At 40.8% G+C, this 109,189-nt stretch overlaps 1 protein-coding gene across 2 annotated transcripts; it reads left to right on the forward strand.

Annotated features, from left to right (window-relative positions):
* The first annotated feature begins 22,662 nt into the window (after positions 1-22,662).
* On the forward strand, positions 22,663-108,859 carry GALNT2 (polypeptide N-acetylgalactosaminyltransferase 2). 2 transcript variants are annotated; one of them, XM_072993692.2, is made up of 16 exons: positions 22,663-22,878; positions 62,132-62,216; positions 69,705-69,858; positions 75,030-75,128; positions 75,225-75,292; positions 75,745-75,810; positions 77,071-77,192; positions 78,966-79,053; positions 84,608-84,695; positions 86,550-86,653; positions 87,668-87,794; positions 95,155-95,247; positions 95,468-95,551; positions 101,624-101,750; positions 103,363-103,482; positions 105,909-108,859. In XM_072993692.2, the coding sequence occupies exons 1-16, from the start codon at positions 22,768-22,770 to the stop codon at positions 106,062-106,064; spliced, it is 1,692 nt and encodes a 563-aa protein (XP_072849793.1). In that variant the 5' UTR covers positions 22,663-22,767; the 3' UTR covers positions 106,065-108,859. The 2 variants fall into 2 exon arrangements, with proteins under 2 accessions (XP_072849793.1, XP_078239285.1); XM_078383159.1 differs by lacking the exon at positions 22,663-22,878 and adding an exon at positions 23,563-23,774.
* Positions 108,860-109,189: the final 330 nt, after the last annotated feature.

The following is a 109,189-nucleotide window of genomic DNA, read 5'->3' on the forward strand; positions in this document are numbered from 1 at the left end:
GAATGCTGGACAAGATCATGGATCTATATGGTACATGGATTCAATATAGTTCTACATATAGTTGTATTTTTTCCTCTTGATTTATCAATTATCCGTTTTTTATTTGATGATTTGATATCTTTTGTTTCTCCTGTTCTATCTATCTATCTATCTATCTATCTATCTATCTATCTATCTATCTATCTATCTATCTATCTATCTATCTATCTATCTATCTATCTATCTATCTATCTATCTATCTATCTATCTATCTATTTATTTATTTATTTGGCAACATCTGGCCTGGGGCCACGCTGGCCATTGTAGAACAGAGAACCAAACCCAATTAATAATAATAAAACATAACATAAGAAATTGATATGATATCATGAAATAAAATAATCAACAGAACGAAAACCCAGAAATCAAATACAGTAAATTAAATTGCTCAAAGAATAAAAATTTTAAAATAATAAACATTGAACATTAAAAACAGGTGTTGGCCTGTTCTGTTCTATTTTATTGTTTCCTTTTATAAGTAGTACCAAACACTAATTGGGTGGTATATGAGCTTATTAAATAAATAAATAAATAAATAAATAAATAAATAAATAAATAAATAAATAAATAAATAAATAAATAAATAAATAAATAAATATTCTTTCTTTGAGAGAAGCTGGTTGCTTTAAGTCCTCCTATGTGCCTATTTTCCAAACAAAAACATGGGTCTCACACAGACAGGAGGAGGACTTTGAATACCCATTTTAGGAAGGCAGGAAGAGCATTTCTCACTAATATTGGGCAAACCACGCTACTCTGTTCACAGGCACCCAGCATGCGTGCTCGCTGTCGGTTCAGGAAACCATGGGGTTTCCAGCAGTGAATGATGTTCAAGCAGGGCAATGGTACACAATGGGAAAAGAGGGGAAAGCGGAGGCACACCATATTTGCTAGTCAAAACTATGAAACTATGAAATGTCACATGGAGAGATGGCAGAAAGACAGAGGAGGGTCAAGAGCCTGTCTCACCCCAAGACACCTGTTCACAGGAGACAACTCTGTATAAGGCCTGGATATAGTTTGAGTAACATCCAAACCAACCTGGAGTTTTCTGAGAAAGGCTGGAAAAATATCAAAACATCCACCTGCAGACCTAAGTAGGTTTACACACCAGCCAGCTTTCTTCTTCTTCTTCTTCTTCTTCTTCTTCTTCTTCTTCTTCTTCTTCTTCTTCTTCTTCTTCTTCTTCTTCTTCTTCTTCTTCTATTATTATCAATTATTATCAATTATTATCAATTATTATCATTATCATTATCATTATCATTATCATTATTATTATTATCATTATTATTATTATTATTATTATTATTATTATTATTATTATTATTATTATTATTATTATTATTATTATTATTATTATTATTATTATTATTATTATTATCCACAAGGGTGAATAAATTGATGAATGTGTTCTCTAAAATAATGGCTGTGGAAAAATCATTGCTGACCCACCAGTTCTTATATGATGCTTATCATCTACTATTGTCTACTAACAGAATGATTTCCTTTCCTAACAAGCTGTGTTATTTTGCTATTGTAGATTTTAAAAAATGCTTGGATTTCCCCACCACCACCACTCATGCTTGTGGAAAAAGAAGCCCCATTTCTGTTCATTCGTCTTCAGTTTTCCGTTTGGGCTACGTCATGTGGAATTAAGTGCCGTATTACCCTAGTTACCTTCACAGATCTATAGAATCTTTGTGCTTACTGAGTTTCCCAGTAAGGAGTCTCAATCTGACCTCTGCTGAAAGATTAAGGTTTTATCATCTTTGAATAACTGCCTGTATTTATATGAACGTGCCCAGCCCTTGCTTTTGGACCCACAACTAAGACCTATTGGCTGCATATCATGTATCTTCTCAGTAGAGGCCCTCCTAGAAAACATGTTTCTTTCCCCGATTGACTGTCTGAAATCAAATCTAAACACCTTGCTGTTTATATATACTTTTTAAATTATAATGATGCAGAATCTGTGCCCTTAAGATGTAATTAAGTTGCTGCTATATAACTGCAGAATTTTGAATGAAGAGTTTTTAGATTGCAGTTACGTAGTGTGACTATTCCGTTTGATTCCTAACTTCTCCTGTGATGATTTTATGTTGAACTTAACATTCAGCACAGTGAGGCAAGCTCCTCTTGTGACAGAGGTTGAAACACCTCCTCAGGTCCTTTGTCAGAGTTTCCCTAGACAGTTCCCTCTCTTGGAAGACAGAGGTTTGTTTGCAAGGGAGGCTGTTCTATATCTTTTTACTAGGTTGTTGCCTTCAGAGGTGGTGCAGAACCCTATCCTATTGCTAGTGCTGCAGTAAGGTTCAGTTGCCAGTACAGTCAAGAAGACCACCATCTTGTCTTTTGGTTTAGACAGCAAAATGTCTTGAGCTGTGAATTACATTGAGAAGCTGTTTTGAGAGAGGGCCTATCATTCAGTCTTGCCTGTAGAGTCTAGATCATCACTAAAATGTTTCATCAATACATGGATACAGAAAACATAACAGGAACCCCAATTCTTGGTAGATGGCCAAATTGGAGCAAGTTGGATTGGGCTAAATAGGATCGCTTAAAGTTGGTTAAGTTTGGACAGAAGTACATGGTATCTGCATGCAAGGGTTGAGTGGTTTCGGCTCAGGAAACCACACCACACCTCAAGGAACCCTGTTCAGTATAATCATGATCTTCTTTCTCTTTAATAGGAAATACTGTTTCCTTTTAAAGGAAAAAAATTCTCATTATCATTAAGGCTGTCCCTCTGGAGAAACTGCGTAATCAGAAACTTCCACTCAGCTTTCCTTTGGAGGGCAGGACAGGAGATGTTTAGCATTTCTTTTTAATTGTTGCTAATGTATCAGGAATAATTTGATTTTTAAAATAAAGTCCTATTAAAGACCTGCTGATTCATGGTGGCATTTAGCAACCATTACAAGAAAATGCTAAAGAAAATAACCCCTTCCTTCCCCTCCAAGGTTGAGTGGGAAGGAAAATTTAAAGGGAAGGCTTCCCATATTGCAAGATCATTAATCACCTTTAACAATCTTGAGAAATGGGAATGGGAAACTTTCCCTTCAAATCTTCCTTGCCAATCACCTTTGGAGGGGAAGGGAGGGAAAATTTCTTTTTAATGGTTATTTACACAGTGAATCAGTGATGTTTTGACAAGATTTTTTTTAAAAAAAATAAACTTTCAAAGTATCACCAGTATATTAGCAAAATTTTAAAAGAAATGCAAAACATCTCCCCTGCCTTGCCTCCAAAGGAGAACTGAGTGGAAGTTTTCCCAATAAGCAGCTTTTTCCACTGTGCAGCTCTTCTTCAGAGGGGAAAAGATGCCAGGTTCTTCCTCAAAAGTTGCTAATAATGAAACATGTGGATGGACAGGCACCCACCAGTTGTTGCCATCTCCCTTCCTCTTTCCATTCACATGCTGCAACACTGACAATGCCTCAATCTGTTTACCAAGTTCACCTTAGGGTTGTGAGATTCATTGATGGTTATGGTGATGATATTGTGTCGGTTCCAGGATTTTCTGAGTGTATTATACTCAGAAGTGGTTTACCAGTCCCTCCTTTTGGTGGCACTCTGGGATTGTGCAGCTTGCTCAAGGCAACACAGGTTGTCTCGTTTCCTGGAGCCACAGTGGAAGATCAAACTCCTGATGCCTAGTCTGGAACTCCAACTGACTGAGCGTGTTACCAAAAAAAGATGTGAAGTGAGAATGTGTTTACTGACTTATCATAATCCGAAGCTCTAAACTGTGGTTTACCTATCTGGCACATTAATCTACACTGACTTGATCAGACTAATGGAAAGAATGAACTCTAATTATCCTTGACATTTAGTGACTCCAATTTCTTCCCTTCCACTGTGTTTTTCCTGGGAAGCAGTGGGTGCAATCTCTGTGTGCAAAGACTAGCATTTGCTTTCCTTCAACTTTGCAACTCTTTGATTTTTCAATGCATGAGATCAGTGCTTCCATTGGACAGCTCTGTAGCTACAGATGTTACATCTCCGCACTTGAGTCATGCAGTTGTTTGGGAGGTTAAAAACATTACTAATGCACTGATAAACAAACCAAACTTTCCCAAGAGGCCCCAAAGCTTGCCCAACAGTTTTACTGAACAGCTTGAAAATATTTAGGGGTTCACTTGATAGAAAACATCCTACATAACAACAATTTATGAAACAGCTGGAAGAAAGAGAGATGAGTATATGACAGATAATATTCCATAATTTGGTAGATCAGCAATCCCTCAGTAAGTCCAACACTTAACAATCTGTCCCAAAAGTTCAGTAATTATATCAAATAAAGGGCACATATGCCAGAAAGATGAACATTCGGGTCCTATATCAAATCAAGCCTCAACTATCTCTGGAGGCAAAAATGTTGAAACTGAGGTTGTCCTACTCGGGCACATTATGAGAAGACAGGATTCCCTGGAAAAGATAATGATGCTGGGAAACATAGAAGGCAGCAGGAAAAGAGGAAGATCAAATATGAGATGGACTGACTAAAAGAGTCCCTAAAAGAGACCATGGGCTTGAGTGTGTTGCAGGACAGCTAAGGACAGGACATTTTGGAGAGCATGCACCATTGTGTTGCCGTGATTTGAAGGCAACTTGACGTCACATAACAATAACGAAGATAGTGATGTATCTAAAACAGTCTGCCTGCAACATAGTATCCTCCAGATGTTTTGAACCAGAGTTTCCATCATTCCAGATGATTAGCCATGTTGCCTGGAGCATGTGGGACATGAAGTTCAAAACATCTCATGGTATCTGCTGTGGAAAGCTGACCTAGAATTTGGTTCCAATTTTGCCTGGTGCTTTTGGGAGATTGTAATCCTTTTTCATAAAAATAGAAAACCAGTGGTTTAAACCATTAACATAATCATGGTTACTATCAGTTGCATTTGTATACCATTCAGAAAATGCAAGCAAAGGTGCAGATCTTCTCACTTCCTTTACTATAAGGAGATACGTGGTTTGTTGATGTGCTCCTAAAGAGTCAGAGGAAATTTTTGAGAAGGCTAGGTAGGGAGAAAAGGCTGGGAGCCAGAACAGCTGGTCTGTTTGTGGCTTCTCCCTTCTCCAAGAATTTCTCCCAGGCATCTGGTCAGAGGCAGTGCTTCAGCATCAGGCAGAGTCTAATGGTTAGAGTTACAGGTGGATACACATAAGGAGAAGTTGTTGAGGATGCTCAGCAATCTAGTGCAACATTCATCTTTTGTGAGAACACTATTCCACCAACGAGGCCATGAAAGTATAAAAAGTGCTAATTCCCTTTCCTCATATTTGGATTATTGTACTCTTTGTTAACACCATAACAAACACTTTTTGGAACCTGTTTATTATGTTACTTATGAAAATGAAACAAGCAAGAACTTCCACAATAATTTTGAATTTCTTCTCCCTATCCAGGCTTATACTTCCTGTCACTTGATTGCCTGCCTGTTTCTGCAAATCTCAAGAGCTGTTAAAATGTAGGGTTGCTATATGCTGGGAGAAGGCTATATTTCCCTAAGAAGGAAGGCAGTAAACAGAGAGTAGCCTCTGCAGGTAGAGGGAGGTATGGAAGTGGTGGCTGCCGCAGAACTGTGCATAAGAAGAGTGCAATAGGGTATTGGCTACCCCCAAGCTATTCCACAATTCCAGTAGCCCAGAAAGCCTTGCTGTTGGGCCATCTGGGCTGAAAAATGCTAAACGCCAGGTCATTCAATGGGAAAACAACAACCAACTAGCCCTTGATCGTGACTGCATCTGTTATAGAAAGTTGGCTGGAGAATGTTGATTTCTCTCAGCTCTGCCCTCTTGGGTTCTCTGTGTAGTAGCAGGTGAGACCTGGGAATGGGAAAGCAGAGTTGCAGGGGTTTATCATGACTCCATTCCCCACACCAGGTACCACATTCCACACTTGACTGGATTTTGAGTATGTGCTATGTCCCACAGTACACTGAGTTTGTGTGTGTGTATAAGAATATGGGTGCCTGGACTTCATCGTGTCAGGAATGGACTTAATGTGGCTAAACTGAAGCTTAATCAAGACAAGACGAAGGTGCTTGTTATTAACTGAAAGACAAATTAAGGAATAGGGTTTAACTTGTGCTGGATGTCAAATTACGCATTCTGAAAACTTAGGTTCACAGTTTGGATGTCCTTCTGAATTCATCTCTGAATCTGTATGGCCAGGTTTTGATGTGATCCAGGACTGTATTTGCATACTTAAAGCTAGTGGATCAACTGCGCCTTCTTTGGAGATGTGTGATTTGACCACAGCAACATATGCATTTGTTACATGCTGTTTGCATGCTTTTGAAAGTATTTAAAATTGTTTTATTCCATTGCTATTTTGATATGTAATAAGTTTGGTTTTTTTAAATATTGTAACTCATTGTATTTTAACTGTATTTCATAGTATCATAGAATAATTGAGTTGGAAGGGGTTTATAAAGCCATTGAGTCCAACCCCTTGCTCCATGCAGGAATTCGAATCAAAGCCCATCTGACAGACGGCTGTCCAAGTTTCTCTTGAATGCCTCCAGCATTGGAGTATTGGAGTGTTTGGGACTCCAGGCGACTGGTGATATTTAAACAAATTGAATGAATGAATGAATGAACAAACGAACAAACAAACGAATGAATAAATGAACAACTCATTGCCAAATTTCAAGTGCCTAACTGCTATCTCTGGGTCGGGAGGATATTCCAGTATTTAACCCACCTCTCTGCTCTGAATACAGGAACAATGACATGATCTGGACAACTGATTATATTTTAGCTTCCAAATATTTTGCTAAACAAAACAAACAAAACAAACAAACCGCACCCACACTGTTGTTTAATTTGGTGTGCTAAACTCCTGGGGCACTGAAAGAATTTTGTAGGAATGATTTATTTATTATTTATTTATTTATTCAATTTATATGCCGCCCAAACTACCCAGAGGTCTCTGGGCGGCTTACAATAATTAAAATTCAATACAGCAAAAGATAAAATAATTAAAATACAATTAAAATACAATTAAAATTGCCATCAGACCCACAGCTAATATTATTTCAATTAAAAGCCTTCTGGAACAGGAAGGTTTTGACCTGGCGCCGAAATGTCATCAGCGTCGGCGCCAGACGAATCTCAGTCGGGAGGGCATTCCATAGTCTGGGGGCAGCTGCCGAAAAGGCCCTTTGTCTACAAGCTGTCCCTCTTACCTCCTTAAGGGACGGCTCTTTCAAAAGGGCCCCCTGGCTAGATCTTAACTGCCGGGTAGGCTCATATGGAAGGAGGCGGTCCTTCAGGTATCCAGGGCCCAAGCCGTTTAGGGCTTTATATGTCAAAACAAGCACTTTGAATTGGGCCCGGGCAGCAACTGGTAGCCAATGTAACTTATACAGAATCGGCTTGATATGTTCCGTGGCAGCTGCACCACTCACCAGCCGCGCAGCTCGATTCTGGACCAGTTGCAATCGCTGGACCGTCTTCAAAGGCAGCCCCACGTAAAGCGCATTGCAGTAATCTATGCGGGATGTTACCAGTGCATGTGTGACTGTCATGAGACTCCGCTCGTCCAGGTAGGGCCATAGCTGGTATAATTTCCGCAGCTGAAGGAAGGCGCCCCTGGCCACCGAGTCCACCTGGGCTTCCAGTGTTAGACTGGGGTCCAGGAGCACCCCCAAGCTGCGGACCCTGTCCCTTAGGGGGAGTGTAACCCCATTCAGGGCGGGGAAATGGCCCTCCAGCCTGTCCGGTGAAGCACCCACTAACAGCACTTCCGTCTTGTCTGGATTGAGTTTCAATTTATTAACCCTCATCCAGTCCATTATCAGGTCCAGACACGAGTTCAGCACAGAAACTGCCTCACCTGGATTGGTGGAAAACGAGAGGTAGAGCTGAGTATCGTCAGCATATTGCTGACTCCTCAGCCCAAACCTCCTGATGACCTCTCCCAGCGGTTTCATGTAGATGTTGAACAGCATGGGGGACAGTATTGAGCCCTGAGGATGATATAGGTCATTTGAAAAATAAGCCACCAGTAGGGCCATTGTTTTTGCCAGGGCTGTTAAAACAGACACGCACACGCGTATTGAGCTTACTGTTATCACAATGAATTAAGACAGAGGTTTCACTTTTAATCCTTTGATTGGTTGGTTGGTTGGCTGGTTGGATGGTTGGTCCATTAGTGTAAAGCATTATTCTGGGTGGTTTACAACATCAAAGTAGAATAAAACACAATAAAAGGAGTGGTGATAAGGAGAATGGGAGCACATCAAGCCCTTCCTCATTTTACCCCACAACACTCTGGTGCTTTGAGCCTCTGCCTGCTGCCCCAACCCAGGCTTTGATATTGGAGGTGAGGTCTCTGGGAAAAGAGTCTTAAAGCAGTGGAACACAAGGAATTAGATGGAGGAGAGGAGGCATTTTTACCCTTTTTCATGTTAAGAGTCAATTTTTTCCCTTGCTTTATAAACAAAATGGTGAGTGCAGATTTAATAAACAGCCACAGATCTGGTCTGGCCCTTAGTGTTGGATCACAAGAGATGGCATTTAAAGAGTTGATCAGATGGCACTTTCCTCTAACTACCAACCCAGATATTTCAAGTAAAGATGAAACAAATGCTTGGGATGACTTGGAACCTCTTGCCCATATGTGCTGATCATTATGAAGAATGCCTACAGATGAAGATTATATATATATATATAAAATCTTCATCTGTAGGCATTCTTCATAATGATCAGCACATATGGGCAAGTATATATATACTTCCCCCTCCAAAACTCCCCAAATACCCCAGACATTTTGCTTCTCTGGTAATAGACAGCCTTACCCTCCACAAATATCTCTAACATCATTAAAGCCATTCAAGCTCGTGCCCACTATGTTCTAGTGGCAGGTTCTGTAGATACAGTGACTATGTAAGGAGCTACAGTACTTCCTTCTTCCACCGTTCAGTCTCCATGAGTTGTTTTAAATTGTCTTATTGTCAACAACATGGGGGCGGGGGAACAGACCCTCTTCCTATCCACTTCTTCTATGCATAATATTACAGATCTCCATTCCTTTCCCTGGTACTGTACTGGCTTTTTTCTAATCTACAAGGCCACAAACATTATGGCAAAGAGAGTTTCTTCAGCTCTTTGGTCACTTTATTGACAATGGAGAAAAACAAAATACGGTACCAAAGGATACTTAAAAGAAGAATCAGGACAGTACAAGAGAAATCTAAGATGGATCAGGAGGTGTGCATTGCAAACATCAGGCTTGGTGATTGGTTCTATCTGGATGGGAAAGTCTACAAAACTCTTCCTGTTTGGGACTTGTCCAAGCAATTCTAACTCTGGCATGTTCCTGTTCTTTCTTGTCTCTTGATTCCCTGTTTTACTTCCTGCTTCCTTAATGGTGGATCATCTCTGGCAGTTGCCTGAAGCTCCGTTTCAAGAGCAATACAGGTACATCAGGGTTGCTACTTTAGGCCTGTGGCACACTGGGCAGGATAGTATTATACCTGAGCAACCGTACTGAACAGTCCTCACAGAACATTGGTGCTTATGTACAGAGCCTGCAGTTTTTAAATTGTTACAGAAAATCCTGGATTTCGCAGAAAAGCCCCACAAAGTAAAGGGCAGTAGCAGGAATTAGCTTTCCTGCAGTACAGTATTCATATTTCCTTGCAATGTGTGATCTTGAAGAAGCACTGGACAATATATTTTTGGATGCACTTTTTGTTCATGTTGAGGGACTGTGATGTCCCACAGGCCTGCCCAGTGCTTTGCATAAATTAAGTGTGCAACACAGAAGAGGTCTAAAATCCTCTTTAGTGTGCCGAGGTTCTGTTGCAAACATTGCTCAGTGGACAAGTTGCTGTGGAAACTGTTCCCTGAAGGTAGGAATTTGGAAAACTGCTGCCTGATGCAGCAATTCAAAGCACAACCCTGGGCCTTTTATCTTGGCGTGTGTGTGTGTGTGTGTGTGTGTGTGTGTGTGTGTGTGTGTGTGTGTGTGTGTGTGTGTGTGTGAGAGAGAGAGAGAGAGAGAGAGAGAGAGAGAGAGAGAGAGAGAGAGACTTGCTGAAGATCCGTTTTCTATGCAATTTTTGAAAGATTCAGGAGCCTTTTCTCCTTTTACATTTGGCCACACTGTTATTTTATTATGCACTTCTCGCTTTTCACAGAATGTCATGGAGGGTTCAGCTGATGCCATGATGATCCTTTTGTAATCATACTGTGTTTTCAATCTGCTCAGTTGTCATTTCACCACTACTAAAACAGCAACAACAAAACAGGTAAGGAGTGGAAGGGATAAGATCAGTACTTCTTTTCAGAGGATGGAGACACAAAATGTACCATGGAAGCAGAATGAGAGAGCCTGGGTATTTGCTTTCCAGAAAAATTGCTTCGATGTCATGCAGAAGCCACCCTTAACTGAAAGGTGGTAGGATAATAATCAGATTCCCAAGAACATTATCCTACAAATAGCTCAGTTATAGATGGCTTTAGAAAGTCTGTGACAGTAATTTGTGGAAGCTGACAGAGGGAGCAACTCACCCCAAAATTTCCTCAAGGAGGGGTCTGCTCTGATTACCAACCAGGACACTCCCTCTTCTTCAAAATGTCTTTGGAAGATCTGGCCCCATGAGTTGGGGAAATGATTGACATTCTGCTCTTTTCTCTGGTGCTTGTCATGTGTTTCCATTCGTAGAGCCATGCTATTGTTCCATATAGCAACTCTTCTCCCAAGGCTTGTCCAAGGTTATAAAGAAAAGAGATATGACACTGAACACAGCAGCATATCTGTGACAGCCTCTAGGATCTGGTCATAAGGCTGCAATCTTCCTAGTGGTCTGTGATGAAGTTCTTCTTTAAAAAAAAAAATACTCTGATGGTAACTGAAATTACTGTATGCAAGTGCTGCATTTAAAAAACGTACAAAAAATGAAGCAGAGAAGTAAAAAATGACACATCGCTTGTCAGTTTCAACTGCTATCCTTAATTTTCCCTGGGAATAATAATATCATTCTTAGAAACTATAAATCACAGGATGAATCAAAGGGGTTTGGGGCTGACAATGTAAGAAAATGTTGGTTTTCTTCCCTGATTGTAAAAATGATCAGAAAAACCAAGGGTGTGGATTTGAAATTTACTAGAAAAACCAATAAAGCATAGCCTCCTAGAGGGCCTGTTAAAAGTGTTCAGAAAAAAATTAAGGGGCAGGTTTGAAATGGATGTGAAAAAGCAAGTGGGAGAATTTCTAACCAGCTTGTAAAGATGATCATTAAAAACAGCAGGCTTTATAGTCCCAGGGCAGCCATGCACAATCGAAAGGGAGGATGCAATCCACTTGCCATAATCTGCCATTACTGTCTTCGGGGGAAAAAAAAGAAATAATATGTACACAACCAATAAAAGGGTACTGGGAAGCATCAGCTCCAAAATGTCAGCAAAAGAGGGTGTGGCGATCATGATGGATCATGAAAGGGGATGAGAAAACATTGCCCACTCATCTAAGTCTGTTCTGCTCAAACAAAACATTCTTAATATGTTATATTGCCTTAGGTTCCTAACTATAATGAGCTTCAGCACCTGACTGTGGAGCCAAAAGTTGTGATTGTGATTCCTCAATGACCTTATAGGTTGTGTGGCTTTGGGCAAGCCACATAGTCCAAGAGCTCCCCTCCCCCTAGAAGAAGGGACTACGAAACCACTTCCAAGTACATACGTACATTTTATTATTACGGCATCGAGCCATACAAAATTGAATACATAACTTCATAGACAAGCATGTACTACAAAGTCATACAAGAGGTAAAACTAAAGAATAAAAAAAGGATAAAAAGCTAAAAGGATAAAAGGTAAAACTGCTAAAAGATAAAAGGTAAACCGTTGAGGAGAGTGGCATATATAGTCATACAAAAGGTAAAATGTCTAAAAACAGCTAAGAATGTCTAAAGCAGCAAATATAGCGATGTATGGCCAAGGTCCAAGGGCTGAACTATCCAGTCTGACTGCTGTAACATGCCGCCCAAAACTTCGCCACCAGCTCTGTGATAGTCCGATCCTGGTCGGTTAGCAATCGATTACAGTGGTCTGAATCCAATTGGCTTGGCATATCTTTTAAAAGTGGTGTAATATATTTTTCTCGGATCTTATTATATCGGTCACACCTAAGCATCATGTGCTCGATAGATTCTATCTCTCCGGAGCCACAGGGACAGAATCTCTGTTCCCTCGGGGTTTTCTTAAATCTGCCTTCCAGCACTGCAGAGGGGAAAGCCTCGCATCTAGCCAGAGTAAAGGCTTTCCTAAATTTATACGTTTCCAGCTGTGATAGGTAGGCCATAGGGAGCGGACGATATTTATGCGTGTCTATTGCTCTGAAATTAGGGCATCTACTGAGATCTTCCTGTCTCTCCATATCCATTAATCTTTGTTTAAGGGCTGATTTTGCTTTATCCCATTGCATACTTAATATTGTTTGCGGAGAGAATCCCATTACTTGCAGTTTATTTAAGACCGCTTTTAACCAGCTTGATTGGAAGTTGTCTTCTAGGAGTAGGTGTGTTAATCCCTGTGATTGAAAGTTTATTTTAAGCCAGTACACTTCCAAGTACTCTTATACTCCGGAAACCCAGAGAAGGGTCACCAAAAGTTGGAATCTGGTAAGCAGCACGTTGTCGTTGTGCAGATCTATAGACGCTTGACTAGACCTGACTCTTCGTTGTCATGTGTGATTGGATATACTTCATTCCAACCTGGTTCTGTATAGCTGTCTCAGTAGAACTACTATGGGCCAACTCTATTCATTGCCATTTCAACCTCTTTCCACCGTACAATAATCATGAACCTTCCATTTTCTTCTTCATTTCACTATTGATCACCTTTATTAGCTGCTACAAAGTTAAGGAAATTATTTACCTCAGATGTGTGGACAGACATGAGCATAATTGTCTAGCTAGATGCATTCTGGGCAATGTGCACTGAGGCTAGAATAATATGCATCCACTGTGAAGGGAACATAATGTGATGCATACGTGCTCTTGCACTGCCCCCCCAAGTAAAACCACCGAAATTTGGATAGTCGATTAAAATTCCACTTTTAACTTACAGCAGAACTGCAATAATTTTGCCAGCACTGGAAGCTTGTTATCTTGAAGCATGGTCATATGTTTCAGGATTTGTTTCATTCTCATGTATCTCCCTGACTTTTGTGGGGAACATGGCATGCTTGCAGGCAACCTGGCCAAGGAGAAAAATGATTTTTTTTAAAAAAAACATAACCCTACAAAACATTGCAGCAATCCAAAAATGAGTGCAGTGATCTCACTCTCAAAAACTCCAGTCTGACTAAAATTGTTTCTTTCTTTCTTTTTTGTTAACATCTTAAGTTACAGACCTATTGGACTGATCATTTTCAGTGTGTACTCCAGCTGGTTTTGGACAAGACTCTAGGAGGCTGTTCTCCAGTTGAGAACATTAGTGAGTTAAAAAAAAAACTCTGAATGACTGGCAAGAGAAAGAATAACAATTTGATTTTACTATTCAGGACATGGCTGTGGCCGTGACTTTCAAATACATCACTCCAGGGCACAGCCTCTTGTTATGAAAACATGAAAAACCAGGGCAGCTAATCACAGAGAATGACTCCCTGTTTTCTAAACACCATGTGCTGTTCGGTGAGAGCCAAATTAACACGGGTGGGACAGATGAAGATGTATCCATTAATGTGACAACGTGCAGAAAGCTGCAGTGGCATCAGAGTTAAACAACAAAAGAGGTCCACAGCTGAGAGACTTTGGATGCTCCCTCCTTCCTTGTGCAGTCGTTTGGTATGGAATTAGAACTTGCCACATAGAAGCACCGAGACAGAGGACTGGTAATAACATCCTCCCCAAACACAAAAATGCATGCAAGCATACCCATACCACCACCACCACTACAACCTGCCACCACCAAACCTCTCAGTTCTCACTGAGTTTATTGGTGAGTCTCACAATAACAGGAGGTGGGGTGGAGATAAATCATCCTAGCAGCGATATAGTTGAGTATTTGCAGGATGCTTTCAGGTGAGTTTTTCTTGAAGGGGTATTTATGATCCATTTGCTTTATAAAAGTTCAGTTTTTGGTGGAGATAAAAAAATGCTGTGGATGGAGATGAAAATGCGTTTCTTACTTTTAGAATAAAGTGTTTCTTCCTAGTGCCCTGGAAAAGTTTCAGCTGGTAGGTTTACGGCAGTTGGGAACATATATAGCCCCATCTTTCTCAGAATCTCAAGTTTCTCCACCAATGGCCAGTGTTCTTCCTCCTACTCTGTCCTTTTCCAGCTTGCTGTTCCATGACTGTAAATCTTTTGATCCTAGTAAACTGGGTATGATGCTATCTATGGCTGTTTTGGAAAGAGGTGTACATATTTCTCTGTGTACACACTCGTATGAAACTTCTTGAACCTTCTTTGGGGGAAAGGCAAAGCATCAAGAAACACAAATAGTTACAATGATAACGATAAAACACATACTTTTATCATGTCCATTTTTATATTATTCTGTTCTGTTATTTCTGATACATGGATCAATACAGTTGCCTGTGTTTTCAGACTCTTCGTGGGGTGTAATTATGGGGACTTTCATGATGATCTCCTGTATTTCAAAAGCTACCACTACACCATTGTCCTCATGGCTTATCTCTTCTCACTTCCCAAGGCAATTTTTTTCCATTCAGTAAGCATTAATGGAATAAAATAACTTCATAATATAGACTGCAGGAAGCATGAGGCACCTTCATCCTCCCACACACCCACATACTTTTATGATATGATAAGGAAAGTTCTGGGCTTTAAACAGATGGTTCCCAACGTATACTTCTTTGTAATGGACAAAATAAATGGTCTAAATCTAGTAGATAGGAAACAGTGAAAGGACAACTTCCCAACTTATAAAACCTGCCTACTTTCCAAAAGGATAGATGAAGAGGAAACTTCACCAACATGATAGGGCCTGTTCCCCATCATTAAGTAGTCTCAGGGTGTGTACAATGTTTGTTTAAGCCTAATGTTAGCTTAGGAGAGAAGACATCCAGACTATGTTACTGCCAAGTGTTATTTAGGCTTTGCACAGAATGTATTAATTCTGACAGCTACGTCCACCTTGTTTTGGAAGACTGGCATGTGACACAAAAGTGGTAATGAGAGAATTTCAACTGCTCCCTCCTCCCAAATGAAGGCATGTGTGAAGAAGAGGAGGGAGGGGAATGCTTTGGGTGAGAGAGAAACAGCCTTTTTTTAGACAGGACTATTTCTTGATGTTCAGGTTTTATCTCAAAGCATGCACGTTCATAGTAGATGAAAAGAATGACCTAAATCCAATTGTTAGCTTTGACTAAAGTCAAAGTAGATCCATTAGTGGGAACTTGGTAACACTTGTAAAAAGTGATTCCATGCATCTACTGTAATTTGAACTAACAATTGGATTTGGGTTACTGTTTTGAATTAGAATGATTGATGTAATGCATTGGCTGGAAGTCGTTCAACTTCCTCTGTTTTGTCTGATCAACAGGGCTGATGTCCCCAGATAACTGCCCTGCACAGGTGATTTAAAAAGGGTGTATTGATTGGTCAGCAGCAGGGTCACAATCTGTTACCCTCCCTTCAGTGTCAGGACAGTGTGCTCTCTTTGTCTGCCTACAGTGATGTCACCACATTTTATGGGACATGTGATGCCATTATGTTCTCTTGTTCAGAACACCAAATGATCCCCTGTTGATTGAGACCAGACTGTGAAGATCAACCTGGTTTTTAAATGACGGCAATGCCAAAGAAGCAACAGATAACCTTCTTGGATGACATGAAATGTGGAGCCTGGACTGAGATTAGAAAAAAAGAAACATGTAGTCAAGTGATCAGGAAATACAGAGCCTCGAGGAAGGAAGTGTGGAAAATGCTTGGATCCTATCTTTAACATACATGTTGGCGATTATCCAAAGTTCCAAAGGATTATGGTGCACTAATTCATCTTCATGACCACATTCATTCCCCAGTTTATTTGGAAAATACACGTTCAGTTATCATTTTGTATGGGGCATATGGAAATTCCTTCATTCATAAGACAAGACATACATTGTATGCACCCCTACTCCTACATCACTATGCAATGATAAGAAACAATGCTGTGTTGGACAAACTGCCTCCCCCTCATACAAATAGTACAACCAAGCAGCTGGAAAGAGACTATATCATCAGTTCTTATACATGGAGCAGTAGGTAACAGGTGTGCATGAAGAATACAAACATTTCTGGGAACAGGTTTTGAGTCCTGCTGTGAGAACAGTTCGGTGAGTTCCTATACGAGAACACACAGCTGGACTGACCTACTCCTTTAGGGGGCCATTCACATAACAAGAAAGGGAGAGGATTTTTTTTAACAAAGATTTTGTAGAAGAGAGTGGGAAAGGCAGAATACTTACACTTTGTATTATGACAAATACAGCGCTGGAGAGGCTTGTAGTCTTAGTTCTACTGAGTAAAAGCTTCACTGTCGCCAGTGCTGGCCCCACCATTAGACAGAGTCAGCCAGTAGATCTGAGGTGTCAAAAAAGGGCAGGAAATAGTAGGACATTCAGTTTATTGTTACTGTATTGTGTTTTTACTCTTGCACGTAGGGAGTGATTTGTGTAGGATTCTCTGCCTCAGATATCTAAATGAATTGCTCAGGTACGAGGTGCTCTAAGTTATTGTGACACAGTTGGGCTCTCTCTCGTTCTCTCTCTCTCTCGCTCTTCTTCAGACAGCAAAATAGCTGGGGCCAGTCAGTGCTTGGTGGAATTTCAGTAAACAGCAGGAACCCAGCAGTGCTCCTAATTCAGCATGGCCTATGATATGACATGATGTACGGCTTATATCTGTTGATTTCTCTGTGCCTTCTTTTTCCACTTCCTGTATGTAATCTCTTTGTGATCTGTACTGATGTTATGGTTCTAAATCACTTTTTCATTCCAATAGAAACTCATGAAAAATTAAACAACTGAATCAAATAAATAAAGATCAATGCATTTCATTCAACACTCATTTGTTGAATTTCCATTAACTACCACAAATGAAATTAACAGTGCCAATTCACTTCTTTTCTCAGTCATTTTTCAAATGTGCAGCTGTCAACCATGCCACAGGGAGCTTTTCATTTTGTCCAGAACACTTCCCAATCTGGCTTGCCACCCAACAAATTCAGCTGGCCGATAGGGATGGGATTTAAAGAGAATGCTATGCTCATCTGTTGTTTTGTTATATGGTCTGCATTACATATATGCTCTGAAACCATGCCAGGATATAAGTATTAGGAGAGGTTAACTAGCCTTTCTATTTTCATGTGTGATTGGTCTGGAATTGTTCTTGTCTCAATGCTTTAATTACTTATTTTGCCCCACAGATCTTCTGACTCTTCTGTAAATATTGATACTGTTTTGAAGTTTTGCACTTTTTAACTTTTTCACCACCTTTAATAAAATATAATTCCCCCCCAGCTGTTTGGTTCTTTTGGATTAAGAGGGTCGGTGGTACTAAAACTGGGCTTGTCTTGACCAAGGACTAGGGAGTCTGTGTTTTGTGAGTATTGTTGGCATTCCTGGGTTAGTGTAAGAATCCAAGCACTTAACCTTGTGGATTTTTGGTAACTCCCTGGAAGCACTGCTTAGTCAGGGTGAACTAATGTGTTGGGAAGGTACAGGGCAGGAAGATTTTCTCCACTAATCAGCACATTTGATAGATTTTACTCCCACCAGGACAATCAGGGTAGTGTGGCTAAGTGGTTGATGCAGGCCTCTCTGACCTGGGTAACCTTGACAGTGTACATGCTTGTCTTTGTGTGACCCTTTCTGGGCACTGTTCGCGAGTATTCAAAAAATCTTCTTGTTTAGCTATGGAAATGGCATACCTTTGGAAGCAACTTGTTAAAAAAATCAGTTTAATAGGTAGTTGAACAACTCAGTATGTAACTCATAATGTCTACATTGGGGCAACTTGCTTCTAAAAGTTATGCAATTTGTACTATACCAGCATTAATAAATGTGAGGATTTGGGCCAGTGCATTTTTTTCTCACACATTTGACATAGCATCATATTCCAATAGCATGAAGGAGTTTATAAACGGTTCCTTTCACTATCCCTCTTGGTAGGAATATTCTGTTCCAAGTCTGAAAAATACTACCCTGGTACATTCCAAATCAGAATGCTAAAAAAACACAAAACCCCCAGACCTTCCAGATCCAAATCAATAAAAAAGCAACAATAACATTTCTGTGTTACAGGATTACTTTGCTTGTTATGCAACCCTCCCTTAGTATTTATACTGTTGTTACTATGTTTAAAAGTAATGTTGTTACAAAGAGCAATGACCATTATTTGAAAAAGAGCTAGGAGCAACTTCTAACTTATTACCGTAGTACTTCCAAGACTATGGTGTCTAAATGGTTTCCTGTGTGGGCATCTTTCAGTCTTGAGAGACTATGGTAATGTGCTCTGAATAGAGGTTTTGGAACAGTGTCTGGTGTGGTTGAGAAGACCAATTCGAGAGTGACAATCCCTTCCACACTGAAGACAAATACAATCTGTCCTCTGTCCAGCTCCCTGATTTTGCAGGTTTCGGGACTGCCTCTTTGCCTCGGCCTGCTGAACAAGTGTCTCTTCAAATTAGGAGAGGCCATGCTGCACTGCCTGCCTCCAGGCTGAATGCTCAGATGTCAAGGTTTCCCATCTGTTGATTCCTAAGACCTCCAGATCCAGCTTGCAGATATCCTTGTATCGTAGCTGTGGTCTCCCTCTGGGGCACTTTCCCTGCACTAATTCTTCATACAGGAGATCTTCGGGAATCCAACTGTCAGCCATTCTCACAATATGCCCAAACCAGTGTAGACATCGCTGTTTCAGTAATGAATATATGCTAAAAATTCCAGCTTGTTCTAGGACTACGCTTGTGTGGAGATGGTACTAGAGGGAGGTGAGTCCACGCCCTGGCCCATCACTTGTGTTTTCTTCAGGCTGATTATTAATCCAAAGTCTTGGCAGACCTTGCTAAAAAAATTTATGAATTGTTGGAGGTCTTCAGCAGAATGGGCAACAACAGTTGTGTCATCGGTGAAGAGGACGTCCTGCATACATTTCAGCTGGACTTTGGTCTTCGCTCTCAATCTAGAGTGATTAAAGAGTTTTCCATCTGATCTAGTCTAGAGACAGACACCTTCTGTTGCAGTTCCAAAGGCATGCTTCAACGTGACAGGAAAAAAAAAATTCCAAACAGGGTTGGCGCAAGGACACAGCCCTGTTTTACTCCACTTCGGATGTCAAAGGGAGCTGATGTTGAGCCATCAAAACCTACAGTGCCCTTTGTTTCCTTATGATGTTAAGGTGGACATCCAATCTTGGGAAGTATTTTAAAAAGGTTGTCTCTGCTAACCAAATCAAAGGCTTTTGTGAGATCTATGAATGCCAAAAACAGTGGCTGTCGTTGTTCCCTCCATTTCTCCTGCAACTGTCTGAGGGAAAATGTTTTCCTAATACAGAGTATAGTGGTGCCTCGCTTAGCGACATTAATCCGTTCCGGAAAAAACGTTGCTAAGCGATTTCATCGCTAAACGGAATAAAAAAGCCCATAGAAACGCATTAAAACGTGTGTAATGCATTCCTATGGGATTAAAAACTGACCTTATGCGAAGCTCCTCCATAGGGGTGGCCATTTTTGGTGCCTCTAAAGCGAGGCAAAACAGCGGGCGACCATTTTGTTTTTCTGGCAGCCATTTTGGAACAGCCAATCAGCTGGCTGAAAATGGGGACTTTCGATGATCGCTTCCCCGCGATCATCGCAAAGCGATTTTTCCCCATAGGGGCCATCGCTAAGCGATCGCTCTGGCGATGGCCAAAACCCCATCGCTAAGCGATTTCATCGCTTAATGGAGCGATCGCTAAGCGAGGCACCACTGTATAATTTTAATTTGGTCTAGCCCAATACATTTTGCTGTCTGAGGACAAGATAGTGCCCTTCTCCATTTCATAGGCAGAAGCAGACTAGATTGGCAGTTGGATCAGATTTCAGCACTGGCAAACAGCAACAGATCTTTTTTTTTTCAAGACAGAAGAGGGGCAGAAGGGTTCAAAAGAATGGCTCTGGGGGTCACTGATGTTCCCAGTATCAGTCACCTGAGGCAGTTTTCTCATTCCACCTAATTGCAGATGAAACCTAGTTCTTACAAGGGAGTGCTGATAAGTATTGAGCCTTTCCCAGAAAAAAATGAGCTAGGAAGCTGTAACTGCCACACTATTTTACATATTCCCCCAGGAAGTCAATGCACTTGCAGCATCTGTCCTGCAGCTTCTTAAATCCCTGCAAATAAAATATTTCCAACTGCTGGTGTAACCACTCATTTGCAGCATTAGTTGCCTCCAGAACACTCCCAAATCGTTGTCCCTTTTGGTGTTTTTTGAGTTTGGGGAACAGATAATAGTCAGAAGGAGCCAGGTCAGGAGAATAGGGTGGATGGGGCATCACTTGAAAGCCTAAGGACGTCAGTTTTGCTATTGTTTCACCTGCAGTGTGTGACGAGGTGTTGTCATGCAACAGGATGACACCTTTGGAGAGCTTTCCTCGACCTTTTGCCTCATTTTCGTCAATAAAGCACAGTAATATTTTGCATTGATGGTTGAACCCTCTTGGAGGTAGTCCACAAGCAGAACTCCCTTCTTATCCCCAAAAACTGTTGCCATTTGCTTCTGCACCGATCTTTGCACTGGGGACTTCTTTGACCTGGGGGAACCACTGTGCTTCCATTCCTTAGACTGCTTCTTTGTTTCAGGATCATAACAGTAGATCCATGTCTCATCACCAGTTACCAGTTTGCCCAGGAAATCTGACTCATTTCTTGCAAAATGTTCCAAAACAGCTACTGATGACTCCACACGTTTCCTCTTTTGTTCAGTTGTCAAAAGTTTGGGGATCCACTTTATTGCCAGCTTTCTCATTTCCAGGTTGTTGTGGATAATGGCACCAACTCTCTCACAGGATATTGCCAGATATATAGCAATACTTTTGGCTGATATTTGGCCATCCTCCATGATCATGTCATGGATGGCTTTCACATTTGCAGGCACAGAGACAGAGACAGAAACAGGCCTTCCACTGGGTTCTCACTTTCAACACCGAAATGGCCAGTTTTAAAATTGACAACCCAGTGTTTAACTGTTGCATATGAAGGGCCACTGTCACCCATAGTTTGTGACATTTAATCATGGATCGGCTTTGCACCTTTCCCTTGGAGAAACAGGAACTTGATTATGGTCCTATGCTCTTCCACACTGAACTTTTCTGGAGGTGCTGCCATGTTCACTTTGGACCTGAACATGAAAGATTAGTTAAAATCATAGGTAGTTGATTTTTGCACCATTGAATATAGGCAAGCAGCCAATACACCCTGCAATTTATAGCTTCCTAGCTCATTTTTTTCTGGGAAAGGCTTAAGGCTTATCAGCATCCCCTCGTACTCTCAATAACGCTTGGGACAGCATAAATCCTTGGAATAGGCATCCTTCAATCTCCAGAGACTATGGTATCCTGCTCTGCATGGAGGACTTGGAACAGAGTCTAGTGTGGCTGAGAAGGCCAATTCAAGAGTGCCAATCCCTTCCACACTGAGGACAAATACAATCTGTACCCCCTCTAGCTCCCTGATTTTGCTGCTTTTGTGACTGCCTCTTTGCCTCGGCCTGCTGGACAAGGGTCTTATAACATAATATACAGTATATTGATTTATGTTTAATTGTATCTGTTTCCCCCACCCCATACCAATAAAAAAATTGCCAAGGTAACAAATCAAGTGAAAGTTTTGGTAACATGCAGTAACTGGAATTAAATCCACCGTTATACAGGAGGACGGTTAAAATATTCTCATACAGTAGTTGTGCAGAGTTAGGTGTGCGCAAGCCATTTGAAATCAGCTCTGTCAGTTTGAACATCACCTTCGGCCCTTTCCCGAGCCAGCCACGCTTCTCCAATCCATGCCACGAAGGCAAAGATTTTTAAACATGTTTGTCTTGAAGTCCCACTCCGTTCCCTTCAGCTTATTTTTCAGGCTGCTGTTCTGAACCCTCTTTACCCTGGAGTAAATGTCCCACAGAACTCCCGGACAAACGATTTTTTTGTTGTTGCTGGGCTTGGCTCCTCCGCGCCAAACCGCTCCTGGTCATTGACCGGGTGGGCTCCCCGCTCGACCTGACAGATCCAGGCAACTTCGTGCGAGGCTGAGCTCCGGCCCTTGGGTTACATTCGGCTTTGCAAACGCGACGGAGAAACAAACGAGGGTGGCTGTTTCTGCCTTTTTAAAACCACTAACCGAAAGGGCGCCGAGAGAAGAGGCGAGCCGGCAACCGTCGTGCCTTCGCGCTCGCCCTCGGGCCGCCTTTCCTTTGGCCCAAGAAGCCGGATCAGGATCTCGCCCCCGCGGCCCCCCGCCGCCGCCGCCTCCGCCGCCAACCTCACCGTGACAACCGGGGAAAGGACCCCAGGAGGCTTAGCGTGCTGCAACCATGGCGACGCACCTCGCCCCGCCCCACTCGGGGCTGGGCGGCTCGCGATTGGCCAGGGGGTGGGCGCTCGCCCTCTGCCCCCTGACCCTGCGCGGCGGCGGAGGTGGAGGTAGCGGCAGCGCTTGCTGCCCGTTTCCTGCTGGCCTGGCGGCGGCTGGTGCCGCTGCTGCAGCATTGGGCGGGCGGGAGAATGCGGCGCAGGTCTCGGCTGCTGCTCTGCTTCGCTTTCCTCTGGGTGCTGGGCATCGCCTACTACATGTACTCGGGGGGAAGCGCCGCGCTCGCCGGAGGCGGCAGGAAGGTGAGAAGAGCGAGCGAGCGAGGAGAAGAGGGAAGGGGGGGGAGGACAGGCAGGGAGGCGAGGGAAGGAACGAAGGAGGCGCCGGCGAAAGAAAGGCGGCGGGCAGCCTGGTTGGTTCCCTGACCGACCTTCTCCCCCCCCCATCCGGGCCACCCCCTTCTCTTCCTTTGGAAGCGATAAGCCTGTTTTCCCGGCGCTTCCGCCCAAGCCGGGCTTGGAGCCACCGCGACGCCTCCACGCCTCCCTTCCTCTTCGCCCGGCTTGTCTCCCCAGCTCGCCCCGGCGCTCACCGAAGCGCCTTCGGCTCTCCCAGACACCCACTCTTCTCTCGCGCCGCGGCCTCCCCGTCCCCCCCTCCCCCGGCATCTCCTTCTCTATCCCCCTCCCCCGGTAATTTGCTCGGCAGGAGCCCCCTTTCCATGCCGGCGCTTTTCTCCCTCCCTCCCTCCGTCACTTTTTTCAGCGGCTGAGGGGAAGAGAGCTCGCTCCTTCTTCCCTCTCTTGCTTCCCATTCCTCCTCAGGGAAAGTCCCCGGACAGGAAGGGTCTCCGCGCGTTGGGGGGTCGGGCCGCGGGCAGCGCTTCCTCCTCTCGCCGGTGCCGGCGTCGCCCGTATGGCGGGTTCCCGTCTCCCTCACGACCGGGGAGCGCGTGAGGAGGAGGAGGAGGAGGAGGCGGGCTTGTCTGGACGGGCGTCCGTTTCCAGAGGAGGGAAAGCTGCCTCTGTCCGCGGAGAGAAGGAAGCTCTCCATTATACACACACTCGTGTGTGTGTGTGTGTGTGTGTGTGTGTGTGTGTGTGAGAGAGAGAGAGAGAGAGAGAGAGATTGAGGCTGACACCCTCCGGCGTTGCGCTTCCGCTTTCCTTCTCCAACCCCATTCAGGCGCTGACACGAGGTGAGAGGCTGGCTTGCTTCTTCTCCGCTTTCTCTAGAGGGGAGGGGAAGAGGTCCCCGAGGGGGATTTCCCCCGCTCGTCTGTTCCCGTTTGGTGGCTCTTTTCGGAAAGAGGGGCGGCGGGGGGGGGGAGAGAGAGACCAGACCTCGGCTGCCTCCCCCCCTCCCTCCCCACTACTCCCAGTCACATTCTTTCCCACTGGCAGATGGTTTCTTTGTGGACTTCAGTCTGGTTTTCAACTCGTCACGGCACGGAGTCGCTTCCAAACCAACAGGAGTGAGCCACGTCTCAGCTTGTGGGGAAATTAGCGTAGGAGGGAGTCTTTTTTTAAGGGAATGGGAGGAAGGCTGGGTAGAATGGCCCCGGCTCCTCATTTCTCTAATGAACTGATTCACGGGGCGCTGAGCTCGGAAAGGAGGCCCTTCTTTTCTGTACTCGCGTACTTCGATACCATATAGGGTGTTGCAGATATTTCAGTTAATCTCTCTCTCTACGGGGAATAATAGTTTAGTTCCCCTCTGTTTAATATCCGTGTACTGGAACCGGGAATCAAATACTTAATTTCCAATTCATTACCTTTTTTTTTTTTGTAAACTTTTCTGCTTTGTTTTGTCTAAACAGTTTAAATGACTTGATCTTCAGATTTCTGTAATATAAAGACAAGCCTACATTTTTTGAATGTTGGTTTCTTTGGATTTTTCCTCTTGAACCATGTCTGCTGATAGGTATAATAGCAACACGTAAATGCTTGGTCATATGTGGTGAAATGCAATTGTTAGTGCCAGCTACAGTAGAACTGTTGATGAATGTGATTTACAGAGGCGTTGATTTCAGAAGTGCTATTCATTCATTAGATCATAAAAAATCTTAATGGAGCATTGTGGTAATTCAAAGGCAAGGAGAGGTGATACTTTTATTGGACCACTAAAAATTTGAACAAACAGCTCACTTTCAACATAAATCCATCTTCCTCAGGCTGTATTTCAAAATGTTTATTTATTTATTTATTTATTGAATTTATATGCCGCCCACTCTACCCAGAGGTTATAAATGTTATAAACAAAGCATATATATGAGAGTCCCAAAAATTTCTGGCAGCTGCCTATGCCTGTTTGGTTCTCAAAAGCGAAATCAAAAAGCATGCCTGCCAAACAGAATTGGGGGTGAGTTTTCAAATTCTACCCCTGTTAGTCATAGTTTGGATTTCACCTCCCAGTTTTTTGAACAAAAGTCCACCAAACAATTCATTAGATTTACTCTAGCTGAGACTAACAATTGAATTGAGTACTTAAATTCTTCATCTGTATGTTTACTGTACTGTTTAATCTGTTCTGTGATCACTCATGGTAGTTTATTAGGTAGGCAACATTTCAGATGGTGTATGCTTTGTAGTTATATGCCTTTGATAAAGTTTGTGCTTGATCAAATAATAACAATGAATGTCAAATTCAAAAACTACTCCGTTAACCAACATACTAAACATTATTTAAACAATTTGCATATTTGATTTCAGTTCAAGCGGTAAATGTGGTCACAACATCACCAAACATTTACTGTACTGAATTATTTGTTACACTGTATTAGAAGAACAGGGCAGCATTAAAACTGCTGGTTGTTTAGCATGATTTTGCAGTTGGCCATGAGTTTCAAAAAATTGGCATTGATAATAGCCTTAGATTTCTTTAAGAACCTAGGGTGTGTGGTCAAAGTGATGATTAAAAGTAGGAGTCTAGGGGTTTTATAAATGAATGTGTTCATGGAAGTTATTCTAAACATTAGATGTTAGCATAGCTAAGAGATATATCATCTGGGCGTTTGTGGTTGATGTTTGTAAAGTTTAGCATAAAGTCTACCATTCTATGGTTTAAGAACATGTGTAATCTGAGAGAAGGTTAACAGATGTGGGCTAGAAATTAAGTATTGATCTGCTTTAGAACTGAGTAGACAAAGTCTAAACAGTGGACCAGTAAGGCTGATGTACTGTGGCCACGTTGGAGAGGTGAACAATTACACATGGGTTAGTGATTTAGGATTCCATTTTCTCTTAGTGAAGCATAACATTTACTCCCAGCTTTTTAGACAGTTTGCAATTGTAAGCAGAGGAAGAGGTGTGTAAGTGTATTAGCTTCTGAAATTGTAAAAGGCTCATTAACATGGGATGCTAGACCTTAAAGTAAACTTGAAGTGCTGTATGTGAACAGAACTACAATGGGAAAACTAGGAAATTCAGCGAATCTGTTATTTTAATTACTTTTAAAGTAGTTATTTTATACTGACGTATCAGATCCATTGACTAAAGTTTGTACTGCAGTTTCTTGGTTGCTGTTGTAATTTATAGGGTGCAAAAGTAGGTGACCACTAAATGTTAAATTTGTGTCTTTTTATTTATAAAATATAACGTTGAATGGTGGTATGTTAGATTCATCTCTTGGCCAGTTTCTCTTTCACTCTCCCTCCTCTTATGCAGTCACTTTCTCCTTTCTGTTCCCTCAGTTTTGACTATTGTTTTCATAAATATGTGCATATTATATCTTAAAGATATATTGTAGGATGATCCACTGGTATTCAGTTGGAACTGGGAAAATAAGAAGGAGAATAGGAAAAGGGTCAGCCTACTGGTCTGTGGTTTTCAATGACCTGTACAAAGCTGAAACATCATACTTTTTTATTACATTGATTTTTTTCCTACCCTTCTTTCAAAAGCACAAGTTGGCACATATACCCTCCATTTATCCCTGTAGTAGCCCTGTGAGAAAGGCTAGACTGAAAGGCAATGTCTAGTTTGCTTCATGGCAGAAGGAGAATTGAAATTGTGGTCTTCAGGTCCTAGTCTGGGCAGTCCAACTGCTAGACTCCACTGGCTTCTCAACTGTGGAATCATAAGGAAAGTTTGGGAAATTGGTGGCCCACATGGTGGTCATGTATTGTGAAAGTGAGGTCCTTTATGTGCCTCAGTGGGTGGAAGGTGTAACCAGAGATGAACTGAGGCTATCCATAGGTGTAGTTATTTTGAATATTTATTTAAATCATAGCAGATAAATAGTGGAGAAAATTCACAAAATGAAGGCACAGTATAAAGTAAATCAAAGGAAATCAATGAATTTCTAAAACAATACAATGCAGTTAGGAGATAAAAAGCAGAACAACCTGTATTAAAGTATCAGAGATATTATAATTATACAAAATTAGCCACACTTAGACCTTAAACACTATATTTGCTTGTAATCTTCCACCAGCCGTCTAGTTGAGGCCCACTATTTTCAGTGGCCTTTGGCCTAAAACTTGAGAAAAAAAGACATACAACTACCTATCCAAGGATCAGGTTCCTGAAGACTCAGGAATGTAGGATAACTGATCTAGGTGAATCAAGATGGGAAAATCAGAAGGAAAAATGTAAACAAAAACAGTAAAATCATTCTCTCTCTCTCTCTCTGTGGTGTAGAATCACTCAGGAGTAGACACTCCTAGTTTTCCCACATTCTGTTTGGCTTCCTTACCTTCAGCTCTAAAATTCTGTGTTGGTAAATGGCAAACTGGGAGACAAAGTGCATTGTACCATCTTTCTTTATTCCCAGAAACGAAATCATTCCTTTGCCCTGCAGCACATACGCCCTGTGACCATATCATCTTATCATGGTACACTCTGGGCCTGTAGCCACTGAAAGTATCCAACCTTGTAGTTTGTCCAAAGCCTTGTTGTCACAGAATATATCTGTCTTTTCTTTTTTGCTCATTTTTTTCATGCAAAAGTCTGGGCTGGAAAAAAGGCTCTTCAGCCCTTTTTGCCAGCGGGAAACAATCATGCTGTTTATGAAGCAACCCAAAGATTTCCTCGATCCCATTCACCAGTCAGTTACGTAGTCTATAGGCCATGTCTCTGTAACCCAGTACAGCCCATATGTCCACAAGCCTTTTGCCTAGTGTACTGTTATACCTAAATGTTGGACCTGATTATCAGTTTGTAGCTCTTCTATCCCTGACCATCAGCCATGCTGACCACAGTTTATGGAAACTGAGGTCCAGCCATAGATTCCCCACCATTGCCATCTAGATTTGAAACAAAGCTCAGTATTCTTACCCAAGTATTATTTAAACTTGTGTTGATCTATACTCAGAATTCAAAGTCATGCCATATTTCTTTTCTAAGAGAAATGCTAGTTTCTCATTCACATGGCCATGCTTCCAAAGCGTAGCATGGATCCTGAAGTCAGCTTGATTTCATTGCTTTTCATTACTGGTTTAAAGCTTTGGCTGCTGACAATGCTTGTAAACAAGGTGGATAAAAATCTCATTTTAAAAATTTAAGTTATGGCTTATGTCAATTTGATTTAAATCAAACCCACTCTGCTTTTAAATTCTGAGTACTAACTACGCTATACTACACTTACCTATATGGAAGAAAAGAAACACTTCTTCTTGATATGTTCATCAAAAATAAACGAGATCGATGTCCTTATTTTAAAAATTTATATCTGCCTTTCTTTTTAAAAGGGTATCAAGGTGGCTAACAGAAAATTCAGATTAAAATGAATGCAGTGAAATGTAAGATATTAAAAACTCCATAGGTTTCACTGTGTTTCAATGTCCATTAGTCTGTCAATTGCCTTGTTTCATTGTTACGTAGTCCCAGTGAAATGTTGAATATGATGGGTTCTGGGTGTTACAAAGTACTGTACATGTGGTAATGTATAGTGGGCGCTTCCCATCTTCTCCTTTCCATGTACCCCACACCTCTTTAGGTCTGCTGTAGAATGTCCTCCAGCCATTCAGAGCAGGATAGGGATATTAGGAGCGACAAAACTCTACAGGAGTTTATGGTTTAGATTGAGGCAATGCTTTTTGGGTTACTTTCAGGGGATGCTTCGACTCATGGAAATGGGCAGGGGAGTTAATTTTTTTGTAACCACCCTATCAACCTGTTGCCTCTCGTGGACTCCAAGATTCTTCAGAGGCTTTGGGAGCTCTTCAGAGTAAAGTTGTAGATGGTGAAACAGGCTGTGTGGGATCATAAATTATTTCTTCCTCATCAGCTACAACAATCCCTCTGCTTGACCAAATACACTTGTGGATTGAAAGAACTCTTCTGTGACATGATCTGGTAGGTTGTCCATCAACCACTGTGTAACATAAGCCAATCCTTTGCCTGAAATCCTCTTGCATTGTTATGCAAAAGTCATAACTTTTGGAGGTGAATTGCCTCATTTTAAGAAATTAATGTACAGTAGTTTCTATGGACAGAAAAGAGCAGATATGGATTAAATGGTTTTCAATGCATTCCTATGGGAAATGCAGATTCAACATAAGAACTTTTCAACTTGAGAACCACCTTCCAATACGGATTAAGTTCTTAAGTAGAGACCCCACTGTAGTCATTCTCTGTTGCATACAGAGTTGCACAACTTGGTGTACAACAGATAATGCCTATGAAGATTTTTAACTTGATGCAATTTGCCTCCAAAATGTATACTTTTTGCATAGCAGCAAACGTGATTTCAGCCATTGTTAGGGTCATTGTCTTCAGTGGAAGAAAGAGCAAAAGATTACACTGCTTTTTAAACTGTCATTTATTTATTGAAAATCAAGGACATGATTGCCTAACTGAAGTCTCTAGCAGGATGTTGCTCTACATGTGATGCTCAGTCTTCAGCCATGCATGCTTCCGAAGCATATTATGGATACTATAATAAACAAATGATGTGCTAGAAATATACATGGGGTGGTTCTTCCTGAGCTTTCCACAAACTGGAATAATGTCCCTTAACTGAATGGATAGTTCTCGCTAAATGAGATGCTAAAAATACTTAACTGGGCAAGTTGCAAGCTGGAGTACTTTTTTGTCTGTGTGCATAAAAAGTAGACTACTTAATTAACTGAAGATGAATAACTAGCCATTGCTGCTACATACCGGTGACTTATATAGCTCCTCTATATGGATACTTGCCAGGCAGGTGAACAGTGGCTTATTGAATGTCTTGGCAGTTTTCCAGTGACCTGCAAAAATGGTTGAATTATTCCCCCTTCCTTCTTCAGTTGCTTTTCAATAATAGTTTAAAACATTGGCATGACTTGAGGAAAAAACTCATCTAAATGAAGCTGCTAAATTAAATTATAGTTAAAGCACCCTGAACAGCTCTGTACAGTTTGATATGTACATATGTATATGTCCCTTAACATGTTTATGCTTTTGTGAAATATTTTAACCCAAATTTTTGTTTTGTTAGTTACTTGCACAGTTTTGCATCTGTATCTGTCTTATAACATTGAAATAAATGTTTAGCAGTAGTCTTTTTCATTTTTGACTAGTATTGTTATTGTCACTTATAACAAGTAACTCTATATCTAAAAGCTATTCAGGAAAAAGTGTGAGTGTATCATCAATGGGCAATCCACTGTTCTATTCAAAAGCCTTTATCAAGAGCTTTTGCTGCTTAGAGTGGTTTCAAGGGCTTTTAATAGTAATAATTATGTGCTGTTGAGTTGATTCTGACTCAGGGTGGCCTATTCCAGGATTTTCTAGATACAGAGTACTCAGCAGTAGCTTACAAGTCCTACCTTCTGGGAGCACTCTACGACCATTTAGCTTGTGTAAAACCACACAGCCCATCTCTTTTCCTACTCGGCACAACCCCTAACTCCACAGCCAGGTGTGCCAGAGGTCCGGCCAGTTTTGAAGGCCATTTCATACAAGTTATTATTACACTATTGGTTGCCTTTATTGACTACTTATAGTTGGAGCTATTAAAAATACCTGTAGTAATGCTTTCTTGCCATTTGTTAGTCCAGAGAAGAGGAATTCTGATTTATGCTGTTGAGAAAACTAGAGTCATAACTAATCAGGGGTACATGTGTCTATATTCTGAAGAACATCTGTAATTTCAAAAGCCACTATTTTGTGCCTAAATATTATTATTATGGTTTAAGAGAAACAACATGAAAGAAGTGCTGGGATAAGGGTTAGATAAAATCATTTGAATACTATATGATCCACAGGCAATAGCTTCGTTATAAATCAAAGGCCCAAATCCCGTTGCTTAGCATATATCAGATTGTAACTTCTGTTCCATTCCTCCCTGGAAAACAAAGAGTCCCTGCCACAGTTTTTGTGAGTTCACTCATACACTAATATGGTGCATGACTGCCTCCTGAGAATCATGGTAGGGATGGTTTGTGTACCAAGGAGGAACCAACCAAGAGTTACAGTTTATCTTACAGTAAGCAACATAATTTTGGCCAAAATGTCATAAATAATGAGCAAGCTTTTAGGTTTTGCAGCACTCTTCATAAGTCTGGATATTAAGTGGGGAGGGAAGGCAGGAAGAGAATATCTGGTTTGATATTGTCACTGCAGACTCCAAATCCAGTCACATTTTAAGGAAATGGCAGACCTAATTGGATTACATTCTGTTTAATATTGTGTAGGTTTCATGGTACATTTTGGACTGCTGAGGCAAAGAAGCATATAACTTGCTCTTCAGACCTTCAAAATATAAAATCTAGCTAGAATGTGGGTGTCTCCAAGCCTTCAAATTAAATGAAATACATAGATTCCTTTGCCAAGGCAGGAGTGTAAGAACAGCCATGTTTGATCAAACAGCAGAAGAAGCAACAAAGGAACCATGTCAGAACTTGTTCCTTTACTGACTTGTGGCATCTTTTTTTAAAAAAAATACTTTATGTAAATCATTTTGAACTGTGTTTATACAATAGTTTTGATATTGAATACATTTTTTTATATAGCAGTATTGTATTTTAAGTGCCTTCACATCCATCTTCGTTTTACTCTTGGACCTTCCTTGGAAAAAAGTAGAGTGTAAATAAAATAAATGAATGCAGAAAACAAGACATGAGCCCATATTTAAAGAGAAACATGGTACTTTTACATTAACAAAGCTGGAGATGAATTTTAGATGATATAAGGATTAACTGAACAGTGAAAATGGTGAACTCAATAGTATATTGCCATACACATTGATCAGAATCCTCTTTGATTCATGCCAACATAAGTAGGCAATCACTCATGTGCTGTCCTTCATGTTCTTCCTCAGTTCAAGAACATAGTTGTCATGGTGCAGAAACAAGAGAAGAGGAGAAAGGAGCTTTATAATGACTCTTATGTTTGTTTTCCCGAGAAAGTTTATGCTATGTAGGTGAATGTAGTCACACTTAAAAACCAATGAGAATGTGCTTGGAAATACTGCCATCACAAGGTCGAACTATAATTGACTAATTCTATGGACTGTCTTGCACACAAATGTTCATATACTATGCAGTTCCTTGACTCTGAGTGAGAAAAACCTTGTCTTCTAATGCAATTCATTCCTCACAAAAGAAAAGAAAAACTGTTTTTTTCCCTTTTTTAAAAAAATTGACATTTGTCTGGGAGACAAAAAAGCCCCGTTTTTTCCATGCCCCTGGGCCTTTATATCTCTTCTTGTTTGATGAAGTTGTAAATGTTAAATAGTTTTTGTTAAGGACTGTTGTAAAAGTTAGAGCTGACGAAAACATACTTGCTCTATTTAAACAAATATCAATTATTTTGAAGTAGTTTTGTTTTAAAGACTCTACATGTTTTGCTGTTTCTACCTCTCAAATTATATATATATATATATAAATTCCAGTTAGTACAGTATTAGTATTTTGGTTCAATCATTAATCTGAACTGAAAATGCATTAAAGAATTCAAAAGAAGAATGACTTGGAAGGATAGCTATGAAGGAACTGGAAAAAACCCTTAAGAGTAACAATATGTCACTGAAGACCAACGAAATTTCTCATTCATACCATGGTATTCCCGATTACTGCAGTGTGTACAGATGTGAAAGCTTGTAGTGAAGAAAGCTGAAGGAGTGCTTTACAGATACCACGGGTAGACAGAAAGGCAAATAAAAGGGTGTTGGAACAAATCAAGCATGAGCTTTCTCTAGAAAAGGAAGTGCCTAAGCAGAGGCTCTCATACATTGAGCATATTATGAGAAGACTCAGTGGAAAAGACAATACTGGGAACAGTGTAAGGCAGAAGGAAAAGAGGAAGAGCAACTATATACAGTAATTGACTGACTCAATGAAGGAAGCCATGACTTTTAGTTTGATGGACCTGAGCAGGGTAGTGACTGGTAGGACCTTTTTGGAGATCATTATTTCATGGGGCCTCTTCATGATATATAACAATAACAAACTAGCAGTTCACATTTCATGATTCTTAGTTGTTTGCCACAATTTTTTTGTAAGAATATTTGCTGCTGGTAAAGCAGTCCAGATTGGTTTAGCTGGAAGTACTTAACTACATAATAAGAGTTTGCTCTGTCTGTCTGTTCTGGAAGCTGTGGTTGTGGTCTGTGTTGTAGTTACAATCTTGCCACACGTGGTAAAATGTATTGTGTAAAAAGTAGTCATCTAGTATGATTTTTCATTAACATTATTTCAGCAGCCTCTTAAAGATAGATATTCTCTAGCATGCTAGTATGTTGGCTACAAAATTGCTGAAGCACAAGCACTGAAAATTCTTTATGGCCTGGAACTGAACATTTAGTCATTCATGTTGTCATGAAAGTCCTCCTAACACATAGTTTTAAATGGTAGTTTTAACAAATTCAAAACTTTTTCCTGAGTTTCTCTAGCTGTTAGGGCACATACAAAATGAGTAGTTAATGATACTTGTTTGAAACTGTGATTACTAAAATGTTTTTCTCCCCAGTTCCGTTAGTAAAACATCTGGCTTCCTTTGGATGTTCTCTCTGGGTGACAGCTCGATGACAAAATAATTGTTAAGAAAATACATTAATAACCTTCTGTGAGGGATGAGAACTGTGGTTAATATTGAGTAGATTATTTTAGTAGCAGTGTTATTTCAAGATGATATATTAATTGAAGCAACTAATATCCTTGTCAAAAGTATTCAGAGATACCCAGATTTCTGCTGTTTACATAAATCCATGTTCTTGTATTCTTCATAGAACCAAAATATTAGTCTCCTGTTTCTATGCATCAATTTGAGGCAGTATTGTTGGATAATCAGCTAGCTGTGGTGACTATGAGGAGTGTAGTTCTCTTGCCAGAGCCTGGATGGGTTACCTTGTTGAACTGAAGCTCCCACAATCTCACAACCAGCGTGGTCACCAGCTATGTAGCCTTGGGAATTCTGGGAGGTGTAGTTGAAATCCCCCCACCCCCAGTTCTGTATGTTGCCTTCATTCAAAATATAGTATTGACTCCAGTTTGGTTTTTGAGCTTGGGTGTTTTTTTTTTTTTTTGCAGTGATCCAGAGACTGTGATAAAAGAGACCAGTTCTTTTCAGGACAGAAATATGAGATGCATTTTCTCACATTGTGAAGACTACTAAGTCATTCATGGAGGCTGAGCAGTGAGAGGTGGTGAATATGTATTGCTTCAGCATGAGATTCCAGAATTAGGAATGTGCATTTATTTTTGTTTTTCTTCAAATTCCAGGATTCTCTGTTCTGGAAGTTCTAGCTGCTTACCTGGAGGGTGATTGAGCTGGAAGACCTCTGTATTTTAATTGTGTTTTAATCATTTTATCTTTTACTGTATTGTAATTGTTTTTCAAATGTGAGCCACCCAGAGACCTTTGGGTAGAGTGGGCAGCATATAAGTTGAATAAAATAAATAAATAAATAAATAAATGTTTGGGAAAGGAAGCTCTAGGGTAGCTCATGGCCTTCCAGCCCAGCCATCCTCCAGGTAAACACAAAATGTCTGTCTGACAGGTGGAACACCTGGAATGGAGAATTCTGGGATTTGGAGTTTTTTTTTTTTTTTTTTTAACCCATGAGTGCACATTCCTCCAGGAACATTGTTGTAGTTGAGTCTTGAACTGCCAGAATTGGGTTAGGTTCTGGATCTCTTGTCAGTTCTCCTGTGTTTGGGCTGAAATAGTGACAAGCTGTCAAACTGTGTATTGCAACAGGAAGTTTTCCAATTAGGAATTGCTTCAAATCTGGCTGTTTCATACATTTGACCCAGAACAGACAGGAATAGTTTAATGGCTCACAAAATAGCATTGTAGATGCTCTATCAGCTGTAATGTTACTATTTGTACTAGAGTAGTCAGTTTTCACTTTTTTGGAAGAATTGTCTTTCTAGATTTGGAAAGCTTTTTGTTATGTAGACTGCAAATTCCTACTGGGAAAAAAAGAATAAAAACAACAGTTGGCATTTCCATAGCTTTCCTATATATGCCAAGCTCATTGTCCATCTATGCCAGAGTTTCTTACATGGTTGACAAGTTGGAGCTTTTAAGAAAATGTTGTTAAATGTGGGCCAAAGCAGCATAGCTGGGAATTAGCTGGCACAGTTGACAGGTTCATTACCTTTGCTTTATTGATGAGGAGCTTAATTCAGAGTTGGATTTGTATCAGTGATGAATAATGGACTTGCAGAAAGCTTTTGAGCTTCCTTGCCAAAAATTTGCAAAAGCCAAGTTAGCCACAATAGAAAAAGAAAGTTATATTGTTTTGAAAGTTGTTTTATTTGCAAACTTTAGAAACATAGCAAAGTGGGTGCTTTCTTAAAGAACACACCCTAATTGCCTAGATCCACTCATCCACATCATGTATTCAGACACATTCCACTCTTCTCCATTATGACATCTCATGTCCCTCTCGCCCGCCTAATTGCAATGATCTAGTTAGGCCCCTTAGATTGCATAAAAGCTCACCTGCTGGCCAGTCTCATACTCTTTGCAAAAACTGATACTTGATTATCTGTGAGACACCATGCACCATACACTGTCGATCTCTGTTAGCTTTCTTCATTTTAGTCAGAGGGAAGACTGCCAAATGTCAAGATGATTTTTTCCCTGGTCTTTGTACTCACTCTTCCATTCAACAGGGCCTACCTGTATCCTGTCCTTCTGTGTTGATCCTCCTCCTCCCACCAGTGTCCTGTCAGAGAGAAATAGGCATGTTTTGCACCTTGGCTGCTCCAGATGTCACTTATAAAATGTATCACCTGTGCCGTGGCCAGCTGCTGCAGTGTCAGTTGCCTGATACCCCAATATAAACCTGGTACCACCTCTCTGAAGCTAAGGGTTGTTTGGGATGGCAATTGGTAAGGGTTTTCCCAGAGACCTATGGAAACCAATGTTCTCCCCACAGTATCCACTTTATTTGCCAGCAGCAATGCCCTGCGCTGAGTCTTTAACTGCCTATGTAGAAAGGTGGCCCATGTCTAGCCCATGCTTTGAACACCTTCTTGCAGTGCATACAGTCAGTCATGCAAGCATCTGTTGTGCACTGTTGAAAATGCTTCCAGATTATTGATTTGTAGATGGCTCTGGATTTTGACTGTATTTTCCTAAAAGGGGTTGTCAGCTTGTCATCACTGCTAGCTCTGATAGTTGGTGGGGCAAGTGCAGCTGGAGTGGCAGTGGTGATTTCAGTGTCACATGCTTCTGCAATAGTTCCCACCTGAGTCCTCTCAATCCCTTCCTTCCCTATGTCAGATGTGTATGTACTTGAAAGGAAGTTCCTATCAGCCACAATGCTGCTTTTTGCACAGGAGACGGTTGTTGGGACTGGGGACTTGGGGAAAACCTTTCATTGAACATGAAGTGGTCACATCTTATGGATATGGAAGGCAATACCTGGTGTTTTTCATAAATCTCTTTCCCAACCATAAAAGCACAAGCACTGAGTGCCATAAAAGCACAAGCAATGGCAACCCCAATCAGGAGATTCTGAGTATCAGTCTGAGTATCAGTCTGAATGCTGATGCCATTCTTGTCTTTCTGTGGCACATCAGCTCTTTGCAAGAAAAGTGCCTTCTTCATCATCTTTTCTTTGTCCCTTGCCCTGGCTGTAATGGCTGGACTGCATCTAGATGTCACTGGAACATATCTGAAGTTCACTCCAAACTGTCCCACTTTGAACCAGAGACTTTTCTGCCACCTCCTTGGCAGAGACACCCACTCACTCTGTAGTGTTGCCTGCTGCTCTTTCATAGTGTCAGTGCTGAACAAGGCAACTGGGTTACAGATTTTGTTTGGAGGCTCATAATAGCAGTTTTAGGCTGTCTTTTTCCTCTGTCCTCTCAGTAGAAGCTGCTGCAATGGGTACAGGCAGCATTCCTACAGCCTTCCCCAAGGGCCTACTTTTACTACACCCAATATGATATTGCCTGCAGACACTATGGAAATAGCATGTAATTCTTCTGCAGCAGAACACAGATCCTTCCAATGAAAATCATACATGCACACCCACAGACTTTAAAATCTGTTAATATATCTGTCTCTATATAACAAAATGGTATTCCCCTCCAAAGGGCCCTAAATCTAATATAACATTTACCTGTTGATCTATAGCACATAAATCTATGAATGTACTAATTCTAAATTTTATTCCTGGCTATAATAAGTAAACAATATACAATGAAATGTAGAGAATGTAAATATAAGTTGAGGGTTTAGAAAAGGACACAGAGAAAACTGCTGCAGTGCAGACTTGCATCAGAGCATATCCTAACAGGAACTGCTCAGGGGATTTTTAAGCAGCTATGCTTACATTTCAATTGGAAAAAAACTAAAGTGAAAATATACTTTCTTATGTATGTGCCTGCTTCTAGATTTCATTGGTACAGACCTGTTTCGTTTACAGGTTTTGCTCACACCTGAACCCCTTCTTTTGGGAAACCAATGACAATCCCAGTCAGGAGATTCTGAGTTCTCTACCTAATCATGGTGCCAGATTATATTTAAGTTTCACTTTTCAAGAAATCCCTCCAGGATGCCTGAGAAATAGGTTTCACTTTCACTTCTTCCTGTAGCCTTTTGCTTTTTGTTCTATAAATGAGACTCTGAATATTAGAAATTATTGTTACAGATATTTGGAACTGTAAAATTCAGATTTGGATATATTCAGAACAGTCTGAATATAGCATTATTCAGTGAATTCTGAATAGTTCTGAAACCGAGTTCACATCCCTAGGTAAAGGTAAAAGTTCCCCTTGACATTTAGTCCAGTCGTGTCCGACTCTAGGGTGCAGTGCTCATCCCTGTCTCCAAGCCATAGAGCCAGCGTTTGCCCGAAGACAGTTTTTGTGGTCATGTGGCCAGCATAACTAGACACCGAATGCCGTTACCTTCCCACCGAGGTGATACCTATTTATCTACTAGCATTTTTACATGCTTTCGAACTGCTAGGTTAGCAGGAGCTGGGACAAGTGATGGGAGCTCACTCTGTTGCGTGGATTTGATCTTACAACGGCTGGTCTTCTGACTTTGCAGCACAGAGGCTTCTGCGGTTTAACCTGCAGCACCACCACGTCCCTCTCACATCCCTAGATGAAACCAAATATGTTACATATTTGGCATCATTTCTAGTTTGACCTTTCAGAACTATTCTAAGTAGTAATCATGCTGAAGTTTCTAATCTTCTTAGTTTGTCACTTAAAAGTAAAAAAACTTATGGTGAACTATAAAAATAAACAGAAAAGATAATATTTGGCAGAGCTAACAGAGATTGTGTTTATCTCATTTGTTTGTTTAAAATGTTTTTACTCCACCTTTCTTCTTAAATGAATCCATAGCCTGTTGGCTCCTAGAATTTGGAGGGTGCACACTTCCTTTTTCCCTGGACTTGCATGAAGACTTAAAATCTGGAGTCAGTTAAATCCTCCTTTGAGGATGGTTGCTTAGATTAGTTTGAATTTGAGATAATGCTTGGACTAAAGAAACCACAACAGCGCCTCAACAAGATACAGTTTTAACGCAGAGTAATAAGTTACAACCAGCATTATGACAACTTAGAACTCCATGAGGTACGTGAGCAGAAGTGAATATGCTTTTCCCCAAGCATTCTCCAGTAATACTTGTAATAGCTGAGCCAATTTTGATGTTAGTTAAAGGGAGTTTGCTCATCACTAGCTCTGAATTGTTGCTCGCAGCCATATACAGATCTACAATATGCCATTTAATTCAGGCAAATGTAGTGAAAACATCTATTAAAAAAATAATTAAGAATTTTCTTGCATTTCCTTTCTTTTAAATTGAAATTGGGCACAATCTGACTTCTTAGTACACATACTTTGCAACTCATTTTTATAGGAGGAACACTTCATGCTATTATCAATAGAAAGAATTTTCTGCATCTAAATTCATTTTGACTGCAATGCCAATATCCCAGTCCCCAAATAGTTGTGCTGTATTCTGTGTGCCTGAAGCTGGCTGAACAGTTCTGGGGAGTCAGGTTGGGATTTTGATTACAGTGTATTGGTATAATAAATAATCTGTACTAAGAGATAAAATGTATGCCTTCAGTTAATTTGATTTAAACATTCATTCATTTATTCAAGACATTTTCCCCACCTTTCTCCTTAGAAATGACTCAAGGCACCTTACATCATTCTTCAGGATGTAGGAGTCCCTGATTGCCATGCCTGCTGGTTTCCATTTCTCTGTGCTAAGGAACTGAAATGACTGTGTGGATGGTGTTTCGCAGAGTAAACTGCAGATGCTGTCTCAGGACTGTAATATTAAAAGCCATTGATCAAAGCCTGCTTGAATCATATATAGAAGATGTGGTTTTCTTGTTTTTCCACTTGGGCTTTATTAGCCTGCTTGCTATTTAAGAGAAATAAAAGCTGCCCTTCTCACCTTCTCACTTTTGAAGGCAGTTAAGCAAGCAAGGGGATAAGACAAAGCCATTTCTGCAGTAACTCACATCTCTAGAATGGGTGCCATATGTTGTCGGTCTGTCTCTTTTACAGTACTTCAAACTTGTAGGAAGGACCTGCAGATCTGCTTGTTTTTCTGGCCTTTTCCATGAGTTTTATGAAACAGTTGTTATCTGAAATGTTTTTAGTCTTTACTAGGTTTTTATTTGGATATTATTTTACTGTGTGTGTATTATTATGTAAGTGGCCTTCGAAGGGCTTTTACCCTTAAAGAGCAGTTAGAAATAATTTAAATGCTCAGATAGCATGTGGTTACTTACTGTGCTTTTTTCAAGTCAGTGAACTGAATATGAAGAACTAGGTTTTTAGCATTGCAAGAGTGGTGTAATTATCATGCTTCTCTAGTCATTTTTTCATGCTAGCTGGGTAGTATTGCAACAAGTGAAGTTATGTGGGAGGATCTGATAGCATGGTTATTTTTTGTGGTGGTGTTACCTGTCCACGGTGTTTCATCAAATGATAACCATGTTTTTTGGTATTGCTGCATTATTTCAGTATTTTTATGATACCAGATTAGAAACAGTTTTTGAAAGTTATATTAGTATGGAACACAACCAGTAGGATTAGACAGCCTGCATGAAACAAGATGGAGGTTGTTGCCTCTTGCTTGCATGGTGCTAGTTCTTTGCTTCGTTGTCGTCGTTTAGTCGTGTCCGACTCTTCGTGACCCCATGGACCAGAGCACGCCAGGCCCTCCTATCTTCCACTGCCTCCCGGAGTTGTGTCAAATTCATGTTGGTAGCTTCGCAGACACTGTCCAGCCATCTCATCTTCGGTCGTTCCCTTCTCCTCTTGCCGTCGCACTTTCCTAACATCAAGTTTTTTTCCAAGGAGTCTTCTCTTCTAATGAGATGGCCAAAGTACTGGAGCCTCAGCTTCAGGATCTGTCCTTCCAGTGAACACTCAGGGTTGATTTCCTTTAGAATTGATAGGTTTGTTCTCCTTGCAGTCCAGGGGATTCTCAAGAGTCTCCTCCAGCACCACAATTCAAAGGCATCAATTCTTCGGCGGTCAGCTTTCTTTATGGTCCAGCTCTCACTTCCATACATCACTACAGGAAAAACCATAGCTTTGACTATTCGGACTTTCGTTGGCAAGGTGATGTCTCTGCTTTTTAAGATGCTGTCAAGATTTGTCATCGCTTTCCTCCCAAGAAGCAGGCGTCTTTTAATTTCGTGGCTGCTGTCTCCATCTGCAGTGATCATGGAGCCCAGGAAAATAAAATATGTCACTGCCTCCATGTCTTCCCCTTCTATTTCCCAGGAGGTGATGGGACCAGTGGCCATGATCTTTGTTTTTTTGATGTTGAGTTTCAGACCGTTTTTTGCACTCTCCTCTTTCACCCTCATTACAAGGTTCTTTAATTCCTTCTCACTTTCTGCCATCAGAGTGGTATCATCTGCATATCGGAGGTTGTTGATATTTCTTCTGGCAATCTTAATTCCGGTTTGGGATTCCTCCAGTCCAGACTTCCGCATGTTGTATTCTGCATCTAAGTTAAATAAGCAGGGAGACAATATACAGCCTTGTCATACTCCTTTCCCAATTTTGAACCAATCAGTTCTTCGCTTAGGTGTAACCCAAAGAAGAAAAACACAGGCAGGAAAGAAAATGAAGTTGCAAGCTTTCCCACAGTGAATAATGTGATCATTGTAGTCTCCTCCTCAGCATTGCTGAAAGTAAATTAAATATTCAGTGTCACTTCTGTATTCCTCTGCAAGGTTGCCCTGTTTGAAGTTTCATTATTTGCTTGGAAAATGATCAGAAGATGAAAAGCAGGAAAGGAAAAAGATTGTTCTCTATAGGGCAGTTGAGAAGAATTCCATCACTTCTGTGGTGGGAAAAGTCTAACAAGTTGGGATGAAAGCTACTTGAGAAGTTTAATGGCCAACTTTCATTTTAATAAGTTGCATTATCACCTAAGGTTTCAGCAAATCCTTGCCATTCACTAAACTATTGCAGGATGAACATGAGAGCAAAGGTTGCTGTTAGTGTTAAATTGTTTATAGGCTACCTTTTTCCCACCTCATTCAGCAGTTTTCGATTTGTGAACTAGAGAAAAAGCAGGCATGTGACATTTAGCATGTATTTTCTAAAATAGGAGCATGTTACAAGTTCAGGGATAATCCAGTCATATGTGTTCAGTGTGCACTGGACAGAGCAACAGCAACCTTTGTGGGAGGGGCCCTATTAATTAAATAGAACAATCTTCATGTATTTCCAAAATCGCTACACTAAAATTCACCAGATCCATTTGCAAAGAATTGAAGATATCTCACTGGTGGAAGAATGTTCTTGATTGTGGAAAAAGTAAAATGCAAAGGGGAAGGAATGGTAGTTGGAAAAGAGGTATAAGGCAGTTCATGTACCTCCTTTCCCTTCTATAGTAACTTCAGTGTCAGAGGTGGTATGCTTCACCTGTAAGAGTATCCTGTTTCCCTGAAAATAAGACAGGGTCTTATATTAATTTTTGCTCCAAAAATACATTAGGACTTATTTTCAGGGGACATTTTATTTTTTTCATGTAAAACAATCTACATACAGTATATTTAAATACAGTCATGTCATCTTCTTCTGGTGGCTGCACAATGATGGAGGGCGGGGTTTCACTTAACTAGAGCTTATTTTTGGGGTAGTGCTTGTATTACGAGCATCCTGAAAAATCCTACTAGGACTTATTTTCAGGTTAGGTCTTATTTTTGGGGAAACAGGGCAGGTGCAATGTTGTTATTCTGTGCCATCAAGTCAGAACCAACTTATAGCAACCCTAATAGGGCTTCAAAGTACGTGGTTTTACCAGTCCTATTTCCTAAGTGAGTTTCCATGGCAGAGCAGAGATTCTAGCCCTGGTGTCTTGAATCCTAGTTCATCACTCTATCCACTGCATCAGAAGAGGCTGAATTGTCTGGAGGGGAAAATTCATAGATTGGACTCCTTCTTAGCTTTCATGGCACTCCTGGCTCCAATGAAAATGCCTCCAGTTGACCACATTTTTTGTTCTAGCCAGATATGGAAAACTATGGTCACATAGCTGCAGAATGAGCTGAAATCTTAAACCAGGTTTTAAAGAAGGATTTGAATTTAGTTGTTAAGAATTTAGCATGAATCACAGGTGATAATAATTGTTTAGACAGAATGGGAAACTATAGGTGGCTAGCAGTGGCCATCTTGGATTTAGGCATGCTACTAAGAGACAAGAAAAGTAGATGCATGTTTTTTCATATTTCAACTGATAAATCCATGGCATTAGCATCCGAATGTGTTCATTTACCTGTTCCCTTCCCTTCACTTTACTTATGACTAACAGTCCTACTGTTAAATCTGTTATTGTTGTTAAGGATATACTGTAGTTGGAAAACTGTAGATATCTTTTCTGTCTGTCTTAAACAATGTCTAATGGTCACTTATTGACTGAAGTATCTTATGCCTAAGAAATGGAATACTTTGAAGTGCCATTTAGCATACACTTTCTATTTCATATGTGTTTCCACACTTTTTTAAGGTTCATTGGAGTGTATGTTTAGTGGCTTAGTATTTGCACACAAATATTTAGGAATTGTATTAGGAGAGAACATAAAGTTGCTGAAGAGGCAGCATGGAATAAGGAAATGTGCACCTATCATCTATTGCAATGTCTTTAAGAGAAGTGCTGGTTTGGAAAAGAATGAAGTTTGGACTTCTGAATTTTTTTAAAAAAAGAATCATTCCATATGTATTTATTTGGAAGTATAGTGTTCCTAGTATTTAAATATGAAGTTCCTCCCTCTATTTCACACTGAAGCTACTTCAATGCATCTTTATAAGCCTACAGCGAGCTTGTTTCTGGATTGTTCATGTTTTTATTCCACTCTTACCTGATTCTGTCTTGCTCAGTTTACATTTTCTATAGTTCTTCATAAGTTTATTTTTATATAAACAGTAGTAGTAATTGTATGCCATCAACTCAATTCTAATTTATGGTAACCTCTTTTTGTATTTAAGAACTTATATGCTACAGATGCCCCCACTTCAGCCAGTAAAATTTTACAGTTTAGGTGCAGTTACTGAGAAGACCCATATGTTGTGGTATAATGTGATTGAAATTGCAATGATTTATATGGAGTTTAATTTCTGAATTTCAAGCAAAGTAAATAAAATTGAATTGAATTTATTTATTACGGTTGGGTGACCAGCTCATAAAATGTATTTATGGCTAAAATATACAAAAATGCAGTTTAAAAATATACAACTGATTCATAAAACATATTATGTGACTAAAATATACAAAATGCAGTTTAAAAATGTACAATCAGTTCATAAAACATATAATGTGGTTAAAATATACAAAATGGAATTTAAAAAGTGTACAAGAAATAATTAATTGTGTACTGGTTGTAAAATATGGGGAGAATCAAATACAGCATTTTAATAGCTATCCTTTGAGCCATTGGATCGTCTAGGGAAAACTAGTTTGGACGGGGTCTTTGGGTTATAGGGAGTCCTTCCTACATATTTGTAAAGATCTGTAAATATTTCCTCCCTTCAGTTGGGAACACAACATTTCTTTACGCTCGACAATAAACCACCCTCATGCTAAAACCGGTCAGCCTGTGAACTCAGGAGACTATGAGGGAGCGCTGTGCCATTGCTCCTGCACAAAATTTTGCTGCACAGCATGTAAGAAGGGAGTCTTGATCGGAAAGAAGTAGCTTGATATAAAATTCATCAGGTCTCCCTGGATATCTGAGAATGATTGGGCTCAGGAGGTTGGCTCAGAGATCTCTATTGAAAAGCCAGTACATGAGCTACAGTTTCCACTTGGCCATCATTACATGGACACAGGCAATCCGAGATAGGTATACAGTGGTGCCCCGCTTGATGACGATAATCCGTTCCAGCAAAATCGCTATAGAGTGAAATCGTCGTCAACCGAAAGTAAAAAACCCATTGTGTGTTTAGTCGTTTAGTCGTGTCCGACTCTTCATGACCCCATGGACCAGAGCACGCCAGGCTCTCCTATCTTCCACTGCCTCCCGGAGTTGTGTCAAATTCATGTTGGTTGCTTCGAAGACACTGTTGTGAGCATACACAAAACTTCTCAACTGAATTGTATCTAAAACCTCTTGGTTTTTTTTTTGTTGTTGTTTTTGTTAAAGCTATATTTTTCTAGCATTATAAGGATTGGTTGCAATTATACAACGGTTCTCTAGGGAGAACATGTGTTTTAATTCTGGAATTCCATATGAATTCCAGACTATATAAAGTGTTTTAAATTAATCTCTTATCCAGAAATCATGTGACAGATAGAGCCTCTGGAACAACTTACCTCCTGAGATTCGCGGGGCTCCCTCGCTGGGTACCTTTAAGAAGCAATTAAAAACTTGGATGTTTCGGCAGGCCTTCCCATCACATAACTCATGACCTCTTTCTTTCCCCCTTACTGTTCTATGTTTTGTGTTTTGTGTATCGTAATGTAGTGTTTTTATGATTGAGAACTGTTTATTTACATTTTTACTGTATCATTTTAAGATTGTTAGCCGCCTAGAGTGGTCCTCGCTTGACCAGATAGGCGGGATATAAATAAAATAAATAAATAAAATAAATAAATAAGAGACTGTATTCTTGCCACCTCTTCTTGATGTGTTCTGCTTCTGTGAGGTCCCTACCATTTTTGTCCTTTATCATGTCCAGCTTTGCACAAAATGTTCCTTTAATATCTCCAATTTTCTTGAACAGATCTTTGGTTTTTCCCTGTCTATTATTTTCCTCTATTTCTCTGCACTGTTCATTTAAGAAGGCCCTCTTGTCTCTCCTTGCTATTCTTTGGAAGTCTGTATTCAATTTTCTGTACATTTCCTTATCTTCCTTGCATTTTGTTTCCCTTCTTTTCTATTTGTAAGGCCTCGTTGGACAGCCACTTTGCTTTCTTGATTTCCTTTTCTTTGGAATGGTTTTTGTTGCTGCCTCCTGTACAGTGTTACAAGCCTTCATCCAAAGTTCTTCAGGGACTCTGTCCACCAAATTGAGTTCCTTAAATCTGTTCTTCACTTCCAGTGTGTATTCATAAGGGATTTGGTTTAGATTATACCTGAATAGCCCAGTGATTTTTCCTCCTTTCTTCACTTTAAGCTTCAGTTTTGCTATATGAAGCTGATGATTGGAGCCACAATCCGCTCCAGGTCTTGTTTTTGCTGACTGTATAGAGCTTCTCCATCTTTGGCTGCAGAAAACATAATCAGTCTGATTTTGGTATTGCTCATCTGGTGATTTCCATGTATAGAGTCGCCTCTTGTGCTGTGATGACCAGCTTGTATTCTTGACAAAACTCTGTTAGCCTTTGCCCTGCTTCATTTTGAACTCCAAGGCCAAACTTCCCTGTTGTTCCTTTTATCTCTTGACTCCCTACTTTAGCATTCCAGTCCCCTATAATGAGAAGAACATTTTTCTTTGGTGTCAGTTCTAGAAGGTGTTGTCAGTCTCCCAAGCCAACTACACCAGAGCACAGAGTGCTGTCCTCTGAAGATGCCGGCCACAGAGACTGGTGAAATGCTAGGAAGAACAGAACACGGGCAAAGAGCCTGAAAAACCCACAACAACCACTTCATAGAATTGATCAATTTCAGCTTCTTCAGCATTGGTGGTTTGTGCATAAACTTGGATTACTGTGATGTTGAAAGGTCTGCCTTAGATTCATATTAAAATCATTCTATCATTTTTGACATTGTATCCCAGTACAGCTTTTCCCACTCTTTCATTGACTATGAGAGCTACTCCATTTCTTCTGTGGGATTCTTGCCCACAATAGTAGATATGATAATCATCTGAATTGAATTTGCCCATTCCCATCCATTTTAGTTCACTGACGCCCAGGATGTCAATGTTTATTCTTTCCATCTCTTGTTTGACCACACTCAGCTTCTCAAGGTTCATAGACCTTACATTCCTGGTTCCTATGCAGTATTTTTCTTTGCAGCATTGGACTTTCCTTTCACTTCCACCTGCGTCCACTCCTTTCGACTTTGGCCCAACCACTTCATTAGCTCTGGAGCTACTTGTACCTGTCCTCAGCTCTTCCTCAGTAGCACGTTGGACGCCTTCCGACCTGAGGGGATCATTTTCCAGCGTCATATCTTTTAGCCTTTTGTTTCTGTCCATGGAGTTTTCTTGGCAAAGATACTGGAGTGGCTTGCCAGTTCCTGCTCTTGGTGGATTGCATTTAGTCAGAACTCTCCGCTATGACTTGTCTATCTTGGGTGTCCCTGCACAGCATAGCCCATAGCTTCTCTGAATTACTCAAGCACTTCTGCCAGGATAAGACAGCAATCTATGAAGGGGTTAGCCCAAATAGTGACAGGCAAACAAACTTTCTTTTCAAATCTGTTTTAATCTTTTCAAATCTGTTTTAATAATTGAATTCACCAAAATATGTTGTGCTTACAGACCTTTAGTATGAATTTGCTCTTGGAGTGAACAGACTGATGAGCACTCAGACGGTGTAATGCAAAGAAATGCATATATTTATAACAAGAAAGTAAATAGTAAAGACATAGCGGATTTGATTTAAATCACATTTTAAAGCCAAATGACTTGATATAACCATGTGATTTCCCCAGTACACCTTACTGTAATCTTAATACACATTATTCACAGTCTCCTGACCCAGATGAACTCCACTGCTAGTAAAGCTGTATCCATTAACACTTCCAAGTGTCTGAAAGTACATACTTTTGGAGAGACGTGTAAGGGCTTCACTTTTTCCACACAAAATTGCAGAGGAACAGTAGCTAGTGTTGTCATTTTAAAGGAATTAGCACCACTTATGGAGTCTATTAAAATTGATCTGAAGTCTTTAATAGAGCTTCAAAGCATTTCCAACATTTTATCATATTGAGGAAGGGAGCCTAACGAGTAACTTTAGTTGGAAAAAATGACTGTCAGGTCTTTTATGTTTTGCTATATGGCTAAATACTCCAGTGAGTTAGATAGAGCTAGGGAGGTTAATTGCCCACTGTGCTTCCCAGGAGAAGAGCCAGCACATGTAGTGTTGGGAAAGCTGCACAGTCCCAGAGTACTCCCAGAAGAAGGGAATGATAAGCCACTTCTGAGTACTCTTTACCTAGAAAAACCTGGAAAGCACTGTCATAAATCAGAATTGACTTGACAGCATGTATTGCTTTTAACAAGTATGTATTTCTGGAGATACAAATGCGGTATGGGTCTGAAAATCCTGTTTATACTGAATCCTGGGGGATATAGAAAGATGTCAAATAATCTGGTTAGATTTCTATTGCAGACATACACCTATACAGTGGTGCCTCGCATAACGAGCACACCGTTTAATGATGAATTCGCATAGCGATCTAATTTTTTAGATCGCTAATGCGACCGCATTGCGATGTTCTGTATGGGCCACCTAGAGTGGGCTAATATGTCCAGATAGGCGGGATAGAAATAAAATAAATAAATAAATAAATAAATAAACAAACAGCTGATCGGCGGTTCCAAAATGGCTGCCGGGTGCCCAAAATTGCCGCCGCAAGTGGAGGAAGATCGCTGAACGGTGAGTTTTGGAGCCATAGGAACGCATTAAATGAAGTTTAGTGCGTTTCTATGGCTTTTTACGTTCCGTTTAGCGATGTTTTTGCATAGTGACGATTAATCCAGAACGGATTAACGTCGCTATGCGGGGCACCACTGTATAGGTGTTTAAATCTTAGTGTTGAATTGCCACTTTGAAAGGAGTCACTGATCCCTCCGGCTGGCCCCATCTTTGCTGTTCCGAGCTTCAATATTGTCTTTTAATGATGCAGTCTGCCTTGGGTCATATGTGGTAGAAATATTTTAAATAAGATAAACAAATAAATAAATATATTCCTAGTCTCGTGCCATCTCATGGGACTGATGTGTGATGAAGAATTCAAACAGTGACTTCTTAACTAGTGGCAGTTTGCTGCTTTGATTTATACTGTTATACTTAAATGTGTGATTACGGTTAAGTGAATCAGTGAATACTGATTCCACACATAGGGAGGTCCTACTGTATTCTATTCTAAAGGTACATATTTCTGAAGGATAATCAAAATGGATAATGCATGGAAACTGAAGACATCCAGCAACACCTTATTTGCACAAGGAAGAAACCATAATTTACATTGTTGCAAAGACACAGTCTATAAAATTATGCTTTAATAAAATCCCAAGATACCAGTCAGGTCAACCAATTTCTGTTTTATTGGTTTTAAGACCAGATAACATAGAATACAGTGGTGCCTCGTACAACGAGTGCCCCGTTTAACGATGAATTCGCATAGCGATGGCATTTTTGCCATCGCTTTTGCGATCGTATAACGATGTTGCCTATGGGGAAAAATCGCTTTGCGATGTTTTCCCCTTAGGCACCATTTTCCCCCAGCTGAGCGGCGGGAGCCTCCGAAGGAGTGCTCCCGCCGCTCAGCTGGGGGAAAATGCCTGCAGTGGCCTCGGAAGGACCCTTCTGAAGGATCCTTCCGAGGCCACCGCTGGGATTCCCCTTCCCCGCAGCCGGCTTCCCCGGCCATGGTCGGACTCTCAGGAGTCCGACCATGCATGGGGTAGCCTGCCGCGGGTCGGATCCAAGCCGCGGGGAGAGGGTGGGGGGATCCGGATGGATCCCACCACCCTCCCCCCGCGGCCTGAGGAGGGTGGGAGCCATGGCCGGACCCCCGCGGCCTGAGGAGGGTGGGAGGCATGGCCGGACTCTTTGGCAGCCACCGCGGCTCGGATCGGTGCTCCCGCTGCTCCCGATGGTTGGGAGGGGAGATCAGATCGGCTTCTGCCTTTCTTCGGAGCAGCCCGGCTCCTCCCAAAGGGCTGCCCCGAAGTTGCTTGCAGCAGCGGAAGAGGTGCCCGGTGGAGGAGAAGGCAGGAGCCGATCTGTCATTTCTCCTCCACCGGGCACCTCTTCTGCTGCTGCAAGCACAGTCGGGGCAGTCCTTTGGGAGAAGCCGGGCTGTGGAGAAGAAAGGCAGAAGCCCATCTGATCTCCCCCCCCTCCACACCGGGCAGCTTCTCCCGCTGCTCCCGATGGTTGGGAGGGGAGATCGGATGGGCTTCTCCCTTTCTTCTCCACAGCCCGGCTCCTCCCAAAGGGCTGCCCCGAAGTTGCTTGCAGCAGCGGAGGAGGTGCCCGGTGGAGGAGAAATGACAGATCGGCTCCTGCCTTCTCCTCCACCGGGCACCTCTTCCGCTGCTGCAAGCACAGTCGGGGCAGCCCTTTGGGAGAAGCCAGGTGGTGGGGGAGAAGGCAGGAGCCGATGCCGTCTTCCCCCCCTCCCCCGAGGCTTCTCCCAAAGGGCTGCGCCCGATAGTGGGGGAGAAAACCGGATAATCCGTTCCTATTGGAACGGATTATCCGGTTTTCAATGCATCTCTATGGGAAAACACGTTTCACTTAACGATGTTTTCCCATAGCGATGTTTTTTTTTGGAACCAATTAACCTCGCTATGCGAGGCACCACTGTACTAGAAACTACATACAAAGCTATCACCAACATGTTCTCCTTCTTAAGATTAGGCAAAAAGGAATTGTGGGAGAGATGGAAAGATAAATATTTGCCAGTTAATATAAATCTCCATAAAGCCAATGGAATCTGGTGTTCATCAGTGTTATTCCAGGGGAATCTGCTTTTTAGGTTACTTCAGAGTAGAACATAGCAATTTAACATTATGAACAACTGTTGTAAACCTATTAACTTTGGAAAGTTGACCATAAACATTTTAAGGCTTAACTTCTACAGCCAATATTGTTAACTAAATACAGTATAAGCAAAAATCAGAATCCATAGGAAAATAAGTTCAAGGGCTACATTTTAGAATAGACAGTACAGTATTTATTGGGTTAGTGGCAACCACAGACCAGTTCAATAAAATATCAAAATAAGTGGAAGTGAGTATTAGCTCTAATGTTGGGCTCTAAGCCGATTTTGTGGAAGCTGTGAATGGCATTTAAAAGACAGAACAAAAAAAAAAAAAAACAAAAACAAAGGAAGGCAGCGTTAGTAGCCCTCTGTCTGTCCATGCTTGAGTATTCTGGTAGTATACACATCATCAAGTTTTCCATCAAGCAGTCCTTTCCTGTTATACAATGAAACTTTCAAAAAACCCCTACTTTTAAACATGCATACAGTACAGTGATGCCTCGACGTCCGGCCATAATCCGTTTCAGAAGACGGACGTAACTCAAAATGGTTGTTAAGTCGAAGCACCAGTTCCCATAGGAATGCATTGAAATGCAATTAATCTGTTCCAGCTGAAGAAAAAAAATCACCCCCCCAATCACTGCAAGACTCATTAGAAACGCAACTAATCCCTTCCAGCCGAAGGGGGGGGGGAAGGAAGAAAAGCAATCAAGTGTGCAAGACCCATTGGAAATGTACAGAAAGCAAAGGGAGCAGATCGGAAATGCACAGAGAACAAAGGGGGCAGGTCGGAAATTCAAAGAAAACAAAGGAAAAAGCAACGGAAGCATGCAGGACCCATCAGAAATTGGGACCCCCAAAAAGCAACCAACCCCCCAAGACCCATTGGAAATGGGGGGAAAGCCAAAAAACAAGCAAAACCCCCAAGACCCATCAGAAATGGGGGAAAACCCCCAAAAGCAACCAACCCCCCAAGACCCATCTGAAATGGGAAAAAAACCAATCAACCAACAAAACCCCCCAAGACCCATCACAGTGCAAAACATATTCCCTCCCCAGTCCAAAACCAGGCTGCAAAAACACCCAGAACAGTTTTTAAAAAGCAGAAAACTGCATCTTACCTTACCAGGCAGCCTGAAGCCTCCCTGCAAAGACCCACACAAACGCTCACTCTGAAGCAGAAGCGAGGCAGTCCCAAGCCTTCTCTGATGCACACTCTCTAATTGCTGGGGCGAAAGAGCTACAAAGAAGCAGCCTCGTCGCCATCTACAGTTAGCAATTTGAATTTCCCGCCTTTTTCTCTCTGCCTTTTTCTGTTCCTAAGTGGAAGCTCTAGTTGCAAGTAGAAGCAAAATTTTGTGGCCGGAGCTGGTTGTAACTCGAAATGGTCATAAGTAGGGACGTTCGTAAGTTGAGGCACCACTGTATCATCAAAATAGCTCACACTACAGAATCTACACAACATTTTTGACCAGATGAATTCATTTTCAGTAATCATTCCAGAAAGCAAAGGTAATGAGTTCAAAGAGCCAAGAAAATGTGTGACCAACTTATATAGATAGGATTTTGTGGTGACAGTGTGAAGTATTCACTCATATAGTTGAGTGATCCTGAAAACAGTGCAAGTATATTGAGTAATAGAATAAAAGAAGTACATAAAAAGAAAGAACCCATGCTACTAATTAAGTGTAAGTTTTTTCCAGCATATCTGACAAAAGGCTAGTTTAACGATTAAACTTAAAAATGCAGAGTGAAGCATATCTCCACACATTTAAAAGCTCTTTCTTAATCCCCAGTCTGTCCTCCACTGAGGAAGAACCTATATTGCAATGTTGCTTTTGGAGTAAATTGATTCTTCTTTATTGCCTTGCCTCTCTGCTTTTTGGAGCAGTTTTTAAGGGTCCTTTATGGCTTTTGGAAGACTACCAGGAAGAAGATGAATGGGGAGAGAAAACTGAAATGAAAGAACCCCAAAGTCCTGTTAGTGTTTAATGAAAGTGTTTAATGTGTACATGAATCAAATGAAGACAAAAGGGGCATCCCCCTGAAAGAACCCAAAGTTAAACAAACATAAAAGTTTTCACTTTCCATGTCCTTACCCATTTCTCACCTGCTGTCCTTAACTCTTTTCTGCTTCTCAACATTTTCTAAACATCAAACAGAAAATTGCTACCAGAAATAACAGGAAACTAGCTGGATCAGACTGAAATACACACCCGCAAACAATAAGAACAATAGCTTTGTCGTGCTACTCCACAGCTAATAAGCTAATGATATATGGGAAAAATCAGTATACAGTGGTGCCTCGCATCACGACGTTAATTCGTTCCAGCGAAATCTCTGCAGAACGAAAACGTCGTAATGTGAAAATAAATAGCCCATTGAAACGCATTGAAACCCCTTCAATGCGTTCCAATGGGCTGGAAGCTCACCGTCCAGCGAAGATCCTCCATAGGGCGGCTATTTTCGGCGCCTGTGCAGCGAGGAATCTGTCCCAGAAAAGAGCGGGGGGCTATTTTATTTACCCGGTGGCCATTTTGAAACCGCCAATCAGCTGTCCAAAAATTGTTTTGCGAAGAATCAGTTTCCAAAGCGAAAAACCCCTATTCAGACCATCCAGTTATCTGGAAAAAGAAAAAAACACAATGGATTAATTATTGTATTGATTACTGTGAGTTTATGCCTCGCTGGGCTTCTTTAAGGTCCACTCAAACAAAATCCCCCTCTCCGACGGACATTCCTGTTGTTTATTTTGCCTTGGGAAAGAACATTAGTCAGCTGCGTGCACCTTTTGTAAAAACTTTATAAAGCTGGCTCTGAAGTTGCAGCTTCAACGGCTTAAATAATTTCTTTGTGAAAAATCCGTATCACCGTCTCAAAGTGCCTCTATGGATTCTTCCAGCCATCTCTGGCAGCTTCGCCCGAGGTTGCAGCCCAAAGGGCAGTAGAAATGGCAGCCAAACCGAAATCCTCCTTGGGCTCAAGTTTGACGGCCGCAGTGTTGACACCGATGCAATCTTCAACATCAAGTTTGAAGAAGAAAAAGGAAACCCTTAAACCTGCTAAAGCTACAGAAGTATCAGCACCGAGACCGGAGATATCCTGGCAACATTCGGTTAGACTGAGTGTACCCTTGGGGGAGGAGGGTGTATCCCTGCAGCTGCCGCCACCATCCCCTTCCGTCAGTGATATTCCTGACTGGGGTAACACCTCTCTGGATGTTGTTGATTTGGCACAGGCCAGCCCCTGTTCTTTGTTGGGCTCGTTGATGCAGCAACCTGTGGCCTTGCCACCGCCAGCAGCTCTGAGATTCCTTGTAAGAGAACTCATAAATCCCAACACCTGGAGCCACCTGAGCATCTAGGCCCATATAGCTGGCAGTCGGAGCCAAGGGGGTTCCCTGGTCGTTGAGGCCAATGGCACTAACTTGACTACCCGCCAGCATATGGGGTGGAGGAGTTTGAGCAGGACCTGCCTTTTCATCCAGGACCCTATCAAAATGACCCCTACCCTGGGTATTGACATTACGCTCAGTCCTTTTTGCCAACTCCGCCTCAGTCTCATGGATGGTGCGCAATTGTGCCCGAGGCTGAAGAAGGCTATTTTCCTCTGCCTCTTTCTCGACCTCGCAAGAGGCACCTGCCGCTGACCTCTGCTACTGTTGGAACTGTCAAGCATTCTCGGCTGGCGCCAGACCCATAGGTGGGCCGTGCGGTCTATGTTTAACTTGCAGTCGGACCCGAGGTGAGCTTGGCTCGAGCCTGAGCTGGACAAGACTTGTTCCCAGCTCCACTAGAGGAGGCACCTTGTTCCCCTTCCAACGATCGGGACTCTGACTCACAGGTATCAGAGGGAGAGGAGGACTCAACAATTAATATTCCTACTCCTGTATTGGACGTGGCAGACAACCATCCCAAGCCGTTTCAAGTCCCCCCTCCCCCCCTTTGGAAGATGAAATTCAGGCCCTGCTGGAGAAAGATGCCATTATTCCTTTGCATCACCCTGATGTTTCAGTAGGTTTCTGTTCAGGGTATTTTACCATCCTCAAGAAGGATGGAGGCCTCTGTCCGATTCTTGATCTTCGTGGCCTGAACTCTTTCATTACTCCTTGTAGATTTCGTATGGTTTCCCTGGACTTTGATATCCACATGTTACGTCACAGGGGTTGGTTCATGGTGATTGACCTCAAGGACACTTATTTTCATATTAGCATCAGGTCAGACCACTGGCATTTCCTGAGGTTCTCAGTAGGAGGCAGAACCTATGAATTTAAAGCCCTCCCCTTTGGTTTGTCCACTGCACCTAGGATGTTCACTAAATGTCTAGCTCCAGTGGTGGCTCACTTACGTCTTTTGGGAGTCACAGTTTACCCATATTTGAATGACTGGCTCCTAGTAGCTGAGTCCCAGTCACAAGCCCGTAGACACACGGACTTAACACTTTCCCTCTTGTCAACATTAGGACTGAGAGTCAACATAGAGAAGTCCACTTTGCACCCTACCCAACAAGTGAATTATATAGGAGCTACTTTGGATGCTTCCTTGTGTTGAGCCTTTCTCCCCGAAAATAGAATTTTGCAGCTGCAATCTGTATTATGCTCCTTCTCCTCAGGTGCATGGGTCCCCACCATCGAGGTCCAGCGACTCTTGGGGTTGATGGCATCCACCACGACTATGGTGCAACATGCACGGTTGAAGATGCAGTCTCTTCAGGACTGGTTCCTGTCGCTCTTCTTGATGACTCACGACCACCCGTCCACACTGCTGCAGGTTACAACCAGAGCTTGCTGCACAGCTCAGTTGGTGGAGACTCCCTTCCAATTTACTGGTAGGAAGACCTTTTGGCCTCTTGACTCCTACAGTCTAGGTCACTGTGGATGCTAGCCCATCAGGCTGGTGTGCTCATCTTGGCCGCCACACAGTTCACCGCTGCTAGTCCTCGATGGAGGTTGGCCTTCATATCAGTGAGCTGGAGCTCCTAGCGATTGGCAAGGCATTTTGAGCCTTTGAGCCCCTGCTCCATGGTCAAGTAATCCAAGTGGCGTCAGGCAATACCGCAACAGTTTATTATATAAACAAACAGGGCGACACTCACTCATTACACCTTCTGTTTCACACCATCGACCTCTGGGAATGGTGCTTTGTCCGGCACACATACCCAGTGATTTTGCATGTAACAAGCAAAGGAAATTCCTTTGCAGACAATCTAAGCAAGCTACAGTCCTGCTCCCACAAATGGCCTCTGTACAATGCGACCTTTTACCACCTCTGCCGCCAAGGGGGAAACTCCAGAACTAGATATCTTTGCATCCCAAGCCAACAAAAAATGTACCAGATATTGCTTGTGAACCAGCATCGGCCTCCAGTCCCTGGGAGACGCCTTTCTGATACAGTGGTCATCCGGTCTCCTTTACATGTTCCCACTCATTCCCCTTCTCCAAAGGTCCGTGATAAAGATCTGACATGAAAATGCAGATGTGATCCTTATAGCCCTGTGGTGGCCTCATCAGCCATGGTTATTCTACTCTCCAAAGCTTCAGAATACCTCAGGCTGAAAATGGTCCCTCACCTACTATCTCAGAACAAAGGATGGATTTTTCATCTGGATCTCAAATCCCTCCACCTGACGGCCTGGAGACTTCCCCAACTGTAGCATATGTGCTCAACCGTGCCTGCAAGCCCCCAACCTCTTTGACCTACTCCTATAAATGGAACACATGCTGTAGTTTTGCTTCAGTGCACGACTTACCTTTCAGCCCAACATCTCTAGATGCTCTTCTTCAATTTCTCCTCCACCTGTTTCAACAAGGGCTTTCACACTTGACCTTAAAAGTCTACACAGCTGCCATTATAGCCCACCAGCCTCCGTCTTCTCAAGCAGCCATGCTCTTTATACATCCTACGTTGAAGCAGTTCCTGCAAGGACTCAAAATATGCATCCCACCTACAAACCCCTAACGCCACAGTGGTCACTCCAACTAGTTATTTGACAACTCATGAGGCCTCCCTTTGAAACCTTGGCTTCTACTTTGCTCCACTTATTGTCCTTCAAGACTGCATTCCTCCTGGCAATAACCTTGGAGGGCTGGAGAACTAGCTGCATTGAGAGTAGACCCTCCATTCCTACAGTGTCACCCAGACAAGGTGACTCTGCATCCAGACCTTACGTTTCTGCCCAAAGTTTCATCTTCTTTCCCCTTGAGTCAGCCAATTGTGCTTCCTGCTTTCTTTCCCTCACCAACCTCACCACTTGAAAAAGCTCTGCACTCCCTTGATGTCAAGCAAGCTCTCTCATATTATATTCACCGCATTACCACTTTCCATACATCACAACTCTTTGTCACCTTTGGTGGTCCCTCTATGGGAGCACCAGCTTCCTCTCAGACCATTTCTAGATGGATTGTCCAGACCATCCGCTTTGCCTATGATTTAGCTGAAACTCCTCTCCCAGGCCCAGTCAGAGCTCACTCTACAAGGGCTATAGCGTCCTCAGCGGCCTTTCTGCACATGGTAGTCATTGCAGAGATCTGCCAAGCTGCCACATGGGCCACTCTGTCTACCTTCATCTCCCATTACCATCTAGATATCTGGGCTAAGGCTGAGGCTGTGGTGGGTTGAGCTGTCCTGGCTTCTGCATTTTCATGACATCCCTCCTCCAGATAAGTGAGCTTCCAATCACCCATTAGTGTGCATTCACAGGGACCATAAAGAAGAAAAAGAGGTTACCTACCTGTAACTCTGGTTCTTTGAGTGGTCATCTGTGAATTCACACTCCCCGCCCTTCCTTCCCACTGTCCATCACGTGTGCCATTGCATGCTGTGCAGTGGCAGTCGGTTCCATGGAACTGAGGCACTCAGTGCCGGGGGTGGAGATATAGCCAGTGTGAGGGAGGTCCCAGCACCATGTGCTTGAGTTAGAAAGTTCTGAGGCTGCTCCACGCAAGCGCGGATTAACCCATTAGTGTGAATTCAAAGATGACCACTCGAAGAACCAGAGTTACAGGTAGGTAACCTCTTTTTCTCCAGAATAGCAACTTTAATATCTTGTGAATAGTGACCTCGTAGACTGAAGTGATTTGAGACAGGTTTCTCTGTATTGTAATTTCTGATGTCCAACAGAGGCTTTTGTGGTCCCTGTAGTACAGCAGTCTCTGTGTAGCTACCTTCTCCACCCTAATGTTGTATGAGAAATCCTAGCAGTGAAAACAGTAGCTACTGTATGTGAACTTAATATACAAAATATTTTCTATAATTTAAAGTATTGTAAATTGCACTGGGGTCTGTTTCAGCCCGAAGATGTGATGAAAACTAATGAAATAAGTACATATTTCATTTAACATTGTACTATGGCAATAGTCCATTCCAGTTGGACCCCTATACTCATGGGAGATAGTTTCCAAGTCTCCTGGCGAATAGCAGTGAACCCATTCACTGCTATCTGGGCGGGGGGGGGGGGAGGACAAGAGAAGAATATGTGTGTGAGCGCTCCACTAATATGGTGTGAGCACTCCACTAATACCAGCTCCACTAAAATGGATGTCCTGCTTTATGGTTAAATCACAAAGACTTCAGTGGGGCTTAAGTATGCTTAATTGTATAGTAGATTATGATTTCCTTTACAGTAGCTTGCATCTCTTCCTGATACAGTGGTGCCTCGCATAGCGAGGTTAATCCATTCCGGATTAACCTTCGCTATGCGAAAACTTCGCTCAACGGAAACAAAAAACCCATTAAAACGCATTAAACTTGGTTTAATGTGTTCCAATGGGCCCTAAACTTACAGTTGAGCGAAGCTTCTCCATAGGGGCGGCCATTTTTGGGCCCTTGCAAAGCGAGGGCGTGGCAAGAAAAGTTGCGGTGGCCATTTTGGAACCGCTGATCAGCTGTTTTCCCCCGCTTCGTTGTGCGAAAATCGCTAAGCGAATCGCTTAGCGATCGTCGCACAGCGAAAAAACGCCATGGGGCCGTCGCTGAGCGAACGCTCCAGCGATGGGCCGGACCCCCTCGCTATGCGAATTCATCGCTCAACGGAGCGATCGCTAAGCGAGGCACCATTGTATTATGGTTTTCTTGCATACCTCATTATTAAAATGATTTATTACTGATATTAGTGTGCAAAATTTCTAGATTAGGTTTACTGTAAAAACAAAGCTGTTTCTTCCCTCCTCCATTAAGGAAGGATCATAGTTGGTGGAATGTAGAAGATTTCAGGTTCAGTCCTTGACATTAAAAAAAAAAAGATTCCTGACTTCTAAAACAAAGAAAGCTTTTGCTGGTCAGTGTTAATAAATTTGAACTAGTAGTGTCACTTGGTATACAGTTGTTTGCTGTGTTCCCCACCAAAAAAACAAAACAAAAAAAAACACAAAAAACCCACCAACAACTTAAAAAAAGATCTACAATAACATTCTCCTTTTGGAAAGAATGAACTTGGGTGTTTACAGTTGTAATCCCATTGCTATCACTTAATATAACAATTTCTGTAGATTATGCATGGATTTATTGCACAAACCTCAGTCTCTTAAGGGTCATCGGAGTTCAATCAATGATTATTGTAGAACACAGTTATTGCCACAGGCTGAAACACTAAAGCATGATTCTAAATTCAAGTTCACATGTAACACAGAAACTAGATTAGCAAATCCATGAAGTGCTTTTGCTTCTTTATGTTGGCTATTCTTACTACTCTTCATGAAAATAAATCAGGGTGATGATGGAAAAATTAACAAAGGTTAATTTTATAGATTTTCCTGATAGCTTTTATATAGTAGAGAAGTGTATACATGTGGATGGGAGAAATTAGAAACATATTAAAATAAAGACAGCAGTGAATTTTTGCACCAGAGCCATCTTCAGGAAACTAGTGTAAGAATTGCTGAAGGGTTGCTTGTGCGTAAGAGGACTAGTCTGCTCCTAGAACTAGTGTGCTCATTGCCCCCGTTAGATGCACAGTTGGCATGAATCTGAAGAAAATCCACAAATAGGGGATGCAGTTTGTATGCCCATACAGGGCATCCTAGGCACATGGAATTAAGTGCCAAACATTTTTCAGCCCTATATACCAGAGTCTTGAACAGAAAATCTGCGGGTTTCAAGGACTGTCTTATGACATCTTGTGATGAGGACTTTGTACTTGGTTCTGGAAGAATGGACAGAGTGGATTTAGATGTTAATATTTGAAAACAAAGAGATTTTTTGAATGTATTGTCTAGACTCTTCTATGGCTGATTAAAGAACTATGACAGAGAAAACAAGCTTCTTTTACAAGTTCTGAATCTTAAAGTGTTCAAATATTTAAATTGTGTACTGATTTTATCTTCCTCAAAAAAGAGGTTTGACTCACAGGGTATTTCCTAGTTTCCATTGTGGATATGTTTAGAATAAATTGGAGATATTTGATCTGGAAAATTAACAAATCATGTTTGGCAGCTTCCATGTACTGTAGAACATCACTACATAAACAACTGGAATTCAGAATTGATTGGGGTTGGAGTATAATTTGCTGTACATACACAGGATGTATATTTCTCAATTCTTGTAGTGATTCATTTTGGTAGTGTAGTATTTGATTGCATAGTACATACAGCACACAGAGGTATATGACAATTTTTTTTCCTAATTAATGACAAAAGCAGTCAGTTGACAGCATTTTAGGATCGTCGTCATTGTTTAGTCGTGTCCGACTTTTCATGACCCCATGGACCAGAGCACGCCAGGCCCTCCTATCTTCCACTGCCTCCTGGAGTTGTGTCAAAATCATGTTGGTTGCTTCGATGACACTGTCTAACCATCTTGTTCTCTGTCGCCCCTTCTCTTCTTGCCTTCACACTTTCCTGACATCAAGGTCTTTTCCAAGGAGTCTTCTCTTCTCATGAGATGGCCAAAGTATTGGAGCCTCAGTTTCAGGATCTGTCCTTCCAGTGAGCACTCAGGGTTGATTTCCTTTAGAATGGATAGATTTGTTCTCCTTGCAATCCAGGGGACTTTCAAGAGCCTCCTCCAGCACCACAATTCAAAAGCATCAATTCTTCGGCGATCAGCTTTCTTTATGGTCCAGCTATTACTTCCATACATCACTACAGGAAAAACCATAGCTTTGGCTATTCGGACTTTTGTTGGCAAGGTGATGTCTTTTCTTTTTAAGATGCTGTCCAGGTTTGTCATCGCTTTCTTCCCAAGAAGCAGGCGTCTTTTAATTTCGTGGCTGCTGTCTCCATCTGCAGTGATCATGGACCCAAGAAAGTAAAATCTGTCACTGCCTCCATATCTTCCCCTTCTATTTGCCAGGACGTGATGGGGCCAGTGGCCATGATCTTAGTTTTTTTGATGTTGAGTTTCAGACCGTTTTTTGCACTCTCCTCTTTCACTCTCATTACAAGGTTCTTTAATTCCTCCTCACTTTCTGCCATCAGAGTAGTATCATCTGCATATCGGAGGTTGTTGATATTTCTTCCAGCAATCTTAATTCCAGTTTGGGATTCCTCTAGTCCTGCCTTTCACATGATGTATTCTGCATATAAGTTAAATAAGCAGGAGGACAATATACAGCCTTGTTGTACTCCTTTCCCAATTTTGAACCAATCAGTTGTTCCATATCCAGTTCTAACTGTTGCTTCCTGTCCCACGTATGGGTTTCTCAGGAGATAGATAAGGTGGTGAGGCACTCCCATTTCTTTAAGGACTTGCCATAGTTTGTTGTGGTCCACACCGTCAAAGGCTTTTGCATAGTCAATGAAGCAGAAGTAGATGTTTTTCTGGAACTCTCTGGCTTTCTCCACAATCCAGCACATGTTAGCAATTTGGTCTCAAGTTCCTTTCCCCTTTCGGAATCCAGCTTCTGGGAGTTCTCGGTCCACTTACTGTTGAAGCCTACCTTGGAGGACTTTGAGCATAACCTTGCTAGCGTGGGAAGTGAGTGCAATTGTGCAGTAGTTGGAGCATTCTTTGGCACTGCCCTTCTTGGGATCGGGATGTAGACTGATCTTTTCCAATCCTCTGGCCACTGCTGAGTTTTCCAAACTTGTTGGCATATTGAATGTAGCACCTTAACAGCATCATCCTTTAAGATTTTAAATAGTTCAACTGGAATGCCATCACCTCCACTGGCCTTGTTGTTAGCCAGGCTTTCTAAGGCCCACTTGACCTCACTCTCCAGGATGTCTGGCTCTAGGTCAGCAACTATATTGTCTGGGTTGTCCGGGATATCCAAAACTTTCTGATATAATTCCTCTGTGTATTCTTGCCACCTCTTCTTGACGTCTTCTGCTTCTGTTAGGTCCCTCCCATTTTTATCTTTTATCATGTCCATCTTTGCACAAAACATTCCTCTAATATCTGCAATTTTCCTGAACAGTTCTCTGGTTTTTCCTTTTCTATTATTTTCCTCTATTTGTTTGCATTGTTCATTTAAGAAGACCCTCTTGTCTCTCCTTGCTATCTTTGGAAGTCTGCATTCAATTTTCTGTAACTTTCCCTGTCTCCCTTGTATTTTGTTTCCCTTTTTCTCTCTGCTATTTCTAAGGCCTCGTTGGACAGCCACTTTGCTTTCTTGCATTTCCTTTTCTTTGGGATGTTTTTTGTTGCTGCCTCCTAACAATGTTACGAGCATCTATCCAAAGTTAAGTACTTACCCCATTGCTTAGTAATCTTTCTTACTGAGTTTTGCATTTATGTATTTTTTGCACCATAAGACGCACTTTTTTCCCACAAAACAGGGGGGTGGAAAGTCTGTCCGTCTTATGGAGCGAAGAAAACAGATTATATTTTCCTGTTTTCTTTTCCTAAAAAATTGGTGCGTCTTATGGAGCAAAAAATACAGTATGTATGTATGTATGTATGTATGTATGTATGTATGTATGTATGTATGTATGTATGTATGTATGTATGTATGTATGTATGTATGTATGTATGTATGTATGAAAATCATAGTAGCGTCCAAAAAAGTAAGCATAATGATTTTTGCCGTATTGAAATAGTTTCTTTAATAATTAATCTCTGCTGTTTGTTTTTTCCCCAGGAGGATCCAAATAATATTGCAAAGAAAGATCAACGCAATAATAATGTGGATGACAAGTTCCAAAGTATGGAAACCCTACCACCAGGTACTGAAGTAGTGCATATTAACTTTTAACATAAAATATGGCCTGGCAGTATTACTCAGCTAGCAAGGGTAGGGTACTTCTTTGGTATATGAGTCAGCTAAAAAGGAAGATCTAGTATGACATGGATTGACTCAATGAAAGAAGCAACCGTTTTTAATTTGCAAAACCTGAGCAAGGCTCCCAATGATAGAACCTTCAGGAGGTATGTAATTCAGAGAACAGGCATAGTCTGAAGTAAACACCATATAACATATAAGGACATCATGGGGGAGAAATTATTTTTTAAATTTTGATTGATAAAATATTGTGAATACAACTTAATGAAGCCTTTAGGCTTCACTTGTCTGTGCATATACCTCATTGAATGTAAGCAAGGTGAAGAGCTTTCTCTCCAGGAAAGCTTTCCCTAAGAGACTGGTCTGCCTGAGTGGGATTTCAAATGGATTGTGGTACCTTACTGCTTTGAATTTGTTTTGGTGTTGTTAATGTTTTTTTTAATATGGTATTTGTTTGGTCCTTTTGTACTTGTATACTCACCATTGTTAGTGTTAGGAGCTGTCTTTTAATGATGTAAACCACCTTGGGTCCATTTTAAAGGGAAAGGTGGGGTGAAAATATTTTAAATAATTAATAAATAAACTCAGAGAGTAGACTTGTGTATAGGAGTGTGCTGGTAAGAGGGCAGTTATTTTTGTTTTGAACTGGTACAGGCTTGCAATGGTTCATAATTTCTGCAGTATCATTCATTAATTCACAATGAAAGGCGTAGTCCTGTTTATTTTTTACTTAAAGTCCTCATGATTGATGAGAGGCACCTGAAATGGCAGTATTTCCTGCAGAGTCAGAAATATTAAAACAACAAATGTTTTGTAAAATTATGATGATTGAATATTTAGTATTAGCAAATTACTAGGATTTTTTTCCTTGACATTATATGGTTCTCATTTTGGGCAGGAGCAATCTCTGAAAAATGGGATATGTGACTAATAAGATACTTAGTTCCAGGGTGGTTCTGGAATAACTGAGACAAATTTTGCAGCTGCCACAGCACAGAAAAAACAATGCACATACCAAATACTACAGAGGCAAAACTTCTGTACTTTATCAGCTTCATGACTGTGGTTGGGGGTTTGGGCCCCGTGCAGTTCAAAATCTATGTAGAACTCATGCCCCCCCCCAATGTAACTATAAAGAATAAAATGTTGATATTCTCTCTCACACACACAAACACATACACACAGAGCCTCCCCAGCTGCCATATGCAGCCACCAGGAGGGAATTGGCCAGGCTGCCACCATCACATCGGGGGGAGGGGGCTGCTGAACTGCCAACAGGGCCCCAAACCCACATTTTCCAGTCCACATCCTGGACACTAAGAGCAGAACAGTATTTATTGAATATTTACATATTTACTTATTTAAAGTGTACAACCAAAACTGTGCTGCTCAGATCTGTACAATTTGGGGAAGAAGTGTACTTGTCCTGCAAAGCTTTTAGATTGATTGGAGGTTTTGTGCATTTGTATTGTTAAAAGCTGACATGTTCACAGACAAGTAGTAAAGATTATGGAGTTTTGCAAAGCCATTAACTTTTTAATGAGTAAACACACTTCCTTTCAAAACCCTAAACACCATTTCCTGATGAGCTCACTGCTGTTAATAAAATATGAGGATTATAGCTGATTGAATTCAGCACCGTCAGCTTTTACAGGAGATAAAAACATGAACTTGCCTCCTGAAACTTAACTTAAAAGATTAATATCCACCTTTGTGAATTAATTTGTCCCAGCCCATATGTGTTAATTTTTCTTAAATTGACCTCCCAATTTATGAGCCTACACTTTTTAATTAAACTTTCACAGTTCACCTTTTAAATAAAGTAGGAATTAATATACTTCAACCTTTCAGTTACTTTTTACAGTTGAAAGATGCTATAAAATCAGTGTTACCCTTTGTAGCTAATATTTCCTGTTTGGCCATTTTCCTAATGAAATCTCACAAAAAATGCCACTATTTTTAAAATTGATTGTCTTGTAGTTGATCACCTCTTTTGTTTGAATCTGTTTCTGTTGATGTTTACTACTGGAAAGTTCTGGCCTGTTTTAGTTCTAGATGTGTAAGGAGGAACTAAGTAATGGAGCCAGCCAAAATAAGAGCAATGATATATAGAGGGTATGAATTTCAACAAACATTTCAGTACAAACTAATGGAAAATGTGCTTTTCTCTCAGGTGTTTATAGTGTCACCTTGCTGACATAGCAAAGTGTAACTAGCAAAAATTGACCCAAATTCTTCTTTCTTAAATCTGTCAATGAGGATTCAGGAAAGAACCAAGATTTTTAAGGCCTCCCCAGGCACAAATAACTAAATGTGTTGCGCCTGAAGCAAAGTAACCAAGTCTGTCTCTCCAATGAATTAAATCTAGTTTCATTATTATTTTTGCTGACTTCATATCCATGGCAATTCTAGAATGAACTCCAAACTTAAACAGGGATAATAATCTAGATTGCCAGGTTGGAATTGTTATAGTTTAAACAGTATTTACTTGCTGTACTAATCTAAATTAAGTATCCTTGTTGACATATGAAAGAATTTCTGAGACAGTATGCACATGAAATTAAATACAGTATGGCCAAAATCTTGTTACACCCACTGGCATACTGCATTCAGTATAAACCTCCATGGCGAATTGCTGCAAGCTAAGCAGTTAACATAGGCATTTGCTATTGTGTGGCTAGTCATGCAACTCAGTCTTAACTTCTAACAATTCACTACACAAAAGTAAAAGCGTAATAGGATTTTGGCTTGTATCTGTTAAGAAAACTCTATGTGTTTCCCACATTCCTTTATGCCTGCTGGTATGTATAATACCAGTGAATAGCAGACTTTAAAACAGCCTGGAAAATCGAACACAAAGTGTATTTTGGGGGTTACGGTGATATGTTGGTTATGATGCCAACATGCTAATGAAGAAGGCACAGAAGAGGTTGTATTTCCTGAGAATGCTCAGCAAGTTAAATTTATCTCAGCATTTACTTCTGTCATACTATCGTAGCACCATTGAGAGTGTCCTAACCTATGGCATTCTGGCATGGTTTGGTAGTAGCTCTGTAGCGGACAAAAAAGCTCTACAGAGAACCATTAAAATTGCCGAGAATATCATCGGGCTCCAGCTACCAACCCTGGATGACATCTTCACATCCCGCTGTCTGATGAAGTCACACAGCATCCTGAGAGACTCTTCCTATCCTGCTTATAACTTTTTTGAACTGTTACCGTCTGGCAGAAGATATAGAACAATTAAGACTCGGACCACACGTTTTCTGAATAGTTTTTATCCCAGAGCTATAATTGCAATTAATAATGAGCTTAAAGACCACAAGTAGTGAATAATTAGTTGGACTGTGTTACTTGGCCTGCGGTGTAGATGTTTGTATTTTTAGTGGGGGACTTTTAGTGGGTGGGGAGTGTTTGGGGAATTTTATGTGTGTGCATGTGTCTGGTCTCTGGGTGTCTGTGAATTTCGTTGTATGTGTATATACTTACAATGACAATAAATTATTATTATTATTATTATTATTATTATTATTATTATTATTATTATTATTATTATTATTATTATTATGTGCAGTTCTGTGGAGAAATCTGAGCAGAGACTGGTTGAAAGCCTATTGATTTAGCTCTGTCGGTGAAGATGTCATAACAGCAACCTTGTCTCACTAATTCAAAGTTTCCAATCCCCAAGTTCTGAGGGCCCCTTTCATCCTAGGGAAGCCTCTTGGAGCCTCAGAATGTGATGGAGTCTTTAATGTCCAAAAATTGTCTTCTCTGCTCCTAGTTCTGACAGCCTCCAGAAGATGTGCTTTGCAAGCAGAACTTTTTTAAAAAATTAGAATATCTCTCCCCCCCCCCCCCGGTTTTGGAACTAGCTCCTGTTGTTAAGCATAGTATTTCAAATTGTAATGTGGTATGGACTGTGAAGCATGTTCTCATGGCAGAAATGTCTGAACAATAGTCCTCTAGGTGAGGAAGAGTAATAGAGGTCTCCCAGGGCATTTTGTGATGAAAGAGCACATTATCCAGTACATGCCATAATTTGTTAGGATATATGGGTTTCCACTGTAGTTAATAATGGGGTGACTTAAATAGCATTAAAAATGTAAGTCACCTACTTTCTTAAATGGGATGCAGTAGGAACGGAACCAGTACTTTTGAAAGAATACTGTATTCATTGAATCAATTACCTCTTCAGCATGTGGATAGGATTTACAGATAACTGCTCTTATCCTTCAGTGGGCTAATGACTTTTGTTCAAAATATGCGAACAAAAGCTACTGTTTAATTTGGATGAGTTAAATTTATTTGATTTTATTTTGCTCCCATATTTGTTTTTAATAAAGTTCTGTGTTCTGAGAAAGAGCTTCTTTGGCCCTTGTTGGCCATCTGAAATATCTTGTTTGAAGATTTATTTATTTATTTATTTGTTTGTTTATTTGTTTATTTATTTATTTATTTATTTATTTATTTATTATTTTTCAATTTCTACCCCACCCCTCTAGACAGAGTCTACTCAGGGCGGATGAATTTTTAGTAGCACACGAGTCTGTTAGGTACATGCTATGTAGGAGTTCAGGTTCTCATTGTTGTTGTATGACTTAAAAGAAAATAGCTATGGCATAATAGCACTGATGCAACATCCAGTTCATGTATTTTTTTGTGCCAGTGGTATTAAACCATGACAGAGGATATGCAGAGGTGCTGCTTCTCTAGCCAATAGCAATTCAAGTCATACTCATAATTTACCTGCATAGCAAGGTAAATCGGAATATGAAGTCAGGCTGTAGTGTACGATCTCACTCCCATCAGTAGAGATACGGTGGATCGTACTAGGAGAAAATCTGGTTGCTTGTCTCTTTTGCTGGTCTAATATTTTCTTTGGGGTTTGTACTTCTCTGGAGGTGGCTGCTGCTTCCTGAAACCTTGCTGCCCTTGAATTCTGAAAATTGCAGAGATAGCCCCAATGTCTGAAATGGGTTATCTAAATGCATAACTTCATTAAATCTATATTTGGTTTGGCCAGTTTTAAACGCATAGCCACAATGGGGGACAGTGGGAAATAAGTTCCTTTTCAGCAGTCTTAGGGTCAAACTATACATTCAGGGGAGTGTTTATTTCTTTCAAGTAACTTGTTTCTCCTCTGACAGTGGCATTTGCTTAGAGGTACATGCCTGAACAATCAAACTTCTGAATTAAGCCTGTATTTACCTTCCAGTGGCCAATTAGAAAACAAATCATGTTAAGGTGCAAGATGAGGGATAGCATGTTATGACTATCACACATCTTTCACATATAATGAAGCATCTCTTCTAAAACGTGCTAAGCATAATGTCTAGTTTAATTCTCAGGTCCTCTCTATAAGTGAGGTGCAATTAGCATCCAAAGGAAGCTTGTAGAATGGATCCAGCTGAATTCAGTAGTGTGGATATATCTGTTATACAATTTTTGCCAAACTTAAATATTGAACATTGTAACCTAACTCACATTTCCTAACTGTTCACATTGATACATATTCAATGAAAGTGCATTCAAGGGAGCAATAGATTTTGCAGTTTTATTCTGGAGTGCTTTTCTTTGTTCTGCCTATTCAGCTCATTAACTTGTATGGCTAGAATGGATGGAATTAAGAAGGTTTAATCACATAAAGATGATCTGATTTAAATACTTCCTTTTCAGTGGTTGGTGGAAATGTCAGTTTTAAACAAAGATGCTGTAGTACCGTATTTTTTGTGTATAAGACAATACTTTTGTCTAAAATCTTAAGACTGAAAATTGAGGGTCATCTTATACACGGAAGTAAGCTGAGAGAACAAAACGGCCCATACCTTGCCTCTGCAAACAATCACGAGACTTAGCTGCCTCCAGTCACAAGGCTTAGCTTCCTACGGTCAGGAGACTTAGCTTTCTCCAATCACGAGCATTATGTAGGTGACATCAGCTGATGCGGAACAAACCAATTGAAACACACCTCGTTGGAGGTGGAGCATGTAGACAGTGCTCACATGCAACAGGGATTCGTAATGTCTGAGCGTTCTGAACCCAAAAGCTGAATAAAGTTAAAGTGTGGTGCATAATATGATAGTACTGGTATGTAAATGTTACATAATTCCTAAATAAAAATGTGTTCTGTTTTATGTTTAAAATATTGATTTCTTAATTTTGGGTTAGAAAAGGGGGGGGGCATCTTATACATGGGGTGCCTTATACACGGAAAAATACAATCCCTTAAGGCTAAAAAGCATGTTTACGATAAATGTGTTTTTGTATTTAAGATTGCTGATGTATGTAAAATATCTTGACAAGTCCAGAAAACAAAAACTAGAAGCTGGGCTTTCTGAACAGTAGCACATTCTTTATAGAATGGTCTCCTGCAGGAGATGTGGCAGGCACCTTCCTTTTGCATATTTAAAAAGCCCTTAAAAAGGGGTTAGTAAGGCTGGAGTCTCTGACTCCAAAAGGGGGAGGGTTTAGTTTAATTTGAGGGGTTAGTTAGATTTTTCCTTTTCCTTTGCTTTTTTCCCCTTTTTCTCTTCTTCTGTGAAAATAAAATAAAAATTTAAAAAAACAGCTGTTCAGAGAAGCTTTGGGGGAGGTTCTTCCCCAAGTAGCTGGGATATGGATAAAGGAGGAGAGGAATATTGTAGTCTATGATTCGAAACGGCTATTGCTGCCTATCTTGCTGTTTTTCTATTTGTGATACCATCTAGTGTTTGTAGTAATTATGTAATTTATGTTTTATTTTAAAAAATTGTACACCACCCAGAGTAGCGAATGTTTAGATGGGCGGTGTGTAAATCAAATGAATGAATGAATGAGACAAAAATAGCAGTCAGGGTAGAGGTCAGGATTTTGACTGCCACAGGGAGAGGGTCACCTACCCATGTTATATGTCCAGTTAAACTGTCCTTTCTTAATGGCCATTTGGCATTGTAGAGAGGTTAATAGTGGTCCTACCGTTAACAGCAGCTGGTAGCATGTGACCTTGTTTAGGCTGAAGGGGGAAGAAAGGTTAGAATTTCCTAACCATTTTGCCATCAGTGTGATGGAGCTCCATGGCAGCAGCTGTATTAGTTTACAGACTGAATCACATTTAATTCAATAGTACATTTAATATTAACATGTCGCTTGACCTTATTTGTTGTTTCATAACCCTTTGTGTCAGGTTTTAGACCTGTGCTCAGTGTGTACTTTCCTTAGAGTGAAGCTTATAGTAAGTTTAATCATGAATGGGAATGTGGTTTATAGCTCAGAAATGCTGGCACCAAAGACACATCATGTGATAGATCTGCTTTGAGTTAGTTGGAAGGAAAGATACAACACTTGCTTTTCTGGGATTTGAAAACTTTGCTGTACTTACTTGTAAAATGCAGATGGTTAATATAAAGCCACAGTTCTTTGTTTAAATCAGTTAACAGTTTTTCTTTCTCTTTAGGAAAAGTTAGGTGGCAAGATTTTGACCAGGAAGCATATGTTGGAGTTACCATGGTTAAAGCCGGTCAAGATCCATATGCCCGTAATAAGTTTAACCAAGTTGAGAGTGACAAACTGCGAATGGACAGAACTGTACAAGATACTAGACATGATCAGTAAGTACAAAATTGTTATCTTGAATAGGTTTCATGTAGAAAGTAGTCCATAAAATGAAAGGCTTTATTTGTGCTGGCAAACAAGCAGTCATGCAGTTGCTCAGCTGACGTTGTCAAGACTTGGCAATTACAGAAATATCTCAGCTGTATTTATACTTCTCTTGTGCCATTCTCTGATGTGTCTCATTCATTCCTAGTATAGTGTGACTACTTTGTAACAATACAGTGCAACAAAAAGGTGAATTATGCGGTCTGTATGAGATTGCTTGACTTATACTAGGAATGCATGCTTTTATGGTGCTTTTGATGTGAAGTTTCAAGATGGTGAATTATAGAAGATGTTGGTTGATTTCTAGTTAACCAGCATTGCTCTTGATTAGAGTTGCTCAGTGATGGAAAGCTTTTGGTTTGGACTTCATTTCAGTGACTTGGAAAATGATCCAGTTCATCTCAGACCACTTCAAAGGCTACCTGATTTCACACCTTGCTTGAGGAAATCCAGAGCTGTGTGACTTGCTCTTGACTTTTATTGGAAGAATGATAACAGGAACTTGGGGTTTGCGCTGCTCCCTTCTTTGGCAAACTGATTTGGTCAGAGCTTAGAATGTCTTATGAATAACAGTTACTTGCTATCATTCCTTTTTCGAGGCAACAAGGGCATAACGGCATTTTTTGGATGAAGTAAATGAACTGTCTGTTAGGTTTCTGACTAGGAGCCTTAGGTTGGCAGCTCAGTTACCCACTCTTCTCGTAGGAGAAGAGCCAGTGTGGCCTTGGGCAAAGCTGCACAATCCCTAGGCACCCCCAGAAAAAATGAATGGTAAACCACTTCTGAGTTCTCACTAACTAGAAAATTCTGAAAAGGGTTGCCGTAAGTCCGAATTAACTTGACAACATATTATTATTCATATTATTATTATCAATATTCTTACTGTGAATGGTGTATGTGTGTGAGGCTAATGTAATAATTTTTTAAAAACTACGTTCTAAATTCTAATTTATATGCATACTGTACATCTTCAAGGTGCTTCAGATAAATAAGCTGTAGAATTTCTGAAGCTATAGAACTGTGGTGGATGAATAACAGTTGGTAGTTTTGTGTTTTGGAGAGAACTTCAACACTCAGCATTTCGGAAGCAAGTACACTTCTATCCTGTCCTGCCTGGCATAAGGCATATATGCACCTTTAGTAGTGTCAGGCACATGCAATGGACATATACTTCCAACCTTGCAACAGTAGAACAGCATGGCAGGTACATTTTCTCTGCATTCCTCATTTGTTCAATAACTTACTTCCTGCATGTGTAAGAAATAGGCAGAGACACAAGACACATTTACAGACAGGAACAAATGCCTTTTCAGAATTTCCCTTAATTTCCTTTGTCCAGAGTCATTTCTGAAACACACTTTCAGTGCTCTAGCTTTGCATCTAGGATATGTTTGAATAGGGATGGGTCTCTTGAAGTCGTTTATGCAGACAGAGTAGGCTAGCAATTAGGCTAAGTGATTAAACATTGCTAGTATCTGTGGCTTGATTATACTGTCATGCTTCATTGCGATTCAACAAATTGAATGCAAATTGACACCTTAAGGGGAAAAAGGCCTACTAACTTTCACATTTACGAAGTAACATGTCTAGAGTCAAGAATAAAGCTTTGAGAAATTGTGAGGGGTGTGTGCAATAAAATAGTGATATAAGGAAGCCTGCTAGAATATCACATCATTTTCAGTTGCTGTTTTTACTTGCAGTAAGCTGCCTTGTTATTGTTGTTGTTTGCTGTCAAGTGGAATGACTTATAGTGATCCTAATAGGGCTTTCAAGGTTAAGTGAGGTATTTAAGGAGTAGTTTTATCAGTTCCACTCTCCCACTGAGTTTCCATAGCTGACCTGGGATTCAAATCCAGACCTTCTGAGCCCTAGCTCATTACTCTACACACTACACCATATTGGGTATCTTATAAAATTAAAATACCAAAAACATTGGCAGGTGAAATGAATCTTATCTCAGTAATTATATAAATTCTGGGTGGAATTTATGGAGCAGAGCCAGGTTTAAGAGGGTATCTTTTATGTGTGGTACTTTTTTCATCCCCATCCCAGGTGATAAGTTAGAAACCAGCAGAGTTCTAATATATTTAATAACTCACACTTGGGTAACTGCGTTTGACTCATCTCACTTCTGAAATTAAAATTTCCCTTGTGTGTATGGTAGGGTTTTTTCCTCAAAAAGACATATAATTTGTTCTTGTGAGTTCCACCATTCAGTCTGAAATCACACAGACATAGGCTTATCACCTAAGCTGGACACTGAATGCTGAACCATGGCTTAGCACTGTGTACATGAGCAGAAAGAAGCCTGTAGGAAGCTTTGAGCTCACACATTCACCTACAGTCCTGTCATAGGAGATTGCTCCCCCTGGAGGCTTGTGGGTGTGCTGTTGTCATTTTTGTTTTGAGAAAGTAATGGGGGTATAGGAGTAGGGAGGGTGAGAAATAGCAAGGGTGCTTCTGTGTGATTCCAAACCTTCTTCTAAATTATGGTTTAGTGTTACTGAATGAGCTGCAGATGTTACTAAGTAGAACTAAGTTTTACCAAACTTTACTAGATCATCAGGGGGATGACATCAATGCTGCTATTTTCATCCCTTTCCACAGAATCATTGTGTCCTCCATTTCCTACAAGTTTTATGATACAGCTGCACTGGTGTGAAATTTAAGGTTTTAATTAATTCATTTTGCATTTAAAAGCAGAAGTTTTTAAAGAGTTTATTCTTCATATTTGTTTCAGTAGTTTATTTTGTACAATGCCTTGGACATCTTTTTAGAGCCAAAAGATTATGGCCAAAACCCTGTTCCAGAGCTACACCCGTGCAAGTGGTTATTAAATTCATGCTGAGGTGGAAGCCATATCCAGCAAGCAGTTCTGTATTTGCATTGTACAATTAGTTCCACAATCATTGTGTGATCAGGCACACAGTATAATTTCTTGCAGACTTCTGCAGACATGACTTTATAAAAGTTAGGTGCTTTAGAATTTCAGCCAATGTGTAAATGCTTATTTTAAAGATATGCATGATAGCTGTTTACTTGTAGAGGAAAATGAAGATTCAAGCACAGATATTTCCCTCTTTCAGTTTCTGTTGACTTTTACTGAAAAAGTTATCTTCCAGATACTTTAAAAAGTTGAAATGTGATCTACTTTAGTTTCTGGTCTAATATTTTCACTTTACATATATTTGTGTCTCATATTATGATTGTCATCAGTGCAGTCAGAAATTTCAAAATTTTCAATACCTTTAAAACATATAAAATAGACTAGCAGCAAATGTCTGGTTTGTTATATATGGGAGAGAACTGGTTTGTTAAATGCTTGTAATGTTTAGAAGAGAACCAAAAATGTGTAAAGCTTTCACCTGCTCTGATTAATTCTGGAAAGGAATAAACAAAGGATTAACAGGGCTTTTCAGTTCTATTGCCAGCAAGACTTTTAAGCAGCTTAATTTTATATAGGCCCCGTAGGTTTATAAATATTTGGGGATTTGTTTCACTTTAGAAGACCTAGATTCAACTTGCTCTATTAAAGCAATTCATTTTGATCAGCTTTAGATGGAATATTATACCATTATTGGTAGGATTAGACTTAAACCTAACTCAATGGTGTTCTGCACTGGTCTTAAACTACAAATACTTTGTGATATTTTTAAAGCTCCCTGTCTGTTGAAATACAATAGTATATATAACTTGCAGCCTGACTCAATTCGTTTTCAAAAACTGTTTGAGCCCAGTACATTGACCTTCATTTGTTGCAAGTTTTGGAACTTAAATATCTATATACAGTACTTTGCCAAACTACTGCCACTCTAATGCACCATGGATCACAAGTGAGACAAATATGGCATTGGATATTTCAGTGTTAACGCATGTACATTGTCATGCATAAACTGAAGCTTAATCCATATAAGACAAGGAATAAGGATGCAGCCTGTGCTGGATGGAGTTACACTCCTCCTGAAAACAACAAATGTGCAGTTTTGTGGTGCTTCTGGATTTGTCTCTGAGCATGCACGTCCAGGTTTCGATGGTGACCAGAAGTGCCTTTGCAATTAAAATTAGTTCTACAGTTGCACCCATTGCTGGAGGAGAGGTCTGATCTTGTCATGGTGACGCATGCCTTAATTGCATCATGGCTGGATTACTGTAACACACTCTTAACACTGAAAGTGTCCAGAAACTTCCATGGGTCCAAAACACGGCAGCCAGATTGATAACTGGGGCTGGTCACAAGGATCACTGGCTGCCAATCTGCTTCTGGGCACAATTCAGAGTGCTGGTTCTACCCTATAAAGCTCTCAACAGGTTGGGTCCAAGCTACCTCATAGACTGCATATCCCTTTATGAGCCTGCTTGGGTGTTAAGATCATCATGAGAGGCCTTTCTCTGGTACTGCCACCCTCATAGGTGGATGTGATGAAGACATTGGCCTTCTCCATTGCTACTCCCAGACTTTGGACTCCCTCTAAAAGGAGGCTAAGCTGGCCCCATCTTTGCTGTCCTTCCGCAAGCAGGTGAAGAACTTTTATCTTCAGGTAGGCCTTCCCTCAGAGACTAGCTGCCTGAGTGGAGTTGTTAAATGGATTGTTGTCCTTTACTGCTTTGAATATGTTTTTGCCATTTTTTATCGTGTTGTAGTGTGGCATTTGACCCTTTCTGGTATTTGTATACTTCCTGGTATTATTTTTAAATATTGTCTTCAGTGATGTAAGCCAACTTGGCACCTTTGTGACAATTTCTACTATGTTTCTTTAGGGCAAGATGAAATGATGCAAGCAACATGCCATGTAATGAAGTGCCCATAAAACCACTTGTGCAGTTAATGCACACAAAACCCAGCCCTTGACCTCACCAACATTAAACCCCTTGTGGTACAGACTTCAAGGCTTTAAGTTTCATCTAAATCAAATGTTTAGTAATTGTCTTTGTATTAATTTTAGCTTTTGGAATCCCCCTTTGTGTTACAGAATGCCAGTCATTTATTCTTCAAATGTACTTCTGTTGTTCCTTTTCTAGAAGAGATTATGTGGAGGCATGCTGTACATCTTCAATAAGGGCCTCTTCATAGATGTATTGACAAACTCAGAGCTTTAACATTTGAAATACTTTTGTCTTTAAGGTGCCAGAGGAAGCAGTGGCGGGTGGACTTGCCAGCAACAAGTGTAGTCATCACTTTTCACAACGAGGCACGATCAGCTTTGCTTCGAACAGTTGTCAGGTATTCCTGAAACTTATTTCTCTGCTGACAGGCAATCACTGCAGTGTGTAATACATGAATATTATTATGTTCCTTTTTTTTCTTCTTTTTCTTCAGTGTTCTCAAAAAAAGTCCACCCCATCTTATCAAGGAAATCATTTTGGTGGATGACTACAGTAATGATTGTAAGTAGTTATACAGAATTCTGCTTCTGCCAAACAAAAACAAAAACAACCCCCCCCCCTCTAAATACAATATGCCTATATGGAGATACATTTTTAGCTGAGGTTGTTTGATTTCCATTCTTTGGTTTGTGCATCTATTTGGCAACAGTCCCATCTTGCATATAACTCCCAAAACATTTGCTTTCTGATGTCGTAAATGAAATACCATATGATAGCAAATATTTCACCTTGGTCTCAGTGTCCCTTCTAACATTTCAAATTGTATGAAGCTGAAATTCTCATCAGTGTTAAGAAGAGTCTTGTAGAGCAGATTTACCTTGGGAAGAAAATAAATAACTCCAAAACTTGTCAGTGCAGATGGTTTGGCAAGGAAAAAGAACTTCTTACATGTTTTTATTCCCTTGTGCCAAGATAAATAAAGGATTGACAAAGGTTCTTTCTTTCTTTCCTAGCTGAGGATGGTGCTCTCTTGGGGAAAATTGAAAAAGTGCAGGTACTAAGAAATGACCGCCGGGAAGGTGAGCCTTTTATTAGGACTGGGGGGAAAATATGAAAACACAAACACCAGGCAGTGTTATTTTTGTTTATGCTAAGAGTGCTCTGATCTTGCTGCAGATACTGCATGCAGAAGAAATAAAACCTGTGTAAAGAAGGCAGCTGTTCAATCTGATAGCCTTTATTATTCTGTTTTCTGACTTGCTTTCTGAGGGCTGAATCCAGAGAGCTGATTACTGTTGAATTTCCTTCCATCAGCAAAATTGTGGACAGAGTAATCACACCATCTGCAATGCCTTTTGTACCCCCAAAACTGGTTCTTGAGAGTTGGGAAGGTGTCTGGAGCCTCTTCACCAGCAGGAAACCCCTCCCCCTGTCAAGACCAGATTGGTTCTACACCATAGATGTTTAGAAAAGACCTAAAAAGCAGTGCATTCAGCATGCATGAGTCGTGTTACTCTTCTGTTGCCAAATAGTAGATATAAATAGTAGATGGGTGATGGTTCAGTCTTTCCTTGAGTACGTTGTACAAAAAGTCTTCTACTTGTAATGCGAGCAGCTCCTATGGAAGTAATACCAGGGCAATCCCTTTGCTGCAATTTGATTGAATTTTGTGTAAGCAAAAGGAGCTATCCTTTTCTGCCCCATCAAAGCCGGAACAATCTGTCTTTTAATTCAGAAACCATTGTGGACCCCATTGTTCTCAGCTGCCATCAATAGAAGTGCAGCAGTTTCTGAGTTTACTCTCAGACATGCCCCCCCCCAACTCACTTATATTGCAGCTGTAGTGACATCTCTGGCAGCAATGATCGTGACAGCAAGGGAGTTATCCTCCTCTTTAGAGGTCAGAGTGTTACTATAGCTACTTCCCAGCTTCCAGGACTGGTGGGTATTTACTTTTCACAGCATATGGTATTTGTGTGGTTGCTGAAGGAGCATTCTAACTTTCCAAAGCCATGTTGTAAAAAAGAAAGCCTTCCTTGCCATAGCTGCAGCTAAATTGAGAACTGGCCCCCATTTGTAATATTGGCACAATCTGCAAGCACAGCAAATTGATATTTCAAACTAAGTTTTCATGATCTTTTGCAGAACTCGTGTAGAAAAGTTTGGCAACATCATTAGAGGAAAGTAGAATGTGATGCTATTACTTAATATCACAAGAGGTTTATCAAGTTGCAATCAAATGGACCACCCAGCCCAAGTTACTTTCTCTTAGTTGCAGCTAGTACTTGGAGAACTAATCTTTGTTGAATGTACTGCTAATATATGGTCTTGATTTTCAGGTTTGATGCGTTCTCGTGTTCGAGGAGCAGATGCAGCACAGGCTAAAGTACTGACATTTTTGGATAGTCACTGTGAATGTAATGAGCACTGGCTGGAACCCCTTCTGGAGAGGGTCGCTGAAGTGAGTTAAGAGGAATATAAACTACTGATCTATAAGCTGATCTGTTCAAATGGTGTGGAAGAATTTAGTGGCAGTATTCAACAGCCATCTAATTTCAGCTAGTACCTTCTTCATGTGGCTCAGTCCACTGATTAGAATGTGAGTTTGAGAAATCAAGTCATTACAATTTGATCAGGTCAGAATCATACATAAATCTAACCTTCTAAAACAAGGGAACAGTTTCCAGATGAAGGCTTTATTTGACAGCCTTATTCTATTTATTTGTTTGTTTGTATTATCTATAGCCACCTTTCTCCCAATAAGGGAACTCAGTAATTAACTGAAAGTAAATTGAACATATTGTATTGTAGGACTAACCAACGTAATTGAAATTAAGTTGCCAGATCAGATGAGCATATAGTTGAATATGAACTCTGAGAAATTGCTGATTTGACAAAAGTATGCAGCATGTCACTAAAACTGGGTTCCTTGGTGAAATAATGAAAGGTGGCCTGTAATGCTAACTTCTGGAAAGATAGGTGGTATTTGTAGGTGCATTAGCCTAACATCTGACTCGCTTAAATGAAAAGAATAATTGAAAAGTAGTATCAGATGCCAAGAACAAAGTTTGTTTAGGTAAAAATCAGCATGGCATTTGAAAAGAAAGGGCTTATCTCAACTTTTCTACAATCCTAAATGGTGATATGGTAGCAATGTATTCTTTGAATTGCTAAAAAAAACCAGTTTGACCCAGTCGATTACCAAAAGCTCTCAAGTTGATTTAGCACTTATGGGAGAAGAGGACGTGTTCTATTATTAAGAGAAATTGGTTATAAAACAAGAAACAAAAAGTAAACATAAAAATATCACAGTAAGCAATAAGCAATGCAGCCTTCCAGGAATTTGCATTAGGAGCATATCTGTTGAATGTACTCACATTGTTTTGAATCAGAACTAAGCAGTGAAAAGTCTGGACATGATAGTCATTCAGACTCTGAAAACCCAAGCAGATTGAGAAGAACTCAGAAAGGGCATTTCCAGAGTGGGTGAATAGGCAGCAAAATGGCAAATAAATGTCATTATAAACAACTGATGTACATAAGGGTTGCATGGTTACTGCATTTGGAAAATCTTATGTAAAGGTAAAGGTTCCCCTTGACATTTTTAGTCTAGTCGTGTCCGACTCTAGAGGGCGGTGCTCATCCCGTTTTTCAAGCCATAGAGCCAGCGCTTGTCCGAAGACAGTTTCCATTGTCACGTGGCCAGCGTGACTAGGGAACACCGTTTTACCTTCCCACTGAGATGGTGCCTATTTATCTACTCGCATTTACATGCTTTCGAACTGCTAGGTTGGCAAGGAGCTGGGACAAAGCGACGGGAGCTCACTCCGTCGCATGGATTCGATCTTACGACTGCTGGTCTTCTGACCCTGCAGCACAGGCTTCTGCGGTTTAGCCCACAGCGCCACCACGTCCCTGAAAATCTTATGTAATCTTATGCAATTATATTGTAGGGCTAACCAACACAATTGAAATTAAGAAGTTGCCAAAGTAAATATTGTAATTTTGGGAATGATCAAAGCTTTGGAATAGCTTATGCATTAAAAAAATTTATTTCTATATGCTGCAGAATAACTTATGCCTTGCTTTTTTCCCCGTTTGCTTTGTAGTGGAGAATATTTTTAAAATGTGTTTGGATAGGTTTTGTGACATGCTTTCTCCTCATATCCAAAAGTTCAGAAATCTTCCATGTCTGAATCGTTTACACTGATTTCTGTTTCACTGTTTATTTTAGGACAGAACCAGAGTTGTGTCTCCTATAATTGATGTAATTAATATGGACAACTTCCAGTATGTGGGGGCATCCGCTGATTTAAAAGGCGGTACGTATCAGTATTGTAATATACGATCTTTCCAATGGCCATGAATGTGAAAACATTCAAATACCCCCTCAGGCAAGTTATACAGTATATCCGTTCTCTTTTTACACAGGTGAAATTCTGAGAGTTGGAGTGCTTTACTAAATCTGGTCTTCTGTACGTCAGATTTCCAAATGGCTGCCTCTAAATTGATAGCACAACTGCTTTTGAATAAAATTTTATCAACTGTAATTAAATTGAAATCTAATTGAAAATTCAGATAGGATATGGCAAATATCTTTCAAATAATCTAAGTCTGAAGACATGTGTGTCGCATAATTAATCACAGTGTTTAATTTCTTACAAAGGTGTAATTCAGTATTTTTGGCTGTGAGGAAAAACAAAGATGTGAATGCTCTCTCAGATTCAGAGTAGAAGCTTTTAAATCTTTATAATGTAATCTTAAGTAATGTAGGTTTAAATAGGACTCATGTAGTCATAACTAATTTGCGTTTGGGGAGTGGTTATTTCAGACTCCTTGAAGCTTTCCCTACTATGCTGAAAGGTTCAGATAGTTACAGAAATTCTGGAGACAAGAACAAGAACATATATCTCTTTTCCTTCTACAGCATCCCTGTATAGAGCAGGGAGAAGCCAAGAAGGAGGAAGGGCACTCTTGTGACACCTGAGCTTTCAGAAGCACAGCAATGTGTAGCCTGTATAATTAAAAATTGTAAACCGCCCGGAGAGTGCTTGTAGCGCTATGGGGCGGTATATAAGTCCAATAAATAAATAAATGAATAAATTATATCAGGGACGTTGCTAAGCTGTGGATTTGATCTCTTCTGTGGTAGGGAATGCAATGCCTTCCAAAACAGGATGAAATCAACTCCATGATCATTGGATTCACCATTCACCAAGTTCTCATTATATGACAGCTCTTGTCTGTTCATTTATCAGCTGCAAACACCTGTTAAATGTACCTCTCAGATAAAATGAAGAGGTTCCAATAGATTTTAACAGTATCTTGTTCAAAAGTGCTAGCTGTCCACCCCAAGAGTTTTCAAGGAGGTAAAATCTAGGGAAACTTACATATTAACTACCATGGGGAAGCAAACATTTCCCAGCACTATCTTCTAGCAGGAAATCCAGAATGAGTCTATAGATTTTGATGTTTAATCTTGCATTCCACTAACACTCAGACATGAGAAAAGGGTGTCCCATGTATGTGATTTAAGGTGACATTATTGCTTCTCTGTGTTCATGTCTGACATAGTTTAAAGGGCTATAGAAGAATAAGAACTCTTTTGATTTTTAGAAGTAGATTAAATCTCATTTATTACATTTTAGAATGTAATGTGTAAGATCCTTTTTAGTAAAGATGATAAAGAAAACCAGAAGGAATATGCAGAAGAAATGATTAAATTGAGATGTATACATTTTTAAAAGCTGTATCTAAAATAGTATGTTTGTAGGCATAAGGGTCTGTTTTAGGTATCATGGATTTAGAAAACTTAGACTCTGAAATAGAGATTTCTTGTATATGTGTAAAAAATTCAAAAGAATAAACCAAAAGGATAGAAATGGAATAATAAGTGGTGGAGGCCACTATTAGCAAGATCTCTGATAACAAATGTTGTAGAGTATCTAATGCATGCATTTTTCTGAACATCACCATCATTAATTTTCCCTTGACACTCTAATATACAGTGAAAGGTAATGTGTAAACTAGTAGTTAGTGTTTGCTTTATAGATTCTTAATTACCTATGATCAAAGGAATACCTTAAGAGGTGCCATGATCATAGAAACAATGTACTGTCATGGAGTACCATCAGTGCAATTGTTATATTTCTCCTTGTATATGATCACATCTGAGATCAGTTGTAGTTGTGAACTGACAGAGAAGAGAAATTGAAGCCTATTTATGTCACTGAGATACCATGATAAGCAGATGATGATGATTTGACTGCCTTAAAGGAAGAACACATGTCTTTAAAGTGCTCATTTTTAAAGCTCTGTCTCAGTACACAGTTCGTTATAGGCCTCACAGTAAGTGGAATTTGTCTGACCAGATTGGGTTGATGCATTCATGCTAGATTACTGTCTTTAATCCAATTAAATACTGCTGCACACCTTGCACTCTATTGATTTTTGTTCTAAAAGAAACTCCTAATGTTTGATCTAGTGTATATTCTATGGAGAATTTGTAATGACATTTCATGCCATAAAATATACATTTGCTATTTTAAAAGACGTTTCAGTTATCACATGTTCCCCTCCTACCTAATTAAACTGTAATAGTCATATACAACATTCTTTTGAGAGGAGAGATCAAGTTGAAGTTGTACCTTAGAATTTGTAATATCTGATAGCATGCTGACCCATTAGGCAAAGATTAGCTACATGGAGCACTATGGCCAGAATCTTCTTTACTTAAGCAACTATGTCAGTTTTTCCTCCCTGCACATGCTCTGTTATGTGCCTGCATCACAGTGATTGGAGGAATTGAATACCTGAATTTGCAGAGGGAAGTTGCAAGAGGGTATAGGTGGTGACTCTTAACATGATTACCTTACGCACATGGTTTTTTGCCAGTTGGAATTGAGGCAACGTGAATGAAGAATATCAACACATGGAAGAAACTAAAAATATTCATGTTTCTTTTTCTCTAATACTAATGAGACCTATTTATGTGCACAGCTTTTTTTCTTTCAATGTGCCACTGGACTTTATTTTCTGCTTAAGTTCAGTTAATTGTTCTGACACTTCTAATTAATGAAGGTGATTTCCATTTTCTTTTTACATCATGTAGCTTAGATAAACACGACTGAGTTTTCCTTTCCTTAGAGAGAAAAAAGGCTTCTTGTACAGTATCTCAAGTTATGTGCCACGCAGAGGGCTTAGAGATAGCTTGTGCACTGCGTGCTCTTAGGGTCTTTCGCTTCTGCCTTTTAGGAGGATTTAAATCTTTCATCACTCATGTGCACTTTCCATAACTTAATGTAATATTCAGATATCTGTCAGCAGTCATGCATTGATGAGGTTTTACAATGTTGTAGCACATGAACAGAATTTTGGTTTTAGGTTTTTTAACACATAGTTTTCAAATACATTATGTATTATGTAACTGTCCCACTTTTCCTTCTAGGCAAACAAACATGTTTCTCCCCCACCCCAAACCGACCACCCTGAACAGAGAGATAGGTCAGTCAGGGAGCTTAGTAGCTGTGGTGCTTTGACCTTGTGTCTCCACAGTCTGATTTGGATACTCTAACAACTGTGCGAGAAGGAGTAGCTGTTCTATAACCTCTGTAGTGCTAGATTTTCTATCACTGTGAACAGTTGGCCTTTGTGTACAGGTTGTCACAATAAACAGTAGCCCTAATACTAGAAATTGTACAATGTTTCTGTAGAACATTAGGACTATTTTTTTTTGGCTTATAGCAGTTGTTCTGACACTGATGACTGCATAAAAACACAAATACAAGAGGGTGAACAAGCTTGCAGTAGGCAGAGAAATTCTGTCCACTCACTCTTCCTATTTTACCTGATTTATCTGACAGATTAATGGAACAGTGGCATTTGGGAAGGCTAAATGATTGAGAATTTTGGTCTTGGGTCAGTTTTAGTTCTGAGGGATACTTTGACATATTTGTTTTAATAGCAACATATACTTCTGCATGGATTTGTGACTTTGGTTCATCTTTTCGTGTATTGCATGGATTTGTGACTTTGGTTCATCCTTTTGTGTATTGTTTTTTTAAAAAAAATCATTAACTTTTGATGATAGCTTCAAAACTCTTCTTGATGTGATGGGTATGAGAATCTAAGCAGTTATGAACATTTAGCCAGGATATGTCTGCAGCAGTATTACTGGAATGTACATTTTTGTTACTGATGATACCTCTGAGATCTACTTTATATTTATCTCTCAAAACATAAAAGTGAGTAGTAAACTTCAACCATCTAAATTGTTCTCTGATTTAAAAGCACAGTAGAAACCTGAGGAGATAGCATGGCACATACTGCACTTGTTCAAAATCTGTGGAAAAATCTTCTGCCTGTATGTAGTTACAGCATATTGGGAATAGTAACAGAGGCAGAGAACCTTCCTTACCCTGGTTCTCCTGCAGATATGTTGGACTGCAACTATGTCAGTTCCAGCTACCTTGGCCAATCGCTCTTTAATGTTGGTAATTGACATCGAAAATATCTGGAGAGCTGTTTGGGAGACATCAGAACTTTTAGAAGGGTGAGGTAATTCATTTTAAAAGTGCCGATTTGTAGGTTATAGTCTTGCGTAGCCCAGCACTTGCTCTTGAAACATCTTGAAAACCATTCTAGGGATAGATAGATTCATAACATGCTGAGCAAGTAGACTTGGGTCCCATGCCCATGCCAATATATTTCTAGACATGCATGGATATTCAAACTATACTTGTGTAGGCATCTGCCAAGCATCTACATTCTTGAGAACTTGCCTGCTAAATGTCCCTCAAGATCAGTGCCTCTTAAATACGAAAGGTCACTCATGCAAACATGCTAAGAAGGCAGTTTGTCTAAAAATTTGAATAGAAATGTGAACCTCTTGTAGAATCTCTGGCAAGGATCACACTGGATCCTTGTTGATAGTTGCTGAAAAGACTTAGCATGTAAACAGGAAGTGACTTATATATCACCCTTGTACAAAAAGCGTTTAGGACATTAGGTTGAAAGATACCGTACAAAATGAAAAAGAATGAGAAAGGAAGAAGTAGTAAGTGCTATGTCCTAAGGATGTCCACTGAATTATTATACTGGGAAACTCCAGAATGGCCAGCTTAAAAGGTTGCTGGAGGGGGTCATTCTTGAAAGAGACAAAATGACAGTCAGTGTCATTGAGCTGACAAAGGAAATTTTGTTGAATTGCTACCTTTTTCAGTGTTGTCAGTTGGAGGCTATTACACAAGAGCAGTTTGAGATGCTGCAGGAAGTACCATCAGGAAATGAAAGAAACAGAAGACATACTTGTTCCATGTGGTTTCAGGGTCATTTGCTGACAATAGAGACTGATGCTTACTGGAACCAGCAAAAACTTACCTTAAGAAAAAAAAAATCCTCACACAAAATCAAACAGTTATACATTTTACAGAAATGTATACTTTTAAATATATGTTTCCCAAATTTGAATGAAAACTGTAGGTTGCAGATTGTCATTCTGTGCAGTATAATGCTGCTCTGATAAAAAAACACTTGTGGGTGGGGACTCTGAATTGGAAACAAATGCAGTATCATCATAACTTGCCCATGTTTCAGAAGAAATAGCTTCAGTACTATTAACATCCAGGGGAACAAGAGAGCTCTTCTGTTATCTCCTGTTATATTTGTCCATTGAAACTGGTCTGTAACAGCAGAGAAGTTCCAGGCAGCAAAAAAAGAGGTGGGAGTTTCGTGTAGCTGAGTCACCTTGATTTGTGCCTTTATTTTTCTTCTAATGCTGGAGCAGAATGTATTCATTTGAAAGGCACAGAAAATAAATTTGAAATTAAACTTGTGCTGTTGTGACTTTCTTCTCTCTTCTCCCTAACAATCTCTTAGGCTTTGATTGGAATCTGGTATTCAAGTGGGATTACATGACACCTGAACAGAGAAGAGCACGGCAAGGCAACCCAGTTGCTCCCATAAAGTATGTTCCTGTCATCACCCTTCCCCTCACAAAACAATGTTGTTGTTCTTAGTAAGTGGAACTTTGAGTTACCATCTCCCAAGTTATTCTTGGCAGACTGTTCTTGAATTACTGTGCATGTCATGAAACATTAAATGCTGGGGGAAACCACTGCCACATTTAACTGTTGGTTCATATACAAATGTACATAATTCAAATAAAATGCAAAATGTAAAAACACCGAATACATATGTATTCCTAGAGATAGAGTTGTATATTGGATTATAAAGCATTTCAGGAAGTTTCAAGGGCAAAGAACTTCTTATCCATTCAAATTATTATTTTACCTATTAAAATTATTTGTAGGCCATCTTTAAAATTTGAACACTCCTAAGATGATGTGCTAAATAAAAACAAGTAAAAACAAACCAAAACAGTAAAATCCATAAAAATTGCAATAAGAAAATATCAGTAGCTTCAAAATGGAATTAAGAAAAAGCCAAATAGAGCACAGATGGCAATAGCCTGTTGTATAACTTTATGCTTGGCTTAACTCACTTTTAAAAGCTCCCTCCCTCCAGTCCTAAGGCTTCCAGAGGATTTCCTGGGGCGAAAGCGAGCCTGACGGAGCCTCGGAACCTAGAATGGGGGGATAGGAAGCTTTTCATGAACATAAATTAAATGTTTTCAGTGCCTAATCTGGGTTATACTGGGTACACATTTATGCAGCAGGATTTTGCCTGCTGTCTTAAGAACTTTCCTTGATCCCCGCAGAGAAGTTCATTCCAGAGGTCCAAGGCCATCACCAAAATGGCCTTCTCTGGTACTCACCAACTTAACCAAGTGGGAATGGTCTCTGTGAGGTGTAGGCAGGCCTTTATGGGTGAAGATAGTCGTTCAGGGAACTGAGACACCAAATCCTTTGGTGCAGGAAGAATATTTCACTCCCCTCCTTCTGTAACAGGGAGAAAGAGGGAAGATTTAGCCAGTGCTTGCAGATGTTATCTGACAACGACTGGCTTCACTCCTCCTCCTCGTTTCCCATGTGGAGAGTAAGATTTCAGTGCTCTAACCTGACACTTCTAGGAGTTAGTGAGTCTTGACTGAGAATCAGCCAGCTTCTAGAAATAGTGGTTGTGATCAGGTAAGGTGATCCCTACTGCCTTAAGCCAGTGATCACTTATGGTGTCAGGATTTCCTTTCCTTCTCTCCAGTACCTTGGAAGAGGAGGGGGAGAACCCAGATGTGGGCTGAAGATCTGTTGCCTCTCTTCTTCAGAGATTAAAACCAGAAACTTGAATTGACCTGAGATTTTAGTTTGAACTCTACTGTGTGCTGCTGATGGTCACAGGAGCTGCCTGTCTTGCTTTTGCAGGTGTCTTGCAAGAAGAATTTCTGCTTCTAAAGACTGCATTAATTATGTGACTGAATCACTCGGGGTGGCAGCATGTGAAGAGGGCTAGGCCCTCTTCAGGCATTCAGTGAAAAGAGTTGGGCTAGCAGAGGGAGCAGGTTAGCAAAACCCCTAGCTTTCATAGGTGGAGTGCTAAAACTGAAGGTGAAAGCAGTCTCTATGGATGAAATATTTCCACACAATTGGCCCCCTGATTTTTAGGTTTTCTTATCACACCTACTGAGAAACATTATTTTCATCATCAGGTATAGTTCTCCACATGTGAGGTGTGATGGTTCCCTCTGCTCAGAGGTTAAGATTAACCCTGTATTAAATGTCTGAATAGGGCTATTACTAGAACTGAACAAAATGGTTTTGTTTAAGATACAAATAGAAAATGCTCAGTTGGAGTCATATTATATGATTATCCTTTGCAAGTATATAATGTACCATTTTGCCCTTAATTCCTTCTGTCTCTTTAGAACACCAATGATAGCTGGTGGACTCTTTGTGATGGATAAACTTTACTTTGAAGAGCTAGGGAAGTATGATATGATGATGGATGTATGGGGTGGAGAAAATCTAGGTATGAATCTTTCCTGAGAATTCTTTTTGAAGATAAGCAAATTGTACTGTAACCTAATTTTTGTGAGTTCACGGCCTTTAGATCTCTCTGTGGATGGGATTAAAATGACAGTTGATACTTTAAGTGGATTATTGGCCAAAAAAAAAAAAAGACAACCCAGACACAACAGAGCTCCATTCTAAAATCTGAGCTTTATGTTGATAATAAGAACTGAAGGGGTCGGTGGGAGGGGAAAAGTCTGAGTTAAGTAGCTTCTGTATAAAAGATAATAAAACTTTTAAAAATATAATTAAGAGATTTTAGCCTTTTTAAAAAGTTGTGCATTACTTGAAAATGAAATCTAACTGATTACAGCTGCCAAAGTGTCTCCTTTAACAGTGTTTTAATATGTTACATTCATTTATAATACTTAAAAATAGAGCACATGACTCATGGACCTAATTGCCTTGTGTGTGTGTTTTTAAGGAATCTGTTATAAATTCCTAAAGACTGAGCTAATTAATTGTGATTATCAGTCCTAGTAGATACTTGGCACTTGCTCTAAGAGTGATTGTAAGTCTACATCTCTTATACCATCACAGATGAATTTTCCCCCCACTCTTGACATTTTCATTATTTGTCCTGATTTCCAGGTGTTTGTGCAAGAACCAAAAAATTGCCCATGTCTGTAAAACTGTGGTTGGCTATTTAACATTGAATTTTAAACATTTTAAGTTATTTGAACTGGGTCAAATGCTCTGGTGGTTTTTGTTTTGGGGTTTGTTTGTTTTTTGAAGCATACATATAAGAACTGTAGCAATAGCACTGGATTCTGTTTTTTATTACAACAGACAAAAATTTGTCACATTCTGAACTCTCTTTTGGATACAAGTGAAATTTCCAGAGACCTTTAAAAATGCTAGATACTACTTAGAGACAGAAAAGTTTGATTTGGGGCATTGCAGGAAAAGAGCAAGGGAACCATTTTTCTGTTCTTTTGTGTGTGTGAAACTATTGCTTGTTTTCTGATGACAGAGATTTCATTCCGCGTGTGGCAGTGTGGTGGCAGCCTTGAAATAATTCCATGTAGCCGGGTTGGCCATGTGTTTCGCAAACAGCATCCGTACACCTTCCCTGGAGGAAGTGGTACTGTTTTTGCCAGGTAAAACTTTGGAGGATGGCTTTAAGTAAATAGAGAATGCCAAGGTTTAAGTCTTTACCCGGAGAAATAGCAAACAAAAGTCATATATGTGGCTTTCTCCTTAGGTCACAAAGTTCTGTGATATAGAACTGCTTATCAAACAGCAGCATCTTGTAGATCATTTGTTTGATTAGATTTCTAAATGACTTAAAATCTGGAGGTAAACTGTTATTTAATGCATCTTAATGCATTATATTAGATTAGTGCAGTATATTAGACTACAAATCTAGTCTAGTCTAGTAGAATACATGGTTTTCAAGACAGTTGCTAAGAATTCGTTCCCCCCACAGTCCCCATGTCTTTCCACAAGTGTGACATCTTGTCTCCTGCTAACTGTACCAGCCACAGATTATCCAACTGTGACCTTTTGGCATGCTAGTACCGTATTAGCTTCAGGCATTCAGTGTTTATCCTTAAAAGGACCCAAGGTGGCTTACATAATTTAAAGGACAATATATAAAAATGATGTCATCAGAGCAACAGTTGTTGCTAATAGAAGAGTTCCTGCTTTAATTTTGAATTTTGCACAACTTTGTCTCATTGTGTGTGTGTCTCTCATACACAATCCAAAATCAAAACAGGGACTCTTTAATCAGCAGCAGCCTCCCACTGCCAGTGACATTGTTCTTGCTATGGTGGCATAGCTATGCAAGAGGATACTGGCTATTGTCTTGCATTTTTAATGCAGATGCTATCTTTAGAAATGTGCTGCTAGGTACTGAAAATGTTCATGTGTGTTCTGGTGTACATTTTGGTTGTGTCTGTCTATCTACAAGTGGTATCTAATAAAACCTAAAAGACAGGAATGGGAAATGTATGATCCTCAAAATGTTGGAGTACAACTCCCATCATTCATCAGTAGCTGGGCTTATTGGGGCTGATGGGAATCTCACACTAACAAAATATGGAAAATCACATATTCCCCACCCCAGCAGTGACTGAAAAGAGACCATATTCAAAATGTCATGTAAGCTTGCTTTGAGTCTCTTTTACTAAAGCTACATGACTGCTAAAATTGTGCTTCTTCGTAGTGGTCTCTGTGAATGCACACAAATGGGTTATCCTGCGCCTGCGCAGGAACGTCCGGAAGATTCTAGAGCTTAAGAAAAAAGTCAGTTAGCTCCCCCCACAGGGTATATAAGCCCCGCCTCCTCTATCTTCCTTTCAGTTCCTCTTTTTCCACCGTAGGAAGAGCAGAGCTATTGACTGTTAAGTACTTAGCTAGTTAGCTACCTTTTTCTCTTGTTTTTATTATTTACTTTATCTTACTTTAACGGTTATTCGACAGAACTTGCTGATTTTAAGTTACTTCTTTTGTTCTGTCACGTTTTTTCTCCCCCCCTCGATCAACGATTCCCCCTTTTTTTTTTTGTTTATGGCCCCTCGGTGCTTCAAGCAGTGTGTCGTCTGCTCTCAAAAAATCCCTTTATCAGATGGACACGATAAATGCTTGTTTTGTCTTGGAAAATCGCATCAAGATCAGTCTTGCCTTGCTTGCAAAGGTTTTCAAAGCAAGCAATTAAGCTGATGTGCCAAAGACTTCGAGCTTTCCTTTACGAAAAGACTCTGTCTCCAAACATGGAAAGCGCCTCCCTCACAGCACTGTCCCCTCCGCGTGCTGAGGCTTCTAAGCAGGACTCTTCAGCTGATCAACTGCTGCTTACCATCTCTGGGCAGGTTAAGGCTAAGGACGCTTCCAAACTGCCAAAAGCCAAACCGCCTTCGTGCCCTGCAAAAAAGAAGGCTGCTGATAAGCCCAAGAGAGCAAAGAAACCAGCTAAGATGCCTGTTGTACCTCCTCCCTCTCCTTCAATATTGCTCGAGGAGTCTTCGATGGAAACAATTGGACTCTCTGATGCAGAGGAGTACATTCCTTTAGCCCAGATGGCTCAGGAACATATGTGCATGATACCAAACTCAGGCCGATTTGAGGCTGAGCCAGACGCCAGCCAGGCGTTGCCCATTCAAGCCCTCGATACTCAGGGCGGGCTGATACCGAGTCTCCATCTGAACAGGAATCTGATCATGAAAGCGTACCGCAAAGCGCAAAAATATCACTCTGTACCAGCCTCGGGACGGAGGCGATGGGTACTGTCCGCAAGGATTACCACAGTTTGGCCACTCTTTTTATGCTCCGTTCCAACCGTGTCCATACCCAGGCTACGCCTACCAGCCGGAGCCTCGGGCACAAGTACCGTGGCACCATACCGTGGCTTCCTCTATCCCGTGTCAGCCACATGCTCAACAGGAATTTTCTACACCTCAAGCACCATCTCGTAAGAGGCAATTTCCCACGGTACCTACAGCACTTCCCAAGCGTGCTAAGCACAGTGCAGGACACTCTTTGGTTCGAGCCACAACGCTCTACTCTGGTCCTGATGCCCACAATATCGTGCCCTTCTCCCAGTCCACCCAATCGGATGTGGAAATGGCACCAGAAGATGCAGTACCGAGATGCTCTCCTTCGATCGCCTCGCAGTCGTCTAATCCATCTACGGTTTCCACCGACTGACGCTCCTGACGCTGCTGCCCAAGGCTCGTCATCTCAGCCTTCGTCAGACGACTTTTCATCTTATGCACAGCTTATTATGTGGATCGCGAAAACCCTACAGCTTGATGCAGAAATCCCTCAACAAGAATGGGACCTTGTTTTCCATGATATGGAGCAGGACAAAACCTCTCCTCCTAGCCTCAGTCTCATTCCCACTTTGTTTGAGCTGGTAAAATCTTCTTGGGACAAACCTACATTGGTACAGGTGCCACGCAAGCTTGAGCACCACTATAAGACTTATGGTTCAGACTCTGACTTTCTGGCCAAGCATCCTTCACCAAATTCTATTGTGGTCAAAACTACTCAGTATAAATTACGTACCAGATCATCAGTTACACCTGTTGACAAGGACGGAAAGACATCAGATACCTTTGGTAAGAAGCTGTATTCGTTCGCCGCAATGCTGATTAAAATTGCTAACTACCAGGCCACCATGGGCGCCTATCAGAAGTACTTGTGGGACAGGATAGTTCTGGTACTGCAATCACCACCTGACCCTGCAAAGGCAGAAGCCCTTAATGTTTATGAAGAGGCTAACTCCCTTACCAGGCAACAGCGATTTGCTGCAAAACACAGAGCTGACTTCGCTTCTAAATCTATGCTGACTGCCATTGCTGTTAGATGCCATGCATGGCTTAGAACAGCCAACATCCTTGAAGAGACCAAAACCAAGATCGAAGAACTTCCCTTAGATGCTGTGGGACTATTCAACTCTAAAACTGATGAGACTATGGACAATATCCATAAGATGAGAAAGGCGGCAAAATCTTACATACCATACCAGCCGTATAGGTACCAAAAGTTTGCGTACAAAAAGCCACAGTACCAATCGTCTACTCAGTACCAGACCTCTCGGTACAGTAAGCAACAGCAGGACCGCACTTACCAAGTTCAGCAGCCTCCTACGCCGCTGTTCAAGCAACAACACTTTCGTAGCCCTAAGCAGTCCTTTCGCAAGACTCATAGGGGTAAGCAGTTCTCATGAAATCTACCTCCTATACAAGATTATCTCCATTCTTACGAGAATGGAAAAACATCACTACTGATAAGTGGGTCCTTAGTATCATTCAACATGGATATAGGATAGAATTTTTCCGTATCCCTCCACCAAATTCAATCAGGCCTACTCCCTTTTCCAAGCTGCTGCATTTGGAAATCTCATCCCTGTTATCTAAAAAGGCCATAATCTAAATTCCATCTGACAGTACCGATGGATTTTTCTCACATTACTTTGCAGTCCCCAAGAACGATGGGGGCATAAGGCCCATCATGGACTTAAGAGACCTCAACCGGTACATACTTCACAAGAAATTTCGTATGCCCACCCTTGACTCCATTCTTCCCCTCTTGTCTCAGGGAAACTGGTTCGTCACCATCGATCTGCAGGACGCATATTTTCATATCTCCATCCACCCGTCTCATCAAAAATTCCTCCGGTTCCTGTTCCACCACGATACCTTCCAATTCACTGCCTTGCCGTTCGGGCTTTCAGCGCACCCCCAGGACATTCAGAAAATGGAGGGCACCAGTCGCCGCATACCTACGGACCCAAAGGATAAAAATCTTTCCTTACATCGACGACTGGCTTCTGGTGGCCCGATCCTATCACGAAGCGCTCTCGGCCACGAGATTCACCCTGTCCACTCTAAAGAAATTAGGACTAAAAATCAATGCAAAAAAAATCCAATCTCATACCTTCGCAAGTTGTCTCCTACGTAGGAGCAACCTTGGACTCTGTTTGCACAAAGGCCTTTCTTCTACCACAGCGAATTCGAAAGATCAAAAAAGCTGTGAGCAAGCTCAGACCGCACGCTGTACTTACAGCGCACTACATCCAACACATTCTAGGATTGATGGCATCCACCACTGCGGTGGTACCGTATGCCAGACTCAAACTCAGACCCCTACAGTCTTGGTTCATCACTCAGTGTGATCCCGTGACAGACCAGCAGTCCAAGAGGTTGAGAATCCCCCCTCTCGTAGCGCGGCATCTCGCCTGGTGGTCCAGATCCAGCAACCTGTCATGGGGAAGACCATTCCACTCCCCTTACCTGTCCATACAAGTTGTCACCGACGCCAGCCCCTCAGGTTGGGGCGCGCACTGCCAGAACCTCCATGCCCATGGTCTTTGGACCTCAACCCAAAGGACCTTGTACATCAATCAACTAGAACTGATAGCTGTCATGAAAGCTTTTCAATCCTTCCTCCTTCACATCCAGGGCCATGCTGTGCAACTGGTAACGGACAATACCACAGTAATGCACTACATCAACAGGCAGGGTGGAACGCAATCAACGCGTCTCCTCCAGCTGACCATCAAGTTCTGAAATTGGTGTCGTTCCCACGACATTTTCCCACAGGCAATCCACATCGCTTCCAGGGACAACTCTCTAGTGGACCACTTCAGCAAGCTCCCTACCAGAATGCACGAGTGGACATTAGACCAGACGGTCTTTCTAGACATTTGCAAACGATGGGGACAGCCCACCTTGGACCTTTTTGCGTCCCATCTCAACACCAAGTGTGCCCAATACTGTTCCAGAGCAGGCATGGATGACGCCTCCCTGGGAGACGCCTTCCTCATACCAAGGTCAGGAGAATGAACGTACCTGTTCCTTCCAATACCGCTGCTTCTCAGGACTGTGACCAGGATAATGCGATACGGTACAGATGCAATCCTCATCGCCCCTTGGTGGCCGAGGCAACCGTGGTTCGCTCACCTATCAGAAATAGCACAAGAAGTTGTCAAAGTATTGTAAATTTTATAGGCCTGGACAGGTCCAGACTGTAGTATTGATGAACTGCCATAATGATCACCTGTGTAAACTGCTGAGTCACAGTGATTAAGAAGAAGAAGATGCAACATCTGGGCATGATGCAACATCCATGTAAAGGAAGATGATGCAACCCTTGAAGTGATTGGACAGAAGCATCAGTTCAACTGTATATAAGGAAACATTGTGAACATGAATGTATCTTCTTCTTTCCTCTATGCTACTATCCTCTATGTACTTTGCTTCTATTTTTTCTGCCACGCCAAAGGTCTGCTGCTTTGTATATTTGTATATATTTTGTTAATACACGTGTCTTTTTGTAGAAGAAGAGCGTGTGTGTTTTTCTTCAATCAGAGAACTCTGCACATTAAACAGCAAGAAGCGGACAAGTTTATCACCTACCTCAGATACCGTCCCTCCTGTCACAGGACAACGGGGCTCCCCTCCATCCCGATGTTTGGTCCCTTCACCTGACGCCATGGAGGATAACCCCCGCTTCGGCAAGGTGCTAGACCATGCATGAAAGCCCTCTACCACACGCTTATACAAGGGCAAATGGAAAGCATTTACCAAGTTTGCCCAATCTAAAGGCATGACCACGGTACTAGCTTCTCTACGTATGGTACTTACCTTTTAGCTGTATCTCTTCAATATGGGACTTGCTCACTCCACGCTTAAAGTTTACATTTCAGCCTCCTCATTCATACTCTGCGAGGCTTTTTTCTGACCCTACACGTAAAAGATTCTTAAAAGGTCTCCAAAACAGACAACCACCCTCCCAAACCATCACACCCCAATGGTCCCTTCCGCTGGTCCTAGAGGCCATTACTAAACCTCCGTTTGAACCAATGGCTACGTGCCCTGAAAAACTGCTTTCCTTGAAAACGGCATTCCTAGTAGCCATTACTTCAGCCAGAGGAGCAAGCAAGTTTGCTGCCCTGAGGTCGGACCCTCCGTACCTACAGATGCACCCAGATAAGGTTACCTTATACATGGACATTTCCTTCCTCCCAAAAGTGGTGTCAGAATTCCATGTCAATCAGCCCATTGTGCTCCCAACCTTTTCCCCGTCTCCAACCACATAGCTGGAGCACAAACTTCATTCTCTCGATGTTAGAAGGGCCCTTGCCTTCTACCTACACCGCACCAAGTCCATCCAATGCTCTGGTGTCTCTTTTTATGTTACCACGGCCCACGCAAAGGTGCTCTTGCTTCTTCTCAATCAGTATCACAGTGGATCGTTCAGCTTATTCACCTGGCTTACCAGCTAGCCAACAAACCTCTTCCAGAGGGCTTAAAGGCACATTCCATCAGAGCGGTTTCCACCTCGACAGCCCTATTCAAAGGTGTCCAACTGCAGAACATTTGCAAAGCAGCCACCTGGGCTACCCCTCTGACACTTGTCAGACACTACCGACTGGACGTCAGAGCCAAAAATGATGCGACGTTTGGACGGGCGGTACTGTCATCTATGATACCGTGACGGCCCTCCTGCCGGTGAGTACAGCTTGCTATTCACCTGTTTGTGTGCATTCACAGAGACCACTACGAAGAAAGTTAGGTTACTTACCTGTAACTTTGGTTCTTCTAGTGTACTCTGTGAATTCACACATCCCTCCCTTCCTCCCCTCTATCCGTCACAGTACCGTTCTATGATACCATGCTTATCTAACTTACAGTAACGGCGGATTGGGAAATGAAAGGAAGATGGAGGAGGCGGGGCTTATATACCCCATGGGGGGAGCTAATTGACTCTTTTTTCTTAAGCTCTAGAATCTTCCGGACGTTCCTGCGCAGGCGCGGGATAACCCATTTGTGTGAATTCACAGAGTACCACTAGAAGAACCACTAGAAGTTACAGGTAAGTAACCTAACTTTCTGAAAGATCTTTCTTTAGCATATTTAATATGCAAGGCTCTCTGGTACTCAGTCATTAAGGTGGAAGCTGTCCAAGTAGTAAGAGCTGAAATAATGCTTCATCTTGAATTATTTCCAGAAATACCCGTAGAGCGGCAGAAGTTTGGATGGATGAATATAAAAACTTCTATTATGCAGCAGTGCCTTCAGCCAGAAATGTACCTTATGGCAAGTAAGTGCAATCACGACATTCCTAGTGTTTATCTGTTTTGTGGGTTGAGCCTTCTTGGGATGGAGATTAGAAAGTCTTATCAAAGTGAACCATAAGACTGTATCTTTATTGACTGTATCTGTCAAAATAATTCACAGATGTTGTCAGAAGAAATACATTTTTCAGATTATGCCACTTGTAAATCTAGCTGTTTAAAAACCCTAAAATGTTTTCTTTCTAGTATTCAAAGCCGATTGGAATTGAGAAAGAGACTTAACTGCAAACCATTCAAGTGGTATCTTGAAAACGTGTACCCTGAATTAAGGTAAGTCTCTCACTATTGGTGCAGACTATATATTGTCATACGTGCTAAGCTAGAAATCTTGGCTGTTATGTTTTCTTGCCTTTCAAGTCTTAATCTGACTTTTTTTACTTCAACTCCTATACTTTTCTGCAAAGTGTAAAACACTGTTGGTAGAACAAGGGTAGCGACTTTATAGAAGTGCCAAGCAGAGGCTGTAAACAGCCATACCTAATGAGCTGTGTGGGGGTTTCTTTCACTTTCTGGGTTACATTTGTTAGTTATCAAGATGAAGTCTTGGGCTTGGAGTACAGTACAGTAAATAAACTTTCTGCACTCTAGTCAGGCCTAAACACTTCAGAGGCCTTTCCTGTCTGCCAGTTACAAATGCTGATGTGTTGTATTCATTTTGCCATTTGCAACTAATGTCAGACTGCACACAGTCCTGGATAGCTTGCCAGTCTTAGTTCCACTCATAAAAATTCCTGATTCAAGTCATGGATTTATGTAACAGTATGAAGGTATGGTATGACCCTGCATACAAGTACTGCAATACAGTGTACACTCCATACATATAATCACTGACTAGGGAAGTGGGACTTAAACTTAACTCTTATGGTTAATCAGTCTGGAAGAAGTTTTGGATTAGAATTATTAGGAATGGGGACTCAAGTTATGGGACTTGCTGTCAAGTCACACTTAAGTCACATCCATGGCTTGACTGAAGATCCCTCCCCCCAATGACTCAGACTTGACTTGCCACTAAACTTCCTAAATATGTACTTTTTTGTTTTCAGGTCCTCTCTGAGCTTTTTGTGAGACCACACCAGCCTTTTTTACTGTCTCCTACCTTTTTTTCTTGTTGGAACTGTTTGTAGTTGTGCATTTAGAATTTCCTGTTTTAGAAACTCCCACCCTTCTTGGACTACTTTTCGTTGGGATCTTCTGCCACAGGACCTTACTTATCATTGTCCTGAGTTTTTTTTTTAAAAAAATTTTTTTTGAAATTCAGCTTATATATGTGGGTACATTCTGCTTTGATTTCCTTTGAAGTCAAGAATTCTCATAGAACATGGTCACTCTCACCCAGAGTTCCCCTTATTGGCACTTCCTCCATTAAGTCATCTCTATTGGTTAGAATCCAGTCAAGGATAGCTAGTCCTCTAGTTTCTTTCTCCACCTTTTAAAGGATAAAATTATCAGCCACACAAGCCAGAAATTTATTGGAAGGGCCATACTTGGCAAAATTTGTCTCCCAACAGATCAGGATAATTGAAATCTCCCATCACTACTACATAATGTCTCTTTGAAATCCTTGCAATTTATTTTTCGAAAATTTCATTGGCATCCTCTCCTCCAGCTGGAAGTAGACTCCAGCTACACACTTCTTTTGTTTCTTGCCCCAACTACATTGATCCAGATGCTCTCAATGGGACAGCCAATCTCCTCCTCCTGTATTTCTGTGCAGGAATGTGTATCTTTGACATATAGTGCAACTCCACCTCCCTTTCTATTCTTTCTGTTCTTAACAATTTATATCCTTCAATTGCTGCATTCCAGACTTGGGAGTCATCCCACCAAGTTTCAGTTATTCCTATCAAGTCATACTTACCCTCTTGAACTAAGATTTCCAGTTCTTCTTGTTTGTTTCCCATACTCCTGGAATTCATATATAGACACCGGAGTTTGTGATGCGGTGTCTGCTTTTCTTTGTATATTTATATTAATATGAGTATTAATATTAATTTTATTATTGACCCACATTAGAACTGTTTGGTCCATTCACCCTGAATAGTTTCCTTACACTTTCTACTTCTCTTCTGAGTACTGGTAGGACAGATGAGAAAACCATCCAGGCCCCAAAGTCCTTGAGTTTCCTTCCCAGAACTTCAAGTCTGATGTGATGTCTTCCATGTTGTTCTTGGATGTATTGTTTGTTCCCACATGGATGAGAAGAAAAGGATATGTATCAGTGGGTTTTATGAGTGATTGCAGTCCTGTCATATCCCTAATCTGTGCTCCAGGGAGACAGCATTCCTGGAGGGTCCATGGATCTTCCCGGCATACTTCAGTTTCCATCCCACGCAGTAGGGAGTCTTCTATTACAACTACTCTTCTCATCTTCTTATAGGGTGTGGGTTCAGTGCCTCTGCTTGGCTGTGTTTCAGTCCCTCTCATATACTTCTGCATGGTCTCCTCTTTGACTTTGTCTACTTGCTGTCTGCCAGACTCCTCATCAAGAACCTGAAAGCAGTTTTGCCGTTCTACTGGTGAAGATAATCATCTCCTTTTTCTCCTAAGTGTGACTCTTTTCCATAGTGCTTCCTCCACTATGTTTGCTCTTTCCTCAACATCCTCTTCTGCCTTCCCTTATTGCTCTGCCACCTCCAGTGCCTCCATTGACTGCTGCTGCTCAAGAGTTATGCCAGTGTATAATTCATCCTCCTTTAGAGGCTTAAGTATGGCTACTAGCTGCTCCAGTTCTCTCACTTTTTCTTTTAACAGTGCCACAATTTGCACTAGCTGCATGTGTATGCCATGTTACACTCAGGTGCAAAAACAAACATTGCACAAACTTTGCAGGTCACCATGACTGAACTTTCCCTTTATTTTGTTACCTTGAACGTAGGTGAGAAAATCCATTAATATATAACTATTTGACACAATCCAAAAATTTTGTTAAGGGCCTCCCCTGTCAAACTTTTGTTAGCTCACCTTGGTTGTGAGCTCTCTGGGTCTGCCTCAGCTCTTATCCTCAGCTGTGCTCTGTTGAGTTAGCAATCAAAAGGCTCTCCTAGAACCCACATTTGCTACTTATAGCTCTCAGCACTAATCAGGACACGCCCCTTCCTGGTAGGCTGAGCACACAGCCCTTGCTGAATGAGGACAAACAGGCTGAAATTAAATCTTGATAAAATGGATGCGCTGCTGGAAAGTCAGACTTGGCCACTGAGACTCAGCCTGTTCTAGAAGGTATTGTGTTTCTGCTGACAGGTCAGGTTCATGAATTCTCAGAGGGTAGCCGTGATGAGAAGTGCCTTTGTACAGTTCCATTTAGTGGACCTACTATGACTTTTCCTGAGTCAATCTGACTTAGCAAGCCATCCACGCCTAATTACATCCCATCTTGACAATTGCAGTGCACTTCAAAGGTATAGACTACCCTTGAAGAAGGTCTGGGATCTTCATTTGATACAGTATGGTAAACTGATGCAAACTGGAGCATGGTACCATTATCATATGACCCCAATACTGAAAGACCAGCAATGGTTGCCAGTTACTTAACTGGCCCAGTTCAGGGTGCTGGTTTTAACCTTCCTGTCTCTAAATGCTTGGGGCCTAGCTATTGAAAGTAGCCATCTTGTTATGAGGCTGTCTGTATGTCAATCTCTTTGAGAGAGGCTCTCTTAAAAATACCAAATGTTTCAGAGGCCTGCCTAACAGGCACACAGAAGAAAACTTTCATCTATGCTGCTCTCAAATTGTGAAAGGCACTCCCTTCAGAGCTGCGATTCATTTCCACTCTGACCGCTATTAAGAAGGGTGTAGAAACCCATCTTTTAAAACTAACATTAGACGATGAACTTGCTGTCTTGTATTGTTTGTAGGTGCATGTTTAATTGATTTTAAAGTACGTGGTTCAGGTGTCTGGCTGTGGAGCTAGAGGTTGGGAGTTCAATTCCTCATTGTGCCTTCTTGACAGGGGTTGGACTTGATGATCTACTGGATCCCTTCCAGGTCTGCAGTTCTAAGATAATGATTAATTTTAATGATTTAACAGTTTTTTTAAAAAAATGATTCTATGGTTAAAATTGGGTAAGTCTCTTTGAGTTCTGCTTGGTAGTGGAAAGGTGAGCTATAAATATAATACATTTAAAAAATTAAATAGACCTGAGGAGTCTAGAAAATAATTGTGCATATTTATTTATTTGTTTGTTTGTTTATTTGTTTAACTTATATGCTGCCCACACTACCCAAAGGTCTCTTGGCTTACAATTTAAATGCAATAAAAAGATAAAACAATTAAAATACAATTAAAAATACAGTACTCTGAAAAATTGCCATCAGGACCCACAGTTGATATTATTTCAGTTAAAAATCTTCTAGAACAGGAAGGTTTTGACCTGGCGACAAAACATAATCAGCATTGGTGCCAGACGAATCTCATTCGGGATGGCATTCCATAGTCTGAGGCAGCTGCCGAAAATACCTTTGGTCTACAAGCCATCCCTCTTACCTCCTTGAGGGATGGCTTCAGGAGGGCACCCTGGCTAGATCTTAACTGCATGGTAGGTTTATATGAAAGGAGGCAGTCCTTCAGGTATCCAGTGCCCAAGCCGTTTAGGGCTTTATACATCAAAACAAGCACCTTGAATTGGGCCCGGGCAGCGACTGGTAACAAATATAATTTGAACAGAATCAGCCTGATGTGTTCCCTAGCAGCCCCATCACTCACCAGCCACGCAGCTTGATTCTGAAACACTTGCAGTCACAGGACCATCTTCAAAGGCCCCACATACAGCGCATTGCAGTAATCTATACGGGATGTTACCAGTGCATGCATAACTGTCATGAGACTGTTCGTCCAGGTAGGGCAGTAGCTGGTATAATTTCTGCAACTGAAGGAAGATGCCCCTTGCCACTGAGTCCACCAGAGTTAGACTGGGGTCCAAGAGCACCCCCAGGCTGCGGACCCTGTCCCTTAGGGGGAGTGTAACCCCATTCAGGGTAGAGGAATGGCCCTCTAGCATGTCCAGCGAAGCACACACTAACGGCACTTCTGTCTTCTCTGGATTGAGTTTCAACTTGTTAACCCTCATCCAGTCCATTATCAGGTCCAGACACGAGTTCAGCACAAAAACTGCCTCACCTGGATTGGTAGAAAATGAGAGGTAAAGCTGACTGTTGTCAGCATACTGCTGACTCCTCAGCCCAAACCTCCTGATGACCTCTCCCAGCAGTTCCATGTAGATGTTAAACAGCATGGGGGACAGTATCGAGTCCTGAGGAACTCCATGACATAAATGTCATGAGACAGAGCAACTGTCCCCCAGCACCACCTTCTGGACACGGTCAGCCATTAAGGAGAGGAACCACCGTAAAGCGGTGCCCCGACTCCCAACCAAGCCACCCTATCCAGAAGGACCCCATGGTCGATGGTGTCGAAAGCCACTGAGAGGTCCAGGAGCATCAACATGGTGCCACTCCCGGCAAAGGGTGACCATGGCAGTCTCCATACCAAAGCCCAACCTGAAACCTGATTGAAATGGATCCAGAAAATCCGTTTCATCCAGCAGCACCTGGAATTACCTGGCCACAACCCGCTCCAACACTTTGCCCAAATAAGGGAGGTTTGCCACTGGTCAGTAGTTAATCACCAGCCCTGGGTCCATGTTAGGCTTTTTAAGGAGTGGCTGAATTACCGCCTCTTTCAAGGCAGTAGGGACCACTCCCTCTCTCAAAGAGGCCTTCACGGCCTCCTGGACCCAGGTGCGAACCCTGCTGGCAGATCTTCCAATTAGCCGAGATGGGCAAGGGTCAAGCAGAGTGGTGGCAGAATGGACAGATCCAAGCACCCTGTCCATATCGTCAGGTCTCAACAATTGAAACTCATCCATTAATACTTGACCTAAGCACGGCATACTGGACATATCCTCTGATTCTGCAGAAATGGTGGAGTCCAATGCACTGTGAATCTGAGCGATTTCCCCCTCAAATTGAATGGCAAACTCATCACAGCTGATGAGTAGTCCAGGACCTCCATCAGATTTCCCAGTTGAAGAAGATCCCGGTTTACCCGAAACAGCTCCACTGGACAACATTCTGAGGAATACGATTGGAGAAATATTGCTGTTTCGCCAGCCGTATTGCCACGAAATAAGCCCAATAATGGGCTCTGTGTCCGATAGGACTCTCAGCGGGATTTCTTCCACTTGCACTCCAGCTGTCTCCCCTCTCACTTCATTGCCCGCAGTTCAGAAGTATACCAGGAGCTGTCTGGGCTCTATCTGGGCTGTCTGGGCACCACTGAATTGTTCTCAAGGTGAAGAGAGTTGATGAAGCTTGGTCAGAACCAAAAAGCTTTTTGTTTTTCAGGGTACCTGATCACCAAGATATAGCGTTTGGAGCCTTGCAACAAGGAACCAATTGCCTTGACACTTTAGGCCACTTTGCTGATGGCGTTGTTGGTGTTTATGAATGTCATAATGCCGGGGGAAACCAGGTTAGTATAGCACACAGTAGTTTATAATTTGCATTGAAAAACCAACTGGATTCCTAAGTTTTTATAGCATCCCAAGGAACGTAGTTTTATTATTCCAGCCCTCTGACCTCTTTGGAATTGCATTGTAGCTTGTGTTTCTCAGCCTTCTCTGGCTTCTGAGATTTGTCAAAAGAAGACCTTATGAAATACCATTTGTTTTATGGATCCAATGATTGCTGCTAATTTTATCAAAGTTTAGTACGAGTGCTCTTTGTTATTTCACTTTTGGACACATGAAGCATTTTTCAAATTCTGATCACTGTCTTCCTAAATGGAAGATGGAAGCCTTTGCTGCACCAGCGAACCTCCCATCTACAGCAAGGCAAAAGTTGGGTACAACTTAAGAGATGCAACTGATTTTAACAGATAATATTTTGAAATATTGTTTACTTGTATTCAGTTTTTACTGAATAATACTGATACTGTGGTAATCTGTAGCTTTTGCTTGCACCCAAATTTCATTTAGACTGTTCTTGCATAGCAAAATTAAGGTTCTGTTCAAGAAGTGAGCCTGGAATGTCAGTCGTCTTTTGAAATGCAACATTGATTTTTAGTCATTTCTAGTGTGACTTATATTTATTGCGTCTTTATTAATATTTTTTGTTCTCTAAACATAATGCATCTGTAGTTTTTCTTCTCACTGAAGAATGCAGCCTTGGGAAATGCTTTATTACCTGGGTTATTTAATAGCCAATTTTACTCTCTAATTTCCATTTTTTGTTTGACTCAAAGGTTTTTTGAAGGGAGAAACAATCTCAGAAACACGTCTTTTTAATTCTTTATTTTATTTTAATTTGTTGTAAACGTCTCTCTGTCCGTCTCTCTCTCTCTCTCTTTAAAAAAAGATGTGACAGTATCCATATAGTTTTTATTCACTTGGCTGAGAACCAGATCACAATGAAAGTCAAATGAATCTACTCCTTATCTTACACTTGACGTAATTCTAGGAAATGGGGAGGATTCCTTTCAATGTATTGGGAATGGGGTGGGGAAATTAAGCAGCAGTGACTCAGGAACTCAGTGTGCTACAGGTTTTGCAAGAAAGATGGATGTAAAATATCAGAGGTAGATCAAAAGTAGTGTCCTTGCCTGGCACAAATAAAATATTTTTTAAAAAATCAGGATGAATAGTTTATTTTAATTGTTTTTTATTGTGTAACACAAATTATACAGAAAAGAGAGAAGAATAGGATTCAAAAGGATCTGTAGGCATATGGTGAGGATGTGTAGTTGATAAAAGCTGGTTTTAGCTTGTTAGATCTTGTTGCGCATATTGCCAGCAGAGGGTAGTATAGGACTGTTTTAAACCTATGCAGCAGTTCTAAAAAAGAAAAAAGAATGACAAAGATTCACACAGAATTGTTGAGAAAAAAATACTTAGATGTTTCCCACAAAAGAGTGAGAAATGCCAGGAACATATATCTCAAATCAGACATCTGTTTCTATAGCATTTCTATCCTTGTGGCTTTCCCTGTATAACAGAAACCTGATATCAGTTTGGTAACTTAAAATAAATGAATGTTCATAACCACTGTATGCATAATTATAACTGTATGCTATTTCTGTATTTCAGGAATGGGCCTTAACAAAGGACAAGTCAGTGAAACATATGGATTTGTGCCTTACTGTTGTAGACCGAGCTCCTGGCTCACTCATAAAACTTCAGGGCTGTAGAGAAAATGATGGTAGACAGGTCAGTATCCAGATGCAGCTGTGCACAAGTAGTTCTGAGGTCATACGAATATAATGTATGGCCTGGCAGAAACTTATATTGTTCCATGGTGGATTTTGACCGATGCAAGCTCTGTTCTGCCATCTCTTTACAGTATGATTTGACTGTCAAATTTTAGGCAGTAGGAAATGTTCATGTTTCTGTAATCAAGAGATGGGCAACTTGGGTGAGCTCTGCAGCCTAATTTTTGTTCCCAACACCCACAGGAGACCCTACATGGCCAAAAGGTGGTGGTGTTGGGGAACTACTCTTGGGCACCTCCAAGAAAGAAAGAAAAAATCAGAATATTTATCAAGATTTCTGGACCTTTTTTTGCATAGGGTAAACCTGAGGGGGCCATCACAAAAATGTTCTTGCAGTTTGCAACCTGATTACTCTTTTGTAACAGAATATCATTAGCAACGAGATTGGCTGTAGATAAGTTTACAGGAACAGCAAAACTGATGGCTCGCATTTCTTACAGTAATCCGCCTCATGTGAAAAAAAAATCCTTACATTTCCTCCATTGATATGCCACTGCAGGTTTTGCTGAAGCCGGTAGTTCTCAACCTTTCATATTTTAGATCTCTCCAGTCACACTTTTAAAAACCCAAGTCTTATCATGAGAGAAGGAAAAGGTCACACACACCCCCAATGCAGACATTTGTGCATTTGTAGACTTTCTATAATTATTTTATCATGTACTGTGAATTGGAGGACAGGGGAAAGAGGATTAGGAAAACTCTTCCTGAATCTCTGTAGTTGCTACATTATGTAGAAAGATGATACATGGATGATCTGTGGCAGATGAGAATATAGAACATTGTAAGTGAGAACATGGGGCATTGAGGGGAATGAATTTGTAGTCGTTGTTATGAAAACCCCGTATCCCAACTAGAATACTTATTTAGTCCAACAGTATAAAAGCTACGGGAGTTTTGAATATCGAATTGATAACTTCCCTCAAATGATCACGGCTAATTTTCCTTTCTAAATGTTGAACTTTACTTAATTCTCTGTCACATTGGTCTGAAAAAGGTAATGAAACAGCTTGTGTGTATCACGTAGGGCTGTGTAGTCACCATATCGCCAAAGTTCTTCTTTCAGCGGCAGCATGCACAGGAGACATTAATAGCAATTGAATAGTTATAATACAAAACCTTTATTATTTTCTCCTCTAGATATGTACCATTGTTAATAAAAGAATAATTGGTCTTCTCTAAGACATTTTGGTTTAGTATAGCCATCTTTGGTAGATTTTATCTTGTGAAATCTTTGAGAGAAAAGGAACCTTACATTTTCTATTGAAGAACCAGTGCTGCACCTGCATAACCTCAGGTCAATGTAGATTTGAAGGGGATACATTTTCCTTACAATTTCATCTCTCACAGCAAAATTTCCTCCGAAATACTCCGCCTTAACAGTCAGACTTCCAAATCAACTATGTGTTGACCTTCTGGTTACCAATCAAAAAAACGCAGATGCTAAATTCAGGATAAGTGAATAAGGAAAATCACATGCTGTGACAAATAGATATCTTTTGCCATTTGAGGAAGCACGTGTTCCAGAGTCACACTAATTATATCATTTGGGTTGACCCTCAGTCTGTTTGCAAATTAGCCACCCATATTCATAGTCCCATCTACACAATGTATTCCAGACCATGTACAGGTCAGTTCATTCATTTTACACAGTAGCTCTCTCAGACATTTACATTGTGCCTACATTATCAATTTTTTTATTTTAAAGTCCTCTTTTGCCAAAAATGTCCCCCCACAACCCCATAATGCATGAGGCACCTTAAACATAAACTAACAGCAGCAATGTTTATTATTTTATTTGACTAGTTTCAAGTTTTGTTTGATCCCAAAATATATTTTTCTGTTGAGGTAGATTGGCTAGCTGTGTGTAGAGGATGTTATCCATTTGAACCAGTCTTCCTCCCTGTCTTCTTGCATAATTAAGTCAAAAGAGCTGACCTTTGAGATCACTTGCATTATTTCAGTGGGTTGTATTATGGATCCCAGATTGTCCTAAGGGATCTGCAGGTAGACTAGCCAATTCTGATAAATTGTTTTGAATTTTCCCATGGCAGAGTTGAGAAACTCTGTCTGTAGATTTGAAACATAAGGCTTATATTGGTGCAGAAGGAAGAACAGCTTGTGCTTAATATGGCATGCAAGCTATGCCACTTAGCATGGACACCACATTTTCAGCCATCTTTCCAAAATCTTGAGAGCCTGACGATTTGTTTTCTTCAAAATGAAACTGGAACTTCCAGTAGTCCATATTCTGTGTTATGTTAAAAAAAATCATATAGAATATAGTAGCCTTAAAAAAAGTGACACATACTTAAATGACACTAAGTGACCTTCATTTTATCTCTTTTTTGTGTTTCTCTTTTGTAGAAATGGGAACAAATTGAAAGCAATGCCAAACTGAGGCACGTGGGCAGTAACCTGTGTTTAGACAGCCGAAATGCCAAAAACGGTGGTCTGACTGTTGAAGTCTGCAGCCCCTCGCTATCGCAACAATGGAAGTTCACACTTAATCTACAGCAGTAGAAGGGCTCCCACAGAAGTACTGTCTCATTTCCTAAACCTTGGGCAACATTTGGATTGCATTACTGATAACTTTATATACCTCAATATTCCATCTTTGTCCGAAAGCAAATGTTGACAACTAAAAGTGAACAAAAGGGAAGCAAGTGAACTGGGGACCCTGCCATTGTCCGATCAAATATCGTTCCAGCACGGCTCATTCCCTTCCACCATAAAGGTTCACCAGTTCCTTTCCAGCTTCACATTAGTCCTTATGCAGCAGATGATTAAAACCCCTAGAAGCAACAGATGTACAGTGGAAAACATTTCAACACCCGGGGGGGGGGAGGGGAGGGAATAGTTGGGAGGGAAGCAAATTGTTTGGAGAAGATCATTGGCAGTCTCCATTTCTGTAGAAGTTGGTGTTTGTGGTTTCCAGAAATCAGAGCATCATTATGAAGGTTTTGCCATGTGTACTTGATTTATTTGAACCATGGACTTTTCTATGACAGGACCCTAAATACAAACATTATATATATAAATATAAATATATATATATATATATAAAATATATATTGTCAAAATTTACAACTTTCTATCAATTTTTCATTCTCCTGTAATTTATCAACAACACATTTTAACACTTTCCTGGAAAGTGGTTTGGACAGTTGTGTAGAAGAGCAAAACTTCGTGAAGATGCAGGTTTGTGCTGCTGAGTTATGTTCATGCAAACACTGGATGCTTCTGCTTTGTAAAGTGTGCATACTTGTGCGCTTCATCTTCCCAGGAAACGTTGGACCTCTGCAGAGGAGAGTGATGGAATGGCAGAAAGAGGCATGCATGCTTCATCTCACCAGCATTAGCACTTCCCATTAGGGATTCATGCGATGTGTGCTGGATATCCATAAACTTGGTCTTTGTGTTGGGCAATTCTAGACTACTTTGTCCTTAATATATGTGTAATAAACACACACAGAGACACACATTATATATATAAAGTTCATTCATTTTGAAAAAGAAAACAATGCAGTGAAGGGGGCTTGGTCTTCAGGTTGTATTCTTCAATGAGATTTTCTTTTTCTTGTTCTAAAAAGTAGTCAGAATGACAGATAGCACAAGACCGCAGTAGCCTTTACATGGAAGCTTGAGCAGCTAGCTAGAACTGTCAGCATTGCAGCTGTTATGCACCTGCTCTTGGAGTATCATAATTTAGGTTTTCTCTTTGTCTTTTAACTCATGTTTCACGCAAGATTGTAGGAAAACAATCTGTGGGTAAATTGTACTTTAGAAGCAGTCATTTCAATCTAATTGTTATTTTTGTATCAAAACAGTATCTGAATTGACTGGCATCTTTGAGCATCCCCATCTGAGATACAGAGATTTTAAAATAAGCCCCTCTTCTTATGTAAGATGTTAAAAGTGAAATGAAAGCAGCATTCATAAAATGCCCTCTGGTACTTACGAAAGAACAAAGGTAAATTATTATGTAATCATGTCTTAACAGTGTTCTCTTTTGGCTCTGTGGATCTGAGAGTATTCCAGAAACTGCATTTTTCCTGATCACTGCAATACTGTATGTGCCATAAAAAGCAGGCATCTTTCTGTGCATATGACAACTTCAAACTCTGGTACCCTGTTTCAAAGAGGCCAATGAACGTTTGGATTTATATAGCACGATTGTGACCTCAGCAGGTACTGTTTTGAGATGTTGTCTGAATTTTTCATACTTTGAACCCACAAAACCCTTCTCCTTGGATGGGGATGAATGAATATAATTACCTTTTAAATCAGTCTCCCTCCTCAATACTTAACATTTCCATGTGTATCCTACTTAAACATGGCAGTAAACACTAGGGAAACCCTTGATTTATGTTTTGCAGGCTTCATTTTGCAACCCAAGGTTTGAAATGATGGTGGCAATTCTTTGGTAAATTTGACAGTGGAAGATTGGTGCTGAAATTCAACTAGGCAAATAGTAGATTATAATCCAGTGCTTCTGGGCAAAGTTGATAGAGCAAATCAAGTTAAATATTTTCCCCCTTATGAGTTGGAAGCTAGCAGGCAAACTAACTGCTGTTTGCTGGAATCCTAGAAGAGTACTGGTTACCTAAACAGAAATTACTATTAAGAATCCTTAATGTCTCTCCACTCCAAAATGTCTCCAGTGTCAGCTGTGTATTGTAAAATGGGAATACATTTTTCAAATTCTAGAGATGCTATGCAGAAAGAAGCTCTGTATTGAGACTGTAAGCTGTGGATTATGTTCTTGGATGGTCTGAATCAGAACAGGAATATGGTAATGTGATGTTAGCTATGTTTACATGACACAGTGTGCCAAAGTTATTTACTGTGACTTCATCCTTTTTTCCTTATCTATGGATTTCAGGTGCAGTGCGCCAAGGCTGTTGCATACATTCTCTGGCAGTGGGGTATATTTAGGAGCCCTGTACATAAACCTTTCAGATGAACAGAGGATAGTGCTGTGGCAGTCAGTGGTGGATGATATATAAAAACAGATAGCCAAATCCTCTCATTTCCCCCCTCCCCTTATAATTACCAGGATACTTGGTGGGGGGAGGCGAATTGCAATGCAATGTCATATTTGTCCCAACCTTTATCTTTCAGCTTCTTCAAAGCAAATATGATGGTGGTACATGTGAATTTCATTTTGCAAATTAAATATAGTTTGGGAACTGTTATTTCAGTTGGTTCTTCAAAATCTGCTGTACAGAGCTTGTACTTTGTTCATTTTATAGATGGAAACCATCCTTGAAAAAAAATGTTTGTTTAACTTAAGAAAATAAATACTTTATAGATAAGAGACTGAGTTTTTTTGTCTTTTTGCTTTTATGTGTATCTCAAATGTAATTTGATACATGAATTTCAGCTAAGACCTTTTTATTTGATTTGCCAACCTGATGCACTCTGTTCACAAACTTAAGTTCTTTATTTGTATCAGAATATTGCACAGTTTAAAATCCTGGGAGTCCATGAAATATAGGCAAAATTTAAAACCAATTAAAATATCAAGACAATCGGATTAGTTTTGATCAGAGTAAGAGCTTGGGATGTATACAGAAACCTTTCCTTGGCTTCAGCCATTTCCCAGGGGTTTGGCATCCATTATGTTGTTCCAGTGTTGTTTCAGT

This window comes from Pogona vitticeps, chromosome 1, assembly GCF_051106095.1.
Source record: "Pogona vitticeps strain Pit_001003342236 chromosome 1, PviZW2.1, whole genome shotgun sequence".
NCBI classification, from domain to species: Eukaryota; Metazoa; Chordata; class Lepidosauria; order Squamata; family Agamidae; genus Pogona; species Pogona vitticeps.

Bases quoted from the DNA above. Each gene is read 5' to 3' on its own strand.
- GALNT2 (XM_072993692.2), top strand. From the start codon at position 22,768: ATGCGGCGCAGGTCTCGGCTGCTGCTCTGCTTCGCTTTCCTCTGGGTG. The intron at 79,054-84,607 runs GTACGTATCAGT...ACAATCTCTTAG, and splicing joins ATCCGCTGATTTAAAAGGCG to GCTTTGATTGGAATCTGGTA. The intron at 87,795-95,154 runs GTAAAACTTTGG...AATTATTTCCAG, and splicing joins AGTGGTACTGTTTTTGCCAG to AAATACCCGTAGAGCGGCAG.